At 46.5% G+C, this 144,179-nt stretch overlaps 2 protein-coding genes across 2 annotated transcripts in view; one reads left to right on the forward strand and one right to left on the reverse strand.

Moving 5' to 3' along the window:
* Nucleotides 1-21,396: 21,396 nt before the first annotated feature.
* On the reverse strand, nt 21,397-100,295 carry CPPED1 (calcineurin like phosphoesterase domain containing 1). Its single transcript, XM_081888067.1, has 4 exons — nt 100,129-100,295; nt 86,279-86,497; nt 45,619-46,041; nt 21,397-21,860 (listed from the first exon to the last, which is right to left on the reverse strand). Exons 1-4 carry the CDS (start codon nt 100,193-100,195, stop codon nt 21,631-21,633), a joined length of 939 nt encoding a protein of 312 aa, XP_081744193.1. The 5' UTR covers nt 100,196-100,295; the 3' UTR covers nt 21,397-21,630.
* A 32,742-nt stretch (nt 100,296-133,037) lies between these two features.
* SHISA9 (shisa family member 9) overlaps nt 133,038-144,179 on the forward strand; it is a 261,988-nt gene continuing 250,846 nt past the window's right edge. Inside the window, exon 1 of the mRNA XM_081888047.1 lies at nt 133,038-134,385. Within this exon, the coding sequence (XP_081744173.1) occupies nt 133,760-134,385 (626 nt within the window). The 5' untranslated portion in view covers nt 133,038-133,759. The remainder of the gene's footprint in view (nt 134,386-144,179) is intronic.

The raw sequence follows: 144,179 nt of genomic DNA on the forward strand, positions 1-144,179 counted from the left end.
CTGAGCTGTTGATCAAGGTGAAGGGGGGAAGAATCTGATTCAGTTTGCTTCTAAAGATAGATAAACACAATTCACACTTTACAAAACAGTACATGAACTGAAACACAACCATTCTTTGAAATTTGCAATCCTCTGAATTTTGCAGTGCATATCTCCAGCTGAGCAATGTGTACAAAAATGCATATAAGGTAGGGTGAAGTGTGGATTTAAAAGTATATATATATATTGGTGAAACAAACATTAAAATGCATTACATAAGTGGAAGCTGCTTTGCAAAAACGTGTCAGGCAAAAATGCTTATATATCAAGTGAAACCTGCACTAAAATGCTGGTGAATTTTCATGAGTTTTTTTATTATATTATAAAAAAAACAGGAAACTGATGTGGAAATGTAGAGAACTGAATTTAAGAATGGAAAAATGGCAAACTGAGATAAAGCAAAATGGACAGATCTGCCCATCCCTAGCTGCTTATCCCAAGACATGCCTCATTGCTGAATTCTTATGCTGACTGCATAACAGAGTTTGGAAGAAAAGGAGGTGTAGGGAGGGAGAGAAGGAAGGAAGGAGCGGATATTAGAATGATAAACTGACACCACTGCAGTGATAAAGTGCGCCACATTAGAGATCATAGCCGGTCTTCCTCCGAGGCGGAGTGGATGGATTGTGGCTGCGCTACCACCAAACATTGCATTCAGGCTCATGAACCAGTGACAAATCATGCTGTGTATGCCATCTACTTAGTCACTGCAGCGGCGGTTCTCCTCTCTGGGGTTGTCGTGTCTCTTGCATTGCTTCCAAACCGTTACCCCAAACCTTGTGCTTTTCCTTGTTTCAGATGGACTACCTGCCACTGTTTTTTTTTTAAAAAAATTAATTCATTATTCTTTTTCATTCATTACATACATCTCAAATTCTTAACGTTTACTATATATTCCTTCCCCTCCCCTGGAAGGTTCCCCTCTAACTTCCGCTTCTGGTTTGTTTCTATTTTTACCCACTTTGCTATCTCTTAACAGAAAAAGTTATTAATAATGTAACTTCAAGCCTAAAGACATAAAAATAACAGCAAATACACCATCATTATTTCACTATCTTCTAAACATTTTCTAATGCTAATAATGTGAATGTTTATTTAAATCCTGCCATCAAGTCTATTGACTTTCTTTGTTTCTGCAAATATAATACGAATGGTTCCCAATCTTTTTCAAAGTCTCTGTTGTCTTTTTCTCTTAGTCTATCTGTCATTTTTGCCAGTTCTGCGTAGTTCATCAACTTCGCTTGCCACTGTTCTTTAGTTGGTATTTCTCCAGTCTTCCAGTTTTGTGCAATCAACATTCTTGCTGCTGTAGTGGCATACGTAAATAAAATCCTCATTTCCTTTGGTATGTCTTGACCTAAAATATCTAACAAAAAGGCTTCTGGTTTTCTTTACATCTCTCCCACCCACCCCCCGCCACTGTTGACTTTTGGAAGCTTGTGTACTGATGCTCAGGAAGACCAATGATTGGCTAGGTGACCTTGTTACCTTTTGTAGAAAAGGTAAGAGGATTTCCGGTAGAGGCGTATAAAATTATATGTAATAAGTTTGTAGGGAGAAGCTTTCCTCAATTTCTCATAAGGCTACAATGCAGGGATTCGGGTCCTGTTTGTAGGCCTCCCATAGACACCTGGTTGGCCACTGTGAGAACAGGATGCTGCCCTTGATGGCCTGATCCAGCAGAGCTCTTTCTTACATTTACTGTTGTACACCCTTCCAGTGTGAGAGAGCCAGTGTGGTGTAGTGGTTATTATATATATATATATATATATATATATATATATATATATAGAGAGAGAGAGAGAGAGAGAGAGAGAGAGAGAGAGAGAGAGAGAGAGAGAGGTAGACTCATAATCTGGTGAACTGGGTTCACTTCCCCGCTCCTCCACATGCAGCTGTTGGGTGACCTTGGACTAGTCACACTTCTTTGAAGTCTCTCAGCCCCACTCACCTCACAGAGTGTTTGTTGTGGGGGAGGAAGGGAAAGGAGAATGTTAGCCGCTTTGAGACTCCTTCGGGTACTGATAAAGCGGGATATCAAATCCAAACTCTTCTTCTTCTTCCTTCCAAAGGTTTTAAGGTTTTGCACATCTTTCCCCCTTTTTCTTATATCATTCAGATTCTTGGGCACTTTGCAGGTTTGGGAAGAAAACAACCAGGCTGGTGTTATGTAATGGATTTTTAACAGCTTCCGCTTTGTTGCCCAGTGATTTTGTGAAGATGTCAACAGCTGCTCAGGGACAGGAAAGGCTGCAAAATGAGCAATGCCCCCTCTGTATCCGCAAGTCTAGTCAGGCCCATGGGAATTTGTCAACTAGCTTTCTGGTTTTTATGAAATGTGTAAACTACATGGGTGCTGAACAGTGTCACCCCCCCTCCCCAGGAAAAGGAATTAGGAGGGGGGATTGATTTTCAGGGCAATGTGAGGGATGGGGGATGAGACCTGTTACCCTTGGCTAAGGATGAGGAAGGAATGAGATGCACTTTCATCCTTTTCACTTCCTGAAACAGTATGTGCACTGAAATGTAACCATCCTAATTTCCACTTTCCAAAATAATATGCAAACTGAAGCACAACTACCCTTCCCTGGATTTTACAGTAGCTCATTCCACTCCAGCAATGCGTATATGACTGCATTTACTAAGGTAAAATGTGCACTAAAATGCATATATTGGTGAAAATAACTTTAATACTCCAATACATTGGGGAAAATTGCTTGGGGAAAAAGATGGGTGTTTAATGCCTCCTTCATGGATCACTGCCTTTCTCTGGCGAAGGGGCTTGAATAACTCAGAGAAGCTATGAGCTATGCTGTGCAGGGCCAACCTATCCATTCTTAAGGAAATCAGCCCTGAGTACTCACTGGAAGGACAGATCATGAAGCTGAGGCTCCAATACTTTGGCCACCTCATGAGAAGAGAAGACTCCCTGGAAAAGACCCTGATGTTGGGAAAGATGGAGGGCACAAGGAGGAGGGGAAGACAGAGGAGGAGATGGTTGGACAGTGTTCTCAAAGCTACCAGCATGAGTCTGACCAAACTGCAGGAGGCAGTGGAAGACAGGAGTGCCTGGCGTGCTCTGGTCCATGGCGTCATGAAGAGTTGGACACGACTAAACGACTAAACAACAACAAGGTTTATAATGCTGATGAATTTTCATGAGGACTTTAAAAATAAATAAATTGCAAATTGACATGGAAATGTGGAAAACTGAACTTGAGGCTGGAAAAAATGGGAAATTTGAATCGATGGATTTGCCCATTCCTGCTCTTGACTAGCATGAATTCAGGGTGTATGGTGCTATAGTAACAACAACAACAACAACAACAACAACAACAATAGCAACAACAACAAATCACAACCATGATGATTTCTTTAGATTTAACCTAAATTTTGTTGCTGTAATTCTGTACAACTCTTTCAGTAACCTTCTGAAATACAGTGAGTTCATTTGCAGTTGCTTCTTGGGTATTCACTCTCTTTCTTCCCATTTTTTAGGAAGTTTTCTTGATCCTTTCTAAAATCTGTTGGGTCCCCATGGTCTCTTGGTGGCATTCGACACCATTGACCACATAGAAAAAGAAGAGGAGGAGGAGGAGGAGGAGTTTGGACTTGATATACCGCCTTTCACTCCCCTTAAGGAGTCTCAAAGCGGCTAACAATCTCCTTTCCCTTCCTCCCCCACAACAAACACTCTGTGAGGTGAGTGAGGCTGGGATACTTCAGAGAAGTGCGACTAGCCCAAGGTCACCCAGCAGCTGCATGTGAAGGAGCGGGGAAGTGAACCTGGTTCACCAGATTACGAGTCCACCACTCTGAACCACTACACCACGCTGGCTCTCTACACATCCTACCGCTCTGTGCATGGGGAATTTTGTTGCGGTGGTTCTACTCCTAACTGTACGGTTTTCTCATGGTGCCTCTTTTTTTAAAAAAAAAAAATGCAAATGAGTGTAGAGCCATGTAGAATTGAAACTGAGATTGGAAAAATAAGAACAAAGAGAAACTGAAGCTGACGGATTCCTCCACTGAGCTGCAACAGGCAGCCCTACTTGTATGGAAGGGGGAGAATTTTGTTCAGCTTGAATTTTTAAGCAACCTAACTTGCACTGACCAGACCAATTCATGGATTGCAAGGCCATCGGCCTTCAGGTTTCACACTTCTTCAATGCTCACAATGCTGCTCTTAGCATGCAAAAGTGTATTTCGGGCAATATACTGTATTTTTCGCCCCATAGGATGCACTTTCCCCCCTCCAAAAATGAAGGGGAAATGTGTGTGCATCCTATGGGGCGAGTGCAGGCATTCGCTGAAGCCTGGAGGGCGAGAGGGGTCGGTGCGCACCAACCCCTCTTGCTCTCCAGGCTTCGCGCAGATCTCCGCAAGCCGTGGGAGCCCGCGCCCCACGGAGAGTTGCCTGTTCTGTGGGCTGGGGTCAGGGGAAGCTCGGGCTTCCCCCGCCCCAGCCCCGTGCCTGGGGAAAAATAAAATTTTCCCCTTTATTCCCCCCCCCCAAAAAACTAGGTACGCCTTATGGGACGGTGCGTCCTATAGGGCGAAAAATACGGTATGTACATAATTGCATATTTTAATACAAAACGAGTACCACTTAAATACGGATTTGCACTAATTCGTTTATTTATTGCAAACACTACTAGGGTGAAATGGACCTCTGAATGAACATGTCTGAAATTGACATTGTCCAGAAATAACCAGAAACATCTATCCCTAATCTCAGGCTGAATACGTCCTTCCTCCCACCTACCACCTTTCATGGGATATGGGGTTCTTTCCCAATGAAATTCAATAAGACAAAAAAACAGAGATCACCCGAGGATGGAAAGAAGTCAACTGCACACAGAAGCTGCTCTCTAGAAGGGGTGGAGCCATAGCATTTGATTCTTGGCAAGTGGATTGATGTTGTTTACCGAGAGAAGTTAGGTGGTGGGGAAGGGTTTGCAGAGTGCAAAGACATTGGCAGGAGCTCCAGTTTTTTGGGCCCTCATCTTCCTGGCAAACACCAGCAGCCCACAAGTATCCCACAAGCAGCCAGCAAGCTATTATAGCACCCCCCACTCTGCCTGGTGAGCCCCTTCTGATTGAATAGCATTCCTGTTCAAATAAAACATCTCAAATTCTCTCCCTTTTTCCTAACACACTCTCTCTCTCTCTCTCTCTCTCTCTCTCTCTCTCTCTCTGTGTGTGTGTGTGTGTGTAGGGGGAACAAGCAGGCCAAATATATTGCTTTTAAACAGGCAAGATCTTCGCTTTATTGATCTTAAAAAGCCCTGTTTAATGGAGGATGATGGAAGGAGAGCATGAAGAATAGAGAGAGATTATTCCTAAGCTTTGTCACTTTAACCTTCTTGGCAGCCCAAAGCGAGTCATCTGAATAATGCAAACACTATTGACTTTGGGATAATGCCTTTAAAACACTCAAAGGAGGGGTGAATTCGGCTACCTATCTGTAACAGGAGGGGTAAATTGTAATAGGTGACATGGCAAATGAAAGGATTTTTAATTTTTTTTATTAATATATATATTTTGCAGCTCTGCACTAGGCTTGGCTTGTTTCTTTAGAGGAATGGAGGAACCGTCTCCTCACCCCACCCTAAAGTTATTTTAACTTAATGCAAACAACAGGAACAGCCAGCAGGGCAGGAAAGGACAGAGGGCAGGTGGAGTGGTACTGCTTACTCGATTTCCCAAAGCAGAGATCCCCTCTGGTTACTTGAGAGGGAGTGGAGGGAGGTGGTGGTACATGCAGCATCAGAAGTGTTGGATTGGTTCCGCTGCTGTGCCTACACCACACCAGCCTCCCTGTCACCTTGCCTCTCCCTCTTCTCAGTTACCTCTGAATGGGGAAGCCAAGTAAGATACGCCACCTTGCTCTGCCCTGCCAGCTGCTATGGAGTAACAATGGAATAAAAATACTAATGCAAATGCTGCAATCCGCTGGACTCAATTGTGGTTTTTTGCGTGTGAGCAGGCGTTAAAGATAAAGGGACCCCTGACCATTAGGTCCAGTCGTGGCCTACTCTGGGGCTGCGGCGCTCATCTCACTTTATTGGCCGAGGGAGCCAGAGTACGGCTTCTGGGTCATGTGGCCAGCATGACTAAGCCGCTTCTGGAGAACCAGAGCAGCGCATGGAAACGCCGTTTACCTTCCCGCCGGAGCGGTACCTATTTATCTACTTGCACTTTGACGTGCTTTCGAACTGCTAGGTTGGCAGGAGCAGGGACCGAGCAATAGGAGCTCACCCCGTCGCGGGGATTTGAACCGCCAACCTTCTTATCAGCAAGCCCTAGGCTCTGTGGTTTAACCCACAGCGCCACCCGCGATCAGACGTTAGGATGGCATTAAATACTTCTAAGTTAACTTTAGCCATAGTGCCACAGCCATAATAATAATAATAATAATAATAATAATAATAATAATATTTGTAGCCCACCCATCTGACTGGGTTGCCCCAGCCACTCTGGGAGGCTTCCAGCATATACAGAAACATAACGAAACATCAAATGCTAAAAACTTCCTGATACAGGGCTGCCTTCAGATGTCTTCTAAAGGTTATATAGTTACTCATCTCCTTGACATCTGATGGGAAGGCGTTCCACATAATAAGCATGCTAGAACAGAAAAAGTTTCAAAAACATTGTCTCCAAGAATATATGAATGATAATAGAAGAACAAACATACAAATCTGCAGCTCACACCATGGAAATATGCTCTGCTAAGGCTGCAGTCGTAACCCTACCTAAGAATGTAAGAGGATCAGGCCAAAGGCCCATCTAGTCTGGCTTCCTGTTCTCACAGTGGCCTCCGGGAGCCCACAAACATGACCTGAGTATGACAGCACTCCCCCCCTTGTGATTTGCAGCAACTGGCATTCAGAGGTATGCCGCTTCCGACAGTGGAGTTCAGATTGCTCTTCATAACATTCAGAGTGCATCGGAATATTATTAGGTGCCCTGTAATTATGAGTTTCGTCATCTCTGGTTGAGAGAGCGCCAGAGGCTACGTTTATATCCCACCTTTTAGACTAAGCTCTCAAGGCAGTTTGTTCTTTTATATACATACAATCATAGTTTGCAATCTCAACAGACATATAGGAAAAGAGGGTTTCACCCGGCAGCCCCCCCATGTTTTTCTTGAGTGGGCCAGTCCCCCTCAATGTTCAGAGGGCATTTGGCTTTGCCCCTGGCTCTTGGCAACATCACATGCATGACGTCAGGACCCCCTCAATCAGCTTGAGAAGATGGCGCCTCTGATGTCTAGCATCCTTCTTGCTGCCTTTAGGAAGCCCACAAGAAAACTGCATGTAGCCATCATGGCTTAGGAGCCAAACTTTTCTTCCTGGTGGCTAAGAGAGCCCTGGTGGCTAAGACCATCCTTCTGTTTCCACCAGAAGCTCGCAAGAACATGACAATAGCAATAGCCCTGTCTTGCTGTTTGCACACACACAGCACACTCCATCCTGTCAATAGCCTTCTTAAATTGTGGTGCCCAGAACCGGACACAGAACTCCAGGTCCTGACAAAGGTAGGGTAGAGAGATACTATTCCTTTCATCTGGACACTATACTTCTGTTGAAACAGCCTAGAATGGCCTGAGCTCCCCTGCCCCCGGCTGCTGCCTCACACTGTTGTTTCATGCTAAGCTTGTGGTCTACTAGGATCCCAAGGCGTTCGTCACACATGCAAACTGTGAGTGTAATGCATTTGTGAGTAGGGAATGGCAAATCTGCCATTTCTTCTAATATATACACATGACTGCAAGCAATTTTCCTCAATATAATGCATTCCTGTATGTTATTTTAAGGAAATGCGTGCATTTGAATGCACAGTATACATATTTTTGTATACTGGAGAAGTGAGAATTTAGAAGGATAGCTATGTTTTGGTTCATGCATTGTTCTGAGAAGTCTATATCAGGTAATGCAAATTTTGGTTCATGGGTTAATTCAAGAGGTAAAGATCTGGCAATGCAAACCAAAGTTAATTTTCTCCCCTATTTTTTATTTGTGGGAATTGCGCAGGTATGTCATCCGCCCTAACCCACCGCAGACACCCTGAAGTGGAGGATAAAGGGGTTCCGATGATCAGGCACAATTTTTCTCTTCCATGAAACATTTCATGATGAATTAAGAACACAGACTCTTCAATTTCGCAAGTGCAGGCAGCCAGCTGCTGGATCAGGAGGGAGCGATAATCCGACCCAGGGCTCCTGATCATCACACTTTCTCAAGCTCATCTTTTCCTCTTCTTTGCTGTCCCCTTCCCTGCAGCCTGCAGCGTTCATCTGTTATGTTTTCATGAGAAAAACCTGTCACTGCAGTGTTGACATCTTGGGAAGCGTCTTGGCAAAATAAAAGAGTGAAAAAAAGGATGAATCTTTCCAGCCATCTGAGACATTAGCCGTGACAAATGGGATGCAAGTAGGTGGAAGAACCACGTCTCCCCTCTGCCAGATCCAAAACAAATTAAGCATGTTGTAGGCAATGAGAGAAAATTCAATCAATGTGTAGGAAACATCTAGTCAACGAAAATAAAACAGGAGAAACTGAGTGGTGTTTCTGATTGTAAAAATAAAGGAATTATGTGAGGTATCCAACAGACAGATAAATAAATAATGTTCTATCTATTCAACTTTACAGTTATAGCTCACCTTTCCCACAACGAGCTCAAAGTGGTGTACCTAGTTGTCTTCCTCCCTCATTTTATTCTTTGAGGTAGGCTAGGGGTTCGAATCCCCCACTCAGCCATGAAGCTCACAGGATGACCTTGGGCCAGTTACCATCTCTCAGCCTAACCTACCTCACAGGGTTGTTGTGAGGATCAGATGGGAAGGAGAAAAACCATGTACACAACCATGAGTTCCTGAGAGGAAAAGGTGGCATATCCATGCAATAAATAATAACAAAGAAAGAATAATAATATTTTAATGGGTGCACCCTACTGTACGATTCTCAATCTTTTGTAGGATTCCTCAAGCATAGGGTGGCCATTTATTACAGCGGTATCTCCAGTTACAGACGCTTCAGGTTACAGACTCCGCTAACCCAGAAATAGTACTTCGGGTTAAGAACTTTGCCTCAGGATGAGAACAGAAATCATGTGGCGGCAGCAGGAGGCCCCATTAGCTAAAGTGGTACTTCAGGTTAAGAACGGACCTCCGGAATGAATTAAGTTCTTAACCCGAGGTACCACTGTATTGCTATTATATTGTTCCCCCATATAATCAAAAAAGTGGTTCTGTTTTGAAAACGGGCACAAAACCACCAGGGAACAATGACGCTGCCTTGCTCACAACAGTCTTGGGAGAAATAGATGGCTGTTTCTCTGCCCCCTCACCCTAGCTGGAGAGCATCCTGTTCCCCAAATTTGATAGGTGTTATATTCTCAACTAGGGATGGAGAACCTGTGGCTTTACTGACATTGTTGGACTCCAACTTCCATCAGCTTCAGCCAGCATGGCCAAGCACCAGGAATTATGGGATTTGTAGTCCAGCAACATCTGAAGGACCACTGGTTCCCCATCTAGCTATTTCTCATTGGTTGATTCCAACATCAGTTGATTGTCCCAGTCTACTAGCAAGCCATCAGCCTAACAAAAGATGGCTTCTCCACATCTGTCATTGTGACAAATGCATTGGTAGCTTATATCTAGAAAAAGAACCCTGGAATTGGCTTCCTAGAATTGTCACGCTCTGCAAGGGAGAATTGCAGAAACGCTTTCTTGTTCTTCTCAGAACAGAACTTTTGATCATGGCTTTGCTATCGTTGTAACAAAAGAGGGAGTCCATTAGATCATCCACAAAGGCAATATATCAGACGGGGCTACTTGGGAGAGATGAGATGGAAGGAGGTTTAGATTCATTGCGCTCTCATTGGGGAATTAAATTTTGATGCCTGGCTCATCTTGTGTCAAAGAGAAATTCAGCCGCATGTAATGAAAGGAGATTTCACAATGAGGCAGACACTTAAGAGAGAGAAATTACTGGCTGTTTCGGAAGCCCTCACCCAGGCTGAGAGACCTTTTTCAGACTGAGAGCCCCACTCCTTTCTGAGCAACTGTCCAGGGGCTGCAACCCAGTGGCAGGCAGGGCCAGAAACAAAAGTGGGCAGAGAAGCAGCTGCAAAATCTACCATTGTACAGTAGGGGGCTAGAGACGCGGGTGGCGCTGTGGGTTAAACAACAGAACCTAGGACTTGCTGATCAGAAGGTCAGTGGTTCAAATCCCTGCGACAGGGCGAGCTCCCGTTGTTTGGTCCCAGCTCTAGCAGTTCGAAAGCACGTCAAAGTGCAAGTAGATAAATAGGTACCGCTCTGGCAGGAAGGTAAACTGCATTTCTGTGTGCTGCTCTGGTTCGCCAGAAGCAGCTTAGTCATGCTGGCCACACTCCCTCGGCCAATAAAGCGAGATGAGCGCCTCAACCCCAGAGTCGGTCACGACTGGACCTCATGGTCAGGGGTCCCTTTACCTTTACCTTACAGTAGGGGGCTAGTTTCTCACATACTCCATCCAGGCAAGCCAGAGGCATTATCAGAGTACACAGACACATTCCTACCAGGCAAAAACACCCAAAGGGGTGGGGCAAAGCAGGGCAAGAGAAGGGTGTGGCTTGGAGAGGGAAGGTGTGTCCTGGGAGGGGTGTGGCTTAGAGGGAAAAGGTGTGGCCTGGGAGGGGTGTGGCCTGGAGAGGGAGGGTGTGGCTTGGGAGGGTGTGTGTCCTGGTGAGAGTTCTGTGGGCTTGATAGAAAGACTGCATTTGGCTGCATGATATCCCTATTCTAAATGAATGGCTCTACTATTTCCTTCTTGTTGATGCTGAAGTGAAAAAGCAGCTTAAATTCAGTGACACTCCCCGCCCCCCCCGCAAAACAAGCAAGCTGGCTTTTAAAAACGGTTCAGACTTTTCCATCCAAAAAACCTCCTCCAGCCCTCGCATTCTGTCATGTTCAACGACAAAATGTTTCTGAGCAACATCGCACCCAGCGTGTACTTGTGTTTGTCCCCACCAAGCAGCAAGAGGAGACAGGCAATAGGAAGTGATTATGCCTCTGGTGATGCTAGGAAGCCAGAACACACGCAAGGAGTGCGGTAATCATTGTGAAGCACACCTGTCGGGGGACCTTATTCTTAACGTGGCGTGGAAACGGCATGCAGAAAACAAGAAAAGGAAGGATTCGCTAAGGGGGGAAACCATGACGTAAGATGGTTGGTAGGCAGCTGGCGTTGTTCAGGACTTCAGTGAGGAATCCTGTCTGTGCAGGGTCATTGCAAGGCCAGGAAAATGTGCATTGCACTGAAGAAAGAATAAAGCTCATCAAATCAAATGAGCCACCGGGGTGGTTGGAGCTGATTAAGACTGGTAGAGTGGAAGGCAGGGAGCCCAGCAGTAGGTGGCGCTAGAGCCAATGTCAGACAGAGCCAATGAATGCTAGTACCCCCTCCCCTTCGCATCCTCCCTGCAAGGGCAACTCTGAGGCTAAGGAGGAGGGAGCTGATAGCCAGCGCCACTCCTGAGCTGGTTGTAAGTAAGAAGGCAGGCTGGTGAGGTCATTTGAGTCTTACTGAACCCCCAAATAACTGGGTCATTGTCCCAAAGGGACAAAGGCTCCAATACTGTTGTTGACTTTGTCTTAGGAGGCTGGTCCATTCGGGCAAATGGGGCACTGCCCCACCAACCTCAGTCAGCCCCCACATGCCCGCTTTCTTACATAAAACCAGTCCATGGGGTGGCACTGGCTGTTAGTTTCTCCTTTAGTCTTGGTGTTGCCCTTGGGAAACTGAAGTGGGAGAAAGAGGATGGGGACAAAAACAGAATGAGTTGGCTCTACTTCTCGTTGGCTCTGGCTCCACCTATGGTTGGGCTCCCTGCCTTCACCCCACCAGTCCCAATGGGTGCCAGCTACCACAGCATCTAGAGGGCCACAACTTTTCTGATACATGGATTAGAGAAACTGTAGCTTGGAGTCAACAATATACAGATTGCATTCATACAAAACGCCAAATTTGAACTCACTGGTTTGGGTCCTACCGTCTAGAGCAGCAGAGAACAAGCCTGATAGCCCTCCAGATATTTGAAGATGGCTCTCATATCACCTCTCCATTCTTCTCTTCTCCAGACTAAACATACCCAACTCCATCAACCGTTCCTCATAAGGCTCAGTTTCTGGGCCCTTTATCATCTTGGTCACCCTCGCCTGCACACGTTTCAGCTGGTCAATATCCTTCTTCAATTCTGGTGCCCAGAACTGGAAACAGTATTCCAAGTGTGGTTTGACCAAGGCAGAATAGAGGGGTACTATAACTTCCCTTGATCAGGACACTATACCTCTGTTGGTGTAGCTTAGAATTGCACCAGTTTTTCTCCCTGCTTTGCCTTCCCTAAGAATATCTGTATAGTATGAATCCTAAGGAGTTCCGCTTCCATTCATTGTTCCTTTGACGCACTTTTCTTGAACCAGTTGTGCACCCCGTGGGACAATTCGTCAGGGAGGAGCATCACTGAATTGCCATTGTGCCACACTCTGCTTGAAGGAAGGCTGGGGCAGGAGGGAAACTCAGTTGGGGGATGTGCTTTTAAGCTCCCGCTGAGTGGGAATGCAGCAACCGATATTTCATTGAGAACTTTAAAGTAATGAGTGCAGGATCTATGTAAGAGGCAGAAGAAATGCCACCGCAGTTTCCTGCTGAGGAACAAATGTACCCACAGGATGCAGTTGATACCTATCAGCTCCTATTAGGGAAGATCTAGAGAAAAAGACCTCCCTCCCCTTTCAGATGAATGGCTCAGGCACGGGAGTCTGTGCTAAGCTAAGGATCAACTGAAGAGAAACACTTGGTGTGCAGACAAGGTGGGTGTTGAGTGGAGTCATAGTGTGCTCAGCATATGCTGGTGCCTGCCTCAGTTCCTTGCTTTAGTTCTATTCAAGCAGTGGGGCCTGCAACAATTTGCTGCAGCGTGGAGTGTGCTTGTTCAGAGTTCCACTTGTGCCTCCTCCCTGGATAAAGGTAAAGGGACCCCTGACCATTAGGTCCAGTCGTGACCAACTCTGGGGTTGCGGTGCTCATCTCGCTTTATTGGCCGAGGGAGCTGGCGTACAGCTTCTGGGTCATGTGGCCAGCATGACTAAGCCGCTTCTGGCAAACCAGAGCAGCGCACGGAAATGCCGTTCACCTTCCCGCCGGAGCGGTACCTATTTATCTACTTGCACTTTGATGTGCTTTTCAACTGCTAGGTTGGCAGGAGCTGGGACCGAGCAATGGGAGCTCACCCCGTCACGGGGATTCGAACCGCCGACCTTCTGATTGGCAAGTCCTAGGCTCTGTGGTTTAACCCACAGCGCCACCTGCATCCCTTCCTCCCTGGATACTCCATTGCAACCTGCTCCGTTTTTGCATTCCCCGCCCTCACCACCATCGCAGCCAGCATTTTGCCCCCGGCCACGCCCTGCACTATTTTAATTGCTATTTATTGATGCAAGTTCCCCCAACTGATCCCGAAGGCTCCATAAACAGCACAGTCTGGAGGCTTTGTCAACAACGCGTAATTGAATGCGTGTATTTTTCAAGCTCCTTTCCACCTTGCATGCGGCAGGAGCGCTCGGCAGTCATAATTACCACCCTGGCCCTCTTGAAAAAGAGACACTCCTAATATTGCATTACAGCATTCAAGCAGCAAATGCAAAGCCAGCTTAGTGCCGGTGTTATCCAAAGCAGCTTATTGATTGTGTTCATGCTTCCCCCCCGCCTGAAACAAAGCCTGTCTCCCCTTCAGTGGCTCAGACAAAAGGAAAACATACAGATTGAAAGGTCCCTACAGGAAACAGCCTTTGCTGTTTCTGCGGTGAGTTACATCAGCTTGCGTTTAGGGGCACCCGGCGTCGCCTGCTCTTGGTTTGATAAAGGCAGCTGCTTGAGCGTAGCTTTAAAATTAGGGACCCCAAAGGGACAAGGTCTGTTGCAAAACAGCCAACAAGGGAAGGCGGCTGATCAGAGCGAAAGATGCATGCCGCTGCCGGAAGGGAGCAATTAGCTCTGGGCTACCGCCCTGTGCCAAAATAGGCTGCTGAAATCTTGTCACTGTCGATGGGATTCACGCAGCCAAGCTGAGCAGCCTCGGTGCACCCCCTGCTAGGATTGTATGGATGCTCCTACTTAGTCCTACTCAGAGTAGGCCCACTGAAATCAATGGACTTGACTAACTTAGGTTCATTAATTTCAGCAGATCTACTCAGACATAAATGGATACAACCCTTGATTTGCCCAACAGGGCGTATTCCCCAGACCCCTTTGTAAAGAAATGCAGGAAATGGCCATCGTATACCATTGATCCATTTAGCATTGTTTTCACTGACTGGCAGCAGCTCCCCAGTGTTTCAGGAATGGGTTCCTCTGGGATTGAACCTGGGACCTTCTGTGTGCAAAGCAGATGCTCTACCACCAAGCCACGGAAATTAAGCCATGTAATGGAATTAAATGCATACTCTTCCCCTGGTTGCACCTGCCTCTGTTTCTCTTCCTCTGTTGCCTCCCATGTCAAATATTGGATTGCAAGTGACCTGTCCTCCTGTGTAGGGATGGCTGAATCTGTCAATTTTGGTTCCTTCACTTCCCCGTTTTTCCAATTTTCAGTTCAGTTCAGCACATTGCTACATCCATCGGCTTAAAAGGAAAAAAAGTTCTGACAATTCACCAGCATTTGGGTGTAGATTTCTCCTGATATACACATTTTGTGAAGCACTTTCCACTAATTTAATGCACTCTGTGTTATTTTCACTAATGTGTGCATTTCCGTGCACATTAATTGACTGGAGATCTGAATCGCAAAATTCAGAAAAGTGTGAATTTCACTGTTTCAGTTCGCGAATTTAATATAAAATAGGAAGGTTCACCTTTAAATACAAACTGAATCTTGCTTTTCCCCATCCCTATTCCTGCAACTTGTATAAGTGTCGTGCACAGCTATGTCGATCGATCATGATCATCGGCAAATGAGGCCTGTTTCAAAGGCCACATTCACACCATACATTGCAAGTCCACAGTATTACTTTAAACCATAATGGCTTTCCCCAAAGAATTTGTTAAAGGCACTGAGAGTTGTTATTTCCTTTCCAGAGCTACAATTCCCAGCTCCATGAAGAAGGATTGATCATTAAACTGCTCTGGGTGTTGCAGCTCTAGGAAGGGAATAGGGCAGGGGTAGGCAAACTAAGGCCCGGGGACCGGATCTGGCCCATTCGCCTTCTAAATTCGGCCTGTGGACGGTCTGGGAATCAGCATGTTTTTACATGAGTAGAATGTGTCCTCTTATTTAAAATGCATCTCTGGGTTATTTGTGGGGCCTGCCTGGTGTTTTTGCATGAGTAGACTGTGTGCTTTTATTTAAAATGCATCATTTGTGGTTCATAGGAATTCATTCAATGCCCCCCCAAAAAGATATAGTCCACCCCCTCACAAGGTCTGAGGGACAGTGGACCGGCCCCCTGCTGAAAAAGTTTGCTGACCCCTGGAATAGGGAGTCCCCTAATGACTCTGTGGATTCCTGATTGGCTACAGTTCCAGGATGGAACCATAATTGGGTCACGCCTCTTTTTCAGAAATGTCAAGCCTGGGTTACTGGGTGGAGGGATGGTTGGTGGGAATATCAGCATTCTGTGGGTGGGTGGGGGGCATGGCTGGCAGATATGACCCCTCTTAAGGACTTCCTTATTTGTTTTCCCCAAAGTACTAAAAAGCAAAAGCAAAAAAAGAGAGAAAGCGCCTTTCATACATTAAGAGGTAGTTACAATTATGGGCCCTGTTGGAACGGTGGAAATATCATCTCCACAACATCAAAGGCTCGTTTCCTTAGATGATAATTAGAGCATCTCTGTGGGTGGTCTGTTTCCTAACTTAACTCAGCATGAGCGATTTTGTTCTACATAAACAAACGCGAAGAGGTCCTGTGTGACCACAAGGGCCTCTGCCACTTCTGATTAGTTGAGGCATCAGTATTAATTCCACGTTAGCTAATTATGCCCGGCAAAGTAAATGGAGCCAACCAAACTTCTTTGTTTTGACTTGGGCTGATGGAAACAGAGTTTGGGGGTTGGAAAGGTGTCCGCAGCTGTGACTAGGGTTAAGGAACTGTCACTCCCATTGAGTGCAAGCCCATAGCCTTTTCCCCAACATACAAAGAGGTTTGTTGTTGTTGTTCTCAATGTACCAGGCAAACAGCAGAAATTATGGCTAAGCACAAAGAAGTGGTCTTACACTGGGTCTGATGACTTGCATGTCTAGCTTAATGCTGTGGCTCTGGTGAAGAGTCCCTAAAATTTAGGTGTAATTGGTTTGTGCATGGAGCCACAGAATTGTGGGTTGTGGTTAACTGGGCAGCATGGTATCCTTAGGCCCCAGGCTGAACTCAGTCCTCTAGGCAGGGCATTGGCGCCTCTTGTACACAACATACTATAACAGCGCTTCCTGTTAAATTTAACCCTGCCTAAGCAACAAGCCTTGGTGTGCTACTTTTGTATTTCGGTTGACCTTCAGTCCTGACTTCTTGCTTGCTTTTCAGTCCTGCCTCCAAGCTTTGACCTTCTGAGTTTTGGTTTACTCCTCCTCCTGTCTGCTGCCTCGTCCTTTGGTTGCATCTTTGATCCCTCCTTATGTCTTTGTCCCTTGTTTCCCATGTCCTGGTGCAACTTTCAGTTCCTGTTGCCTGCGAATCAGCTCTTATTCCTCTGTTTTTAAATTTAAAATTCCTCTGTATTTTAAAAAGGAGGAAAGGGAAAACAAATGTGTATATATGCAAAGGGAGAGAGGGAAAAGGTGTGTAGGGGTGGGATAGCAGGCTTGTTGGTTTTTGAATGTCTGGTGTAGATTTTTTCAATTTCGTTGTTCTGTATGGGACAATGACAATAAAGATTATCTTATCGTAACACCTCAGCATCTCGTTTAGAGGCTCCTGAGAGCTCAAAGCTTCCTTTTTTCGAATGAGAATTTGCTCATTTTTCATAAAATCAGTTGGAACTTCACCCTCCCTCAGCCCTCCACCTCCCAAACAACCTAGCAGTTATTAGGACTGTCAATGAGTGACAAATGAGTAAAGTGCTTGCTCACTCTCCCCAATGGGGACTTTTTTCACTGCTCTTAAAGGGCCTTAAAAGGTTACAACTGTGATGAATGCTCTGGGAACATGGAAAATATATATATATATTAAAAATTTTATGCGTAAGCCAAGGTGACCTTTTGTGTATGAGAGGCTGGGCTCTGCCTATCATGTTCACAATGATACCTTTAAAAGGAAGAAACACACTTCTGGTTGGCGTCTATGGTAAAAGGATGCTGGATTAGACGGACCTTTGGCCTGATCCAGCAAAGCCCCAGTTCTGCTCCGATTTATGCCATCAAGTTCAAGAAGCAGTGGGAAAGAGCCTAGTGGACTTGCCCATCAACAAAGGTTATCAGCACTCTTGCCAGTGAACCAGTCCAACAGCCGCGGCTGTTGATTATGGGCATTGGTAGGGCATCAAGGCAGGGAGTCCAACAGTAGGTGGCGCCAGAGCCTATGACAGGCAGAACCAACTAATGCCAATTATGTCCCCCCTGCTGAGTTCTGCAAGCGAAACACAGAGATGGAGGAGGAAAATGACAGCCTGTGCCATGCCCTGTATGGGCTGCAACAAAGAAATAGGGGAGGTAAGGGGGGGGGAGGAGACTGGCTGAGAGCAGATGGAGGTTGTTGGGGGCAGTGTCCAGTTCATCCTGAGGAGCCAGTCTCCACAGGAGTAGTGCCAGCAGTCATCTTAATTCGGACAATAGTGTTTTAAAATAAATGACATTTGAAATAATAGAACCTCCAGACTTGTAGATAAAAGGTAAAGGGACCCCTGGTGCAGTTGTGGCCGACTCTGGGGTTGCGGCGCTCATCTCGCTCTATAGGCCAAGGGAGCCGGCATACAGCTTCCCGGTCATGTGGCCAGCATGACTAAGCTGCTTCTGGCGAACCAGAGCTGTGCACGGAAACACTGTTTACCTTCCCGCCCGAGCGGTACCTATTTATCTACTTGCACTCTGACGTGCTTTCCAACTGCTAGGTTGGCAGGAGCAGGGACCGAGCAACGGGAGCTCACCCCATCATGGGGATTCGAACCGCCGACCCTCTGATTGGCAAGTCCTAGGCTCTGTGGTTTAACCCACAGCGCCACCCACGTCCCAGACATGTAGATAGTATCCCTCTGAAAACAAGTGTCTAACGTAGCTCCATGGTGCAGCAATAAAACAGCTAGCACATTTGCAAAGCTAAGCAGGGCTCAATATGGTATCCAATTGGATGGGGGACCACATGTTGCAATTCCTGCAGAGGGTTGGACTAGATGACCCTTAGGGTACCTTCCGATTCTATGATTCTATTTGAGCGTGGCGGTGGGTGGCAGTAGCATCGTGAACTTTCTAGAAGCTGCTAGGTGTGATTTGGGATCCTAAAAGACCTTTGGTAAGACCTGGTAGTTTTTCATGCACCAGGGGTGTGGCGCCTTTTACTACAAAAGAATTTTTACACATTCCCTCTTCGTAAATCAAGAGCGCTCATTATGCCTTTGCACTTTTATCATACCGACTAGACCACATATATTGCAAATGGAGATTTTTATTACTTTATGAGTGCCTGTATAAAAAAAGATCAGTCAGGAGATTTCTCACCTCATTTTTTTTTAATTGGTTTTCCATTCAGGGGGTCAAACAGGTTTAAGGCCAACAGGCAAATAATCACAACCATTCTAAATCCCCCTGAAAAGGGGAAAGAAACTAAAGAAACAAGAACATTTCTTATCATTCACATTAAGAAAAGATCAAACAGTACCCCACTTGAGTGGCTAAAACTCTCTTGTGTGTTAGAAATATCTGTGGGGAGAGGAAGGGTTTGCTGGGTTATACCACCCCCTCTGCCACATCCCAATCCCCTCTATATCAGTGATCTTCAAACTTTTCAGACCTGGGACACACTTTTAATCCAAATATGTATTTGGGGACCATTTATCCCCCCCATTCTCTCTCCTCCCCATCGCTATTTTTAGCTTGATCATGCGGCTGTTTCAACCCATCCTTCCATCAGGACCCAAACCAATATGGAGTCCTAACCCACCAGTTGAAGACCACCAAGCATGGAGGAAAAACCTTGGGCCCTCCAGGCATCATTGAACTCCAACTCTCATCATCCCTCACTGTTGGCCAAGCTGGCTGGGGCTGATGGGAATAAGAGTCCAACAACCTCTGGAAGGCCCCCAAGTCCTCTGTCTCTGCTCCACAGTGGATAAGGTCTGCAGCGAGAATTGCTTCCCTGTGCATTTCAAAACTCCTTCTGCAGATCTTTGCCATGGAGAACACCCAGTCTTGGTGACAGGATTGTAGGAAGAGATCCCACTCTCCCTTCAATTTAGGAAGCCTTTAACATCTGGGCGGAGCTAGTGATTCCATTTATTCAATTTGTGTTCTGAGGGATTCAATTTAAAACCGAACAATTAGTTTGGAATGATCACTTGAAGTAGCCGTGTATACATTTCAAAAATATGTCTTCTTCTTTTTTTAATGTTGCCATTTCACTTGATAACATATCACCCAGGTTTATAACCACACTTATATAACCACACACCAAATGTAGGCTGTTATAAAGCACAGGAAGGTGATTTGTTATTCATTGAAAAGTGATTTCACACCAATTTGTAGCAACATTTTCCTGTGAATTCCCTACATACACATATTTGGAAAGCCTGGGAGCCCCAAAAGACACATGGTTGGTGCTGACACAACACATTATATTCCTTAATAAGGAATATACCCATCCTTTAAAATGTGGACTGGTCCCACAAAGGAACACGAGAAACCTATTAAACCATAAAAGCGGGAAAAAAACCACACAACCACATACCCCAGTTTTGTATTAAGTCATCTACAAATAACTCTGGACTCAAAAGACCTCAATTAACCCCATTACTTGATTGAGTAAATACTCCCCCAGCCCAGAGTGAGTTCAATTTCATTCTTTTAAGAAATCAAAATGTGTAAGAAGAGGAGAAACCAGCAAAAAATAATTTTAAAAAAATGGTTTAAACCGATTGTTCCGTTGGTTTAAAGGGCAGAGCGCCATGAATTGTATTTCTGAAAATGACTTAGGGCTCTCTAATGGAATTCTAAGTACTCTCACCAAACGACAATTCCTGGAATTTCTTGGCTGAAGCTGCAAACAGTTAAATTAGCTCACCGCTGATTTAGGTTTGTTTGTAGTGAGGTGGAAATGGGAAGCTCTAAATGATTTACTTTCAGAGGATTGATTCATGAGTGGTGAATCAGTGTCAAATCGTGCCTACAGTTGCGCAGTGCACACACGTGCAGGGCCTACTCAAGCGATCAACACAAAAATGCCATAAAGTGAGCATTTAAATGGAAGGCTGTGGAGCGTTGTCTCTTGAGACGTGATTCCCTGGATCCTGGAAATGCCCTCTCTTGTAAGGTCCTGGGGGTCAGAACACAGCACCCAGGTGCAGCTCACCTGGGCAAGCCACCATTTTATATTGCCCACAATCCACTGCTGTGATGGTACACTGGGGAAGTGTGGGAAGCTGCTGCTGCTATAACCACCAGGGCGAGCCCACTGATGTAAAAAAAAGCCACCCAAGGGACCCTACGTCAGGAACCCCTCCAGACCCGGAGACAACCCTGTTCTCCATTCCACTTTAAACAGTCATGGCTCCCCCCAAAGATTCCTGGGAACTGTAGTTTGTTAAGGGTGCTTAGAGGAGACACCCCCTCCCTAGCAGGGAGATATAATTCTCAGAGTGGTTTAACAACCAATCCCTCTTCCCAGGGAACTCTGGGAACCGTAGCTCTGTTAGAGGAACTGGGGGGTGTCTCCTGACAACTCCCAGCACCCTGAACAAACTACAGCTCCCAGGATTCTTTGGGGCAAGCCATGACTGCTAAGTGGCCTGATGCTGCTATAAACGTACAGGAGAGATGGAGCCTCTGTGAGGCATGATAGACCTGTGGCAAATTGCACATGTCAGAGGTGTCTTTCCTTATTAGAAACAGGTATAGAATATTTCCCAGCTTCTTACAGCTGCCCTGTAATTGCATACGTGTACCTAGTATTTGCTTTGAACTGAGGGCAAACCCCTTTCATTCTTCCATTAACGTGGCATTTGGGTTCCCTGCAGCCTCCTGTTGTTTATTGGGCTGTCATGTAGACGGTTGTGCCGTGTGTTTGTTCGTGAGTGCATTTAAGCGCTGCTATAAAAGTGGTTTATTCTAAGAACAGTGCATTCTCAGAATATCTCCTTAATTACAAAATCAATAGCGCTGTCACTACTTTTATAGCACAAGTTAAATTTATACGCACCCTTGACAAGTGAATATAATCCCTCTGACTGCCTGTTTGACTTTGCGATGTTCAGGTGCTTTCTGATTATGATGAGAAATCTTTGCCATGGCCAACTTTTTAAAAAAAACAACAACAAAGGAAATCACACAATGCACAGTTCTGATACCTCGCCCTGGGCTGGAGAGGGCCCCCCCCAAATATTGTGGCAGAGGAAAGAAATGGCTAGTTTTGGTTAAGCAAAGCCGCGATGTCTTTCTCGACCTCTCGATTGCTCAGTTCCTTCAAACTGTAGTATTTGTGAACAATCTTCTCGGGGGTGACAGCCACCACCCTTAGCCCATGGGTGTCTTCTCCTAGCTGGCACCCTATGGCAGACGAAATAACCATTTCGATATTTTTGTAGGAGCCGCCAGCATTTCGGTGGTAGTGCCCGGAAAACACTGCTTTGACACCTGTTTAAAAGGGGGGAGGAAAAAACCAGTAAACAACAACAACGAACCAACAGAATTCGAAACATCAATTATAGAGGAAAGCACAAGAAAAAATATTAAGTAAAATATAAGAAGTTGTATTTATTTATTTACTTATTTATCTCATTAAAATATATATATATACACTGCTTTATTGTAAAGAGAAAAAATCAAAGCAGTTTACTCAAAGATGAAACAATAAAATCATTGATAAGAAGAATTAATAACAACTGAAGACTTTCTCAAAAGGTTAAAACAACAATAGACTAAAAACAGATCTAACCTCACATCAACTTTCTAAACATCTAGGTAGGCGTGTCTAAACAAAAATGTTTTTAGCAGGCGCCAAAAGAAGTGCAGTGAAGGTGTGTGCGTGTTATCAAGAGTCAGGGAGTTCCAAAGTTTTGAGTTTAGATCTTACAAAAAAATCAGTATCAAAGCAACCACTATAAAGCCTCCTTTTCCATGTAAAGTTTCTGAAGGGATGGGCCTCCACAGATAATCTTAATAATCGGGCAGATTCACAAATGAGATGTTATCTTATGATACCTCCCCCCAAAAAATCCCATTTAGGGCAGCTGACTTATGCCTTACTGGGTCGGTGGGCACATTTGCAATGCTGAGAAAGTGATGTGGGTGCCAGTCACAAAATGGCTTCCCTGGGGGCATGGCCTAACGAAAAAGAGCTGCTGTGGGGACATGGCAGAATGGCTGCTACATCTTAAAAAGCAGGAAAAGGGATGGGACCACAAAATAGTACAGGCCTGCCCCATATCAATGGAGGAAAAGGCCGCTGTATTCAGTCCCACAAAGTCTCCTTTGTGGGCATCAAATCCTGGCAGGAAATATGGTCATACTTAAGGAGGCAATATGCAGTGAAACCAGAAACTGGGCAGGAAGAGGAAACAGTCTCTGATGTATTGCAGATTTCTGAGGGGATATTTACTGAAACCTTTCGAGAGCACCATAGGCGTCACTGGCATTTATGCTGGCTTCCGCAGGCGCTGAACTGGCAACCCCTGATTTAGGGCTTTACTTTAAGGCCTTTTAAATTTTTTTTACACGTAAGATTATTCCCTTAATTTCATTTGTTGACCAAAGGAAGGTTGAAAAGAATACGTTAATTCAGAGCGAAGTGTTGCACAAGATAATATGCATTATGCCAATTTAGGCAATATCCTTACGGCTTTGTTTACGAGTGCCAATAAAAACGGCATGTAATTTAAGCATGAATACACTCTTTTTTTTTTTTACAGTTAATTGTTACTAATGCAAACTGATTTCGGTTTAATAGAAATTGCTTGGGATGCATTGCCATTTTGATGGGGAATTAAGGGGAAAAAACAGCAGCATCTCATAAACAGGCTGAGCTCCTGAAACAAAAGCTTTTGGCTGCAAGGCTGTAACAAATTTCCTTGGCCTCGATTTCAATCCTATGCTCTTCCATGAGGCTGGAAGGCAGCGCTACCTTTATCAGATGTTCAGCAAGGTCGTTCTTCTTGTTTTTGTTATTATTGAGGGTCCTATCCAATACAGACCTAAGTTCCAGTCTCTTAGTGGCATACCTGCTCCACTTGCAAAATGTTTTGTGCCAAAGGAATGCCGTTCCACAAGAATTATGCGTGGAGATCTGCCCCCAATATTGTATTTCATCAATAAAAACCAAATAAGGCAATAGCTCTTGAAGCTTGTATTGGAGAGCTGTTGTATGCCACTATTCATCATCCTCAGCCCCAAAAATCACAATACACAGAGTGGCTTTTCTACAAAAGGGAGATATGGGCAGTGAGCTACATCATAACATGGTTCATAATAATTTACATACACCATGGGAATGGTGTTTCTAGGACCAAGGTGAAACTGTGAGGCTCCCTTGTTATTTTTGCTATTGGATGCTGAATGTTGCTTAAGTAATCTTATTATATTCACAGTATTGATGTGAGTTTCTTTTGCAGGTTATTATATCTGCTATTGTTTTGCTAAGTTATTATGGAATGGTTTTTTTTACTGTTTTTTCGGAACGTAGTCCTGTTCTCTGCTTTGAGCATTTTGTGTGTGTGCGGAAAAGCGGTATACAAAATAATAATAATGAATGAACAAATGAATGAATAAAAATACGTAAGAAGCATTTGTGTGACATTGTTGCACAATGGATTGGCCACTGTGCAGTGCAATGGGCTTCCATTAGCATGAGTCTACAGACCTATCAGGCAACTCATGAGCAAGCAATCCCCAGAACTCCTTTACTACCAGCAGCTAGCAAGCCACACAATATATGATGTCTCCCTCTTGAGGCTTCCAGTTGATAAAAACAACACAGGTCTCTGCTTCCTCTAGTTCCCCTCCTTGCTCCCCAAGCTTGACCTTGGCTTGCTTGGACTATGCTGAGCTTTGAACCTGGCTTTCTAGATCAGGCATAGGCAAACTCCGGCCCTCCAGATGTTTGGGACTACAATTCCCATCATCCCTAGCTAACAGGACCAGTGGTCAGGGATGATGGGAATTGTAGTCCCAAACATCTGGAGGGCCGGAGTTTGCCTATGCCTGTTCTAGATGAAATGTTTCAGCAAAAGGCTTTCACCTCTTTGGACCAAAAGCCCCAACCCCAAGGACACACCTTGGAGCACAGCTATGATGGGGACAGATTCTTGCCCTGGAGAGCCACCACCAATCAAAAGTAGGAGAGTTGCTAAAAGACACCTCTATTCCCCTCACAGAGCTATAATTCCCAGAGGGGTTAAACCAGTGAACTCTGTGGAGGGGAGTAGGGGCCTCAGCAGCCTCAACATATTACAATTCCCAGGATTTTTTTGGGTGAAGCCACACGATTTAAAGTGGGACAACAGTACTTTAAATGTATGGTGCAGATGGAGCCTTGGTTTAAGACTGGGATTAATGAAGGGAGGCACTCCTGCCTAATCCAAGTCATTTAGGTAGGGTTGCCATTTAGGTAGGAATTTTCCAGGAACTGGTGTCTGGACAAAAATCGCTGAAATGTCTGGGAAAATCCGGATGCATTGCAACCCTGGTCAGTAGTGTAGATTTTGGTGAAGTTATTAATATTGCAGTTGTTGTATAAGAGATTATGATGATGACTGGAATGTAACTGAAATGAATACTACCATATTTTGGAATGCAGAAATAAAGAAAACCATCAAACCATTAATTCTAGGATGCGGAGGGCCACCTAAATTATATAATTCAGTATTTGAAGGCTTGGTATTATTAATTGTATTATAAATTGGTATTGTTATATAGAGGCTATTATTGGATTCTAATTGAAAACTAATAAAAATTATTATTTTTTAAAAAGCTCCAATTTTGCCTTAATATGGCAACCCTAATTTAGGGCTTATAGGTAGTAACGGGCTCTTTGAACTGAAGCCATTGCAGCTAAAAAGACCACCACTGGACTCATATTCGCCATAAAGCTGATCTCAGTCAACACTTTGCTTGCTGCCAATCTAACGTCCAATTCAATTTTTGCCAAATGCCACATTTCCTTCAGGTTCCCAATAACACTGTCAACTCCCCTAACGAGCTCGCTTTTATTGCGACGGCTTCTTAATTATTAGTGACTCCACTTACTGAAGACTGAGCGAGACAGGCCACTCATAATGATGCCGTTTGACAAAAGAGAGGTGTGTGTGTGTGTGTGTGTGTGTGTGTGTGTGTGTGTGGAGAATCATTTTCATTTCCTGATGGTTTAATTGTGTGTGTGAGAGAAAGACAGAATGACTGCCAGACAACCGAACGTTCACATCCCGACATCAAAGTGACTTCCCCTCCAATTTATTTATTTAAAAGCATTTCCAAACTGCTTAACATTTAAATATCCTGGCAGCGAATGGAACAACAAACATTAACAGGGTAAAATGGTAGCAAAAAAGCAGAGAGAAAAACAGAAATCTAGTAATAACAGGGTTCAGTCTTACGGGTCAGGAAAAGTCTGACTTATTACATGTTGAAATACTGCTCCCCCTCCCCACAAAAAGACCATTAAGTCTTGAGTGGGTGTTGCCAGCCTGTACATCTGTAATTTTCAGAAAGCGTCTGTGGATGCCAATCATAAAATTGCTGCCATGAGCGTGAGGTATAAAACAAAATGGCTGCCATATCTAAAAATGACAGGATCACAAAATGGTGCTGGCATGCCCTCCATCAATGGAAAAAAGGCACCTGAATCAGACACCTCCACTTGCTCACAGGGAGAATCTCTGTGTACCTCTCCTCTGTTCACAATGGGAGGATGGGTGTCCAATCCTGGCATCCAACGAAACGTCTGCATGCTTTAAGGGGGAGGGCATTCAATGTAAGAGAGGCCAAGTCAGTGCAAACAGAAACTCAGCAAGGACAACAAACAATCTAATGTGGATTTTCAAGGGGATATTTACTGAGACCTTTTCTGGGTGACTTAGGAGGTACTGGTAGGCATATTGACACATGTGGGTGCCAGGATGATGACCCCCGTTTGAGTGTAAAATTACAAAAGTGCAGCACTGGTCATTGTTGTCAGTGCCCTCCACTTAAGAGGAAAGGAGCTTGCAGAGCATTCTTCAGAGCACAATAACTTATTCACCGTGAGGTGCGTCTGCCTCCATCATTAACTGATTTTCGGGAGAAATTTTTGAAAACATTCCTGTTTACTCAGGCATTTCATGGCCGTAGAACAGGGCAACCCTGGGAATGGTGAATGAGAGCATATTTCAAACCATTTTCAGAATGTCTTAATGGTGTTCTGCCAAAGGTTTTGTTTGCCAAAGGCAGCGGTTCTCTTGGATTAGAGAGCAATAAGAACACTTATGGGTGAAGGCTGTGGGTTTCGTTGGTTACACAGCAAGCATTAGACATTGACATGCATCACACACACACACACACACACACACACACACACACACACTCTACTTAGACTAGACAAAGCAAACTACTTATCCTTGCACCCAACTAGAATGAAACCCATTCCAGACTGCTTCAATCTTATGTTCCATTTGCTGTTGGAGCAGAGCTGGCCAAGGCCATTTTACCATTTGAGGCAAAAACTGCCTCCGCCTGCTGTTCCACCTGAGGCAACTAGAGGCCAGGGAAACCCTGGTGCACTGAAAGCAGTGGGTTAGAGAAAAGGAGGCTGGAGAGGGAACAGGACGACAGAGGCAAAGCTGGTCCTGAATGGGGTAACTGTGCCCCTGAAGGACCAGGTGCGCAGCCTGGGAGTCATTCTGGACTCACAGCTGTCCATGGAGGCGCAGGTCAATTCTGTGTCCAGGGCAGCTGTTTATCAGCTCCATCTGGTACGCAGGCTGAGACCCTACCTGCCCGCGGACTGTCTCGCCAGAGTGGTGCATGCTCTAGTTATCTCCTGCTTGGACTACTGCAATGCGCTCTATGTGGGGCTACCTTTGAAGGTGATCCAGAAACTACAACTAATCCAGAATGTGGCAGCTAGACTGGTGACTGGGAGCGGCTGCCGAGAACATATAACACAGGTCTTGAAAGACCTACACTGGCTCCCAGTACGTTTCCGAGCACAATTCAAAGTGTTGGTGCTGAACTTTAAAGCCCTAAATGGCCTCAGTCCAGTATACCTGAAGGAGCATCTCCACCTCCATCGTTCTGCCCGGACACTGAGGTCCAGCGCCGGGGGCCTTCTGGCGGTTCCCTCGCTGCGAGAAGCCAAGTTACAGGGAACCAGGCAGAGGGCCTTCTTGGTAGTGGCACCCGCCCTGTGGAACGCCCTCCCACCAGATGTCAAAGAGAACAACAACTACCAGACTTTTAGAAGACATCTGAAGGCAGCACTGTTTAGGGAAGCTTTTAATGTTTAATAGGTTATTGTATTTTAATATTCTGTTGGAAGCTGCCCAGAGTGGCTGGGGAAACCCAGCCAGATGGGCTGGGCATGTTGTTGTTGTTATTACAAGAGCAGGATCCAGTGAGCGGCACACACCTCCTCAGAGCTGCATCTGCTCCCCCTCTCAGCTGACCTCAGCCTGCTGCGTGGGGTGACTGCTTCTTTCAGAGAACCCTTAGACATGACAGCAAATGATCCTTCTGGGAGCTGACTGATGCAGAGCATCCTCTTGAGATCTCCTTGTCTATTTTGAGTTCTGCCTGACAGTGTCTCCATTGCCCATATTTATAGCCTGTATCCTGCCGAGTCAGCTTACTGGCGTATTGCTCATGTCCATGTATGTTACACAGTGCTGGATTTACATATAAGCCGGACAAGCTATAGCTTAGGGCCCCACTCTCTTGAGGGCCCCCCAAAAAATTGAAGGAAAAAAACAACTGGATGTACATTTCCAAAATATAAGATAAAAAACAAATACAGTGGTACCTCGGGTTACATACGCTTCAGGTTACATACGCTTCAGGTTACAGACTACGCTAACCCAGAAATAGTAGGTCGGGTTAAGAACTTTGCTTCAGGATGAGAACAAAAATCTTGCTCCGGCAGTGCAGCAGCAGCAGTCGGCCCCATTAGCTAAAGTGGTGCTTCAGGTTAAGAAGAGTTTCAGGTTAAGAACGGACCTCCGGAACGAATTAAGTACTTAACCCGAGGTACCACAGTAAAATAAAACCTACATACAGTTAGAGCTTAATAATTATTTCACTATTAATATACCTCTTCTCAATTGTACTTCGCTATTAATATACTTCCATTACCACAATGGTGGACTTCAATCTGGTTTTGGATGATGTATTGCTATATCACCCATCCCTAGTCCCCAGAACCCTCCCATAGCAACCAAAGGGACGAATCATGAAACTGCAGTGGCAGGTCTCTTTGACTCTGTATCTCAAGGTCACAGCGTGAGATGTCACTCAGCTGGTGTCTATAAGATAACCACCTGTTAACCAGGAGTCTATAGTGGTACCACGTGTTACAGACGCTTCAGGTTACAGACTCTTCAGGTTACAGACTCCACTAACCCAGAAATAGTACCTTGGGTTAAGAACTTTGCTTCAGGATGAGAACAGAAATCACGCGGTGGCAGCGTGGTGGCAGCGGGAGGCCCCATTAGTTAAAGTGGTACCTTAGGTTAAGAACGCACCTCCAAAATGAATTAAGTTCTTAACCCGAGGTCCCACTGTACTATGCATTCCCATAGTAAGTGCTGAGTTCAACATAGTTAACCCTTTCAGGACTCAAGCCCACACTATTGCAACTATAAGCAAATGCTAAGGCCAGGCTTGTGTCTGATCACCTTGGAGGGCAATAAAAAGGGCTAACTGCTCTGCATCATTCTTAATCTCAATGAGATACAAAGGTTTCCCAGGTAAGTTCCATAGCCAACGGTAACTATTTCCAAAATGTGTTGTGAATGTGTTTGCTTCCCTGGGCTCCTTGGGGATGAAGGGCGGGATGTAAATTCAATGACGACAAATAATAAATTTATATTGATTATTGGTAGTCTCCCCCTTCACTTTTGCTGGCATGTACAGGGAAGTCTCATTTTCTTATATATCCCAAGGGAACTCAAGTGCCACTTGGGTTTTTTTTCCAGACACATGACACATGACCTATTTTTCATTTCCCTACTCTGTGGCATGTTTTTCAGGCTTGCCTGGGCAAAAAAGGAGACACTGCCATTGATTCAAACAGAGGAAGCACAAAGCAGCAGAAAAGAAAGGGGGGAAAAGACAATCAGCTGAAGCCGTGAGCGAAAGATCCGCTTGATTTTCAAACTCCGGTGGAGTCCTTGCTGCTGAAGCGGCTTGCCCTATTTTGCTTCCTGATCAAAATGAAATATTCTTTATTTAGTATAGCTCCTCAAACTTTGCCTACCTGGGATGAAAGTTGCATCTATAATTCAGTGTAATAAACTTCAAAAAGTGACTCAGTGCTGCGCTTCCAAGTTGAGCAGGAAAGTCAAAATCTTTGGCAGGAACGTTCAGAATATTTTAAAATTATATTCCAGCAAATATAAAAGTAGGTCCTAATGAAGAAAACACACTGAAAAGTTGAAAGTAGCTACGATAACTGGTAAAGGATTGCATCCAACTAACTTCCCCCCAGAAATCCATAGGTCTAAGTTAGCAGTGACTGTTAATGAGTTTACTCTGAATACAACTACAACCCAAGATGTTTTTATGGTTGCCTGGTGAAAAGTGAATGCTTCTCTTGTGGAATAATATTCAGCTCAGTAAATTGAGTTTCCTCCACAATTAACTGAGAAAAAAAAGATGCACAACTATTTTTTAAGCTTGGAAACCAGCGCCTTGGGTCTTTAATCTGTGAATTGGCCCTTTAATGCTGCCAGGCAAACTGGATGACAGTGACAGGCAGGCAGCAGTGTGGTATCTTGCCTTTTGTTAGTTGTGTGTCATGGGTCTTGACCATGGGTAGGCAAACTAAGGCCCGGGGGCCGGATCTGGCCCAATCGCCTTTTAAATCTGGCCTGCGGATGGTCTGGGAATCAGTGTGTTTTTACATGAGTAGAATGTGTCCTTTTATTTAAAATGTATCTCTAGGTTATTTGTGGGACATAGGAATTCGTTCACTCCCCGCTCCCAAATATGGTCTGGCCCCCCCACAAGCCTGAGGGACAGTGGACCAGCCCCATGCTGGAAAAGTTTGCTGACCCCTGGTCTTGACCTCCTGGCCCCTGATTGGCTGTGCCAAGGGTGGGCCAAGGATAGCAATCTGGGGTGAAGAAGAAGCAGGAACCAGGAAACACAGCACTCACCAGTGACCAGGTCTAAAGAGCAAGTGTGGATCATAGAGTGAACTAGGAGGCAGAGTCAAGATCAATTGATAACCAAGGACATAGGAACATGCCAGAGCACAGTAAGACCTTGCTGCTTCAGGAAGGCTCAAATGAAAGAGGAGGTTATTCTAGACATCTTCCTTCCCAATGGCCAATATAGGTTCCTGTATTACAGAGGACTCAATGACTCTTGGGATCCCTTCCAACTGTATCATTCCCACTGCACACCTTGCTCAGTGGAAAATTCTCCTGCCGAGGGCACACCTCTGGCGTTCCTTGACATCTTGGTGCCGCCAGCAAACTGACGGCTTTGAAAAGCCGTAGAAAAGTCCACTGGATTCAGGAGAGAGGCTCATGTTGCCGTGCTTTTGTAATTGCAAGACACAGGGACAGAATATATAAAAGCTGCATAACTAGTGCAAGGAGAAGTGGTCTGACAGGCAACATTAGTCTTGTCTCAGCCAGCTATAAAGAACAATTTCCCTACATGACAAGCTTGGGCCCGAGAGACGAAGTGGTGGAGGGAACAGCTTTTACTGGGTGAGAGTCCCTCCTATAACAGAAAGCATTTTCTTTGAATTTGTTTCTTTCTCATCGAATAATCCTCTGCCTCCTGGGTCTTCTTGCAGAGATATATATATATACATATATATTTGCAACCGACTTTCTACACTGCTCATTGCCTCATGGTTCTGTTACTGTATATACAAAAGACACAAATGTTTTATTTGCGATGAAAAATGCCATAAAAGTGACTTTAAACCCCCTCCCCTGGAAGCCACATTCCTCTGCTTGTGTTCTCTGAGGTAGCTGTGCTTCAAAATGCACGGAACATCTGGCAATGTTAACGACTGACTTGCAGAAGGTTCGGGGGTTCCTGAATGAAAGCTGATAATAGCACAGAATTTAGCACCAGGAAGAGCTCATTCCCAAATACACAAATTCAGTGTGTATCGTGCAAGGGTTGGGGGACCTGTGGCTCTCCAAATGGCTTTGTACTCTGACCAATAGGAACCTAAAAGGAGCCCTGCTGGATGAGACCAATGGCCCATCTAGTCCACCATCCTGTTCTCATGGTGGCTGACCAGAAGTCTACAAGCTGGACACGAGTGCAACAACACTCTGCCATTTGTGATTTCCAGCAATTGGTAATCAGTCATAATACCTCTAGCAGTGGAGCAGCCGCCAATAGTCACATGACTCCATGACTCTGTCTAATCCTCTTTTGAAGTGTATTTGCATCTTCCAGTGTGCTGTAGAACCAGTGTTGTGTAGTGGTTAAGAGTGATGGACTCGTAATCTGGTGAACCGGGTTCGCATCTCCGCTCCTCCACATGCAGCTGCTGGGTGACCTTGGGCTAGTCACACTTCTCTGAAGTCTCCCAGCGCCACTCACCTCACAGAGTGTTTGTTGTGGGGGGAGGAAGGGAAAGGAGAATGTTAGCCGCTTTGAGACCCCTTAGGGTAGTGATAAAGCGGGATATCAAATCCAAACTCTTCTTCTACTCGCCTTCTTCCTTGGGGACACACATATTCATGAACACTTTCCCATGCTCTGTGAGATCTACCTGACAGAAAAAGGTTTAAGGAATACCAGGCCAGGATTTTCCAAGCTGAAGGCCACTCCGCACCACCACACTCAAGTTTGCAACTGGGGTCCTACTCTGCCAACACCTGCACCTGTGTAATACCAGTATTTTCTCGATTCCGCTTCCCACATCCATTTATTTATGTTTGCAGCCTGTGCATGCGTGCTCAGAGTCCCCACTGGGTTGTGTTCTTGGCCTAACAACCCCAGCCTTACGCACGTTGATATGGAAACAACTTTGCGGAGAAACCAACATATTCAGATGTCGGCTGCAGGCTGCTGGCATCTGAAAATGTAGGCTGATTATTTTACATTGTCTCTGAAAACTCACAGGGGCCACCGTTAATGCTTGTTGCGCAACAGAGAGGGAAGCAGGTCGCGGCTACATCTAACAGAAGATGCAGCTAGCTTTGCTAACATAATAAACACAGGCTTCTCCTTTCTGGCCTGCCACCTCAGTTATTTACTCAACTTATTTTGTTCATTACCATAAAAAAAGAAAGAAAAAGAAAGTCAACACGATCCAATCAGTGCAATAATGCAAAGATGACAAGCTAGCAATTTACTTTGGTCTAGATTTTTCTCTTTTTTCTCCCCCCTTTTTTTATCCCAGACATAAAAAGAATCTCATAAAAATGTGCCGTGCACTCAGATGCAATTTATTCACTTAGAAATGTTCTCCCCAGGTAGTGCTGCCAAATTATGATTTCAGAAAGCCCTCTCAAGCTGCCTTTCCCCCTCGACTTTTGTTGCAGGGGTGGGGAAGCCTTTTGGCTAAGTGGGCCAGATCTTTATCTCCCCGCCCCACCTGCCAATCACCTGGTGTCACGATGGCATCAAGTGACTGGTAGGCGGTCAGTCCTGCCCACCTGTCAAAATTGACCTGTGAGGATGGGAGGAGGGAAACACACCGGTGAAACAGCACTGAGCTTCTCATTCATCAGCTGCTGAGTGAAGGGTTCAATCCTGATCTCTGCAGGGGCTTGCTTCACACCAGCTTCACACTCAGGGAATGTGTTGGCAAAGCAGCACCCAACAACGGTTGGATCCTGTCCTTCTGCTGATGTCACCCAGTTGAATGACAGGTATGTGGTTGTAGAAAATGGAAGTTGTGGGGCAGTATTTGCCCATGGGCCAGAGGTTTCCCAGCCCTGTTCTAATGTATGCTCAGAGCCAAACAACAGTCCAAAAAGCTGTGCAATTGGGTCTCCCTCCTCTCATTCTCGCTAATAGAAAAGCAGTTCTTGATGGACCCTAAACTGGCTCATGTTTTTGGACCTGTGGGAAGGGGTGTACCTCCATGCTACCTTGCTGTTGAGAACGACACTTACTCAAGGTCTATTTGAAGGTCTACTGGTCCATGCCAGGTTTAAAGGGATAGCTCAGTGGGTAGAGCATGAGACATTTGATCTCAGGGTTGTGGGTTCATGCCCCACGCTGGGTAAAAGATACCTGCATTGCAGTGAGTTGGACAAAATGGCCCTCATGGTCCCTTCCTACTCTAGGATTCGATTAATACCATCTATGAACCATAAAAAGAGAGTGAAGAGACTTTGAACTTGCCCACCAGCAGTGAGTACCTGGGCAGCAGTCTGGGCTGTCACACAGATCAACTGGCCATAGAACCTTCCTCACTGGAGTGTGATGAACTGCAATTCCATCTAGAGCAAGGTTTCCCAAACTTGGGTCTCCAGCTGTTCTTGGACTACAACTCTCATTGTTCCTAGATAGCAGGACCAGCGGCCAGTTTGGGAAAACTCTTATCTAGAGTACAGTCACAATTCTGAAGCTGGGATGTAAATAGCATGTGAATTATGAGTTTTTGTGTGACCATTAGCCCCACTACTAATAATTTCAAGGTAGCACCCACCCCACACAAGTCGTAGTGTCATTAGAGGAGGACCCTTGCCTCCTCTCATGACATTAAATCTATGAGACATTAAATCTGGATATAAAATATGTGAGAAGGCAATAGTGTTATGAAGAGCCCTGCTGGATCAGGCCAAAGGCCTGTCTAGTCCAGCATCCTGTTCTCACAACCAGTCTTATCTATGGTTCACAGAGTTATCTAAACCCCTTTTAAAGCCATACTAGTTGGTGGCCATCACATCTTATTGTCCATAAAGGTAAAGGGACCCCTCACCATTAGGTCCAGTCGTGGCCGACTCTGGGGTTGTGGCACTCATCTCGCTTTATTAGCTGAGGGAGCTGGCGTGCAGCTTTCCAGATCATGTGGCCAGCATGACTAAGCTGCTTCTGGCGAACCAGAGCAGCGCATGGAAATGCCATTTACCTTTCCGCCGGAGCAGTACCTATTTATCTACTTGAACTTTGATGTGCTTTTGAACTGCTAGGTTGGCAGGAGCAGGGACCGAGCAACGGGAGCTCACCCCGTCGTGGGGATTCAAACCGCCGACCTTCTGATTGGCAAGTCCTAGGCTCTGTGGTTTAACCCACAGCGCCACCCATGTCCCTCTTATTGTCCATAGTTTTTGCATTAAGAGGTACTTCCTTCTGTCTCTCCTGAATCTCACTTGGTCTCTCTGGATGGCTGAAAAAGGGGGGGGGGGGACTCATAATAGGGCTGGGCAATCTATGGCTCTGCAGTTAATCTACGGACACCAGTTGTCCACCCCTGCCTTATCAACAGCTCTATCTTGTGACACCTCCATTCAATAGGCAACAGAAGAAGAAAAGGAAGAGAAAAGGAAAGGAATGCATCTCCAAGTATCGATACGGACGTGTGACTGCAGAATCAAACCCGCTAGTGAATTATCGTGGGTTCTACTTAATATGCAAAAGTTGCTTTAGATCTGTTGGCAGTTCTGACAGATACATTGAAGGAGGTTAGAGAGAATCTGGCGGAGTGAATAGCTATGTGGCATCAGAAAGTCAAAGCAAGACTCTCTTGGCTCAAAAAAATGCCTCGTTTATTTATTTATTTATTAAAGCGCACCATGCCGGCAGTTCATTTCAAACACACTTATCAAATGCACGTGCTGGAAACGATAAACCCTTGGATTTAAGCGCCCCTGAAATTAGCAGGGATTGTTCCTGAGTAAATATGATTGGCCCCAGGATAAATAATTTCGGAAAGGCCTCATTGCTTTTAAGAACGTGAAGGCCATTTAAATTGTTTTAGTGTTATCGTCGTGAACTGTTTCCCAAAGCTGGGGTTAGGGAAGGGAGATTCTGCTGGAGGAGATGCAGATCTCTGGGGAGGGGAAACTTCAGGTCCAGAGGTCAAATGCTGTCCCTGCCCCCCCCCCCGGCTGCACTATCTGGCCCTTGGGTGTCTTCCCACACTCCCCCTCCTCTGAGCCCACCTCCTTTACTGGCCCTGCTTTGCACCCAAAATGTTTTTGCCTTGCTGGAATGTGCCCTTGACCTCGTCATACCAGATGATGGGGACCATAGGAAGGGAGAGGCCTCTTGTGTTCAGGCCCTGTTCGTGGGCTTCCCATAGGCATCTGGTTGGTCACTGTGAGAACAAAATGGCAGAGTAGATGGACCATCAACCTGACCAGCAGAGCTCCCTGTAGGCCCTTAACTGTTTTAATTGTTAATAAATAATAATAGTTTGTATTTATTTATATCTCGTCCTCCCCAGCCGAAGCCGGGCTCAGAGTGGCTAACAACACTAAAAGTAACAAAGCACTCTAAAATCAATTCATTTTAAAATCAATTCAATATCAAATTAATGGCAACCATTGGGCTAGATTTCTGTGAGGATTACCAAAGGAGGGGGTGTTGTGCTGTTTTAACGGGCCTGGTTTATTACACATTTTAATCGTGGGGTGTTTATTTTAATGTTTAAATGGAATTCTGTGGTGTATTTTAATCATGTGTGTGTGCGTTTTGTAATTGGTTTTATGCTTGTAAACTGTTTATAAGTCACCTTGGCAATTAAGTGGCATATAAATTTCATTGACTTAGTCGTTCATTATTCATTGTTATTATTCTTACTCACAGTAGTTCATCATAGGGAAAAGTGGTCTCAATGACTGCTGGATATGGAGGCCATGACACAATCCTCTGAAGCCCAACTCCAAAGGGTTTTTTGGGGGGAAAATCAACCATCCAGAGCTGCTGCCCCATCTCAGAGTGTTCCTTTTATGCTAGTCTCTCCTCCCACTCTTGGTAGATATCTCATTTCTGCCTTAATTAATAAAAAAACCCCTCCAACTATAGATCGAATTACGAATCAAACATCAATGACTCTTTTCTTTAGCATAAATTAATAAAGGCGTCATTAAGCAAAAGCAAATTCTCAGAGGAAACCTAAATGGTTGTGACAGGAAAAGGAGCCCAATGGCTCAAAACCAGCATGCAAAATACATTGGCAAGCGCTATCTTGAAAGGCTGATTAAAGAAGTAATTGAAGATGGAGACTTGGAGTTTGAAAAACGAGATCCTCTATCAAGACAGGCAGATATAGCAGTCCTGGATGACCTGGTTCCTCACAGCCTCCATTCCCTTTTGAGGTTATCTTCAGACGGACAGATTGAAATCTCTCGGGTTCTTGTTTCAAGCTCCCCCTCCCCCCCACTCCTGGCTTAGATGCAGCAGAGATCTGTGCTTTGGCAGGGCAGCAATTAAAATGGGAATTGGTTCAAAGCTTGGATCCAAGTTAGAGCAACGCTTTTCAGCATAGTAACCAAGGTTATAATGGCAAAAATGCACAGGAAACTGTATCCGATTATAATTTCTGTTATATGTAGCTATCCCTCCTTCTTAAGGAGCTTGGGACTAGTGCTGTGCACCGGATTTAGGGGAAGCCCAGATCTTGATCTGAATCAGGCCAGTTTTGAATTGGGGGCACCTGCACTTGGGCTGAGATAGACTCAGATCACCATAGACCGGGTTGCCTAGAGTTATCCAGGTTATCAGGGGATGCGAAGGCTGGAAGGCCCAGCATGATGTTCCTCCACAAACACACTCCCTGCAGGGAAGGCACTTATAAGCAGCACCCTGCAGGACTGAATGCCCTGATCACCAGCTGATGGGAGATTTCAAACCTGTGGTCTGCTAGGGAAGGGGAAGAAACCCTACAGGACCGAATCCACCTGCTCTCTTCAGTATGTTTGTGTGTGTCGTGGGGAGGATGTACAGAATACATAAGGTTGCATTCAGTAATGTCATTCATTCATTCAACTATGCTACCCATATGCCTGGTTTGCCCCAGCCACTCTGGGTGGCTCCCAACAAAATAAGACATCAAACACACTAAAATGTCAAAACATTAAAAACTTCCCAATACAGGGCTGCCTTCAGATGTCTACAGAAGGTCGAGTTGTTTACTTCCTTGACATCCGACGGAAGGGAATTCTACAGGATGGGTGCCACTACCGAGAAGGCCCTCTGCCTGATTCCTTGTAGCTTCACTTCCCGCATTGAGGGAACCCCCAGAAGGCCCTTGGCGCTGGACCTCAGTGTCTGGGCTGAACGATGGGGATGGAGACGCTCCTTCAGATATACTGGGCCGAAGCTAAGATATTGAAACTATTGGATGTGTTTTAAATTGTTTTTGTTTTGTTTTGTTAATTCAATGTTTTAGTGTTACTGTTGTGTAGTGTCTTTGTTTTTGTATTGTATTGTTTTGTTAAATTCTTTTGCTTTTTTCTGTAATCTTTAAACTTTTAATAAATATTATTTTTTTAAAAAAAGAGGGGGGGGAACGTTTAGGGCTTTAAAGGTCAGCACCAACACTTTGAATTGTGGACTAGGAGCCAATGTAGATCTTTGCTAGTCCCATAAAGCGAAACGTTTTATATGTAGTTATTGAGATACCTTAAGCCTGTTGTGTTAATAATTTACCCTTTGCATCTGTTTTGTATGATTTTTTTTTAATCTGTATTTTTGAGAAAGATTAATAAAGATAATGAGGGGTAGGGGAGACGACTTAAAATAAAAGCCTGCTTTATTACTGATGTGTTTGTTGCCCTGGGCTCCTTTGGGAGGGAGAGTGGGATATACTTTGAAATAACAATAATAAATGAACTGGCTTGATTGTGCCTACAGAATCTATTGATGCTTACCTTTCTAAATGGAATGGAAATTCAGGAACAAAACAGCTCTGATGGGAGGCGGAATCTCACATAGATAAATATCGCACCAGCTCAGAACGTTCCACTGGCAGGCAGGAAACCCCCCCCCCTTTTTTCAGGGTTTATCCAGGAAAGTCCACAGCAACAGCCTGCTGTGATTCTCTGCTGCTATTTCAGAGCAGTGGGGCAACCGATGGCGCTGCGCAGATCTGGCCCTCCATATTCTACCTTCTGTGGAACGAAATTGATTTCTCTCTCATTGCCAGTGAGAAGTGAAAACACTTTGCCTCCCTCCCTGCAGGGCCCAAACCAGCAATCTGCTAAGCCTGCGCTGAGGCAACGAGAGGCAGATGTAAAAAGGTAGCTGCGTGAGGGGAAAACGAGCACAGTGCAGACTTTTTTGGGTGGCAGGTGGGAGAGTCAGGGCAGTGTTCTGACAGAAGAGGATAACAACAACAACAACAATAATAATTTATTTGTACCCCGCACATCTGGCTGGGTTTCCCCAGCCACTCTGGGCGGCTTCCAGCAAAGATTAAAAATACATTAGAATGTCACACATTAAAAACGTCCCTGAACAGGGCTGCCTTCAGATGTGTTCTAAATGTTAGGTAGTTGTTTATCTCTTTGACATCTGCTGGGAGGACATTCCACAGGGCGGGGCCACTACCGAGAAGGCCCTCTGCTTGGTTCCCTGTAGCTTTGCTTCTCGCAATGAGGGAACCGCCAGAAGGCCCTCGGCCTTCACATGCTCAGAGACCAACATCATGCTTTTGTCTAGATGCATCCATCCATACCCCATCCATTTTGATGTGGCAGACATCAGAAGGAACATTTTCTTCCCAGACTGAGGTCCACATTTCCATCTGCAAAAACTTCTGGGGGCCACATGCCAGTGGCAGGCAGGGTCCCAGGCCAAAGCAGGTGAAACAACAAATGAAATTTTTACCTTTCACCGTAGGTAAAAGTTTACCTTTCACAGTAGGCTAGTTTCTATGATTCTACCCTCCCTCTAAGCAGCCAAGAGGCACGGGAAGCCTGCTAGCAGCACCTGAGCGCAACACCGCTCTCTCTACGTGTGGTTCCCACATATTCAGAGACATGCTGCCTCCAACAATGGAGGGAAACATAGTCTTCCATAGTCTTATCATGCACAACTTTGTCTAATCTGTTTTCAATGCATCCATGTTCAGGGCTATCACTGCCTCATGTGGGAGCGAGTTTGAAAGATGAACTATGCACTGCATGGAAAACTGTTTTCTTCCGCCTTGGAATGTGAATTTTTCACATTCCGCTTCACTGGGTGGCTCCGAGTTCTAGTTACTACGACAGAGGGGAGAAAAATGTTGCCTCTCTATACACTTCCTCTACAGCATGCATAATCTTAGACACCTCTGCCATGCCTCTATTACTAATGCGAAAAGACCTAACTGTTGCAACCTTACCTCATACAGGAAAGGGCCATGGGCCTATTGATGGCAAATAGCAATCACACTGCCCCTGACACCACTTATTTACCACACCAGGGTGAATAGTTATAGTCATGTAGTGGTTCGATTTAAATGGTGGCAATTTAAGCCATCCATTTCAAAACCACCAATATAAACCAAGGGTTTCACTGAAGTTATCCTCATAGAGATTCATGTTTCCCGGATAAAAGGATGCATTTCGCCTGGTTGCTATGATGATTAAAAGCATTGTTTTGCAACTAAACAGAGCCTCAAGGACAACCTGGGGGCATAATCTGAAACCACTGGCCATACAGCCCAGGTGGCTTTTGCAGTGCAGAACTACATCTGCTGCGAGATAAGAGACTGATGTCCGTTTGGCTCTCGCTTTGGCATTCAAGGGTACTAAGTGAGATCGCTTACTTGAAGGCTAAAGCTATAAATTCTGCCCGCTGTAGATGCATTTCAAAGGCAAAAGCTCAATTCAGGCAACAACCTAAACCACGGTTTAATTGCTTCAAACAACAACAACAGCAAATAATAATAATAATAATAATAATAATAATAATAATAATAATAATAATTTATTTATACCACGCCCATCTGGCTGGGTTTCCCCAGCCACTCTGGGCGGCTCCCAACCAAATACAGTGGTATCTCAGGTTACATACACTTCAGGTTAAATACACTTCAGGCTACAGACTCCGCTAACCTAGAAATAGTGCTTCAGGATAAGAACAGAAATCGTGCTCCGGCGGTGCAGCGGCAGCAGGAAGCCCCCTTAGCTAAAGTGGTGCTTCAGGTTAAGAACAGTTTCAGGTTAAGAATGGACCTCCGGAACGAATTAAGTACTTAACCTGAGGTACCACTGTATTAAAAACACAATACAGCATTAAACATAAAAAACTTTGGGCTGTATCCCATGCTGCCATGGGACAACATACTTCCTTCCTCTCTTGCCCCCTTAATCTGCTCCGGGGATTCGGGTGATACTTTGGCACTTCTGCCTGATTTGGGGGTCCACAGGGAGAGGAAAGGAAGGGTAAGTCCTGTTGAACAAGCAGAACGCTGCTTGACCAGAGCTGGATCCGACCCCTAGTCTCTGGATCTCTCCATCATCCACCCCATGCTGGCATGTGGCCCTTAACAGACTGCCCATGAGCTAAAGTGGCCCTTGACACAAAAAAGAGGTTCTCAGCCCCTGATCTTAGGGTTTCCATGTTGGCAGGTCCACATCCAATGCACATTTAAGGTACACAACACCCCCCCCCCAAGAATCCTGGGAACCATAGTTCCCCCACCTAGAGCTACAGTTCCCAGCACTCTTAACAAACTAGAGTTCTCAGGATTCTTTGAGGGAAGTCGTGAGCTTTATGTGTTAGATATGATTTAAACACACGGCCTAGTTCTGCTCTGAAAAGCACCTGAATCAAAACAACAAAGGGGACCGGCTTCTTCAACAGATTTCATCCACCCTGCTCGTAAAACTACAATGAAGTTGACATTTTCATTTGGTATCGCAAGCTTATCGTCATGGCTTAACTTGGTGAAATTAAAAAAGTGCCAGATTTTCAATTCATAAATATTTATGATAAGGACACCATTTTATCTTTAATTAGCCCAACTGTTAAGGACACTTCTGAAGTGAGAAATTGAATTCAGCGCTTAACACCAGATGCAGCTTCTGGGGCTCGAGTTTTAGCTCGATGGCTTACAATGAGCGGAATACCGAAATCAAATCAAAACAAACAACGCACATGTTGCTCACATGGAACTGCTAAAACAGAGTAACACCAAACAAATCTTAAGGGAGGGGGGAATGGAAAAGAAAGTTTCCAAATGCAAATGAAAGAATAAAAAGGCTGATGTAATACACAATGGTTTCTGGATCAGAAAGGAAGAGGTATCATCTTCTGAGTTATGTAGTACAGTGGTACCTTGGTTTATGAACTTAATCCGTTCCGGAAGTCCATTCTTAAACCAAAGTGTTCTTAAACCAAGGCGTGCTTTCCCATAGCAGCGGAGGACTCAATTTACAAATGGAACACACTCAAGAGGAAGCGGAACATGTTCTGCTTCCAAGGCAAAGTTCACAAACCAAAACACCTACTTCTGGGTTTGCAGCATTCTTAATTCAAGTTGTTCATAAACTAAGCTGTTCTTGAACCAAGGTACCACTGTATTTCAGGAAAGGTATGACAATGCAATGGAAGGAAGCAACACTGGATTATTGATTTGTTCAGCTACAAATTGGCTCTCCTATTGGCTTGGAAGTGAAAGCTGGACCATAAAGAAGGCTGATCGCCGAAGAATTGATGCTTTTGAATTATGGTGCTGGAGGAGACTCTTGAGAGTCCCATGGACTGCAAGAAGATCAAACCTATCCATTCTGAAGGAAATCAGCCTGGAGTGCTCACTGGAAGGACAGATCCTGAAGCTGAGGCTCCAATACTTTGGCCACCTCATGAGAAGGGAAGACTCCCTGGAAAAGACCCTGATGTTGGGAAAGATGGAAGGCACAAGGAGAAGTTGGTTGGACAGTGTTCTCGAAGCTACCAGCATGAGTTTGACCAAACTGCGGGAGGCAGTGGAAGACAGGAGTGCCTGGCGTGCTCTGGTCCATGGGGTCACGAAGAGTCGGAAACCACTAAACGACTAAACAACAACAATCAGAGTTCAAGGACGTACTCCAGCCAGGGAAAATCACTCAAGGACTGAGAATCCTGCCCACAATATTGGAAGGGGCATGGGAGGCCATCATGTCGAACACCCTCGCTCTGTGTAGGCTTCTGAGGTGGGGCACCAAAGAACCTAGCCATTCCCTAACACAAACCTCTCATTTCCACAGTGATGTTAATGTGGGCAGTGCTTTTATAGAAGAAGGACAAGACAGCGTGAGACCCTGCTCTGAGGAGATGACGAGAGACTAATCATCTTTTAGGAACTGGAATCCTGTTTCTCTCCAAAAGGCAAAATACAGGGACAAGAAACAGAAAATAGTGACTGTTCCTGATGAACAGAGAAGAGTTGGAACATATAAAGCAAGCAGGTGTTTGTCATCCTAGAAATGTAATAATGAGAGGTTGAACATTTTTCATCATGGACAGGAGTAAGGATCTTGAGCCAAGCAAAACAAAATTATGCTGCCTTCAGCTGGGAATAACTGTTTAGTGTGTGTGTGTGTGTGTGTGTGTGTGTGTGTGTGTATGTAGAGGAAGCATCTGAACAGATCAGCTTACCTGGAAATGACTGTTTGTCTTCTAAAGGCATTCTATACAGCAAGAACTTGCAGAAACAAGACTTTATTTATTTATTGCATTTATATATCACCTCCCCCCCCCGAAAGGAGCTCAAGATGGCATACACAATCCCCCCCCCTTTAATCCCCAAAACAACTCTGTGGAGGTAGGTTAGGGTGAGAGGTGGCCCAAGATCACCCAATGGACTTCCTGGTGTTATTTGAATTCCCAGATCTTAGTTTGACACTTCAGGTACAGTGGTACCTCAGGTTAAGTACTTAGTTCGTTCCAGAGGTCCGTACTTAACCTGAAACTGTTCTTAACCTGAAGCACCACTTTAGATAATGGGGCCTCCTGCTGCTGCCGCACCGCCGAAGCACGATTTCTGTTCTCATCCTGAAGCAAAGTTCTTAACCTGAAGCACTATTTCTGGGTTAGCGGAGTCTGTAACCTGAAGCGTATGTAACCTGAGGTACCACTGTACTACAGAACCCTGGCTCTCTTGATCTCTCCAAGGACTCAAGGACTTTTGAATTCAGCACTTGCTACAAGCAACGAGCTTTTCCAAAATTAAGATAGGCTCTTATTTTGTGTTTGTGAAGAACAAAGTAAGTTTTGCTCCGAAGATCTAGGCCTAACAACATCTTTGTTTGAAATATGTTGAATGGGATTACTTAGCTGAAATATTTTCAATTACTTATTGGTTTAAAAAAGGCATAATTTTGCTTTGTCACTATATGGGCTTTAATGGAGTTGCAGAAATTCAGTGTTGACAAAAAAATAGCTGCTTGTCCAAATACAAGATGCCTTGCCAACCCTTACTAAAATTATTGTTGTAGCAGAGGGTTGTGTTCCACGCCACCCCTCCCCCACCAATAATTCCAAATGCCCTTGTACTGCAGGGGAGAAGACAGAAAAAAGCAAATAGGAGGGGAAAGAAGAATGTTTCATTTTTAAAAATAAAATAACCAGTCTAATTTTCTTCAGTTTGGATATGAAAAATTGGAATTAATATTAAGTGATTAGAAGGTTAACCTTCTTAGACTGCAAAAGCCAAACGTGATGATGATGATGATTAATACAAAACATGCAAGAACAGGCTGATTTCATTATTTATCATCTGACTATCATAATGAAGGATGTGTTCAAATTGATTATTTGTGGGCAAAGTATGAGATGAGAGGGTGGTGGAGGAGAGAGAGAGAGAGAGAGAGAGAGAGAGAGAGAGAGAGAAAGAAAGAAAGAAAGAAAGAAAGAAAGAAAGAAAGAAAGAAAGAAAGAAAGAGTGTATTATACTTGACTGACAACATCCTGCAAAAAAGGTTCTTCAAGTTGTTTTTTTTAAGGAAACAGAACAGCTCTGTTACTAAGGAAACTGAGCTATGCAGAGCTCACAGTTTCTGAATCAGGGATTATTTCATAGCAAACTTAGTTACGCTATTGTACGATGAGCTGCCTAGCAGCCCTCTCTCTGTTCGGCTTAATTAATAAGAATACTTAACTGAATGGGAAAGAGATATCCTATTCAGCTAGCTATTTGTTCTGTACCAAGCAGTCCTGTTTACAAATGTTATTACATGCATGCAGATGGGGTCGTATGTAGACCAAGTGAAGCCCTTTTCAGGTGTTCAGAATAATGCATGTCTGCATTCTGTGTGGAGGGGGGTTAAGTGGGCGCACACCTAAGCCCCGCCCCAGTGATCCCAGCAGGCAGTGTCATTGGCTCTGGCTCCACCCACTAATGGGCTCCCTGCCTTCTGCCACACCAGTCACCACTGCCCAAGGAGGTTATGATCAAACTAAGAATAGGTGCATGGGAGATGGCAGAGGAAGGGGAATGGAAATGGAGATAGGGGTTCACCGTATTTTTCGCTCTATAAGACGCACCTAACCATAAGACGCACATAGTTTTTAGGGGAGGAAAACAAGAAATAAGAAGCCTCCTGAGCGAAGAGGGAGCGCTCCTCCCTCTTTGCTCAGGAGGCTTTGCGGGGCTATCCCTGAAGCCAGGAGAGCAAGCGGGATCAGTGCGCAATGATCCCACTTGGTCTCCAGGCTTCAGTGAAAGCAAGCCTCCTGGCTTTCCCCCGACCTCCCACAAGATCCAGGGATAGCTGCGTGAAGCCTCCGCAGGGCAGTGGGATGAAGGCTCCCCTGCAGAGGCTTCGTGCGGCTGAGCTAGAAGCTAGAACAGCACAGCGCTCCCTCTCACTGTTCTGGCTTCTGGGATAGCCCACGAAGCCTGCATTTGCTCCATATGACACACACACATTTCCCCTTACTTTTTAGGAGGGGGAAGTGCATCTTATAGAGCGAAAAATACGGTAAATAATAGGAGCTGCAGCAGCAGCAGCAACAGCAAACATGTTAGCAACTTTTCTAACAAAGTAGGGCAGAGTGCTGGGGCAGAGTACTGATGTTTATCTGAGCTTCTGTCATTGGTATCACTGCAGCTTACAAGAAGGGTTCTGCTGCAACCAGATTGGTTCTGCTGGTGTGTTTGCACCACACCAACCTCACACCTCCTGGTAAACTGCAGCGATGCTGTTGATGGGAGGTAAGCGCTGCCACCCCATCAGCTGCAGCTGCATATTGGCCCACCCCCATCTTCCCCCTGCAGACTGAAGTGGTCCTCTAAGCCCAGAACTGGTCTGACCTACTGCCTCGCCGCAGACCAGGCCTCTCTCTGATCTATGAAGGAACCCCATACCTGCTTTGCGGAACTTCTCCAAGAGCTCGTGCCGAATGGACTTCTCCAGGTTGAAGTAGTCGTGGTCTTCATCGGGTTCTCTCAGAAACAGAGGGATGTGCTGGAAGACGACAGCGTGGCGGCACTTTCTCGCTTCGGCCATTGCAAGCTGCTGCTGGAGCCACTCATCCTGGGCCTGCTTTAATTCCAAGCACTTGGAAGCATCAAAGTACAGCTGAGAGTTCAGCACGAGGAAGAAGACCCCTCCGACCCAGAAGCTGAAGTAATCGTCACCCCACTTTTGGCAATAATCTTCAATTGTTTCAGGAGTTGGCGTGTTCCCAAGGTCGTGGTTGCCACTGACGAAGACCAGGGGGATGTCACTGCTGACACTCTTCAGGGTGCTTTTCAAGTCTTGTATTTGTGCCTCCCGCCAGGGTGTCCCTACAAACCAGAAAGATGAGATGTTATTTCTGCCGGATTTCTACCAGTTCTGGCTCCCTCCTAACCTTTCGACATCTGCCACTCTCATTATGCAAAGAACTTGATTATCAAAAGCCCAACCCCCCAAAAAATACCAATTAAAAAATACAATAATCTGGAAAGGTACACTGCAACAAACCGTGAAAAGCTGAGCAAACCATCGGAGCATTTGATCTGCCATTTTCAAAAAAAGAGAGATTATTTTATTTGACATGCCCAGGCTTGGCAGGAGTAACTCAGGAAAGGTTCCATAAATATGTAATGGCATTTGCACGAAAACCTGTCGGTCTTCAGTTCATGGGCTGGGACCCACATGCGGGTCATAAGACAGTATCAAAAATCACAATTCAAAGCTAGCTTGCTTCTCGAAAGCATTTGAAGACTAACCTGGTTCGGACATAACAACAAACCACAGTTAGTTGAAAATGAAAACGAAAGCCTCCGAGTTCCTCCTTGCAGGTGTGTTGGAGGAAAAGCACACAACACTAAACCACAGGCTTTATAGAATGAGAAAACTCAGTATTCCCTCTCTCTCTTAGAAGAGAGTCTAAGCTGGAGAGGTGTATTGTTTTGCAGTATATCAGGATGTGCAGAGCCTGTGACCCTCTCTATATGTTGGACTCCAAGGCCCATCAACCCCAGCCAGGGATGATGGAAGGTGGAGTTCAGCCACATCTGAAGGGGATGTAGCACATATTTCTGCAGTCACAGACTGAAGGATAATGCAGGGCCATCTCCTTTGGTAAGGAAGTGGTGGGAGACCACAGGGAAGGAATAGCTGGCATGGACAAGGATACCTTACGGTGCCTGTTGGCTCGCAATGCTGGCTGCAAATCTTCTCAGATCTTCTGAGAACAATCTGCTAGTGATGCTGCTCTAACTAAGCCTAAGTATGCGTAAACCACATGTTAGTCATACTCAGAGCAGACCCAATGAAATTAAATAACACGACTTAGTAGTTATTTAACTGAGTGGAACTCGGTTCAATGCAACCCTTGTTTTTTGCTTTAAGCGCCAGGCAGATTTTTCTTATTTCCTGGGCTTTTAACCCTTAATTTGAAGGCTGGCACTGTGACCTCTTTTAGTGGGGAAGACCTGTAGTCCTGCCCCCTTTTTTTTGTTATCTGTGTTTTTAGCCTTCCATTTGTTTAGCTTTAAGCCCTTCACTTGTATTGCTGCACTTTAAGGCTTTTATTGTTAATTTCAATGTGCTCTAATGTAAGTTGCTTTGAGTTACTTTGTAAGGAAAGCAACTAACAAATTAAAAAAGTAACAATGATGATGATGATGATGATGATGATGATGATATCTATTATTGCATATAGCTTTGTTGGTTAGAGCATGGTGCTGAAGGAGCGTCTCCACCCCCATCGTTCTGCCCGGACACTGAGGTCCAGCGCCGAGGGCCTTCTGGCAGTTCCCTCGCTGCGAGAAGCCAAGTTACAGGGAACCAGGCAGAGGGCCTTCTTGGTGGTGGCACCTGCCCTGTGGAAGCCGTCCCACCAGATGTCAAAGAGAACAACAACTACCAGACTTTTAGAAGACATCTGAAGACATCTGTTTAGGGAAGCTTTTAATGTTTGATGGACTACTGTATTTTAATATTGTGTTGGAAGCCGTCCAGAGTAGCTTGGGAAACCCAGCCAGATGGACGGTGGGGTATTAATAAATTATTATTATTATTATTATTATTATTATTATTATTATTATTATTATTATTCTGAACGTTCCTGCATTACAGGGGTTTGGACTAGATGATCCTCAGGGTGCCTTCCAACTCTACAATTCTATAAACTACATCTGCATCCCACCTTTTTTCTCCAAAGAGCGCAAGGTGGTGTACACACTCCTCTCCCTCTCCATTTTAACCTCACAGGTAGGTTAAGTTGAGAGACAGTGACTGCCCCTAAGTCACTCAGGGGGCTTTGTGGCTCAATGGGGATTTGAACCCTGGTCTCCCACGTCCTAATCCAGCACTGTAACCACTGTGCCAAGTAATAATGCAACTAATAATTTTTAACCCTGCCTTCATTTCCATTTCCCTTCCTCTGCTGTCTACAGAGCATCTCTTCTTAGATGGCAAACCCACTAGGGAGTGCCGGCCGGTGCCCATTGGGACTGGTAGGGGAGAAGGCAGGGAGTCGATTAACAGCCAGAGCCAATGACAGGCAGAACCAGTCACTTCTAAGTCCCTCCTCCTCCTTGCTGAGTTCTACTCGGAGACTAAGGTACTCATAGGCAGTGTCAGTCCCCAGACTTCTTGGAAGGTGGGGAGAAGAGGAGCTGGCTGAGGGCAGATTGAGCAGTTCTCCATTTGCCTTAACGAACCAGCCTTTGGGGCAGAAAACTCTCCTCCCCTTCTTTATAAAGTGGCCAGGAACACAGAGGGCCTTTTTAAACAAAATCCCCGTCTCCTGCTGAAGATCCTGCTTCCACACTAGGAGAGGAGCCAGGCTGCCTTCACCCCAGCTTGCTGTGGTCAGCAGAGGCGACATTGGCAGACTATTCTCTCAAAGTGCTAATCCATTTGCTAATAAATCCAGTGTTTAACTGACCTTGGCCGTGCCTGCTGCAGAGGACACAAGTACAGAAAGAGGAGCCATTTATAATGCATCAGTTGACAGATCCCTCCTGCAGCTCTGCTAGTCTCGGTGGGGGCAGGTAGGTATTAGCTAGAGTTTTGGCCAAGTGGAACTGGTCCTGAATGGACAAGTATCCTCTCATCTCTGGGGGGAAGAAACCACTGCAAACTTGTTTCCCACAGATCATTCTAAGAGAGAAGCAAAGCTGTCAAGGAGCCAGCACGGTGCACCGTAGGGGTGGGGAGCCCTTAGCCCTCTGCAGAAACTCTTGGAATGCAGCTTAGATCAACCCTGACCACTAGGCATGCTGGCTGTGGCTGACAGGAGCTGGAGTTCCACAACATCTGGAGGGCCTTAGGTTCCTACTCCCTGATGTAGCTGCTGGAGAGGGACAGACTGAAGTTCAATTCTCTGCATCAGCTGCAATGCTCACTGGGTGACCTCAGGCCAGTCATCAGCCTGCCCTATCTTGCAGTTAAATGCCACATGTGCAAACCATGCATGCCACTCAATGTTCTCTAGATGTGAGGCGGACTATCAATTAAAACAATATATATTTCAGTTATACCCTCCCTTTTCTGCAAGGAGCTCAAGGCAAGGCACATGGCTCCCTGCGTTTTATCCTCACAACAACCCTATAAGGCGGATCACACAGGGAGATAAATGCTTGCCCAAGTTCACCCAGCTGTGCTTCATATGGCTGAGTGGGAATTCCAAACCAGGTCTCCCTGGTCAAATACTACATGAGGGGTGCTGAGACTTACGGGAGCTACGCTGTTTATTTGTTTGTTTGAACTGGGACCCTGAGATCCAGTGACTGGTGGAAGTTATTGGCTCAGGTGGGTGGCTTCCCATTAAGAATAAGTATCTATCTGAGCACATGCTAAGTGCAGAAATTTGCCCTCTACTGAAATGATGGCGTGCATCTTTTGGATGCTGGAAACGATATTTGGTTGCGCGACACATTTTTGGGGATTAGGGATTGGTTGCAGGTCCGAGGGTATTGGCGGCGAGCTCTTGCTCAAGTGGAGGTTAGGCATTGGTAAGGGTATTGTTATGTAGATGAGGGGGGGAGGAAGCGCGATCGCCTTCCCCCACACCAAGGGTAGTCCGGTAAAGGATTCGGGGGGGGGGGTTGCCCTGTCCGAAGCCTATGGAGGTGTGGGCCTAAGACACGCCCCCGAGCGGTGACCCCGGGGGAGCTCCTAGTTGATGTGCATCAGCAGGACTCCCCCTTCTGACGGTTAACCCTTTCCGGTCTTCATGCAATGGGGCTGAAGCCAGATAGTCAATAGGATCAATGCCTAAGCCAATACTGCTCATTTCTGTAACCAATAAAGTTGTGGCCAATTTTCGCCCATTAACCTAAAATCATGGTGTCAGGTGTCTTTATTATCCAGTGGGGGGAAAGGGGAACTCGCCACGCAATGAAGGCTATCAATGACTACTAGCCACAATTGTTATGCTCTGCCTCCATTTCTGGAGGCAGCAGGCCTAAGAATACCAGTCATTGGGAATCGCTAGAGGAGATAATGTTGTTGTGCTTGGATCCTGCTTGCATTGGTACCTGGCTGTGAGAACAGGATGCTGGACAAGATGAGTTTTTGGATGATCTCTTCTTATGTTCTTACTGTAAGCCTATCAGTAGCATCCAATCCACCTCCTTCACCCCTGGACCAGATCACACTGCCATGGCAGTGTGGATGTTACCTACACTACAAATTTGTGAGCCTCCACGGCCTTTTCCCTTGTCAGTTGGGGAAGCTTCAGCCCTCCAGCTATTGCTGAATGATGACGTCCGTCATCCTTGCCCCTTGGCCATCCTTGCTGGGGCTGATGGGAAGTGGTAGTTCAGAAACATCTGGAGGGCCACAGGTTCCCCACCTCTGGCCTAGAAGGAGATAGCCAGTGGTGCTTTGTTTTTCGTCTGACTTTGACCTACTTTTCCCGGAGGTGAGTATACCTGTGCCTCAGCTGCCTCCCTTCAGACTGCAGGTGGTGTGTCAGTGGGCCGCCTGATGGAGTGCTTCCCTGCCTTCAGCATTTCCTGAGCAGAGAAAACTAGGTGAAGTGGCTGCCCGACTCCCATACAGGCAAATGATTAGGCTGTGCCAAGCTGCAGTATAATATGAAGTTGTTGCTTTCAACAAGCTGATTTATCACTGTGAGATGTGAAACAAGAGGGGATATCCTAGAACAAAAAAATGGTATCAAGGGAGGTTTCTTATGCTTGAAGTGGGATAAAAATGTCCTTCTAGAAAAGGGAAAAGACGAGAAGCAGTGGAGAAAATTCACACGTCAGTTTTAGAATACAGTCATACCTCGGGTTACACACGCTTCAGGTTGCGTGTTTTCGGGTTTCGCACTGCGCCGAACCCAGAAGTACCAGAACAGGTTACTTCTGTGTTTTGGCGCTCGCACATGCACAGAAGCGCTAAATCGCACTTTGCGCATGAGCAAAAGCACCAAATTGCGACCTGTGTGTTGCGAACGTGACTCCCACACGGATTGTGTTCGCAACCTGAGCGTCCACTGTATACAAAATGTTGCAGTGTGGAGGGCTATTGTTCAGGGCCCAGAAGAGGACACACTGAACAAGAGCACTTCATGCTGCAACATTTTGTTGAAGGACTCACTTGACTTTTCGTTTCGTTTTTCCAAAAGCCTCCTGGTCACTGGGTTAAAGCTGACTAAAAGTCCAGAGGTAGCAAGGTTCATAGGCTATGAAGGACTTGCTCACAAATTTATTGACAGCTGCATGAATTATTATAGCTGGGAAGTGGAAGGGGCAAGCAGAATATAAAATGGAAGAACGGTATAAAGAGGTGTGGGATATAGCTAGTAACAATAAATTAACGTGTGCCATTAAGGTAAAACAGGGAATATGCAGGAGAAATGATTCTGAGGAGATATGGAGGGTGTCTGTAGAATTTGTACTGTTAAAATGAAAAGGGGTCAAACCATTGCAAGAGGTGTTGAAATTATGGGAGGTTTGATAGTTACAATGGAATGGTCTCGGTGGTGGGGGTGCAGATTTTTATTCTTATTTATTTATGAGTATTACTTTGTCAAAAAATAAAATAAAGATTTTTTTATTTTTAAAAAAAAAGCAAAAAAAAAAGCCTCCTGGTGTATATGTGTGTTTCTGTGGGGCAATCTTTTCTTGATCAAAATGCCAGATACAGATCAAAATAAATACAGGCACCCCCCGTTTACACTTGTTCTACTTGTGCACATCCACGTATATGTGAGGCACCGGAAAATAATTAGATAATTCAGTTCAAACCTGGAAATGGTGGGAGAGAGCTGGAGAGTCCTTGTGGCTCGTGAGGAAACCCTCCCCAGAGCCCAAACCAAAGAGACTGGAGTGGGATTTGTTTGTGCTGCTCAGCGTCTCCACCTAACAGCTGTCATGCGGGGTAGCTGCTGTTGCTTTCCTGAGCATCCTCCAGCCTCCTGCCAGGCCCAGAGCTTCAATTCTAGTTGTGGACATTTTTGGATACACTATTTTTAGTATGCATTAAAGGCAAAGCAACAGAGAGGGCGTTTAAAGGGTGTTTAGAGGGTGCTCGCCACTTTACGCGATTGCACTTAAGCGCATGGGGGCCCAGAATGTAACCCCGAAAAGTGGGGAGTCACCTGTGAATACATGAAATGTGTTGGTGCTCCCACAGTGAACTGTTCCTGGGCACCACTCACATAGGCAAAGTCCATAGCTGAGTACAATAAGCTATGAGTGCAATAAGCAAAACAAGGTGAGCCAATGCAGATAATACTGATGAACTAACGGTCTCAGTCAGTATAACGCAGCTTCCTTGTTGTTGTTATTTAGTCGTTTAGTCATGTCCGACTCTTCGTGACCCCACGGACCAGGGCACGCCAGGCACTCCTGTCTTCCACTGCCTCCCGCAGTTTAGTCAAACTCATGCTGGTAGTTTCGAGAACACTGTCCAACCATCTCGTCCTCTGTCGTCCCCTTCTTCTTGTGCCCTCCATCTTTCCCAACATCAGGGTCTTCTCCAGGGAGTCTTCTCTTCTCACGAGGTGGCCAAAGTATTGGAGCCTCAGCTTCACGATATGTCCTTCCAGTGAGCCCTCAGGGCTGATTTCCTTCAGAATGGAGAGGTTTGATCTTCTTGCACTCCATGGGACTCTCAAGAGTCTCCTCCAGCACCATAATTCAAAAGCATCAATTCTTCGGTGATCAGCCTTCTTTATGGTCCAGCTCTCACTTCCATACATCACTACTGGGAAAACCATAGCTTTAACTATACGGACCTTTGTTGGCAAGGTGATGTCTCTGCATTTTAAGATGCTGCTTCCTAGCACCTTTTAAAAAACCAAACTCATATTTCCCCCCCTTCTAAAAGAACGCAGCTTCCTAGCACCTTTAAAAAAAAACACATACTCATATTCCCGCCCCCCTTCTATATATACTGTGTACAGTAACAATAGCAGATTAGATCAAATTAGGCAAATGTACAAGAACCCTTATTTTAAAAGCATTTTGCAGCATGGAAACACAGCTGACCCACAAATTAATTGTATCAGCTTGCCTCGCTCAAATCTTTTCACAGTGAGGTAAACACCGTGGAAATACAACTACAAAAGGTAAGCAGCAACAAATTCTTATGCTAAAATTCTTAAGTGACTGTGAACTTCACCAACAGTCCATTTATTTTTTGGCATGCTGACCTTTGAGCAGTTTAACTATTCCCAGAATTTCAATCTACTATATCACAGGAGCAATTGTGAATTTAGTCCATCTCCTTAGACAGCAATGACATAGGATTCCACTTAACTACCTTCCCCGCCCCCCCGCAAAGATTATTCTTCTACCCACCGCTGTGAAAATAATCACCATGCTTCATTTAAGCACAGCTCAGCTCTTCCAACTGATATTGGGACCTCAGCCCATTTGTGGCTGACTTTATCAATTGCAGTCCATCACAGCTAGCACTTTAGCCTGGTTGCTTTCATGGGGAAATCAAGAGGAGATTGCTACGATAATTACACAAAAGTTACAATAACATGATTTCAAAATGTACCACTAAAGAGCCAACTGGGCTTGGTATTTATTAATTTTTCTAAAAAAGAAAATCAAGGTGCACAAAGTGTTATGCATGGTTCTGAGCCCATTCCACATTTATGGAAGCTCTGAAACCCCCACAGCCCAAAAACAGCTCAGAAGATGACCCTGACCAGAACATATTGCTTTCTTCTGATCATTATTAGCTCTATTTCAATTATGATTACAGTCGCACCTTGGTTGTCGAAAGGAATCGGTTCCGGAAGTCCGTTCGACTTCCGAAAACGTTTGACAACCAAGGCACGGCTTCTGATTGGCTGCAGGAGCTTCTTGCACTCAACAGGAAACCACGGAAACCACGTCGGACATTCGGGTTCCAAAGAATGTTCACAAACGAAACACTCACTTCCGGGTCTGCGGCGTTGGGGAGCCAAAATGTTCAAGTCACAAGGCTTTTGATATCCAAGGTATGACTGTACTTATTATTCTTTAATGTATCTATATCCCACCTTTCTCCCAGGCAGCTCACAACATTTAAAAACATTACAAAATGCAAAAAATAAAAAGAATAAGACAATGGACCTTTAAAATCCCAAGTACCACCCTAGCAGGGACCGAGTCAACACAGTAGCACCTCTGCTTATGTTACCCTTGGGTAACATAAACTTCGGGTTGCAAAAGCAGCAAACCCGGAAGTGTTTTGCTGCGCGCGCATGCACAGAAGCACTCTACTGCGCTGTGCACAAGTGGTCTGCTACTGTGCACGCATGCGCAGAAGCGGTCCCTCTGGTTGCGGAAACCCCGGGATCCAACTGGAGCTCCAGAATGGATCCATCCCCAATCGGAGGTACCACTGTAACACTTAACTGCCTGGCCAATTTCCCCAAGTCTCAGAAAGGCTTTGCGTCTTGCTGAAACAACAGGTCTTCCTTCAGCAGTGAGCTGTCCGAGGTCCTGATCACTCTGCCTAGTTTAACCTATTCCTGCTCTGCTACTTGCTGGCTCTGGAGGTTGCCGATGGAGATTTCACTTTGTCCAACCTTAGCTTCGTGTTACCTACTGAAACATGACCTTGACAGACATGGCTCTGCCACACTGGCCAACACCTCACTAAGATACACTACAACTTGCATCCTTCCCTTGCATGAGACCAGAATGCCCAAATATATGGGTTGCGATTTTGTCCTGCCTGCAAAAAAATCCGCTATTTTATGAACATTCATCTTGAATTGTTTGTTTATGCGACTTCCCGTCAATCTTTCATTATCCAACACGTTTTACTGCATTTTCCTGTCGTCTTCCTAACTGCAAAGAATCTGGGTGGGTTTTTTTTTAAGATAGAAGACGTGGATTTGTCGTGTCCAGGGTGCTTTAATCCACTTTAACAGAGGAAACCTAAACTTCCTGCATGTGCCTGAATCCCTCCTGCAAAATTGCAACAGTCTAGAGGTGAGCAAAGCCCATAATCTGTCACAGTGGGGTAGCTTTTGCTCTTTCGGATTGTGTATGTGGCGGTGGGAGAACGATGCCTGACTGCTGTGCTGGTGCTTCCTACCTGCTGGTGTTAATGAAAGTGGCAGAACTAGTTACCCGTCACTGGAGATGGCCAGGAGACGAAAAGGCACGGGAGGAGCAGCTAGTGATGGAGCAGAGAATTGCAAAAGAGCAGCCGCCATTGTCCCATTAGGTTTCAGTTCATGCCTAGGTTTGTGTTGGGTCAGGCTCAGAGGACGTGCTCGCCTGGCTGCCTACTTGCAGTTGGGAAAGATGGAGTGTGCTGCTTCGCCCAAGCCAGCAATTATTCTCCCTTGCAGCAGCAACCTGAGCAAGTGAGTGCAGGCGATCCTGGCTCCCAGAGTATGTGTCCATGTAGACACCTAAAAGAGAGTTTCATCTCTTGTATTCCGAAACGATCACCGCGCTCCGCAGGTGAGGGCCTCCCGCAGAAATGATCTCTTCAGGGGGTCCATTCCACACAACGTCAAAAGCTGGTCTTTAGTGTGGCGGCACCTAGACTGTGGAACTCCCTCCCCATTACATATCAGACAGACACCGTCTCTCTTGTGTTTTCAGCATTTGTTGAAGACTTGCCTTTTTCAACCAGCCTTCGAAGTGGAGTTCTTTAATCCCGGTCCGTTATCTGGAGTAGATTTGAAATTGTTTTCATGTGTGCCTGTTGGGAAATCTCTTTGGGAGGCTTTGCAAAAAGTGTAAGTGAAATGAATAATATAAAAGCCTAGAAATGTCATTTCTACCACCAACAGGGATTGTTGGATAGTTCTGCAGTTCCTCTGCCCCCCCAGATTTATAACTGGAAATTGGCCAAATAGTTTACTGCTCACTTATAACCAGTGCTTCTTTTTCTAGAAAAAAAGGTGTCGGTATTCACCATGAAATTGTTACAGTAAGCGCCACACTTTTTAACAAAAAGAGAGAGAGAGGCCCGTACTGCGTATTGTTGAGTACCTCCTAGAAAAAAAGCCACGGCTTATAACATAGCCATATATCAATCAATAACTGCATCTGTAGTTAAGACTATAATTGCAGGGGGGCACATAGTAGTAACAAAATGCCACTGAGATGAGAGCAAAGTGCGTATGTTACACACTGTAAAGCACAAAGTAACAACCCAACAATCTACTTTCACTGCTAACATGGAGCTTCGATGTTGGACAGAGTCAGAGGTGGAGAGTTTGTGGTTTATCGCATAAATGAGGCTGAAAAACACAGGATGTTCTGATAGAAGGCTGCGTGAGATGAGCCTGCTATGTGGGAAGATTTCTAAAGGTTCTTGGCAGTGGCCATTCTGTACTCTTACGAATCAAAATACTAGCCATAAGTGGAAAATAAAACAAAATAGCAATTTCTGTTAGGTAATGAAAGCAACGTGATTATAAGGGTTGCCACTCTATAGGAGTCTCATTTGGTGCAATTAATTGGGGGGATGATTTGGACAGGTATAAATAAAATGGGGGAGTGTCAACTGAAGAGAGCTGGGGTTCTCTTCTATTCTAGTCCTACTCAGAGTAAACCCATTAAATAATGGACATGGACAACTTAGGTTCATTAATTTAAATGGGTCTACTCTGAGTAGAGGTCTGTTGGAGACAACCTATGGATCTGGGGAGGATTCTGATGGCAAATGAAATGGATCGAGAGAAAAGAGACTGAATTTGGGAAGATCTTGAATTAATCAGGCAACAAATAAATAGCAGGAATGTAAATACCTAAAAGCCAAATTAATGGACTGATCTACCACAGTTTCATGGCAGATCACATTGGGTTCCACAAACAAACAAACAAAAAGCAGGGAGATAAATGTGAGAAAAATACCGTATTTTTCGTCCTATAGGGCGCACTGGCCCATAGGACGCACCTCGTTTTTTAGGGAGGGGAAATGAATAAAAAAAAATTATTCCCCCCCCCCAGCCGCGGCTGCAGCCCCAAGCCTTGCACATGCCTGCCCGAAGCACGGGGCACCCTCCGGAGGGCTCTGCGTGCTTCAGGCTGCAGGCTGCCGCCCCAAGCCTCGCGCGCCCGGGTAGGACCTCCCGCCGGCGCGTAAGGCTTGCAGACACTCGCCCGAAGCACGGGGAGCCCTCCGGAGGGTGCCCCGTGCTTCGGGCGGCAGGCTGTTGCCCCAAGCCTCGCGCGCTCGGCGGGACCTCCTGCCGGGCTTGCAAGGCTTGCGGATAGCTTCCTGAAGCCTGGAGAGCGAGAGGGGTCAGTGCGCACCGATGCCTCTCGCTCTCCAGGCTTCAGCGAAAGCCTGCATTCGCCCCATAGGACGCACACACATTTCCCCTTCATTTTTGGAGGGGGAAAAGTGCGTCCTATGGGGCGAAAAATACGGTAAATGAAATAAGTCTCTGTTGCCTTTTTGTGGTATAGCCTGCAAGACATCTAACCAATATGCAAAATACTAAATATTTTACTTCCGTCTGCCAGCTGCTTATTGCAGGTGGAATCTGTTTGCATATGGAAGCTTGCAAACCGCTTGAGAGACAAGTCCCTTTGACGAAGCCCAGATGGAGCAGACAACTCTGACTTAGGCCAGTGCAATTCCTCATGAGTAAACTTGCATAGCACTGGCTCCCAGCCATGCGGACCTCAACAGAAATGGAGGAAGCTTCCTTTACAGCAAGTCAGGACATTAAAATAAAATAATAATAATAATAATAATAATAATAATAATAATAATAATAATAATTTATTTAGACCCCACCCATCTGGCTGGGCTTCCCCAGCCACTCTGGGTGGTTTCCAACAAAATATTAAAATACAGTCATGCATCAAACATTAAAAGCTTCCCTAAACAGGGCTGTCTTCAGATGTCTTCTAGAAGTCCGGTACTTGTTGTTCTCTTTGACATCTGGTGGGAGTGTGTTCCACAGGGCAGGTGCCACCACCGAGAAGGCCCTCTGCCTGGTTCCCTGTAACTTGTGGCCGAGAAGGCCATTCAACTACCTCCCTCATAAATCAAAAGCGGACTTCTCGGCCCCTTTGCATACACTTCAGGTGGCATCCTTAAGCATCTGAGAACATAAAAAGAGACTGTTGGATCAGGCCAGTTGGGCATCCAGTCCCACAGTGGCCACCCAGATAGCTGTGGGAAACCCGCATGCAGGACTCGAAAACAAGAGTCCTCTCCCCTCCTGCAATTTCCAGCAACTGGTATTCAGAAGCATTGATGCCTGTGGAGGCAAAGCACAACCAGCGTAGCTAGTAGCCTCTGAGAGTCTTACTATTATGGGGCCTCTCTCACTCAATCTTCAGCAAGCGGGGTCACTAATAATGCCCAGATTTATAAACGTTAAACAGTTCAGAAATGTCTCTAAACTTTTATAAACAGAAGCCACCCAGAATCAGTTGCTTAGCCTAGAATAATCACATGATACTTTGTCCCCAGTAACTTGTGTGTAAAGATTTGATCAGCTTAAAAACACCTGAACGAAAATACTGTATTTTTTTGCTCTTTAAGACTCACTTTTCCCCTCCTAAAAAGTAAGGGGAAATGTGTGTGTGCGTTTTATGGAGCAAATGCAGGCTGTGCATCTATCCCAGAAGCCAGAACAGCAAGAGGGATCGCTGCTTTCGCTGCACAGCAATCCCTCTTGCTGTTCTGGCTTCTGAGATTCAGAATATATTTTTTCTTGTTTTCCTCCTCCAAAAACTAGGTGCGTCTTATGGTCTGGTGTGTCGTATAGAGCGGAAAATATCTGCCGTAACTTCTTTTTTTGCTGGGGAATGGGGTGGGGAAGGGAGAGAAGCCATGCTGTGCTCTTCCAATACAGCGCTCCATCACAAACCATCACACAGGAAGATCCGGGGATCTCAATTTAGCTGGCAATTGTGCTGAAGATGCAGGAGGCAGAATCAAGTGCAGCTGGATCCTCTGTGGATGTGATGTGCGCAGAGCAATAAAACCTTTTAAAGCTAAAGCAAGCATGTTGATGTGAGTAAGCTAAGCAAATCGACGCTGGAGACAGAAGGACTGCACCCAGCTAAGTTGTGTTCAAAGCAGACCCACTGAGATGAACAAGTCTCAGCTAGTCATGTCCAGTACCTTCAGTGGGTCTACTCTGAGTAGGGCTAGAACTGTCTACAACCCCAGGAAGGGGAGGGGAGCAGTCACAGTGCATCAAATGACAGGCAATTATTACAGGGAAAGCCTTCCTTTTAAAAAAGTTTTTGTGTGTGTGTGTGAGTGTGCTATGGGGATTGAAAGAGAAACAGTTCAACTCTTGGGATTATTCAAGAAGAAAATTCCTCTCTATTAAGTCTGACCTTTGGTCATCCAGCTCCCCTTTGAGTTGCAAAAAATTCCGCAGCCTGCATTTTTCAGAAAACACTGTTTTGCTTTAATAATACAAGATTAACAAATGGTAATAGCCCCAACGGGGATAATTTGGTGGGAGACGGGTGCTGACAATTTACAAGGTGAAGTGGAAACGACCCCCAGGAGTGCAGCGTTTAATCTATCAAGCAAGTGGGTCATTTAAATGTATAAAACAACACTATAAATGCTCTATGCATTATTCAGTTTATGAATTTATAAACAGAAGAGTGGTGATGCAGTTGTGTTACATATATCCTACCTATCAGGCAACGCCCCCCCCCCCCGTTGTTTATATAGTACTATCACTACCTGTGGTGCATTCTGCATTATAAGAGATTTTTGCCCCAGTGAGCTTACAATCTAAAATTCAGCAAGAGAGACAACAAAGGATTGGTGGTGGTGGGGAGATGGGAAATATGGATATACTGGGGCTGAAAAGGTAAAGGGACCCCTGACCATTAGGTCCAGTTGTGGCTGATTCTGGGGTTGTGGCGCTCATCTCGCTTTATTGGCCGAGGGAGCTGGCGTACAGCTTCCGGGTCATGTGGCCAGCATGACTAAGCCGCTTCTGGTGAACCGGATGTAAAAGTATGTTTAATTATTGTTGAAAATGATATGTTAAAAAACTAATAAAAATTATATACAATTGTAGCACTGAAAAAAAAAATTAGAAGAAAAAAGACTATTTGGTTGTAACATTCAAGTTAGCTGAAAAGCGCCCGTTGCTCCTCCGAACGGAGAGCTGCATCCCACCCGTGGAAGCTCTAATAATGTGTCATGCTCGATAACAATCGCTCATGTTTTCCGTTACGAGACTGTCCAGGGCCGGGCAGCTTTGTTTAAATCTGACAGCTCCGGCATAATTCCCTCCGTCTGCCTTCTGTTCCTTTAACTAGTTTTTATGTCTTAAAAAATATCAATTTGTGTCATTTCCACCGAGCCGTATCATACTCATTATAGTTAGCAAATTAAGGACTTGAAAGTTATCTTGGCAGGTTTTGTAAGTGGAAGACGCGGACAGAGCAACGCTCGGTGGCAACCGATTTCAACAAATGTGTGTTTTCCGCAGAGAGTCAACTTTGCTAAAGGAATGTGGCAATCATAATTAAAAAGGTATTTTCTTTGCTCTTAGCACGTGGACAATGGGAGCCGTGCAAAATCTAACCGCGCAGGAATCTGCCACGCCTTGATAAAGGCGTAAATTGTAATGTGCCTATTGATAACAAGACTTCTTGGGTGACTTACATACGCTCAGCAAGCAGATCTGTCAACACTGCAGACAAATCTTTATATCTTTAACAATTCATATCCTGCTCTTCATCAGATACGTCCTGAAACAGCTTACAATAATAAAATACACAATGTACTGGGTCACTTTTTTTTTTAAAGCAGGGCAGCTGCCATTTTAATTCCCATACAATGTTCCTAACTTTGCACCAGTCTGTAGCATTATGAGAAATTAAAATGGCACCTATCCAGAGGAGAACCACTACTAGCCAGTGTTAGAAATTAGCCAGGCGCCAGGTGCATTTTGCAACTGGCTTGGGTCCAATTGCGACCATTTTGGATGCCAGGTTGGTGACTGGGGAAAGCAAAATGTCACTTAGAGAAGGATATGACATAGTTTGATTTGATGTTTTAATGCGTTGTAAACTGCTTTGAGATTTGTCCTTTATACAGTGGTGAAACTCGATCTCGCTAAGCAAACTTGAGTTCCTGATAGTGGAACTGTGATAGTAACCAGGATTACAAGTCAAAGAGCAGGGGACAGAGATGGGATGATAAAAGAGACTGAGATGAGAAGAGGGACAAAATCATTATTCTCTTTGTGTTCTTGATTGCCTGCTTTAATATTATGACTGGTATTAAGCAAAGGGCAATGAATGAATGAATTATATTAGCATGGATTATTGGCTTTTGATCCATCCATCCTTTTGACCTTTCAATCCTGAAATAAAGAGAATGGATCCCACACTTAATTCTGTCAGGTCATTTCACATCTGTGGATAATTGGTAGCCACTTATTTCTCATTTTATGGTGGAAAGCTATCTCTCAGGCAGGAGGTCTCAAACCTTGGGACCTTCTGTATCACAATATGTGCTCTAACCCTGAGCGATGGCCTCCCAAAGGAGCTGAAATATAGGATACAGGGCTGGGGTTCGGAGGGCATTTCCTGGGTGGAAAAACACAATGCCCTAAACCAGCGGTTTCTAAACTCCATCCCCCCTCCCAGACCACTTGGAAATTACTGAGGGTCTTGTCAGATCACTGGTTGAATTTTCTGTCTGTTGTAGAAATTCTAATGTGTTGTGCTAGATGCTGTACAATTTCAACTGAATTTTTACTGCTTATTCTGTTCCTTGTATTTTGTTTTATTCTACTACTATTTGCATTCCATAGAATTCAAATTGTAGAACCATAAGATACAATATAAGGAATAAAAGAAGCAATAACATATTATTAAAATCAATATGAATACTTAATGCAGATATGGGGTATGCAGTTTTAATATTAGTGTGCAGCAATTGTTGTTGTTCCGCCTATCTGACTGGGTTGCCCCAACCACTCTGGATGGCTTCCAAGAATTATAAAACCACAATAAAACATCTCAGTCTAGAAGCCAGAAGTATTTGAACTAAAACACGCATTGAAAGTAAAAGAAATTCAATCAAGGCACACTTAGGCTGCAACCAAACAGTGGTACCTCGGCTTAAGTATTTAAGTACGGAGGTCCGTACTTAACCTGAAACTGTGCTTAACCTGAAGCACCACTTTAGCTAATGGGGCCTTGTGCTGCTGCCGTGCCGCTGGAGCACGATTTCTGTTCTCATTCTGAAGCAAAGTTCTTAACCTGAAGCACTATTTCTGGGTTAGCGGAGTCTGTAACCTGAAGCTTATGTAACCTGAAGCATATGTAACCTGAGGTACCACTGTATACCCAACATGGGAGTAAGTGCCATTGAATTCAATGGGACTGACACCCGAGTTGACACATATGTGTGTGTGCTTAAAGGCGGCTTAAAAGTTACATTCCAATCAACTCAGTTTATTTGTAAATCATTTTTTACTGAAATATTTATTTTTGTGTGTGTGTGTGTGTGTGTACACACTTCAAATACATTTCCCTTAACATTTTGTTTTAAGCTTTGAAAGGGAAGGTGGGAATGAAGGTGCTGAAAAATGCTAATTTTAGCCAACCTAGAGAACTGCAAATGTATATTTATTACACTGACATGCATGCTTCCCAAGGATGGCCACCCAAAGGAGAGTGGGTGAGTGGGGGGAATTAATTACAAGCTTTAAACCTTACAATTTTGACAGGTATTGTATCCATTTTATTATGTCACTAATATTTTATGAAACAATGCATTTTCAGAAACGGCAGTTCCCCGCCCCTCCAATCACTAGTGGAGATGGAAGTCAAGCAAGTGCCAGAACTATACTACATACACCTGCAGAAGATGAATTACATCCTTTTCTTCTTTTTCTATCAGAGCAATTCTAGACAACACAACACACGTCCACCCAGAAGAAAGCCCCGCAGAGTTGAAGGGGACTTGTGTGCATGCACCCCAACATAAACATTCATGCGCCAGGGGAGGAATGATCAGGAAACATGAACTGATACGACACTCACTGCCTATAAATTACAATCTAAATCCAGGATGGGGAACCTCAGGCCCAGGCCTCTCAACCTGGCCCCCTCTGCAAGCCATATCCCTCACCAGCCCTGCTTTGTACCCTCCTTGGACGCTTATCGAACTGATAATACTTCCTGCTTGCCTGGACAGGTGACAAAGATGGGTGTGTAAGTGTGTGTAGAAAGTAGTCTACTGTACAGGGGTAAAATGTGCATATGTTGCTCTGCTCCCTTTGCCTCTGGCCACCTCCATGACTGACATGTGCCCTCAGAAAATAGCCCAGGATGAAAAAGTCGCCCTACTCCTGATATACTGTAAATTATATGCAACTTCCAAGGATAAAGGCTTATTGTTTCTCATCAGATGCTTATATAATTAAACTTCTAGCCATGCTAGATGTGGGAAGCAAGAGCATGTCTCTAGTTCCTACTACAGTGGTACATTGGTTCTCGAACTTAACCTGGTCTGGGAGTCCGTTCAACTCCCAAAACCATTCGAAAACCAAGGTGCGGCTTCCTATTGGCTGCAGGAGCTTCCTGCACTCAGCAGAAGCCACGTCGGATGTTCGGATTCCGAAAAACATTCGCAATCCGGAACACTCACTTCCGGGTTTGTGGCGTTTGGGAGTCAATTTGTTCGACAACTAAGCTGTTCGAGAACCAAGGTACCACTGTACTAGGGAGTATTAGACTGGGCTGTACTTTGCCCCCACCCCTTCAATTTGTTTTAAGTGTGTTTTTAAATGACCTGACTCCCCATCTTCATGAGATTGAGTCTCATGCTCAAGATTCCCCCAGTTCCCTTACTGTGGTACGTTAACAGTGCTCTCCTGCTCCCATTGTCTAGAACAGGCTTAAATGACCTATTGTCTCCATTTGCGGGGGGCTGCTCCAAGAACAGTTCTTGTGCACACGTGGAAAAAACGTGCCGGGGGGGGGAATGAACAGGAGAAAGGGTTATGTAGAGAAGTAGTACAGTGGACGCTCGGGTTGCGAATGTGATCTGTGCGGGATGCATGTTCGCAATCCGCAGCGTTCGCAACCCGTGTCTGCGCATGTTGCGATTCGGCGCTTCTGCGCATGTGCGACCGTAGAAACCCGGAAGTAACCCATTCTGGTATTTCCGGGTTTCAGCGGTCCGCAACCCGAAAAAACGCAACCTGAAGTGTTTGTAACCCGAGGTATGACTGTCCATGAGACATGTTTATCCTGCCCTTGCTCCAAGCTACTTGAGGCTCCATACAAAACTCCTCACAACAACCCTCTGAGGGAGGTCAGGCCAAAAAAGCTGACACTAACTCCAGAACCCACCAAACATCTTGGCTGACAAGAGATGTGAATTCTGGTCCTGATACAAACACTATTTCCATAACATAAATTGCTATCCAAAACATATTTTTTTAAAATAACCCAATGCAACGTTATCTACTACTACCGTACACCATACCGGCTCTGACTGAGTTCCAATAATTAAAACAATGGGTGTTCCCAAAGCAGGTGGCAATGTGGTGCTAACATCTCCTCAGGCGTTCACAAGCCTTGCATTCCTCGTACCCTCCAACACTTCAACGGCAACACAATCAATAATGCGCTGTGATTATGCCAACAGGGCGCCTTTAACATTTGCTGATGATGAGCTCCAGAGGCCTGTGTCTAAAAGGAACTGTTAAGCGATGCAGGCCTTGGCCTCACCCATACATTCTCATATCAGGTACATATCAAGTTCAGTGTGGTTCTGTCTGCTGGACATTTTTTTAAAAAAATTGCGGGCAAAACCACTTTGCCTGGTCATTAATGGCTACAGCATAGTTCACCGGGCAATAAATGAAGCTTGAAGGAGGTTGTGGCGTGCACTTGTAGCACCTACTTAAAAATCTGTCAACACTTGGAGCAACTTGTGGAAGGTAATTTAGTTATCTGCCCCATGCAGCATGCCTTGTAGTGGGCTCTCTGGGGGAAAGCTTGGGCATTTTAAATATTCCTAATCTGCCTTTCTGCCCACTAAGTGGTACACAGCAAGCCACAGAAAGTGCTGCCATGTCAGTCAGTGCCAGGGCAACAACCTCTGTGTTAAGGCCCCCCTACTGCTTACCGCAAGGTCCTCTGTTGTCAGTATGGTGTAGTGGTTAAGAGCAGTGGACTCGTAATCTGGTGAACCGGGTTCGCGTCCCCGCTCCTCCACATGCAGCTGCTGGGTGACCTTGGGCCACTCACACTTCTCTGAAGTCTCTCAGCCCCACTCACCTCACAGAGTGTTTGTTGTGGGGGAGGAAGGGAAAGGAGAATATTAGCCGCTTTGAGACTCCTTCGGGTAGTGATAAAGCGGGATATTAAATCCAAACTCTTCTTCTTCAAGTACTTATGTACCACCATTTCATAATCTGTCAACAGACTTCACCCGGAATACTGTGTCCACATCTGGGCACCATAGTTTAAGAAGTATATTGACAAGCTGGAAGGCATGCAGATACCAGCAATCTACACAACAAAAGGGTCTGGAAACCAAGTCTTATGAGGAATGGTTGAGGGAGTTGGGTATGTTAGCCTGGAGAAGACTAAGTGGTGATATGATAGCCCATCTTCAAATATCTGAAGGGCTGTCACATGGAAGGTGGTATAAGCTTGTTTTCTAATGCTCCAGGAGGAGGCCAGTACAATATTTTAATCATGTTTTGCAAACCTGTTCATGCAGACATTTTTTTTTAAAAAAAATGGTTTCGATCTAATGGTTTATAAAACTAGCGATCCGAAAGCTAGTCAGACTTTCACAGCACCAGTAAACTGCAAGAGAGATAACTCTCCCATAGATACGGAGAAGAGTGAAGCTCTGTTCTCCTTTTTTTTGGAAAGGCCTCTCCTCCTCCCAGAGGGTAGGGGTTGTGAGCGGGAGCAGCTTCCCGCTGGGGCAGAGAGGCGTGCTCGGCTCCTTGCCCCTGATTGCTTCTGCTGCCGTGGCCAAGCCTTTCAGCTGACCAATAGGGCTGGCTGGTGGGCAGGGCTAGCCATATTTAAACAGCTGTGCCAGTGCTCTGCTCCCAGTCTGTTCCTGCTTTCTCCTGCCCTTCCTCCCTCTTAGGTCAGCTTCTTTTGCGTATTGACCTTGCTATGGACTTTGGTTGGTTGCCTTGGTTGCCCAAGGGGCCTGGTAGAACTTTTTTATCCGTTTGACAAATTGGCACCAGCCTCTTGGTTTTTTCGCCTACCTCGTAGCAATTTGTCACAACTTTCTGGTATTGGCGGTTAGGCATCATTGGAGGTGTGCTGTGTTGGAGGATTGGGTATGCACCATCATCTACCTCTCCTCTTTTGGGTATTCCGTTAAAGGAATCCGGCGGCCATGGATCCTGTTCGATGCCCTGCTAGTGGCTAGGGCCACGGCACGACCCCCGGAGACATCATGGGGAAGCTTCCAGTTGTATTTGCATCAACAAGCTCCTCCCATTGGTTGTTAACCCTGATATGACTCCCGGCTGTGCGGGATGGAATCTGATATTGCTGTTTCATCCAGTGTCTAAGCCAATACACACAAGTAGAGTGTGTGCTTTTATTTAAAATGCATCTCTGGGTTATTTGTGGAGCCTGCCTGGTGTTTTTACATGAGTAGAATGTGTGCATTTATTTGAAATGCATTTTTGGGTTATTTGTGGGGCATAGGAATTCGTTCATTTTTTTCCTTCAAAACATAGTTCGGCCCTGAGGGACAGTGGACCGGCCCCCTGCTGAAAAAGTTTGCTGGCCTTGAGGAAGGGGATGCGACACTGTGACTGACAAAAGAGCTGCCTAATCTGTGCTGTGCTAACCTGGCTTCTGAAAACTGGAGGAAAATGTCCCCCCCCCCCCGAGTTCCCTGCGGGGCAGAGAGGAGGAGAAAAAAGATGGCACCTGTATCCAAAATGCAGCAAATGCATTTTCAGCAGACTGACCCGTTGAAATTATGTACATGGCAATCGTGTCTTCTGCTGATGTAACACAGTCCATTTGATACAGAACAGCAGCATGGCCTCCTAACAACAAAACTATAATTTTCTGGGGTGGGGGTGACACATGCACCTCAGTATTTCTGGCAAAGTCTCTAGACTGCAAATATCTATCTGATGAAATGCATGATTAAACTCCACAGTTCTTGGTAGCGCTATACATGGTCACACAATAAAAAAGAAAGCTTCTCACACTACTACTAATAATGATCCCAAGTACAAACCAATTTTAATCACCCTCTACATAACTGAAGACATTGCCACTGATTACTTACTTCCTTTTAATGGCTCATAATGCGCTCCCAAGTGTTCTGCTTGATTGCGTCCTAGTTTAGCTGATAAGGATGCTATTTATTGCCCCCGGGCTCTTGGAATCCTAGGAAGTCGCCATGTGCCTAGGCCTCAACACCAGATCAGCTCAACAGCAGCTGTGCTTTGGCCATTCTTTTCCAAAGAGGAGGCACCACTCCTCAGAGGCAGGCCACATGCTTTGAATACAAAAAGTCTCTGGCTCAACCCCTGGCAATCTCTGGGGCCAGAGGCCTTGAAGGGTGAACCAGGCACTGAGTCCTCAAAGAGTAGACCAGACATTCTACAGGGCAAAGACAAAGGTGCCAAAAGGTCCAGGATCAGGCCAAAGAGCAACATCATAGCATGGGTTCAACTGAGGTCCAGAGCTGAGGAGCTTCTGGCGGTTCCCTCACTGCGAGAAGCCAAGTTACAGGGAACCAGGCAGAGGGCCTTCTTGGTAGTGGCACCTGCCCTGTGGAACGCCGTCCCACCAGATGTCAAAGAGAACAATAACTACCAGACTTTTAGAAGACACCTGAAGGTAGCCCTGTTTAGGGGAGCTTTTAATGTTTGATAGATTACTGCACAGTGGTACCTCAGGTTATGTACTTAATTCATTCCGGAAGTCTGTACTTAACCTGAAACTGTTCTTAACCTGAAGCACCACTTTAGCTAATGGGGCCTCCTGTTGCTGCAGCGCCGCCGGAGCCCGATTTCTGTTCTCATCCTGAAGCAAAGTTCTTAACCTGAAGCACTATTTCTGGATTAGCGGAGTCTGTAACCTGAAGCGTATGTAACCTGAAGTGTATGTAACCTGAGGTATCACTGTATTTTAATATTTTGTTGGAAGCCCAGCCAGATGGGCTGGGTATAAATAATAAATTATTATTATTATTAGTCTACAGACCCAGAATTGTCAGGCTGTTTGTGAGTAAGCAACCCCTGAAATTCCTTTACTACCAGCAGCCAGAGTTGGGGTGTGGTCTCGGACAAACCCCTTCAACCTTTTCATACCCAGTACCCCTTTTTTGCCCTAGCACACACTGGGCCCTCCGTTTCTTAATCTTTGGTCATATATTTGCATACCGGAAGTGCTCCTGTTGCAACCCACTTTGGAGCAAGGAATGACACATTGGTGGGTCCCGACCCAACCGTTGAAGACCAGTAGCCTAGGAGGTTGCCGTATTTAAGGTCTCCCTCTTGAGCATTCCTGTTTCTGGAAGCAACACGGGTCTCTGATTCCTGGGTTTTTTTGTGTCCTTGTTTGCCTTCATTGGAGGTTTTTAAGCAGAGGTTGGATGGCCATCTGTCTTGGGTGCTGTAGCTGAAATTCCTGCATTGCAAGGGGTTGGACTAGATGATTCTTGGGGGTCCCTTCCAACTCCATAATTCTATGCTATTCAGAAGAAATATTGCCTCTTGACTGTAAAGGCAGAGCACAGCCATCATGGCTAGTGGCCATTGACAACCTTTTCATCTATGAATTTGCCTAGCCCTTTTTTAAAGCCATCCAAGTTGGTGGTCATTACTGCCTCCCGTGTGAAAGAGTTCCATAGTTTAACTAAGCACTGTGTGAAGAGGTACCGTATTTTTCACTCTATAAGACGCACCAGACCACCAGACGCACCTAGTTTTTGGAGGAGGAGAACCAGAAAAAAAATATTCTGAATCTCAGAAGCCAGAACAGCAAGAGGGATCACTGCGCAGTGAAAGTAGCAATCCCTCTTGCTGTTCTGGCTTCTGGGAAAGCTGCACAGCCTGCATTCGCTCCATAAGACGCACACACATTTCCCCTTACTTTTTAGGAGGGAAAAAGTGAGTCTTATAGAGCAAAAAATGCGGTGTTTTCTTTTATATGTCCTCCTGAATTTTCCAACACTGAGCTCTGTTGGATTTCCATGAGCTCTAGTATTATGAACTTAACAACTCGGCACACTAAACAACCACAGCAATTTAAAAAACAATAACACTAAATGAGTCCATCTCTCTTTAAAAACAAACAAACTCCAACAACCTGGGCACGAGTCTTGTAGCTGCATGAATTTATCACCACATAAATTTGTTTCGTATATTCGTTGGCTCCAAGGAGACAGCAAGCAAAACGCCTGCAGATCAGAGGCCATCAATTTTGTAGCCAGAAACCACGACTGGATGCATCTTGTAAAACTGATTGTGCGGGGGCAGGTTGTGTTTTAGGATTACCAAAAGTCAGTGTCTCTCCTCCTTCCCCCCACAACCTCAAATATTATATTAAGAAACAGGAGAAAAGATTTATTCAAATCCTTAGAAGAACAACAGACTTAATTCCCGCTTTCCTGTGACAATTTCCTTAATCAGGTCATTTTCTTCATTGCAATCAGCAGCAGAATTATTTTTGCATCCCATCATTGCTTCGTTCTAATTCTGGAAGCCCTTGAACAAAGAACACTTTAAAATAATACTAAATATTTTTATTTTATTTTTTTAAAAAGCTAGAGATTCTAAACCAAGACACACACACACACACACACAGTTGTGTAAATACTAAACTCTGATCTAACCCACTAGGAAGCGGGAGAGTAGAGTTAGCTTAACTCCCCATATACATGGCACTACTGTTTGTAGCAAGGAGGCAAACAGGGCTGCCTCTGAAGACAGCTCAGCAACTTCAGCTGGTGCAGAATTTATTGGCCAGGTTGCTCACCAGGGCAAGCCACTTTGAGTATATACAGTGGTACCTCGGGTTACATACGTTTCAGGTTATATACGCTTCAGGTTACAGACTCTGCTATCCCAGAAATAGTACCTCAGGTTAAGAACTTTGCTTCAGGATGAGAACAGAAATCATGCGGCGGTGGCAGCGGCGCAGCAGCAGCAGGAGGCCCCCATTAGCTATAGTGGTACCTCAGGTTAAGAACGGACCTCCAGAACAAATTAAATTCTTAACCCAAGGTACTGCTGTAATGCCAATCTCAGCCTGGCTGCACTTGCCTGCCAATTAGTTTCTGGGCCCTATTCAAAGTGCTGATTTGACCTATATAAAGCCTTAAATGGCTCAGGACTGCAATACTTCAAGGATCACCTTTCCCAATATGAACTGACTCGGACCCTGCAATCATCATTAGAGGCACTTCTTTGTGTGCTTCCTCCACGAGAGGTCTGGGTGGTGGCAAAATGAGATCGGGCCTTTTCTGCAGTGGCTCTCCACTTGTGGAATGCTCTCCCCAGGAAAGCTCGCCTGGCCCCTTCGTTACACATCTTTAGGTGTCAGGCAAAACTATTCCTATTCTCCCAGGCCTTTGGCTAATTAAACAATCTACAGCCTCTTAAACTGTGGGCATGTGAGGTTAGTGTTTCCGTTTGTTATTATAGTATGCATTTTTTGTGTTTTCATATTGAAAACCTCCCTGTCATCTTTGGATGAAGGGTGGTATAGGAAATGAATGAATGAATGAATGAATGAGATAAGATCAAGCAAATATTTTCCCACTAAGCCCTGGGCAGAAAAGCAATGACAAACCTAGACAGCATCTTAAAAAGCAGAGACATCACCTTGCCAACAAAGGTCCGTATAGTTAAAGCTATGGTTTTCCCAGTCGTGATGTATGGAAGTGAGAGCTGGACCATAAAGACGGCTGATCGCCGAAGAATTGATGCTTTTGAATTATGGTGCTGGAGAGTCCCATGGACTGCAAGAAGATCAAACCTATCAATTCTTAAGGAAATCAGCCCTGAGTGCTCACTGGAAGGATATATCGTGAAGCTGAGGCTCCAATACTTTGGCCACCTCATGAGAAGAGAAGACTCCCTGGAAAAGACCCTGATGTTGGGAAAGATGGAGGGCACAAGGAGAAGGGGACGACAGAGGACGAGATGGTTGGACAGTGTTCTCAAAGCTACCAGCATGAGTTTGACCAAACTGTGGGAGGCAGTGGAAGACAGGAGTGCCTGGCGTGCTCTGGTCCATGGGGTCATGAAGAGTTGGACACGACTAAACAACAGCAGCAACAACAATAACAACAACAAGCCCTGGGCAGGGCTTCTACAGAAGTGGGAAGGACTAGCTCTGTTAATGTCTCAGGTCTGATTTCCAAGGTTGGGTTGGCAACACCCCTCACCTTAAACCCTGGCGAGTTGGTGCATGTCAGTGTAGACCAGGGTCCCCCAAACTACAGCTGTTTTTGGACTACAGTTCCCATCATCCCTGTCCACTGGTCCTGCTAGCTAGGGATGATGGGAGTTGTAGTCCAAAAACAGCTGAAGACCCACGTTTGGGAAACCGTGGCATAGACAATGCTGAACTAGATGGAGCATCTGTCAAATTCAGTGTTAAGGCAGCTGCCTATGTTCCTATGCAGGGAACCAGTCACTGTCCCTGATAAGTCCTTGCTGAGATCCTGGGGATTCACACCACTTGGGTTGAGTCTTGCGTCATCCTCCACAACTGATGGCATTTGCAGTCAACTGAGACACTCTGTACTTAACCACTTGTTTTCACATCCTTGGACACAACTTAGCTAGCCATTAGCGCTAGTTTTCCTTTTTTCCCCCTTTTCCTTTTTTAAAAAAGACACTTCTTAATAATGCATGGCCGTGTGCAAAGCCATTTATCCCCAAAGTAATCCGGATGGCACAGAAGACTGTTTGAAGAAGTAGGCGCGAAAAGACCTCCAGAGGAAGAAGCGGCTGCTCTTTCGCTTCCTAGCTAGGGCTCGAAAACAGCGCAGGGGCTGCTGTCAATGTTTACACAAGCCCAGAGCAAACACGGCAAGCGGCACAGAAGCGCTCTTGGCTGTGTTCAATATGTTCCGTTTAAATGTTTTATAAGTTGTGCGACTAAAATGTATATTTGGTAACATTTGGCAAACCGAGGGGAGACGGAGGAGAGGAGAGAGCAGCCCTTTTGAAATATTATGGGAAGTATTACACTGTATTCTCATTCTCTGTAAGCATTGCGTCGTCATAGCTCAGCGGTAGAATGTCTGCCTTGCAAGCAGAAGTTCCTGGGTTCAATCCCCAGCTTCTCCGGGTAGGGCTGGGAGATAGTATTGTGTCGACAGTACAGTGGTACCTTGGGTTAAGAACTTAATTCATTCTGGAGGTCTGTTCTTAACCTGAAACTGTTCTTAATCTGAAGCACCACTTTAGCTAATGGGGTCTCCTGCTGCCGCTGCACCGCCGGAGCACAATTTCTGTTCTCATCCTGAAGCAAAGTTCTTAACCCAAGGTAATATTTCTGGGTTAGCGGAGTCTGTAACCTGTAGCGTATGTAACCTGAAGCATATGTAACCCGAGGTACCACTGTGCTGCGATGGATGGCCCCATCGTCTGAATCTAAGCCAGCATCCTAAGTGCCTCTTCGTACGGAAGAGAAGGCTTTCAACAGCCACTAGCCTTACGGCTATGTTCTACCTCCACTATCAGAGACATAAGCCTCTGATTACCACCTGCAGGGAACTGCAGGTAGGCAGAGTGCTGTTGTGCTCATGTCCACCTTGCAGGGTTCCCACTGACCAGCCGCTGTGAGAAGAGGATGCTGAACTAGATAGGTTCTGATCCAGGAAGCTTGCCTTACATTCTTCCTCCTTCAAAATGCTCTTAACCTATGTACTTAGCATTTGACTCATCTTATTTGCTGCTTGGTCATAAATAAAACCTCCAAGCAGTTTACAAAAACAAAATTTAAAGTTATCCAAATAATCTTCATTAGTTTTCCGGTTGCATACTCCACATACACATAATGTTTTGCATTTTACATTTATACTTGCTCCTAAGCGCTGACTTCCCTCCTTCCTTCTTCTGGTTTTTTATATCACATATAATTTTATCGCATTATTTTCATCCATCTTGTATATTGTTATTCATTTTCCATATTTTTCCATAGTATATCCACAAACAAATAAATCCTCCTGTTTGTACAATTCTTGTTGTCTGTCTGTATTCATTTACAACTACAGTTTACCTCAGGTTACATATGCTTCAGGTTAAAGATGCTTCAGGTTACAGACTCTGCTAACCCTGAAATAGTAACCTTGGGTTAAGAACTTTGCTTCAGGATGAGAACAGAAATTGTGCGACGGCGGCAGCGGGAGGCCCCATTAGCTAAAGTAGTGCTTCAGGTTAAGAACAGTTTCAGGTTAAGAACGGACCTACAGAACGAATTAAGTTCTTAACCCAAGGTACCACTGTACTGTTAGTTATATTAATCTCCTTATACATTTTGCTTCTTATTATTTTCATTAAAAGTGGTGGATAATGAAAATTTAAAGTTATAAAGACACAGTTATAAACAAGAATAAAAGGGAGTAATTATTCAAATCTACAATATGCTAAAACTGTAGATGCTGCCATGCTAAAAGGTCGATTTCTTACAAACAACCAATGAATATTATGCGACGCCTGTAACAGTGCCATTCTCACAGATCAAAGCGGTCAAGAGGGCATATCCTAAGGCAATCCCTCAAGTTATTAAATTCATATTCCAGTTTTCCGCCAAGGAGCTTAAGGTGGCACACATCATCCCCATGCTCCCATTTTCACCATAACAGCCCTGTAAGGCAGGTTAGGCTGGGAAACGGTAACATTAAGAGCATTAATTGAGCCCTACTGTACCGTAACAGAGGTCCATCTCGGATCCACCATTGCATTCCCCACAACAACTCACCAGTTGCTTCTGGGAAGCCCACAACGAGGACATAAAGACAAGTGACCCTCTTTCCTAGGTTTGTTCTCCTAAGGTATCCTAAGGCAGTGTTTCCCAACCTTTTTTGGGCAAAGGCACACTTGTTTCATGAAAAAAATCTCGAGGCACACCACCATTAGAAAATGTTAAAAAAATTAACTCTGTGCCTATATTGACTATATATAAAGTAACTCTCTTTAATAGGAATCAAATAAACACAAAGAAAGTATTTTATAATTACTTTATTATGAAATAGTAAGTAAACAGAAATATGAAAAATTATAAAATACTTTATTCAGTGCGCAACCTGGGCCTGTTTGGCTGAACACAAAGCTGATATTCTGGCTGGAATCGAAGAAAGACACACACGTAGCTCTTCGTCAACAGCTCTCAGTCTCTCTCTGTATTTAGTTTTTATAGCAAATGAAGGAAGAGTAAGCAGGCTGGGGTGGGTTAAGTAAGGGCTGAAAGTGCCTAGATGAAGTGGGGGTGCCCGGGGAGGGGAGTGTGGGGCGGCCGCTGTGGAAGCGACGGCGTGCTCCTCCTCCTCCTCCTCCTCCTCCTCTTGCCGGGCTAGAGCCAGCCGGCTAGCACTCGCCCCTCCTTGCTCGAGCCGACCCCGCCGCCGGGGGCCTTCCCGTCCTCTCAGCGGCGCTGCCTCGCGTCCCTCGTCCGGGGGTTGGGAGGGGGCTGGGGGGGAGGAAGGGGGCGAGGGGGAGCAGCCGCCGCCGCTCCTGAGGAGATTCTGAGGCGGTGGCGGGCGACGCGTGGCGGAAGAGGAGGGGTCCCGCCAGCCCTGCGTTTCTCTCTCTCCCTCACGGAAACCTTCCCCTCAGCTTCTGCTGCTTTTTCTCTTCTTTCCCTCTTCCTTTTTTTTTTTTTAAAAAAATGAAAAATCTTTCCTTTCTCTCTTTTCCAGCCCCCGCTCCCCTCTTCACGGAATTTCACTGCACTCGGGCGCCGCGGCGCGCAGGCGCACTGCTCGCTCCTCTTTCCGCGCAGGCGCCTTCTCTCGCTCTTTCGCCTCCTTTTCTTTCTCTCTTGATGGTCCGCCTACAAAGGAGCGAGGGAGGCGCCTGCCATGTTTGGATTTGCATCCAGCAGGAGATGCCGCCGCCGCCCCGCCTCTCGCCGCCCGACTCGCCCGCCTCCCTCCCACGGCACACCAGGCAACGTCTCGCGGCACACTAGTGTGCCGCGGAACACCGGTTGGGAAACACTGTCCTAAGGTACATTGTCTCTAAACCTGGAAGCTCTATTCAATCACCATGGCTAGAAAGAACATAATAATTGCCGCTGCTGGATCAGCCTAAAATCCTCCTCATCCTCCGCCATTTTATCCAGAAAGTTTTTTCCTCTGACAATGAAGAACTTGGTTCAACAGGAGCAATGTCAAATGCCCCCACTTGCATCAGACCATTTTAAACAAGCATGGCCTTCCCCACAATGAATCCTGGGAACTGTAGTTTCTTAAGGATTCTGAGAGATGTGAGGAGACTCCTGTTCCCTCCACAGACCTGTAATTCCCAGTGGTTTAACAATCAAACCCTCCTTCCAAAGGAACTCTGGGAATTGTAGTTTCCAATTTCCTTCTTGCGGCTGTGACAGAGAAGAGGGAGGACTCACAAGCCTAAGGCTTAACCACCTGACACTAAACTATAGTTCAGGTGCTAGAGAGAAGCATGTTAGGAGCTCCTCTGGGAAAAAGAGACCTCAGTTTGAATGCAGAGAAAGAAAAAGAGATGACTGATAAGCCTTAGTGTAAATACGCCCCATGCATGTCACTTAAGAATAGGAGAATCTATCCATTTCAGTTTCTCATTTTTTTCACTCTTACATTCACTTCTCCACATCAATTGTAATTTTTTAAAAAGCCAGTGTGGAAATTCATCAGCATTTTAGTGCTAAATTCTCCTAACTGCATTTTATGTTCAGTTTTCCCTCATATGTACATTTTTGCAAAGCAGTTTTCTCCAATATAATGCATGTTTCTAGGTTATTTGCACTAATATATATATATGATTTTCTGTGCACGTTACTTGGCTGCAGAACCGCACTGAAAAATTCAGAGACATGCAAATTTCAAAGAAGGCTGCGTTTCAGTTTGCGTCGTGTCTCAAAGTGCAAATTATTTGAGCTCGCCTTTAAATGTGAACTGAATCGAACACCTCCCACACCCCTAATGCCAGTTCCGTACAGTGACGACTGCTTATTTTCTGGATGAAATAAGAAACTGACACTTTGGAAACTCATAACGATGCATCTCTGTGTAGATCTCGTCACGGAACATGAGCAATTTGTAAGGTGCTGAGGTGACGTTTCAATAAGACAGAGAAGGTGAAGGCAATTTGCCCACATATAGAAAAAGAACCATTTGCTACAAGGAATCATTATATTAATATGTTGTTGTTGTTTTTTATGTCCCGTTGTAAGCAACAGGTGAGCCATATGGAAGATTATTATGGAAAGGAGCAGGGAGAGAGACGAAGTGAAAATCGAGGGTTGCCGTTCTCAGAGACAGCCGAACGCCTGTGAGACAAAGCCTCTGGGCTGAACTGCTACTCGTGTCATGGAAAGTTCATGAGCATATCAGACGCCAAGGGGGAGTGGGTGAGCAGCTCTTGTGGGAAAGAGGAAGATCAGTTTGGAGACAGAGAAATAAATTACTTAGTGGTGATGTCAAGAAATAAAGAGGTAAGAGAGAGAAGAGGTGTTGGGTAAGCCAGAAAGCTGAGAAGCCCAATGGGAAGGTAAGTTGGAAGGAAGGAAGGAAGGAAGGAAGGAAGGAAGGAAGGAAGGAAGGAAGGAAGGAAGGAGGTCAAGGAAAAGGAAGACCAGTGGCAAGGTAACTGGAGAAAAAGACTATTTCCACATCATGTTTTTATCCTGCTCCCCCATCTCCAGGGAGCTCTCTCCACACCATCCAGGGTAGGACCTTAAGCCAAGAGACAGATATTTCCACAAGGTGATACAAAAGGGCTGGTTCAGACATGGCCATCTTGGTCCAGGAACCCATAGTTTATCAGACCTAGAATGAGCCATGTACAGGCATGCTTTCTCCAAACCATCTCAGTTCTGCCTCCCTTCAGTGAAGGAGGCCTGGTTACAAGGGAGGGAAGGGGCACCTGCAGCCTTCCAGAGGTGGTTGGACTTCAGTTCTCATCAGCCTCCACTATCATGGCCAATGGTCAGCCCTGAAGGGGCATCTAGCCCACAGGTTCTCCACTCTTGCTTTGAGGCCTCCCTTCAAAGCATAGCCTGCCAGTTGCAGGCATGCTGGGAAACTGGGCTTTGAATTTTTATAAGTTAAAGAGCAGTATTGTAGAAATATAAGTTCTATATAAGAAATATGTAACTGTGCGGTATAAAGTAATGGATAGATAAAGTACAGTGAGATTAACTGGAAGTCAGTTTTAAATTTCTTCTCTATAAATTTTATAATTGTGTTCAGTATCAGGAGTATATATGATGATACTTATATTAATCTTCTTGTATCTTATAGTGTGGTGGTTTGTTTGATTTTTCTTTTATTTGTTTGTTTGATTGTATGTTTGTTTACTTGTATGTATGTCTGTTTTCTCATAAATGTATTTATTTTAAATTAATAAAGATATATATATATTTTAAAAAGTTAAAGAGCAGTATAGAGACACACCTCAGAAATAAATATATTGGTTGCAGATCTCTGGTTTGTCATCATTATTTCCCAGTACTAAAAAAGAAGTGTAGATTTAAAAAAAATAAAAAATCTGAGAGGTGCCAAACCAGAGGTAATAGCACTCAGCATATTTTGAAGAGTTGGGGGGGGCGAGGAAGGGGGGAGGCATTAAACAGAAAAAAGAAGTACTTGTGAAACAGAACTGTCAGGGAACTGACATCGGAGCCAGAGGTGGAGGCAAGGCTCCCAAGCGATGCTGGAGAAGGGCCCAGCAGGGAGAGAGGGAGCTCATCGGCTGGGGTAGGAAATCAGCGTAACACCAGGGATAAAAGGGGGCAGATGGGGGAATCAGCGAGGGGGCTCCAGGACTCCTCGCCGGAGACCAGCGGGGAGAGCACGGGTCCTCCGCTACCCACACCCACCCTGAGCAGAAGACTTCCGCGCGGTGAAAGTAGGCGTAGACTTGGCGTCAAAGAACTTCTTTGCTGGAAGAGGTTCAAGAAACGCCCACTGACGGATTCTGCTAGCGACTGAACAGCCACAAAGTGAAGGGCTGTCCAGCCAGAAAAAGGTTTAACCAGGCAACCTAGCCAGGAGTGGCGGCAACTTACGAACGAGCAACCCCATATAACCCCATACAAGAACCAACATTGCTCCAGTACAAATTCAAGGCTTCTTCTCACCTAATGCCTTTGTTGCTAGTCTTTGATTGTTATACTTTCTAAATCTATTACGATAAGCATGAGAGGGAGAGAGAAGCTTAGCATTTCATTTTTCAATGGAAGCCAGGCTTTTGATTTCGCTAACAAGATTACTTCACCTAGATGTGGTGTTGGAAGACGGGTAGAGCCCACAGGCCACCTGCTACCCATCACGGTGCAAGAAGACATTCAGAAGGAAGAGCTTCCTTTCTTAGGGAACAACTACAGATCATTTTGCATGCAGGAGGTCCCAGGTTCCATCGCCAGCATCTCCAGGGAGGGCTGGGAGAAACCCCTGCCTGCAATCCTGGAGAGCTGCTGATAGCCAGTGTAGACAATATGGAGCAAGCTATGGACCAATGGGTCTGATTCAGTATAAGGCAGCATCCTGCATTTCATTAGACTACAGCAGGGGTGGGAAGTCTGTGGCCCTCCAGATCTTGTGTTTATTTAAACTATATGTAAATTACACTTCCATACAAAATGTCACGAGCCAAAACACATTTGTCACGGCCACCCAGGACGGGTCCCAGCTCACAAGAGACCTCACTCCGTTGCAGTTTATTTACAGGAAAAGTTTATTGAAGATTTCTGCTTCTCGTACAGTTCAGCATCGTGGCCGTACGTCTGTCACGTTAGACCGCTGAAGTCCCCTCTGACTCCTCCCCTCTTCCACACCAACTTAATAGCCTGGCTCTAGACCACCTCTTCCTCTCCTTTCTTTTCCGCAGGGTCTTCCTGCCCCCCTGGGTTCCCTCTCTCCGTGACTCGCCTGAGGCTGAATCCTCTGCCGCCTCTTCCCCCCTCCTTCTGGCTTTAGGGCCGGGCTCCTCCCCTGAGCTCTCTCCACTTCCGCGCGCCTCTACGTTTGAACTTGGCGCGCGTACGTTGCTGCTGACCTTTCTTTCGACCGCTACACCACCCCTTGTTCTGCTCTCCACCCTTTCCGGCTGAACACCTTGCTCCAACCCCCTTTCTCTGTTCTCTCCTAATCCTGCTCCCTCCGAGAGGCTGACGACTCCACCCCCTTTACTCCGTTCCGGCTGAGACGCCTCTTGCTGCGTCTGTCTTCCACTGGGCTCCTCTCCGCTTCTCCCTTCTCCTCCCTTTTGCTTGATTAAGGTAACCCCCTTTTGAGAATCCTCTGACTCGCTGCTCAGACTCGTGGATTCCCTCAGAATTCCGTCATCTTCTTCCTCATCCTTCTGCCCCTCCTCCCACTCGCTCTCCGTCTCCTCTGTCATCTCCTCCTCTTTCCCAGAAACCCTGACATCCATCCCCCCCTCGAAGCCCCCCCTTCCCCCCTCCCGCTCGCCGGGTGCAGGTTGAGGAAAACGTGGTTCTTCCGGGGTCGTTTCAGGATACAAGTTGTCCACTTCAACGTTCTCCTCTGTCATCTCCGTATATGTGTGTTCGAACTCGGGTTCCCCACCCACAGACCTCACAGTCTCTTCCTCCATCACTGCTTCTCCTGGCGCTGCCTGCCAAGGACCTACCATCCATCTCTGACTCCATGCCTCCCTTGGCTGATCCACCCACCAACAAGGGCCTGTCTCCTCCCCCCCCAGTCTCGGATCCCTGGTCGGGCTTGTTTCGGGCGTATGGCCCTCGGGTGAGGAGAAACCCTCGAACGTGCTGTCTGACAAAGTGGGCGTGAAAAGCCAATCATCAAAATACTCCTCGGGCATGGGCTTGTGCGGAAAAAGTGCATGGAACTCCTCCTTCAACAGGGGTTCGTCCAACGCGTAACCCGGCACCCAGCTATTGGCAGAGGCCGGAGTGCCTTCCCTGGCTAGAAAATATTCAACTCCCTCCTCCCCCCATCTCGAGTCCAGTATCTCTGTGACCTCGTTAAGAGGTTCTGGTCTTGGCGATTCCCCCCCCTCAGGCGCCCTCCTACGTGGCTCTGGGAGTGCTCCTGACTCTTGAAACCTGTGTGGGGTTTTGTAGGGAGTGAGCACCGACCTATGAAAGACCGGGTGCACCCTGGAACCCTCCGGAAGGGCTAGACGAAAAGCCACCGGATTGATCTTAGCCTCAACTTGATATGGCCCTAGCTGCCTGTGTCCTAACTTCTTCTTGGCCAATGACCTGGCCGGCATCGCGTGGGCTGCTAACCACACCCAGTCCCCAATCTGGATGTCCTCTCCCGCCCTCCTGTGCTTATCGGCCTGCACCTTATACGCCTGTTTTGCCAGCTCCAAATGTCTCCGCAGCTCCTCGTGCACCTCTTGCAACTCCGCTGCAAACTGGTCGGCATCTTGAGGCCCCCCCCCTCCTGGTGCCGCAAATCTCGGGAAGGTTCTGGGATGACGGCCATTGTTCGCGAAGAAAGGCGTCACCCCGGTGGATGCGTGTTTCGTGTTGTTGTAGGCGAATTCAGCCATCGGCAGATAGTCCACCCACGCCGCAGGTCGCTGGTTGGCGTAGCACCGCAGGTACTGCTGCATGATCGCGTTGACCCTCTCCGCTTGACCGTTGGTTTGTGGATGTCTCGCCGATGTCAGGTTGATTTTGACGTGCAAGATGCCCAGAAGCTTTCGCCAGAAAGTGGAAACAAACTGGCGCCCCCTGTCGGACAAGACGGACTGCGGAAGTCCATGCACTTTGAAGACGTGATCGATGAAGAGCTTTGCGGTCTGTTCTGCCGTCGCCACCTTGGCACAAGGGATGAAATGCGCCATCTTGGTGAACAAGTCCACCACCACTAACACCGCCGTCTTACCTCTGGAGCTGGGCAGGTCCGTAACAAAGTCCAACGCTACCCTCTCCCACGGTTGCTGCGGTGTCTCCAGCGGTTCTAGCAATCCCGCCTGCTTCTGGTGCACTGGTTTGGACCTCTGGCAGATATCACACCTGGCGACGTAGTCCGCCACCTCTCCTCTCATCTGGGGCCACCAAAAGTCTCTAGCCACCAACTCCATCGTCTTCTCTTTGCCGAAATGGCCTGCACTAGGGGCGTCATGCAATTGTTGCAGAACCTTGGCTCGAAGATCGTCGGTGGGCACGTAAAGGGCACCCTTACGAGTCAAAAGTCCATCTTGCAATTGGAACTCATCGTTGTCTCGCGACCCTCCGCGTAGCTCCTCCATCTTGGACTGTGCAAACTGATCCCTTTGCAACGCGCGTCGCACCGCGTCCAGGTCGACTGCGATGGTAGCGCACGTCCACGCCTGCGGTGCGAAAATGTGCTTTGCTGCGATTGGAGCTGCTTCCTCCAAGTATTGCGGCTTTCGGGACAGCGCGTCTGCAATAACATTGGAGTCTCCTGGGATGTATTCTATTTTGAAGTCGAAATCCGCAAAGAACTCCGCCCAGCGCATGTGTCGCTGGGTCTGTAACTTAGCCGTCCGCCAATACTCTAAGTTCTTGTGATCCGTGCGGACTTGCACCGTGTGCTTGGCTCCTATTAAGAAGTGTCGCCACGCTTTGAAAGCTGCATGAATGGCCAACAACTCCCTGTCCCAGATGGTATAATTGCGCTCCGTCTTGCTGAGCTTCCGGGAGTAGAACGCACCCGGTCTCCAGTTGCCTTGTGAATCCTCTTGCAAAAGAACGGCCCCAACCGCTCTGTCTGACGCATCGGTCTCCACCCGCATGGGTCTGCCGGGATTCACGTGGAGCAGCTGCTCTTCGGAGGCGAAAAGACCTTTAAGCGTCCGGAAGGACCGCTCCGCTTGTTCGGTCCAGACGAACTTCTTCTTCTTGGAACTGAGGGTGTCAGTGATAGCCGCCGTCGCGTTCGCAAAACCTTTAATAAACTTGCGGTAAAAATTGGCAAAGCCGATGAACCTCTGGACCTCTTTCCGATTTCGAGGGCTTTTCCAGTCCAACAGCGCTTGAACCTTAGCCCTGTCCATGGCCAGTCCCTCGTCGGACAACTTGTAGCCAAGGAAATCAACCTCTCTGACATCAAACTGGCATTTCTCCAACTTGGCGTACAGCCTGTGGTCCTTCAGCCTCTGCAGGACCTCCCTCACGTCCTTATCGTGATCCTCCGGCGATTCCGAGAAAATCAGGATATCGTCGAGAAAGCAGACACACTTCTTGTAGAGGAGACCTGCTAGCACGTGGTGCATAAATGCTTGAAAAACGTGGCTGCCATTTTGGAGACCGAAAGGCATGACTCTGTATTCGTATGTGCCCAGAGGGGTGAACATGGCGGTCTTCCACTCATCTCCTTTCCGGATGCGGATGAGATTGTAAGCTCCACGTAGGTCCAGCTTGGTGAAAATCTTGCCCCTCCTGACGGTCGCTAAAAGGTCGTCAATCTTGAGCATGGGGAAAGCTTTGGGCTTAGTCAAGCTGTTTATGAACCTGTAATCCACTATAAGCCTTTTTTGGGGCGTGTCTTTCTTCTTCACAAAGAACACAGGGCTGCCACCCGCTGCTTTAGATTCCTGGATGAAACCTCGCTTGAGGTTATGGTCTATGAACTCCCGAAGCTCTTGCATCTCGTCTTCCGACATGGAGTACAGCTTGGCAGCAGGCAGTTGCGCCCCTGGCACTAAATCAATCGCGCAGTCGTAAGGTCTGTGAGGCGGCAACTTGTCAGCTTCCTTCTCACAGAAAACCTCCAAGAAGTCCTGGTACTTGTGAGGCACTGTTTGCACCATACCCAGATGCAACTGCTGCTCGGCTTCTCCTCCCTGATCGGTCTGAAAGCAATGCTGAGCACAATACGATGAACAAAAGGTGATCTGCCGCTGGTACCACGCAACCGCGGGACTGTGCCTCTCCAGCCAACTCATGCCTAACACGATGGGTGTGTCCGATAAGTGGGTGACATTGAAACTAATAAGTTCTCGATGGTTGCCAATCTGCATCATCATGGGAGGGGTTTGCTGCACCACTTGCCCCCCCAGCAACTTCCTGCCGTCTACCGTGACCACGTTTAGAGGCGTCGTTGCAGGCAGGAGCGCCATGTTGTGCTGCTTAACGAACTGCAGTCCCACGAAGTCGGCGTTGCTTCCCGAATCGATCGTTATTGGAACCTCGAGGAGTCTCCCATCAGGCAACTGGAGTGTTGCTGTGAGCAGAACTGCCGGTCTGGGAGGCAAAGGGTCCACGCTCTGCAGTGATGCTGGGGGCTTGTCTACAGATCCGCCTGGCTGAGCCCCAGTAGCTCTGCTTCCAGCCAGGCACTGTCGTTTCCCTGAAGCTGCTCCCCTGGTTGCACCTCTGCTGTCACAGTTGCCAGTGCTGCAGTGTGCTTCTGGAGCCTCTGGGGGCACTCTTTCGCCATATGGTGCGCACTGTCACAGATGTAACACTTCCTGGTTCCTCTAGGAGGCTTCGCTTTGGCTGCACCAGGGACAGGGCTCTGGGATGGCTTCTGAGCCCTAGCACCACCAATCTCCATTGGCTCCTCGCTGTCCTTCCCCATTGGCGAGGGGTGCGCACGGCTGAAATCCCTGTGCACAAAAGGGAGAGTCCTCGCTTGCGCACGCGCTTGGGGCCCGTCCTCCTCGTGCCACGGACGTCCCTCATGTCGAATTCCAATAGCTAAAGCCCGTTGCACCACGTCTTCTAGGGTCTGGGGTCTGTCCCCCCTAGCGATCTCATCCTTGATGGGGGGGCTCAATCCCTCCCAAAAAAGATCTCTGACCGGCTTACTGTCCTTTGGCCAATCTAAGGCGGTGAGCAATGCAAAAAATTTAGAGTGGTATTGGCGCACAGTCGCTTTCCCCTGCCTCAGCCCGTGCATTTGACGGCGCGCAATGTCCACATCCACAGAGGATTGAAAACAAGAATCCATCGCTTTGATGAACGCAGTTGAATTGCGACGGGCCGGTCCATCTTCGCGCCACAGATTGCGTAGCCAAGCCCTGGCCTCCCCATGCAGGTGCGAAACAATGAACCCCACTTTCTCCTCCTCATCTTTAAAATCGTGACGGAGTAAATGCAGTGCATATACGACGTCCGCTCTGAAATTGGGATAGTCTTGCAAGTTGCCATTAAAATGCGGAACCAGGGCACCCCCCCTCCGTCCAAGCGCAATGCCCTCCGCTCTGGAACCTGGGGCCCCCGCCCTGTCCGCGTGTTCCCACCTTGCCTGCAAATCCTGGCACGTCTTCTCCAAGTCGTCATTCTTCTTCTGCGAAGCAATGACTGCCGATGTGAGAGCGGTAACCTGATCCCGCAGTGCAACCAGCTGCTCCTCAGCGCTCATGGCTGCTCCCGTTCGTGAGCTTCGCAAAAAAAATTTTTTGCTTTTAGAGAGGGGACTTACTGTCACGGCCACCCAGGACGGGTCCCAGCTCACAAGAGACCTCACTCCGTTGCAGTTTATTTACAGGAAAAGTTTATTGAAGATTTCTGCTTCTCGTACAGTTCAGCATCGTGGCCGTACGTCTGTCACGTTAGACCGCTGAAGTCCCCTCTGACTCCTCCCCTCTTCCACACCAACTTAATAGCCTGGCTCTAGACCACCTCTTCCTCTCCTTTCTTTTCCGCAGGGTCTTCCTGCCCCCCTGGGTTCCCTCTCTCCGTGACTCGCCTGAGGCTGAATCCTCTGCCGCCTCTTCCCCCCTCCTTCTGGCTTTAGGGCCGGGCTCCTCCCCTGAGCTCTCTCCACTTCCGCGCGCCTCTACGTTTGAACTTGGCGCGCGTACGTTGCTGCTGACCTTTCTTTCGACCGCTACACCACCCCTTGTTCTGCTCTCCACCCTTTCCGGCTGAACACCTTGCTCCAACCCCCTTTCTCTGTTCTCTCCTAATCCTGCTCCCTCCGAGAGGCTGACGACTCCACCCCCTTTACTCCGTTCCGGCTGAGACGCCTCTTGCTGCGTCTGTCTTCCACTGGGCTCCTCTCCGCTTCTCCCTTCTCCTCCCTTTTGCTTGATTAAGGTAACCCCCTTTTGAGAATCCTCTGACTCGCTGCTCAGACTCGTGGATTCCCTCAGAATTCCGTCATCTTCTTCCTCATCCTTCTGCCCCTCCTCCCACTCGCTCTCCGTCTCCTCTGTCATCTCCTCCTCTTTCCCAGAAACCCTGACAACATTGTTACAACAAAAGCATCAATAATAATAATAATAATAATAATAATAATAATAATAATAATAATATATTTATTTATATCCCGCCCTCCCCAGCAGAAGCCGGGCTCAGGGCGGCTAACAAGAATAAAATAATACAACATTCTAAAATCATTTCATTATAAAATTAATTCGAATCAAATTGATGGCAACCATTGGGCCATCAAGCACATCAGGGGGAGCTGGTTGGCAGAGAATCCCAGCTTTGAAAGGCCTGTTTGAATAAACACAGTTTTTAGAAGCAGGGGTGACTCCTGGAGAAGAGGAGGTTAAGGGGTGATATGATAGCCATGTTCAAATATATAAAAGGATGTCACATAGAGGAGGGAGAAAGGTTGTTTTCTGCTGCTCCAGAGAAGTGGACACGGAGCAATGGATCCAAACTACAAGAAAGAAGATTCCACCTAAACATTAGGAAGAACTTCCTGACAGTAAGAGCTGTTCGACAGTGGAATTTGCAGCCAAGGAGTGTGGTGGAGTCTCCTCCTTTGGAGGTCTTTAAGCAGAGGCTTGACAACCATATGTCAGGAGTGCTCTGATGGTGTTTCCTGCTTGGCAGGGGGTTGGACTCGATGGCCCGTGTGGTCTCTTCCAACTCTATGATTCTATGATTCCTCCCCAACCTCTGCTTGCAGTGAGTTCTTGCTGGACTCTTGCAGTTCCTGACAGCCCCCTGCCAAAAAAGGGCAACTATTTGGAATTATGGGAGTTGTAGCAGTCCAGCAGATTCTGGAGGAATGTGCCAGCAGGAACAGTTTCCATCTCTTTTAAACCTAACCTACCTGGCATGCCATGTATGAGATCTCCGCAGAGTACGAAGAATTTCGGTTTGGGGTTCAGCTGGTTAATCGCTTGCACTGCTTGCTGTGTTAGTTTGAGCTCCTCTTCCCATTCGTCGCCTCCATGGTCGCAGTCGCCAATTGAATACGCTTTCATCAATCCAAACTGAGGATCCGCTCCTTGAATGAAGTAGAAAGGGGCTCTCCATTCCTGTTCCGCATCTAAATACATAAAAAACAGAAACACATAAAGATAAAAACAAATGCTACTGCAGTCAGTTAATTCCAAACCTTTTCTGCACTGATAACAGCAAGAGTTATAGATTTTAAAGACACTTTTAGGCACTGTCACATTACCCAGGTCCCCTCACTAGAGATGGAGTTTGCCACAGCTTAGTGTGACATCGCAAGACAAGAAAAGACACTATATCACCCCACTTTTGATTTGAATGACTTGACTACACTGGCAAATCTGTTCTCCAAAGTCACTTAGTATTGATATTGTTCAACTACATCATCAAACAGACAAAAACACAGTATTACTAGAGGTAGGTGGGGTCTGGACACAGTGCCTTCCTCACCCGAAAACACACTTTTTAGAGATGTTTTCCTAAGGAAAACAAGACACACACACCCTGAAAAACCCCATAGGATTGGGGTCACTGCTCCACTAACAGAGGTTCTAATACTTCATCAATGCCAAGCCCCCCAGGTCAACAGACAATTGGAACGAACCTCAATAAAGAGCCACTTTGCAATGCAAATCTTCTGACAGCGGGATTAATCACCTTGTCAGCTAATGGCGCTGCCCCGATTGTGCACAAAGAAGTGCACGATTTCTGTTCTCATCCCGAAGCAAAGTTCTTAACCCGAGGTACTATTTCTGGGTTAATGGAATCTGTAACCTGAAGTGTATGTAACCTGAAGCGTCTGTAACCCGAGGTACCACTGTAGTATGACACAGTTGACACGTTCTCTTCTCCCTCCTGCTCCCAGTTTCCTGATTGTTTTCTCTGTGTGCTGCTATTTGGGTTGTTTTCTCTGTATGCTGCTATTTAGAGCAAACTGCACCTTTGAGGCAAACAGTTTCTCAGGGAGTGACTTAGAGCAAGAAGACAGTGTGTGTGTTTGTGTTTGTTTGTTTGTTTGTTTGTGTGTGTGTGAGTGTGTGTGAGAGAGAGCGCCCTTCTCCTTCCGGACATGTCAAAGTCCAAATCCTGTTTCTGTCTGTCCTGCACCTCGCCAACCCTCCTGACCCCTGCTGCTGACCAGTGATAATTATCATTAACATGTAGTCTGACCTCAGGAGAAGGGTCAGTAACTCATGGAAAATACTGACAAATATATTACCAAACCAGGTCCTCTCTCTTTTTTTACTGTGGCAGTCTGAGCACAGAAAAGAGACCACTGAAATTAACTTAACTGTCAAGGTGATTTATCGTTCCGATTCCGTAAACTGTGTTGACTGCTTTTGTTCCATATGCTGAACACGATTGCTTCACACTGTGATAATCCGCTGGTGATGAGCTGCGTTGTTCAGAGAAATGTAGGTGTAGGAACAGAGAGGACTGCATATCCAAGTTACATCAGTTGAACAGTATCAACATTTTGCTATTTCCTGAGTTAGTGGCAAACTAGACACAACAGTGGCAGCCGCACTTGAAATATACACATATACCACCACGAACTTTTTGGCAGAAAGGTGATTTACAGAGGCAGCAATGAAGGAAAAACTAAACCAGAGATTTAGGCGGCAATCCTACGTCCATTTACTGGGGAATAACCTCCAATGAATTCTGTGAGACTTACATTTGGATAGACAAGTGCAAGATCATTTAATTATGTGTCTGCCCCATACAATGCTTTGACCAAACTGCGGGAGGCAGTGGAGGACAGAGGTGCCTGGCGTTCTCTGGTCCATGGGGTCATGAAGAGTCGGACACGACTAAACGACTAAACAACAACAACCCATATAATGCAGGGCAGGGATAGGGGTGTGCCTTGATTTTAATTTCAAAAGGGTACACCGATGAGCAAAGCTGAAGCTAAATCTCTTCCCGTGGTCAGCCACCCAAACTCCCTATTTCCTCAGTGTCAGGGAACTGCCATCTAAAGCGCCGGGGGCGCAAAGGCTCACTGAGGTTGAGAGAGGAGTAGCAGCGGAAGAGGGAACCAGTAGAGGGCGAGCAAGAACTCCAAGGGAAAGTGAGTCGGAGGGATGGCTCAGAGACGCTTCCAGCGAAAACAGTGGGGAGGTCTCAGGACCTCCTATAGGGACACCCACACCTCGCCGGAAACTGTCACGCCGAGAGGCCAGACGACGTGTTTCCGTTAAAGAGCTTTTATGTTGGAAACGATTCCGAAAGCAGCCACTTTCGGATTCTACTAGTGATTGACGCAGCCATGCTGGAGGGGCTCCGTCACAGGCAGAGGTTTGAAAACCTGATCAAACTCTGAGGGACTTGCATTTTACGCACAAGCAGCTCATCGTCCCATCACAGCAATCCGAAAGTCACCGAAAGCCAGCTTGTGCAGGGAGAAGCATCATGAGCAACCCAGCCGGAACCGGAGGAGCAGGAGCAGCTGGAGGGGGTCCAAGCCTGGAAGAAAGGTACAGGGCGTTGGAGATCCAGTTGGCGCTGCAAACGGCGAGGCTTGAGGAGAGGAGGGCTCAGGATGCAGAAAAGGGAAAGGAGAAAACCACCCCGCTCGCCAGAAAGGTGCCAGGATTGGTGCAGAAATTCGGGGGGGATCCCAGGAACTATCATGCCTTTAGAACAGAGATGCAATACGCTCTAAACTTGCAGTTTGATGACTTCCCCGACGAGGAATCGCGAGTGGCTTTTGTGATTGGCCATCTCGAATCCGGGGCGAAGGATTGGGTTAGACCCCTGATGGCAGCGAATAATGAGATCCTAAAGGACACGAGGAAGTTTTTTCGTGCCATGGACCTGATGTTTTCCAGCGATATTGAGCAGGGGGTGGTGCGAAGGCAGTTAATGGCTTGCCAGCAAGGAAGCAGATCTGTCCGTGAGTACTGGACTGAGTTTACTATGCTGATTCATAAATTGGGGTGGGACCTATCGGCGGAGCCCATCCAAATGCTTTTCGAAGAGGGGCTTTCTTCAACCGTCAAAGATGAGCTTTCCCGGGGGCCCAGGGCGGAGTCTATGGATCAGTTAACCAAATCTGCGCTGTGCATAGGAGCGCGCCAGGAGGCGAGGGCTTTGGAAAAGCGGGAAGGGAAAGGAGACCGTTGGAGGGAGTTCCGCATTCCAGACATTCCAGAGCCACCTTTCCCGCCGGCAGAGCCGATGGAAGTTGGAACAGCGCGGGCGCGCGCAGTTTCAAATCCCAGTGAAGGGCGGAAGAAGGAGGGAAGGAGCGCCAAGAGATGTTATCTCTGCCAACAGCCAGGGCACTTTGCCAGAGTCTGCCCACAAAGAAAGGAATGGCAAGGGATGGCAGGAGCTGTTGGGGGAAAGGAAGAGGAAGGCAAGGAGCAAGTAAAAGCCAACGCCTGGCTGCCACCGTCGGGGCACAGCAGCCAGGCCAAAGAGCAGTGAAAGTGCCCATGCCGGAACCTCCCAGACCCGCTTTAGTGATAGAGGTGTTACTAGAACTGCCAAACGGACACCCACTAAAGATCAAGGCGCTTTTGGATTCAGGCAGCTCCTGTAATTTCATGAGTAAGGAGTTTGCAGCTGAGCACCAGATACAGACCATCCCTTTAAGTAACCCCTTGCAGGTGACTACGATTGACGGCAGAGAGCTGTTGGGGGGAGAAGTTAGCCAACAGACTGTCCCGATGATAATGAGGGTGGCAAGGCACACCGAACAGATAGCGTTTAATGTGGCCATCCTGGGAGGAGCGCCCATCATTTTGGGGATGAGCTGGCTGGCGCTACACGATCCGCTAGTGGGCTGGCATCAGAGGGTGGTCTCCTTTGGGTCAGCGCATTGCCTAGAACACTGCAAGGAGGGGAAGGTTTCGGGAGGAGACAGAGTCACCCTAGCCGGGATGGAAGTAATGGACAAAGGGAAGGTGCCCCCGCAATACGCAGATCTGAGCAACGTATTCAGCGAAAGGGAAGCAGACAAACTGCCACCGCATAGACCCTTTGACTGTCAAATCAACCTACTCCCTGGGGCCCAACTCCCAGTAGGCAAGCTGTACGCCATGTCAGACAGGGAGATGCAGGAGCTGAGGGAGTTCATTGACAAAAACCTGAAGCGAGGTTTCATCAGAGAGTCCCGAGCGGTGGGGGGCAGCCCAGTGTTTTTTGTGGACAAAAAGAACACAGACAAACCGAGACTGGTGTGTGACTTTAGGGCCCTCAATGCAGTGTCGGAGCCCCTGGCTTTCCCTATGCCCCGAATTGATGACATTTTGACCAGAGTAAGGAAGGGAAAGATTTTTACAAAGCTGGACCTGCGGGGGGCGTACAATCTGATACGCATAAGGAAGGGAGATGAATGGAAGACCACCATGTTTACCCCTTTGGGAGCCTTTGAATACCTCGTTATGCCCTTCGGTCTACAAGGGGGCTCCGCGTGTTTTCAAGCTTTTATAAACCACGTTCTGGGACCTTTGCTCTACAAGAATTGTGTGGCCTTTTTAGACGACGTGTTGGTGTATTCGGAAGATGAGGAACAGCATGTGAGGGACGTTCGAGAAGTGTTGGGCAGGCTGCAAGCCAACCAGCTGTGGGTGAAACTGGAGAAGTGCCAGTTTCATACCAAGGAGGTGGAATTCCTGGGGTACCGCTTGTCAGACAAGGGATTGGCCATGGATCCAGGCAAGGTCCAAGCGGTACTGGAATGGAAGACACCGAAGACCAAGAAGGACGTGCAAAGGTTCTTGGGGTTTGGGAACTTTTATCGGAAGTTCATCAAGAACTTTGCCCACTTGACGGCGCCCATCACCGACTGCCTCAGCAGCAAGAAGAAATTTGTTTGGACGGTAGAGGCGGATCGAGCCTTTGAAGAACTGAAAAGGGCTTTCGCCTCGGAAGAACAACTTCTGCATGTGGATTTACGAAAACCCATGAGAGTGGAAACCGATGCATCCGACCGGGCGGTAGGGGCGGTCCTTCTTCAACCGGGGAGGAGTGCATCGGAGTGGAGACCGTGTGCCTTCTTCTCGCGGAAGCTGAATAAATCCGAGAGGAATTACACGGTGTATGACAGGGAACTACTTGCCATTCACGAAGCATTCCGGAGGTGGAGACATTTATTAATTGGGGCACAACACAAGGTGCAAGTGTGCACCGACCACAAGAATTTAGAGTATTGGAGAACAGCTCGAGTGCTCAACCAACGACAAGTGAGATGGGCACAGGAATTCTCCAAATTCAACTTTGAAATTTGTTATGTGCCAGGCCCAGAAAACGTCAGGGCGGACGCGCTCTCACGCAAACCAGAGTATTGGGAAGGGGAGGGGGTGATCGAAGAGAGACATGTCATCCCTGAGGACCGCTGGGTGTGTGGGGCGGCGCTGGTGGGGCAACGAGAACTGGTAGAGGAAACGGAAAATGATGAATATGCCCAGGATAAGCTCAGAGGTCTCAGGGGGGAGGGCGAGAGCCCCGGAGGTTTTGAGGAAAGAAATGGGGCATTGTATTACAAAGGGGCACTGTATATACCCGAAGGTGAATTGAGGGGGAGAGTACTCAAGCAGTTGCATGATAGCCCCACGGCGGGACATTTTGGACAATACAAGACCATGTGGTTGGTTACCAGGGAATTTTGGTGGCCTAAGGTGAGGGAAGATGTAAGGGAGTATGTAAGAGGGTGTGACCAATGTCAGCGAGCCAAAGGGGAAAGAAGGGCGCCGGCAGGGTTATTAGAACCATTACCCACACCAGAACGGCCTTGGGAAGCGATATCAATAGATTTTATGACGGATCTGCCAAAGTCCAAGGGGAAAACAGCCATCATGGTAGTAGTAGACCTGTTAACTAAGATGTGCCACTTTGTAGCATGCTCACATGCAGTCACAGCGGAAGAAACAGCGAAGTTGTTTGTAGAACACATCTTTAGGTTGCACGGGGCTCCCTTGAGGGTGATCTCAGATCGCGGCAAACAATTTACTTCCAGGTTCTGGAGGAAGCTCATGAGCTTGCTGCACGTGGAAGTCAATTTTTCAACTGCCCGGCACCCTGAAACCAACGGGCAGGCGGAAAGAGCAAATGGCATTCTTCAACAATATCTGAGGTGTTATGTCAATGACAGAGAGAACGATTGGGTCGAAAAGTTGGCGTTGGCAGAATTTGCCTACAATAATGCGGAGAATGTGTCCACAGGGATGAGTCCCTTTTTGGCTAATTACGGGTGTCACCCCAGGGCATTTCCAGGGGAAGGAGGGGAGAGATGGAGCGTCCCAGCGGCTGAACATTTTGTAGAAGAGATGGAAGCGATCCATCATCAGCTCCAGCTCAACTTAGAAAGGGCTAAGGCACAATATAAGAAGCAGGCAGACAAGAACAGAAGGGAAGGTGAAACCATAAGGGTGGGGGATCAAGTGTGGTTGTCAACCCAAGGGTTGCCGTTCAAAGGGGGTTGTAAGAAATTGAGGCCCAGAAGATTGGGACCCTTTGAGGTCATTCAGCAGGTCAACCCGGTAGCTTTCAAACTCCGATTACCCAACCACATGAAATTGCACCCAGTGTTCCACAGGTCGTTACTGTCACCATACAGGGGGGGACGTGAAGGGGAGTACGTCAGGGGACCAGCCTTGGAAGAGAGGGAACGCCGCAACCATGTAGCGGAAATCCTCGATTCCAGGTGGAAGGGAAATCAGGTGGAGTATTTGGTGGCGTGGGAAGGGGAACCGGAGTCAGAAAACACCTGGGTGAATGCAGAGGAAGTCAATGACGAGGTTTTAACAGAAACGTTCCACCAAAGGTTCCCGAGGAAACCTCAGCCGATAGCAAGGTTTAGGAGGGAGTATTTCGGCACCACCGATGAGGAAGAGGAAATGGAAGGGTTCGCGGAGTCGGAGTTGGAAGAGGGAGTGGACTCCGATGACGAAGATTACCGAGAGAGTAGGAACAGCAACAAGTGGAGGGAAGTGTTCGCGACGTCGGAAGACGAAGGAGGTTCTTTCAGGGGTTTTACCTCCTCACCGCCAGTAGGGGAGGAGACGGGAGGGGGTGAAGGGGGCCCTGGAGGGGAGGTGGATGTCAGGGAACTGCCATCTAAAGCGCCGGGGGCGCAAAGGCTCACTGAGGTTGAGAGAGGAGTAGCAGCGGAAGAGGGAACCAGTAGAGGGCGAGCAAGAACTCCAAGGGAAAGTGAGTCGGAGGGATGGCTCAGAGACGCTTCCAGCGAAAACAGTGGGGAGGTCTCAGGACCTCCTATAGGGACACCCACACCTCGCCGGAAACTGTCACGCCGAGAGGCCAGACGACGTGTTTCCGTTAAAGAGCTTTTATGTTGGAAACGATTCCGAAAGCAGCCACTTTCGGATTCTACTAGTGATTGACGCAGCCATGCTGGAGGGGCTCCGTCACAGGCAGAGGTTTGAAAACCTGATCAAACTCTGAGGGACTTGCATTTTACGCACAAGCAGCTCATCGTCCCATCACACTCAGGGTACAGCATCAGAAGTGAGTTGTGCTAAGCGCAAACTTCTAGAAGCCACAGATCCCAGAGAGGGAACAGTATAATGTTTTATCATTATCTTATTTGTTTCAAGAAGTATCAGCCAAATTTGCTTCCTCATTCCCCCGCCCCAAATCCTTTTTTTGTGGGTACTTCCAGATATCATGTTTATTGAGCATTCATCCTGATTTGTTTTCTGGGAGTTCAGATGACATTGTCTATTTAATGAGCAGGGCAGTTACTGTATATTATTATTTATTATATTTAATTTTTTGCCTAACCACAAAAAATTGTCTCAAAGCTGGTTGTCATTTTTTTGAGGCAATACCATTTAAAAAGCAACAACCATTAACCAAAAATGCTTACGCTAAAATAACTTTAAAAAGACACAACTTAACCCACCCAACTAAAAGATCAACAACAATTAAGACCAAAATCTCTGGGTAAATAATATCATCGCCACCTGGTATCTAAGGGTTGCTAGTGAGGACACTAAAATCAATTTGAATCCCACACAGACACCAACTGGAATAAAGATTTGCATTGAGAGGGCTTGTTGAAAGAGGACTTTATTTAGCAAGTGCTGGAGACAATAGAAAATGTGCCTTTCTGATGTATTAATAAGTAATACTTTGGTAAATAATGTATAATGGGAGGGGGGTTCTACTGGGCAGGTGTCACCGCGCTAAAAGCCCAATGCCAACATCAGGTAGAATGGACCTCCTCATAGGAAGGTATGTGTAGTACAATCCTAATACAGTGGTTAAGTACTTAATTCGTTCCCGAGGTCCGTACTTAACCTGAAACTGTTCTTAACCTGAAACACCACTTTAGCTGGTGGGGCCTCCTGCTGCTGCCGCGCCGCCGGAGCATGATTTCTGTTCTCATCCTGAAGCAAAGTTCTTAACCTGAAGCACTATTTCTGGGTTAGCGGAGTCTGTAACCTGAAGCATCTGTAACCTGAAACGTATGTAACCTGAAGTGTATGTAACCCGAGGTACCACTGTACATTTGTGATGTTTTTATTGTGTGAAAAGTTTTTAATGCTAAGTTTTCCTTTTTTGCATTAATATCTTTATTGTGTTCATTATGCATAAAATTTCATAACTGTATCAATGTACAACACACACATCTTCTCCCCACCCTCCAGTGATCCAGAGAAACAGGCAACAGAAAAGCACAACAGATATTCAAGATTAACCTTAAATTTTCTGTACGTTCAAGTTGACATTCCTCTGTTGGGGCAACCCGATAGCCTGCCCAAACACTTTATGAAACGGTTTTAAGAACGAGCCAGCAAATTTCATTCAGGTTCCCGCAGACCTCACTTTAAAAAAACCCAATGAATGCATGCTTCGCCAGAGCATTAGCATCCAAGTTTCGTTCAGTGACATTTGCATTGTGTCTGGACATCCCTTGTGATAACATTTCACTGTAGACTTTTCTGTAACTAGGTGACTCCATCTGTCATCAGGTCTTCTGCAGAATGGAAGGTGCTCTGTTCCAAACAGACAAAACCATCTGCAGGCAGCTCTTTGCCAGAATGGGAATGCAGCAGTAACTCATACACCATTTTGGATAAGATTTGGCTTTTGTTTTCCAGAGATTAAATACATTTCCCATGGAAACAGAACAAAGACATTCACGAAGGGTTAATCAAGGCCATAGTTAGCTGAACCCCTGAAAAAATAACAATACAAGAAACGACAGGCAAAAGTAGTCGCAATCCCAAAATAGCTACTTCTGCCTTAAAAAGTTTGGGCTGCATGTAACTTTCTCCTTCCCTGAACCCCACTGGCAATTTCTTGGTGCTTTTTCACATACAAAAGGAAAACAAGCAAGGTGGGGGAACCATGCAAATTATACATGGTATAGACAAGGGGAACAGAGACACTCCCCCCCCTCATAATATTAGACTCCAGATTTATCCAATGAAGCTGAACAGCAGGAGAATAAACAGAATAAAGCTGAACTATGGAATTTGCTTTCACAATATGTGATATAAAAATTAGACAAGTTCCTTGAACATAAAGCTATCAACCCCAATGCCTATATTCTTCTCCACTGTTGGAGCAGTAGACTTCTAAATACAGTGGTACCTCAGGTTACATATGCTTCAGTTTACATATGCTTCAGGTTAGAGACTCTGCTAACCCACAAATAGTGCTTCAGGTTAAGAACTTTGCTTCAGGATGAGAACAGAAATTGTGCTCCGGCGGCACAGCAGCAGCAGGAGGCCCCATTAGCTAAAGTGGTGCTTCAGGTTAAGAACAGTTTCAGGTTAAGTACGGACACCCGGAACGAATTAAGTACTTAACCCGAGGTACCACTGTAAAGGTAAAGGTACCCCTGCCCGTACGGGCCAGTCGTGACCGACTCTAGGGTTGCGCGCTCATCTCGCTCAAGAGGCTGGGAGCCGGCGCCGTCTGAAGACACTTCCGGGTCACGTGGCCAGCGTGACGAAGCTGCAACTGGCGAGCCATCACTAGTGCCGCACACGGAAACGCCGTTTACCTTCCCGCTATAAAGTGATACCTATTTATCTACTTGCACTTAAGGGTGCTTTCGAACTGCTAGGTGGGCAGGAGCTGGGACCGAACGACGGGAGCTCACCCGCTGCGAGGATTCGAACAGCCGACCTTACGATCAGCAAGTCTTAGGCACTGAGGTTTTACCCACAGCGCCACCCGCGTCCCCTGTTGAGGTACCACTGTACCAGCTTCTAAAAACCAAAGGCAAGGATAGGGTTGTTGAACTCAGGTCCTGCACGCAGGCTTCCCATAGGCATCTAGTTGGCCACAGCAAGAGCAGGATATTAGCCTAGATGGGCCACTGTCGATTCCGCAGGTTCTTCTTATGTTCTAAATTCATCAGTGGCTAGAAAATAATGATCTTCAGCTGCAGTTGCCTCCAAGGATGAGGTGCCAGGCTTTCAGGTCTCTATGACAGGAAACTGGAGTTCCCAGGATTATTTGGGGGTGTCATGCGATTTGCACTGATTATAATGTATGGCGTGGCTCTGCACTGGTTGATCTGAAAGGGGAAGGAATGGTTCTGGTGCCCCAACATTTTTGTTTTGTTTCCAAAATCAGCCAATTGTTTGTGCACCCTTGCAAAAGAGGCACAGTGAGACTCTTTTTGGCCTTAGAACTCCCTTCCTTCAGAGATCAGGGCAAAAGTCTCTTTCAGAAGCGACATAAGCCATTTTTTAAAGAGAAAGAGTAAACATTGAATTGCAGTGGGTGAAAAGAGTTTCCAAGCAATTTTTGAGTCCATTTCATATAGAACTGTTCTTACTGTCATCATTTCAAGTGCCATTTTTCACCTTAAGCCTTCAGGAGCGGTTTAAAAACCCAACAAAAATAAGTAAATGGTCTGCAGAGATGGTTAAAATACGCACCTTTTAAAGTCTTTCTTTTACAAAACTATTGAGGGAACCTTCCCTTATGGCCAGCCCTGCCACCTGACAACTTTTATGAAGCAACTACACTATCCACTCTTTGTTATTCTAAGCTTTCTCTAGTCCAGCAAAATTTAGTATACACTAGGAACACTTCAAAAATCCATTCCCTTTGCAGGCAAGTCCAGCTAGAAGTGATTTCCCAAGGAAAGTCCAATATTAGCTACAACACATAATACACTTGTCACCTGTGTACCTTCTGAGGAAGAGAGAGGTGTGGTTTGGTATGGTGGTTAGAGAAGCCTTTTTAAACCTTGAATCCCCAGATGTTCTCAAACTACAACCCCCATAATCCCCGACGACTGGCAAGAAATGATGGGAGTTGTAGTCCAGCAAGATCTAGAGACCCAAGGTAGAGAAAGGCTGGGTTAGAGTACTGTACTGTATTAGATGAAGACCTGGGAGACCAGGGATCAAATCCAAGCTCACTGGGTGACCTTGGGCCAATCACTGCCTCTCAGCGTTCCCTATCTTAAAATTGATGTGGGAAAACCCCACCTAAGGTCCATTGCACAATTGAGTCCTTTACTCACTAGCAATGACATGTGACACCCAGAAATTCTCTAAAAGCAAAGTTTTATTTCTTGCTCAAGCAGGAAAGTGAAGTGATCAGAGGCTAAACCCTGATCTCTGTTTACTCAGTTTTTATAGTGATATAGGTCAGTCATGCAAGACACCAACCTACCTCCAGCTTGACTACAAAGACAGATGTATTCACACCTCAGCTAACTAAGCATTTTCGTTTACTCTGTTTAAAGGTCATAGCCTAGCACAGTGTTCCCCAACCTTGGGCCTCCAGCTGTTTTTGGACTACAACTCCCATCATCCCTCGCTAGCAAGACCAGTGGTCAAGGATGATGGGAATTGTAGTCCAAAAACAGCTGGAGGCCCAAGGTTGGGGAACACTGGCCTAGCATGCTTCCAAAACTTCCCTTTACACACCCTCTTGTAGTTTGTTCTTCCTCTCTTAAGCTTGCATTTCAGCATCATTTCAATGGGAATACAGGATTACAGACACTCCAAGTGTCCCTATTTTCCTGGGACAATCCCAGATTTATAGAAGTTGTCCTGGTTTCTGATTTGATCCTGGAATGTCCCACTTTTCCTTAGGACGTCCCTACTTTCATCGAAGACATCTTGGAGTTATGTGACCCCCGAGCCAAGGAGATAAGTAACTACACAACCTTTGGAAGACATCTGAAGGCAGCGATGTATAGGGAAGTACAGTGGCACCTCAGGTTACATACGCTTCAGGTTAGACTCCACTAACCCAGAAATAGTACCTCGGATTAAGAACTTTGCTTCAGGATGAGAAGAGAAATCGTGCTCTGGCGGCGCAGCAGCAGCAGGAGGCCCCATTGGCTAAAGTGGTGCTTCAGGTTAAGAATTTCATGTTAAGAAGGGACCTCCAGAACGAATTAAGTATGTAACCAGAGGTACCACTGTATTTTAATGCTTAATGTTTATGTTTTTATATATGTTGGAAGGCGCACAATATTATTATTATTGAATAGGACATCCCTATTTTCATCAGAGCAATGCTGAAGGGTATGGGATTATGGTGTCAGCCTGCAACAAGATGGCAATAGTCTGGTCTTGCATTGGTTACAACACAGGGTTGTCGTGGAGATTAAATGAGGATGGGTAGAACCATGTACATCACTTGGAGCTCATTGGAGAAAAGGTGGGATACAAATGCAATAAATAAAGTGGACAGTCTTATTAAACCCATGGGAAAGGAAATAACATGTTTCCTTACACCCGCCCAGATAGCTCTCAACTAGCAGCAGCTCCCCAGAAGGTCCCATCCATCACTTGCTGCCTGAAATCTTCTTAACTGGTGATGAGACTGGGATCTTCTGCATGCCAAGCATAAGCTCTCTCACTGAGCTGTTGTCCTCCTCCCTACCTGACTCACATATTTTGACTATGAAAGCTCCTGCCCTGACAAGACAGCCATACAATTCCAAAGCCTTCACTTCAAAATCCATGTGACCTGAGAAACATCCTCAGCACCTTGATTTATCTCCTACCTTTCCTCCAAGCTCAAAAAACCGAACACTGGGCGAGTTTGCCTTAGTACCACGTTTTATTCTTGCAACACCCCAGCGAACTACATTTAAAGTAAGACTTGTGACTGTAGGTAACACAGAGGAAACTAGCTCAAGATCACCCAGCGAGGCCTGAGGGGGGTCGGGATTCCCGTTAGATTCACACTCTAGCCCAGGCATAGGCAAACTCAGCCCTCCAGATGTTTTGGGACTACAACTCCCATCATCCCTGTTAGCTAGGGGTGATGGGAGTTGCAGTCCCAAAACATCTGGAGGGCTGAGTTTGCCTATGCCTGCTCCAACCCACTTGTAGCCTTCCACATGTTTTAGGACACCCCCGGCATTTCCCCAAAGCTAGAGACAATTAAACCAGCAATTCAACATTTGGAGGGCACTAGGCTCCCCACCCTGGTGGGTCTAGCCACTACACAACGCTGCCTCATTTCTTTAGCCTCTCCCCTCTCCCTTAAATGCCCCCGCCCCGCCTAAGGAGAGCCCTCGTAGTAAAGCTAGACGAAAATAATAAGCATCGCGTCGTGCCCGTCCTTTGCTAGCCCCCGTTTTCTTCCACCGCTTCGGCGCGCCGCCTATTCCAGTCCCCCATAGCCCAGCCGTACGTCGCTGATAAGTGTCCGAGCGCAACCGACTCGCCCGGCGGAAGAGTTCCGCTCTCACTTTCCGTACCGAAAAAACCCAGACTTGGGAGACAGGGAGAGCCTAAAATTAAGTAAATATACCTTCGCGGAAAGCGCTCAGAGTACGGTTCCGGGCTTTTAGGAGTTCATCCCGCTCTTTGCCTGCCATGGCGTGCCTGCTCAACCACCCTAGAGCAAAAACAGACCACCAAACAAGACTGGCCAGTACTCCTCCCACTGCTGGGAACGGGAAGGAGGAGCAAACTCAAGCAGCAGGAGAGGGGAGAGGCGTGGTCTATGGAGAAGGGGCGTGGTATTAGGGCGTGGGCGTGGCCCGAAGTGAGTGATGGAGCCGTGGTCGCCGCCCCCCGCAGGGCGGAGAGCGTTCCGACGTGCAAAGGTTGCGAGAAAAGCTTAATCATATGTCACAAAAGCAGCTCCCCAGGCTTGCACCATGCCTAGGATCTGGAAGTGCCAGATCCCAGCTGTGAATGTTCTGTGTCTGCGGTCGCTCAATCGGCATGGAAAGGGCACTCTGCCCATGCTCAGAGAGCAATGGCTTGCACCACCGTTGACCTTCGATCACAGCAGAAAACAGGTTTCGCAGTTTGCATCAGGGAAAGAGATTCCCGCTATCTGCAGAAGACAGTACTATAAAAGATCTTTTCAAAGTTGTGGCTGCCTTGAGGAAGCGAGGTGAAAGGGGAGGGCGTTATTCGCGGAGGTCCCGATCCTGTGTGTGTGTGCATTTACTCAGAAGTAAATCCCACCGCGCTCAGTGGGGGCTTGCTTCCAGGGAAAGTGGGTGCAGCATTGTTAAAGGTGCAAGGTACAAAAAGGATTGGCAAGGTGGTGGCTTACATAATACTGTTATAAGAGAAAACTGCTCCTATATCCTTTGAGGCAGGGGTCAGCAAACTTTTTCAGCGTGGGGCCGGTCCACTGTCCCTCAGACCTTGTGGGGGCCGGACTATATTTTGGGGGAAAAAAGTTCCTATGCCCCACAAATAACCCAGAGATGCATTTTAAATAAAAGGACACATTCTACTCCTGTAAAAACACACTGATTCCCAGACTGTCCTTGGGCCGGATTTAGAAGCTGATTGGTCCGGATTGGGCCTTAGTTTGCCTACCCATGCTTTGGGGTATTTAAGAAGCGCCCGTATACAGTTCTTATGTAGGTTCTCTATTGGTAGGAGAAAATAACAGGCCAAGTAGAGACTATTGAGAAGCAAGGTAAAGGTAAAGGTACCCCTGCCCGTACGGGCCAGTCTTGACAGACTCTGGGGTTGTGCGCCCATCTCACTTAAGAGGCCAGGGGCCAGCGCTGTCCGGAGACACTTCCGGGTCACGTGGCCAGCGTGACAAAGCTGCATCTGGCGAGCCAGAGCCGCACACGGAAACGCCGTTTACCTTCCCGCTGGTAAGCGGTCCCTATTTATCTACTTGCACCCGGAGGTGCTTTCGAACTGCTAGGTTGGCAGGCGCTGGGACCGAGCAGCGGGAGCGCCAGGGACGCGGACTTATAAAAAATATTGGGGGGGCCCGGGAAAGCTCATGAATAATAAATAAGCTCATGAATATGCAAATAAAGTGGCGCCGCCTCCTCGTGAGCGAATAGGGGAGAGCGTGCTGCGCCTATTAATCAGCTCCAAAGGAAATTGGGTGGAGCTTTTGCTCGGGAGGGAGGGCAGGAGGCATGCAGCCCGCCCCTCCCTGTGCATTTTGGGCTGGGGGAGGGGCGGCGATGGCGCTCTGCTGGAGGGGCGCCGGAGATTATTGGGGGGGCGGAGCCCCCCCAAACGAATTTTTGAGGGGGCTCGGGCCCCCTCAAGCCCCATGGAGTCGGCGCCTATGGGGAGCGCACCCCGCCGCAGGGATTCGAACCGCCGACCTTTCGATCGGCAAGTCCTAGGCGCTGAGGCTTTAACCCACAGCGCCACCTGCGTCCCTATTGAGAAGCAAATCAGCTAGTAAACATGATCTTTATTAAACTGTCATGGTCTGTCTCACCACATGCAGGTGGGAGGAGGAACCCCGAACAATGGTGTGCAGTCCCTTATATAGGCTTTTGAAATCGCCTTACCCTGTAGCTCAAGACCACCCCCCAAAACATCATACATACATCACAGAAAGAGGTGGTCCCCAGTAGAAATACATCATAGGGAGCCTGTCTGCAGCAGAAAACTTGTCGGTCAGGATACCTGATAATGGTTAACCTGGGCAGCCTGGGCATTCTTTTGTGATGGTAAATATTTAGTTCCTGAATCCAAGTCACAGGCTCACCCTTAAGACAGGATCTGTGAGCATAGAGACAAGCAGTGGTGTGCAAACCTTTTTTCAAAGAGGGCCAGATTTGATGAAGTGAAGGGCTGTGAGGGCCGACCAAAGTTGTTGAGCTTTTTTTAGGGTTTTCTATGCGTAGGTATATGTTTGCCTTGTACATTTATGAACGTTTATTATATATATGACCTTGGAATTCCTATAACAATACAAACAAACAAACAAACAAACAACTACATATTGTCTGCCTTTGGGTTTTAGATTTTAAAATTAACATGTGGGAACAGCTAAAGTGTTGGGCTGTTGATATTAGGTTGCTGTAAATGTGGGGATTTGAGGAAAAAATCTTCCTGTTGGATTTTGCTGTTTTATGTGTTCTGTTACTTCCTCCGAACTTCCGAATGTGCTATTTAAAAACAAAAACAAATCTCAATGAAATAACCAGTATCCCAATTCTTTTCTAAAATCTAATTCAGGAAGACTCTTTAATGTTGCTGTTTTGCTGTATTACCTGTTCCACCTCTCTGCTGTAAGGTCTTTTTTGCACAAAATCTCACCATGTTTTGCTTTGCCAAGCACACCAGAACTTTTTATAAACAGACATTATGCCTGGAAAAAGCTTCAGAGTAGAGCTGGCATCTTAAACAGTAAGAGAGCATCTTAAAACCCACAATGTGTGTGTGTTTGTTTAGAGAAGCATTTCACTCTTTCTGAATAGTTAAAAGAGAAAAGAACTTGGACAAAGGAAACTGGCGGATGTGAAACTGACAAGAGCCCTTTAAAATAGCGTGTGTTAAGAGCTTGGTCAAAAGAACGACAAAGGAAATACAGGATTTGTGGCGCTTTAAAGCAGAGGTGGGGCGCTTGCGGCCAAAATTGCTCCATCCCAGCTTTACACCATACATTTAAAAAACATTTAACACGCATTTCAAGCATGTGTCTCCCCTCAAAGAATCATGGAAACAAGGCCCATGCAAGTGGAGGAGCGGAGAGGCTCACCTGGCGCACATCTTTAGGTGTGAGGCAAAACCATCCCTGTTCTCCCAGGCCTTTGGCTAATTAAACAACCTCTGTGTGGCCTTATAAACTGTTTGTGGGTGGCTAGGGGTATTGTTTCTGTTTGTTACTATGATGTATTTTTGTGTTTTTTTATTGTAAACCGCCCTGCTGTGATCCTCGGATGAAGTACGGTTTAGGAAATAATAATAATAATAATAATAATAATAATAATAATACAGTGGTACCTCGGGTTACAGACAATTCAGGTTACAGATGCTTCAGGTTACAGACTCCGCTAACCCTGAAATAGTACCTCAGGTTAAGAACTTTGCTTCAGGATGAGAACAGAAATCGCGTGGCAGCAGCAGGAGGCCCCATTAGCTAAAGTGGTGCTTCAGGTTAAGAACAGACCTCCAGAACGAATTAAGTTCTTAATTAAGTTCTGTAATGCTGACTGCATGCACAATGTACATTTAAATCACATGCCCCCCCCAAATCCTGTGAACTGTAGTTTACTCGTCACAGATCTACAATTCCCAGCACCTTTAAGAAATAATTTCCAGGATTCTTTTGTGAGATGATTTTATTCCTTATACAAGTATTGAGGCACATGGTCACTCAGTGACTATATCAATCCTTTATTCTCAATAATGATGGAATTGACAGGTGGAGAATACACATTCATGCACACGCATATAATTTGTAAAGGAAACCTTTATTGTCCTTTTGGAGCTGCACTATATCTTTGCACCCTTGTCCCTCCAGGCGGTGATGCTTTATGGTTTATTCTTTTACAAATTTATGTTTGCACTTTTCTTTTTGTAACAAATCTATTATTATTATTATTATTATTATTATTATTATTATTATTATTAAACTCCTTCATTGATCCTCCAGACTTGCAAAGCCCTTGCAGAGTGCTATGCAAAAATGGTATCAATGTGACATCAGGTGACTTCATGTGATGGGCATGTGGAAACCCCTGTCCACCTGTCAAACTCTACCCACTGGTTCAAGGGGCAGAGAACAGGATTCAGCCCACCAACCAGATTCAGATCCCCACCCTTAAGTTAAAACAATGCTCTAGCACTTTATTTATCTCTCTTCCTGAGACCTTGGAACACTCTGGGACTGAACAGATAGGTTTGGGATTGTGCTGCCAGCGTCTTCGCCATGGGACATTTAAAAAAACGATCATCATATACAGATATTAAAAGGCTTATTCTGACAAATCGTACATAATAGCCCTTATCTCACCAATGAAAAGAAACAACCGTAAAAGAGAACATGCTATAAAATCCCAATGATCATTCTGGCAATCAATTAAATAGGTTTGTAGCTAAGACGGGTGTAATTGTGTCACCGCAGAAGATAAGAGCCACTTAGTTTCCAACAATGTTTGCCAAGCAAAAGCTCCGTGTTTCACTGATTGGACTAGTGGTCTAGCTCATCGGTCTGTCTCTGGGGAGGTGAGGAACAGCAGGCCTTCTCTGTACATACACACACAGTTCTCCTTTCACACGGAGGCTGAAAGTGCAGCCACTGGAGGCCGGGGCAGGGCAGGGGGAGCTGGGAGCACTGACACTGGAAGGCCATGGCTTGCAAGCGCAATCTCAGTTCCCACTCAAGTCCTAGGCATCACAGTCTTTCCCCTAATAATCCTCCCCTAGGGACAACGCTAGGGATGCGGGTGGCTCTGTGGTTTAAACCACTGAGCCTTGGGCTTGCCGATCAGAAGGTCGGCAGTTCAAATCCCCGTGACAGGGTGAGCTCCCGTTGTTTGGTCCCAGCTCCTGCCCACCTAGCAGTTCGAAAGCACGAAGTGTAAGTAGATAAATAGGTACCGCTCCGGTGGGAAGGTAAATGGCGTTTCCGTGTGCTACTTGTTGGGATACTGCCAGGGGGACAAAAGCCATCATGCCCCCAGGTCGATGCCGGACGATCCATCGATCTCTCGTAGAAACGCAGTATCAGTCAATTAGCAACACGAGCCTCAAGAAATAGCTTGCCACATTCCAGAGCTCGTGCACGCTCTATCAGCAGAGTTCGTACAGCGAAAGATGCACTCAGGAGAGCATTATTTACAACTTTATTCAGCGTTGGTCAGAACAAAGAAAAACATGACTGCCTGCTTCGATGTTCAGGCGCAGAGAGAGAACAAAGGCAATAGACAAAACATAAACTTCCTGTGAACAGGAAATACGCAGACTCTGTGACTCACAAAGCCTGCTCCCTTTTAAGGCGGAACGGAAATATCCTAACTCTGGTTCGCCAGAAGTGGCTTAGTCATGCTGGCCACATGACCCGGAAGCTGTACGCCGGCTCCCAGAGTCGGCCACGACTGGACCTAATGGTCAGGGGTCGCTTTACCTTTAGGGACAACACTACACAGAGCTGGCCCACCCAGGAGGCAGACTGAGACAGCTGCCTTGGGCAGCAGAATACTAAGGGTTGATGCCCCTATGGGCATTCTGCTTGCCCCTGCCTCCACTGGAAAAGCAAGGAGAAGCGGGGGCTTCCGGTGAGTTGTTGTGAGATCTTGTCTCCATGCTGTCTCTGGAGAAGCAAGGAGAGGCAGCTGTGGGTTTCAGCGAGATCTTATGGACCTCTTGTGAGAAGCCCCTGGAACCTAGAAACCCCAACTTCTTGATCCAGGGAAGTGAAGCTTCAGCAGGGAAAGGTACCTTTCCATTTCACCCCAAGCAGCAAAACAGGATGGGCTGGCCCTGATGCTACATCATGATGGGACAGTGTTGTCCTGTCCCCACAGGACCATTTTGAAAGAGTATACAGTGGTACCTCGGGTTAAGAACTTAATTTCTTCCGGAGGTCCGTTCTTAACCTGAAACTGTTCTTAACCTGAGGTACCACTTTAGCTAATGGGGCCTCCTGCTGCCGCCACGTCGCCGCTGTGCGATTTCTGTTCTCATCCTGAAGCAAAGTTCTTAACCCCAGGTACTATTTCTGGGTTAGCGGAGTCTGTAACCTGAAGCGTCTGTAACCCGAGGTACCACTGTACTGAATTTCCTTGCTCCTGGACTGCTGCCTTTTGATTAAAGGAAAGAGACAGGAAGGAACCCTTTTCCACCTCTGTCCTAATGTCAAGCTCCCTGCTCTCTGGAAAACGAATAGACTTTGGCCTCCCTGTAAAATGGTGCCACTTTTCAGTTGCCTGGCAAGCCCAGCCCTGACCTGATATTGGGCATGGAATCCTCATAGGATGAACAAGAGCTGGCCAGAGTACAGTGGTACCTCGTGTTAAGAACTCAATTCGTTCCGGAGGTCTGTTCTTAACCTGAAACTGTTCTTAACCTGAGGTACCACTTTAGCTAATGGGGCCTCCTGCTGCTGCCGTGCTCCTACCATGCAATTTCTGTTCTCATCCTGAAGCAAAGTTCTTAGCCCGAGGTACTATTTCTGGGTTAGCGGAGTCTGTAACCTGAAGCGTCTGTAACCTGAGGTACCACTGTATTACTGGAGTGGGCTTTGGTAATATGGCACCCTGACAGGGTCCTAGAGCCCTCCCATCTTCTTCCCAAAGCTGGGTAAGTGCTAACTAGGCTTGGGGAAGGAGGGAGGAGAACTGCAGGACCCTGTCAGAGCCCCAACGCCTCCTTCCCTTAGCAAGCACTTTACTAGGTCTTGACTCGGTGCCCTGTGGGGGGATGCACTAAACCCGCCTCTGGGTATTGGACAGGAATAAGGAGACTTCTCTGTGTGAGCCTGTTTGCAGCAGCAGGATACACATGCATGCAGGGAAACTGAGCAGGATTGACCCATCCACTCACCAGCTAGTGAGTGGAGGATTCAGTCCTGCTGGCTGCTGGGGTTTGCTTTGCCTGTGTGTTCCCTGCAGGCAACGTGCTGGTGGAACAGAAACCATCAGGATTAGCTCCCCTGTTCTTGGAAGAACACTAATCCCTACCTCTGAATTGATTTTGGGGCCAGAGCATGTTGAGGGACAACCTGGGGCCCAGGATCAGGTCATGGGGAGGGGGCTGTGCATGGTGATAGTTGTTGCAGAGATTCCAGCAAGTCTTTACAACCTGTGCTTAATGTCTGTGTGTAAGTGCCCAGAGCTCAAAGACAGAAAGAACATGCTTGGGCAGCTGACAGTTACCTCTTAGAATACTGCTGGGCCCTGAGTGTCTGTCCCAGATGTTCACTAACCAAGGAGATGCTTTCTACTGTGTTGGCAGGGTTTTGCCCTTAATTAAACTGTATTGGCAGCAGGAGCAAAACTTTCCTCCAATACCAGGAGAGCGTAGTGCCTGCAGATGCTCTTAAGTGTGAATGAGTCATTATTACAATGAGGTGGACGATCACAATAAGTCGAATGCTCACTCTTTTGCATGCAGGCGTGCGCAGAAACAAGGGAGAGATAATTGCTCTTTGATTTGGGGAAGAATCCCATTCCCCAAAAGCTCCGATGACATAAACCTGTCATTATGGATGTTGCCAGGCACATTTAAAAGGGCAGGGATCTGAACACTCGAAAGTTGGTTAGTTTGTCACAACTGATCTTTTTGTTGCTAGGGTGTGGACTTAAGTGGCATTGATTGTTTCCACAGCTAATCCACACTAATTGATTTTCATCTGAGTCATACCGTGTGGGCAGGCTCCATTTGTTCAAGAAACCTATAATGCATTCTTTGGTTCGCTGTGACTATGCGAGAAAGGGGGAAGGTGATGTAATGGAGCTAGCCCATTAATGTATCTTCTCTATTTTTCACAGACTTGTTCCCGTGTGCTATAGCTCTGTGCCATGGTGACCTCTTGATTAGGCTACTGTAATCTGATGCACGTGGGGCTGCCCTTGAAGATGGCCCAGAAGATTCAATTAGCACAGAGTAATTTATTTTGACTGTGTCAGACCAACACGGCTGCCTACCTGAATCTAGATGCTTGGATTTTGTTGGGTATAGTATACTGGTATCCCATCTCACCCAACTTGAAGGGCCTCCAATGACTGCCTGTTCACTCTTCCGCCCAATTCAAAGTGCTGACATTGATTCAATCCCTAAATGAGCTTGGGACAGAGATAGATGAGGCAATTCCTTGTCCTGTCGCATCCTTCCCATGGCTTTGGATTGAGGATGGGGAACTTGTGGGCCAGATTCTGGGTTCCCCTAACCTGAGTGGACCACTTTGACAGGTGGATGGGTCCTACCATACTTCCACTTACCTGGCATCACTGTGATGGCAGGTGGCCCAATTTTTCAGTTGGAACATGGCAGGTCACACTACAAAATAAAACCAGCTGATAGGTGAGGATTCCCAAGTCTGCTTTCTGCAGGGATCAGCTGCTTAACACATTGCATAGCTGATTCAGTAGGCTTGGAGTTTCTGCCTGTCAGCTGAGTTCCCCATGCATGGCTTGGGCATGGGTCTTCTCTGCTACATGCGGAATTTGCTCTCATCACCAATGGTGCACAAATAGCCACATCTCCACCTGCCACATACATGGCACAACCTATGGCATCAGATGTGGGACAGGTGGAAGTGGTTTGGGGGAAACAGCCTCCAAGTTGGGACCTATGCTGGCTCTAATTCTGCCTGTGTGGTAGAGCAGTGTTTCCCAACCTTGGGTCTCCAGCTGTTTGAGGACTACAATTCCCATCATTCCTAACCACTGGTGTTGCTAGCTAGGGATGATGGGAGTTGTAGTCCAAAAACAGCTGGCGACCCAAGGTTGGGAAACACTGTGGTAGAGGAACCTCTTAGATCATCAGCCAAGGTCACACTTCCGGTTACCTCCTGGAGAGACAGACTTTTAGGTAATGGTGCCCTCCCTAAGGAAGCTTATTGGATGGGCAAATCTACCTGTTTTGGTTTCTCTTTCCCTCTCAAATCTTAAATTCCGATCTTCACATTTCCATATTATTTTTACCAACACATGCATTTGTAGGTGCACTTCTACCCTAGCACATGCATTTTTGTACACATTACTCGGCCGGAAAACTCCATCGCAAAGTTAGAAGAAGGGTGTATTTCAAAAGACAGCTATATTTGGTGTAGACAATGCTAGCCTAGCTGACCCAATGGTCTGACTCATGATTAGGTTCCTATGAATCTTTAGGAAGGCATTCAAGCTTCTTCCCATGTTGCTCAAACCCCTTTCTTCTTTCTCTCCTTTTCTTAGTTTGAGTACACAAGAGGAATTTATGGTTTGAATCACGGGAAATATTGCTCAGCTTGCTGCGGTAATGTTCCTATCATTGCCGGGGGGATAATCGATTTAAACAAAAACAAAAACAGAGCCCTCCTAGCACTGTAAGCCAGGAAATTAGTCTGAGTGCCACTTCTCCAGATGGGCTCATAGCATTCGGGGACGTTTTCATTGTCGTCAAATGGTGGCAGGCATATGGAGCATAGCAGTGCGCAGACAGAGGCAGTGTGCTCTGTTCAACAAAAGGCTGCAGAGAATGGCACGTTCTCCTAGCGTGATCCCGGGTTCCCTTCTTACATACCTGGATTGGAGGGCTACAGCTTCTGCTTGCAGACATTTGTGCAGTAGATATATAGCTTGGGCAGTCAGTAGCTCCCAGCCTTACATTCCTTCCTCCATCAGAGTCTGTATTAGGGCGGAAGGGCAGACACGGTGTTGCACCAGCGACACACAGGGCTCTGTGAGTTGTGCGCTTTAAACAAAGCAAAACAAAACACATAACAATATGTCAAGGTTAGCCAAATTCTGAGACAAGAGCAGCTTGGATTCTACGACTTGATTCAATGATGCAAATAAGGTAAAGGTAAAGGTACCCCTGCCCCTACGGGCCAGTCTTGACAGACTCTGGGGTTGTGCGCCCATCTCACTTAAGAGGCCAGGGGCCAGCGCTGTCCGGAGACACTTCCGGGTCACATGGCCAGTGTGACATCGCTGCTCTGGCGAGCCAGAGCTGCACACGGAAACGCCCTTTACCTTCCCGCTGGTAAGCGGTCCCTATTTATCTACTTGCACCCGGAGGTGCTTTCGAACTGCTAGGTTGGCAGGCGCTGGGACCGAGCAGCGGGAGCGCACCCTGCAGCAGGAATTCGAACCGCTGACCTTTCGATCAGCAAGTCCTAGGCACTGAGGCTTTAACCCACAGCGCCACCTGTGTCCCTAATGATGCAAATAACCCCCTGTAATAGCCAGCTTGGGTAGTGAGTGCCAACAGGAATGGAACAAAATTGGAGCTACTGAGAAACCGTAGGGAGGTATGAGCATGCTCAGAGAAAACCAGAGGCTTGCAGACTTCCCTTATCTATCTGCAAATGCATCATACATTCAAAGCACATGATTTCCCCAGAGAACTCTGGGATCTGTGTTTTTTTAAGGGCATTGGGAATTGTAGCTCTGATATCACCCCTCCGTGGGCCTGTAACGCTGCCAAAACGTAGTATTGTGTGCAAGTTTTGGATAAAGGTTTTTAACATTGTCTCAGGAGTTGCAGGCCACTTGATAAATCTTGACCCTTCTTTGGCTTTGATCTTGTTAGAAGTGACATGAATCCAGTATTGCCCTGCAAAGACCTTACGCCAACTGCAGCAAAACGGATAATTGTGCAGCGATGGAAGGCAACTACTTTGAAGACTTGGGCTTGCAAGGTCATGTCTCCCAAGTGTCCCTGTTTTCCAGGGACAGTCCCAGAATTACAAATGCCATCCCGGTTTCTGATTTGATCCTGGAACATTCCTATTTCCTCCGCCACCGAGATCGAGGAGGAAGAGGGGCTGGTGCTTGTCCTGCGCAGCGGCTGTGACAGTGGCAGGTGCAAGGGTGCATTCTGTCAGTGGCAGAGAGAGCTGATCGTGCCCTGCGCCCAGGGGTGGGGCCAGTCAGGGCAGGATGCTCCACAGGGCCTCCAAGGAGTCTGCCTGCCTCTTCCCACTCAGCCGCCCTACAGCCTAGGGGGAGGTGGGGGACAAACCTTTTGGGGTAGTATGGAGCCTGCAGGCACCCAAGCCACCGCGTCACTCCTAGGAGAGACGTGTGGCTCAGGCGTGCTGCAGGCCCCGTGGTGAGTGCCGCCCGGCATTTTGTCACTCCCCTCAGTGGTGACATCTGGGGTAGTCCGCCCTACCACACCCCCTTCCTCTGCCTTTGCATCCCATTGCCTCTCTGTGGCTTCCCCATAGCTGCCACTGCCGGCCATCTTCCTTGGACAGCTCATAGCAGCTGCTGGAGACCAGGCAAGGAGGAGACCAGCTCTGTGTGACATGCCGGCTCCGAGGGGTAGGCAGAGGGCAGGGTCACCCTGGGCGGAAAGAAAGGGGGAGTGGAGTGCAAGGAGTCTTGATTAAAAATAAAATAAAAATGCTCCGAGCATCCGCGTCTAATCTTGCCCCTTTCTAAAATTTATTTGTGTGGGTTTTTCTTTTTGTAAATCTACCAAAGAATAGAATAAAATAAAATAGGGATTAAGGAGTTTTCTCGGGATGTGTGTGCTCTTGGTGTGGTGATGGCAGATCTGCTCTGCAGTGTGGGGGGGGCAGACAAAAAATGGAGGGTCATGCAAGGTATGCAATGTATGGAATATAGTACTTTGGGAATGCCTAACTCAACATAGGAGAGGTGTAATTTGGAGGGTGTAAAGGGTGTAATTTGGAAGGGCAGGTTTGACGGTACCTGGTTTCCTTCCACCCCTGTGTATGTCAATAAGGGGCAATTTCTATTTACTCTTCCCGCTTTTCAGACCACCATGTAGAAGGGTGATGTTGTTCCCAAGTAATCCCCTGTACTGAAATCTTAAATACAGTAAATATGTGCAGTGTCAAAATGCACTATTTATTTGTTTTGTAAAATTTACACGCTGCTTGGTGGTAGAAAACATCGAGGCGATTTACAAAAAAGAGTAAAACAGTAAGACTAATAATAAAAGCATTTGGAAAATTAAAACCATCAATAAACAAAAACCACACCAGCCTTCTAGATATCTGGGTAGGTTTGTATAAACAAAAATGTTTTAGCAGGCACCAAGAAGAGTACAGCGAAGGCTCCTGCCTGGTGTCAAGTGGCAGGGAGTTCCAATTGCTGAGGCGTGAAATGATTGATTTCTTACAAATGCAGAACAGATATTATGTGACACCTGTAGCAGTGCCAGATTGAAGTGGTCGAGATGGCATATACGGTGTAAAGCAATATTGCAGGTAGACAGTTCCAAAGTTATTAAGGGCTTTGTGGATGCGGTTGGCACTGTGGGTTAAACCACAGAGCCTAGGACTTGCCGATCAGAAGGTCGGCGGTTCGAATCCCAGTGACAGGGTGAGCTCCCGTTGCTCGGTCCCTCCTCCTGCCAACCTAGCAGTTCGAAAGCACGTCAAAGTGCAAGTAGATAAATAGGTACCGCTACGGCGGGAAGGTAAACGGCATTTCCGTGCGCTGCTCTGGTTCGCCAGAAGTGGCTTAGTCATGCTGGCCACAATACCAGGAAGCTGCATGCCGGCTCCCTCGGCCGCCAATAAAGCGAAATGAGCGCCGCAACCCCAGAGTCGATCATGACTGGACCTAATGGTCAGGGGTCCCTTTACCTTTATACTCCTAGTAACGCCTTGACCTGTTCAGATCTCTGAGCACAGGTGTTATATGCTGACAAGGTCTGACTCCTGTCAGCAATTGTGCTGCAGCATTCTGCACTAACTGCAGCTTCCAGATCTGACACAGGGGAAGCCCCACATAGACTGCATTACAGTAGTCCAGTCTTTGAGTAAATGTACCTGGATTCCTGCCCCGCTCCCCCAGCTATTGCATGCTGTGACTGGACATTTGACTTGTTTGAATGGAGCACTGAGGTTTTCCAGCTTGTTAAACAAAAGCTAATAAAACTTTTATTGGTGGGGGAACCCAGTGTCCTTGAAACAAGCAAGCCCTTTTCTTCAATGGAAGTGCAGTCTAGCTTTCGACGTTCTCTTCTTGCATAACTCACCCCACACTGGACAACCCACTGCCTCCTTTCTGTGCCAACATTCCATCTCAAAATGCATTTCTAAATTAAACAAGCTTTTTGCAATCCAATTTCCAATTTAATTTGGTTTCCCTTTCAGTTACATGAGAGTCCAATTTCTCGTCCCCCTCCCCCCCACCCGGCCCCTCCGGCAAGCGCAGTTGTTCCTTCTCCATCCTCAGTTCCCAGCAGAGGATGTCAGGTGAGGCTCACCTTGGAAAGCGCTGAGGTGCAACCACGCATGGTGCATTGCCGTCGGTGCCACCGAGGCGTCTGGCAGCACATTCTCGACTCCCTGGCAGTTGAGCTACAAATCATCAAATAAAGCTTTTGCATTTTGTCAGGCTCCGGTGTGCAAGTGCTGGGTCTGGGTCCTGGGGACGTGTCTACAGAGGCTGCTAGTAACAATTGCACAGATCCCTCGAGAAGGGACAGCCTGTGGGTCTTGTACATTTGTGCGTGCATGCGGGAGTGTAGGGGTGATCTCACCCACCATAGGCATGCGGCCCCGGGAGGGTGGGCCAAGGCTGAAAGCGGCCCTTGGCCCCTCAAAAAGCTTAGCCACCCCTGCTTTAGTGGCTTTTTCAGCTGAGAAAATAGCCAACAAGGCAGTCGCGTAACGTGGGGAGGGCCACAGGGGCAGTTGCCCCAGGCGCAAAATTGTTAAGGGCTCAGAATTTTGACACCCGGGGCTGCCTCGATACAGCTGTGCATATCTATTGCTCTGTTGAAAATGACTTCTCTATGCAAACCAGGAAGTGACCTGTTATGTACTAAGCTTGGATCCTAGAACAATAGGCAAGTAGAATCCTAGAATGCAACAACTGATTGGAAAAGACCTGCAGGAAAAGACCAATCAGGCTCCAGGAGGAAGTTAATCAGCCCGTTAGGCTGGTAGGATCCTAGAATGCAACTACTGATTGGCCCACATGTAAAGACCAATCAGGCTCCAGGAGGGAAGCAGAATCAGCCAATCAGACGGGACTCATTGTGTAAATAAAGTATATAAAAGCCTGAGGTTTGGGGGGCAATTAAACCACTGTTTTACAAGCTGCAATAAAGAGCATGAAATCATTATAGGACTCGGAGTATATTTCATGACCCTCCCAGACAATGGAACAACTCTTATTTTCTTATCTCTGCAGCTGCAATCTCCTGGGTGATGTTGATGCTGTTAGGTAGTTGAATGTGCATGTGTCTGTAGCTCTCCTTCCCACCCCACCTATGCAGTCCTGGGCCCTGGCAACCCATGCTGTGCCACTTCAACAGGGTGCCTTCCTGAGGTTCTTGGACTTCAACTCCCTGCAGCCCCAGGCAGCATGGCCAGTGGTCACAGGTGATGGGAGCTGTAGGCCAACAGCATCTGCAGAGCACCAGGTTGGCTATCCCTGCTGTACGTTTGGACAAGGGCCAGGAAAAATCAGCTTCAAATCCTCATATAAACAGGTGCCCTCATTGGGGGGGGGGGACAAGTATGGTGGGGATTTGTGTTAGAAAACTAGCAACAGGGACCAGATCTGGACTAGGGACACAGATTTGTGTAGCTGCTTTTCCTTCAGAATGAAAGGGCAGCCCTAAGCACATTTTTTAAAAAACAAGGTGCAATTAATGTAACACAGAGTGGTTAAAGTAGACCTGTTGAAAGCAATAGACCCAGGATGATCATGCCCATTCATTTCATATGGATCTCCTGTGAGTAAAACTTAGTTGAATACTACTCATATATTTCGGCCCTCTCTCTCAGCCTAACCTACCTCACAGGGTTGTTATGATTTTAAGCTGGGGTTTGTAGGAAGAATAATTATGCCACCATTATAGGTGGTGAATATAACATATTAAAATCCTTTTCTTTCTGAATTTTAGGATTTTTGTTTCCTTTCTTGCTGTAAATTTCCCCATCATTATCTCTTCCTTTTTATTCTATTATTATTATTATTATTATTATTATTATTATTATTATTCCTCTATACCTTTCCTCCATAAGTTTGGAATCACCGGCAGAACTGCAAGAGAGGCACAGTAAGTTAATTCCTTCATTTGAATAATTAAACGTTTTAAAATATTCCTTCCATACTTTACACGTCGAGCGGCGGATATATTATTCATACCTGGCCCTCACTGCGTACCAAAATAGAGAATGAGGCGCATAAATTTTAGCGGTTGGGGAGGGAAAAGTTTCACCACACACACACACACTTCACTGCTCCTCATCTTCTGTTGGGTCGGCTTTCCCCAACCAGGCGCTCTCCTGACGTTTTGGACCACAATTCCCATCAGCCGCAGCCAGCACTGCTCCGAGTTGAAGAAGTGTCTTCACTGTTAACAAGCAACGGCCCCCAGGATTCTTTGAGAGAAACCATGACTATTTAAAGAGGTACGATAGTGCTTTCAGTGTGAAGTGCAGATGAGGCCATAGATAGACTATTTGCGCATGTAGTCCACAATTGCCTGCTTTGACCAGCAGTGGCTCTTCTAAGACAAATGTCTTTCCCATTACCTGCTTCTACACCCTTATTAGAAACAGAAGACGGCTCCTTTTTCTAGCCAGCCTAGCAAGGTTCCTGAGGTAAATGGGAGCATTCCACCCCTGCAAGGATGCAAAGAGCATCATGGGAGGCTGGGGGAGGCCCAGCAGATTGTAGATTAATAATAATAATAATAATAATAATAATAATAATAATAATAATAATACTTTATTCATCTGAAGGAGCGTCTCCACCCCCATCGTTCTACCCAGACACTGAGGTCCAGCACCAAGGGCCTTCTGGCGGTTCCCTCATTGCGAGAAGCCAAATTACAGGGAACCAGGCAGAGGGGCTTCTTGGTAGTGGCGCCTTCCCTGTGGAACGCCCTCCCACCAGATGTCAAAGGGAACAACAACTAACGGACTTTTAGAAGACATCTGAAGGCAGCCCTGTTTAGGGAAGCTTTTAGTGTTTGACATATTACTGTATTTTAATATTTGGTTGGAAGCCGCCCAGAGTGGCTGGGGAAGCCCAGCCAGATGGGTGGGGTATAAATAATAAATTATTATTATTAGTAGTAGTTCAATGCCCATCGGGCTGGGTTTCCCCAGCCACTCTGGGTGGCTTCCAACAAAGATTAAAAATACATTAAAATGTCACACATTAAAACTTCCCTGAACAGGGCTGCCTTCAGATGTCTTCTAAATGTCAGGTAGTTGTTTATCTCTTTGACATCTGCTGGGAGGGCATTCCACAGGGCGGGTGCCACTACCGAGAAGGCCCTCTGCCTGGTTCCCTGTAACCTGGCTTCTCGCAGTGAGGGAACCGCCAGAAGGCCCTTGGCGCTGGACCTCAGTGTCCAGGCAGAACGATGGGGGTGGAGACACTCCTTCAGGTATGCTGGGCTGAGGCCTTTTAGGGCTTTAAAGGTCAGCACCAACATTTTGAATTGTGCTCGGAAACGTACTGGGAGCCAATGTAGGACTTTCAATATTAACCCTGCCGGATAGGTTTCCAAATCTGACGCCAGCAAGATTTCCCTCCTGTTGGGAATAGCCTCAGTTTAAAAGGAACCTGAAGGTGCTACACCTGTGTGTCTCCCAGAGGCCTTTGCCACAGAAGGGGCTGCATGCAAACTCTTAAACCGACACAAATAAATAAGGTTAAAAAGACACCAGTGGATAAGCTTCTGCTGCCTGGGGGACTCAGCCAATTTGCAGTCATGGGCAATTTTGCCTCCTGCGCAGACACAAGTTCCTCTCCTCCCCAGGTTATTAAAATTAGATGATGTTTAACAGGTCAGAGAGAATATGCTGATTGAAGGTGATGTAGCAACAAAGTACCTCCAGGACCTGCTCTCAGCATCTTTTTGGACAGTTCCTCCTAACCTGCAGATGCTGCAAGCAGATCTGGAGGGAAACTCTCAGCACAGAGGAAGGTGTCTTATACTGAGTCATACCACGGGTCTGTCTAGCTCAGTATTGCCTACACTGGCTGGCAGGGTTTCAGGAAGGGTTTCTCCTAGTCCTACCTGAAGGTGCCAGGGCTTGATCTGCAGGCTAGGTAAATGCTCTGGTTCTGGGCTAAGGTTTTCCTTTGAAATTGCCCATTAACAATTAACACCTGGGCAGCAGCAGACTGACCACTGCAGGCACGCCAGTCCTCTTCACTATAGTCTCTCTATTTGAGCTAGAGTGATTCTTTCTCAATGTTAATCTATACACATAATGTTGTGTGTGCAACTTTTATGAAGATTGGTGTGCTATTCTGGCTTTCTTTCTTTCTTTCTTTTTTTTTGCTGGTGCATAAGTGCATTTTCGGATGCGGGTGGCACTGTGGGTTAAACCACAGAGCCTAGGACTTGCCGATCAGAAGGTCGGTGGTTCGAATCCCCGCAATGGGGTGAGCTCCCGTTGCTCGGTTCCTGCTCCCGCCAACCTAGCAGTTCGAAAGCACATCAAAGTGCAAGTAGATAAATAGGTACCGCTCTGGTGGGAAGGTAAACGGAGTTTCTGTGAGCTGCTCTGGTTTCGCCAGAAGTGGCTTAGTCATGCTGGCCACATGACCCGGAAGCTGTACGCCAGCCCCCTCGGCCAATAAAGCGAGATGAGTGCCGCAACTCCAAAGTCGGTCACGACTGGACCTAATGGTCAGGGGTCCCTTTTGGGCAATTGTTTTTCATTTTCACATGAATTCCCCCCCACCCCCACTTTCCCCCAAATCTAACCTTTGTGTTGTTAACTCCCATTGAATTCAATGGCCTGGCCTTTGTGATGCTCACATTCATTCCAACACTGCTGTTGCAGCAGGAAAACCTCTGGGAGGATTTCCTCAAGTTCTGCCCCAAAAAGAGTTCTGCAAAGCTGCTTTTGCTTTTCATCAGCGGTAGGGAACCTCAGGCCCAGGGACTAAATGTCCCCCACCCCCAAGCCTCTCTGTGTGGCCCCTGGGAATCTTCCCAGGGATCATCCTCTCCTAACATCTCTTACTGGCCCTGTTCCTGCCTGGCTGGTATATGTCCTTGGACTCTGACAATGCCTCTTGCTTCCCTGAATGGAGGATAAAGTGTGTTTATGAACGAGCTTCATTTATGTGACAAACCTGGCATTCATTGCTCTCCCAACTTTTGCTTCTGGCCCCACCCACTGGCATCTGGCCCCTGAGAGGTTGCCCAGAAGGGAACACGGCTCTCAGTTAGAAGCAGCTTGCAAACCCCTGCTTCCCAGACTTTGGTGTCCTCTGCATATCTCCCCTGCCTCTCCATGAATATGACTTGTAGCTAGTGATTTTCCTTTCCAAGGCCAGTTATCACCTGGGAGACCAGCTGAAAGAAATCTCTTTGAGAGTTAATTCAAATAATGTTGACAGCATTGACTGAATGCTAAGTAGCATAAAGGTGGGGCTATGTCTCTGTAGAAGGGCACCTGTGTTTTTGCAGAATATCTGTGTGTGGTGGTGGGAGGGAAATCAAAAGTAATATACAGTAGTTCAGGATTGTGTGTGTTTTAGGGTCCTCTCTCACGCATAGTGTGTTTTCCAAGCTTTCCATTGAATGGTCAGCTTTCATTTTCCTTGCAAATCTATAAGGAGAGCACAAAGGTTTCTACCCAATGGCCTAGTAGAGGGGACAGCAATGTAGTGTCCAACAGTTGCCAGTCTACCTACCAGGATCTCCTATCAATTGGAGGGATGCCAGTGGCATGACAACACCTTACTATAATCCTGTTTCCTTTCCTGCTCTTTTCATTGTGCCATTTTGTGTTGTCTCCCTCCCTCGATGTTTCTTTCCGGGATGAAAAACTATGGACCTCCATCTATTGTGTTACATCAACTCCCATCATCCAAGACTATTAGCTATCCTGGTTGGAGCCAATGAGGTTTGAAGTTGGCCCGCCTCTGATTTATTGGGTTAATTTGTTGTTGGCATCTGTCTGTCTCGAGAGACAATGGAGTGCACCTCTGGGGGTAAAACCAAACTGATGGAGAATCACAGCACCCGCTGTGGCTGCAGAGACTGGTAGTGCACAACTGCTGCTTCCCACATTGTTTTTGCTGTGTTAGCAACACCGAAGGGACCTGTCTGTGGTGCAAATCTGGGCAGTGTATATGAAGGTCCTGGGATGCCCAGATGACAAGACTCTTGGTCTCGCTGATATGATCCAAAGGAAAGCAGAGCAATATATTTGCCACCCAGAATGGCTGGGCCAACCCAGTCAGATGGGCAGGGTGTTGCTATTGTTGCGGGATTTGACATCTTTCTGCAAGGCCTGCAAGACGGAGCTGTTCCGCCAGGCCTTTGGGCAGGATGCAGTTTGACTTACTTTGCTTTGTATAAAACAAGCCCAAAGGAGGTCCCCAACCCGCTCACAGGTCCTTGTATGATCGGTGGAAACAGTTAGTCCTGGCAAGTATTAACCACTCTCAATTCCAACCTGATAATTGACACCTGCCCAGATTTTAACTTCTCTGAATTAATTTTAAGATGTATTTTAATTAATTGATGTCTGTTTTATGCATATTGTGTTGCAGTGGCGTAGCGTGGGTTGTCAGCACCCGGGCAAGGCAAGTAATTTGCGCCCCCTAACCCGTGGATTCGCGCCCCCTAACCCTAATCCCCAGATGTTGCGCCCGGTGCGGCCGCCCCCCCCCGCCCCCCACGCTACGCCACTGTTGTGTTGTTTTTATGATGTTAGCCGCTCTGAGCCTGGTTTTGACCAGGGAGGGCGGGATACAAATTAAAAAAATATTTTTATTGTTGTTGTTGTTTACCTGCTTGACCGAAGGAGTTTCCAGTAGAAGGTATGCAAGGTACCACCCAACTATCTTAGGGACTCCACTCTGGATTTGAGTAGGGTTTACTCCTTGGCCTTTTCTTCTCCTCATTTGGGTTAATTACTGGATATTTAAAAATGGGGTATTTCCCTTAAAAACAAACAAGCCCAACAACAATGGGAAGGTAATGTCTTTTTGAAGGCTGCTGTCCTATACCCACTCACTTCGGAGTAAAGAACATTGCACTCAGTGAGATTTACTTCTGAGTAAATGTAGCAGGTGCTGTTTATCTGCTACATAAAGGTAAAGGAACCCCTGGCCATTAGGTCCAGTCGTGGACGACTCTGGGGTTGCGTGCTCATCTCGCTTTATTAGCCAAGGGAGCTGGTGTACAGCTTCCGGGTCATGTGGCCAGCATGACTAAGCCGCTTCTGGCAAACCAGAGCAGCGCACGGGAACGCCGTCTACCTTCCTGCCAGAGCAGTACCTATTTATCTACTTGCACTTTGACGTGCTTTCGAACTGCTAGGTTGGCAGGAGCAGGGACCGAAGAACAGGAGCTTACCCCGTCGCGGGGATTCGAACCGCTGACCTCCTGATCAGCAAGTCCTAGGCTCTGTGGTTTAGACCACAGCACCACCCGCATCCCTTATCTGCTACATAGATCAGGGCTAAGGGGGTCTCTGCTCCAGGGCCAAATGTGGCCCCAGAAATGTTGCCCAGATCAGAATTCTCAGACTGAAAACGGTTCCCTCCACCCTGACGTAGACCCATATAGTCAAAAGCTGGAAGTAAAAAAAGAAATACATAAATAAATAATACACACTGCGCACCTTGGTCGCTTTGAGGCTGCGGCTATTTTGGGATAGGATTCTATCATCTACCAGCAGATTCAGGTTGTGTAATTATAGTCGTTGGGGAAATCTTGCACAACAAATTCACTTCCGTAAAAGTTCAGGTGTTTTGTGTTTTTGTTTTTTGTTTTGTAATAAGGAGAGTCGTAAGAAAATGCGCTGGAAAGTGAGGCATAACACTTGGTTTGATGCAACATCATCTAAGCTCGCTGCAAACTGATCAGAAGGAATGCTCGTTAAACAGTCAACCCAGTGGACGGCATCTGCGGAAAAGTCAAATTCCAGGCTAGGGATCATGAGGAAAGGAACTGAAACTAAAACGGCCGATATAATTCCTTTATACAAATCTATGGTTCAACTCCGTTTGGAATATTGCGTACAGTTCTGGTTGCCTCACCACAAAAATCTACAGATCTATGATGACCAAGGGCATATTCCAGCCAGGCAAAAGCACTGTAAGAGAGTGCAAAACAGCTTTGGTGAGGAGTTTAGTTAGGGAGGGTATGTGGCCTACAAAGAGTCCCAGTGGCTAGATAGTGAGTCCTTTTTTTAAAAAAAAAAGATATTTATTAAAGTTTCAATTTATACATATAAACACACACAGACATACAAACATACACAAACAAAAAACAAGTATAGTTTCAATAATTTTTTTTCTTAAACCTTGTTTCCCCGACCTCCTCGCACCTCCCCCTTCTGTATTATAATTTCATTATTCTCCGCTCAACAAGTTCTTAACTTATTTCTCAGCCTTAACTTAATAGTTTAATTAGATCATGCTATTGTTCGCCTTTTCTTCTTTCTTTCGTTCACCGATTTGTTTTTAAAACCTTATATCTACTTATATATACTGTAAATACATACATATATCCAGACAATTTCCCTCTAGGTGGCCTTGCTTTTTCCTCACTTATTTCAGATGGTCTTATTGGGAGACTCCTCTTCAGAACATTATGCTTCAGAAGGTAGTACAGTCATACCTCATGTTACGTCCGCTTCATGTTACATTCTTTCATGTTACGTCCCGCAGCGACCCAGAAGTACTGGAAAAGGTTACTTCCGGGTTTCGCCGCTCGTGCATGTGCAGAAGCGCAAAAATGACATCGCACACATGCGCAGAAGCGGCGAATCGCAACCCGTGCGTGTGCAGGCACTCCGCTGCAGGTTGCGCTCTTTTCATGTTGCGAATGGGCCTCTGGAACGGCTCCCGTTTGCAACCAGAGGTACCACTGTAGTCAGCCTTGCTGTGCTTAGGTGCCCTCTTGCGGGTTCTGCTGATTAGCGCCCTGGATCTCTGGCCCCAAGTCCTACCCCGATGGAGCCACTTGGCTGCAGTGAAAAGGGAAAAGCAGGGATAGTGATTTACTAGGCGAAGGCACCAGAATGTAGGAATTATCCTTGGTAAACAGGAACAGTTGTAATGTATGGAAAAACCCAACAGTCTACTTAAAAAACAAAACCTGGCAGCCTCTGCCGGTTCTGGTTTAATTCCAATATCTCCCCCAATGTGTCCTTAAGTTGTCTCGCCACATCATTTCTGGCTATGAGCCTGCTTTAGTTGTTCAGTGCCATGGGAGGCTTAGAGGACACATCGCTCAGGAAACCAGACAAGGACTTTCTTCTGTTTCTTAAATAACAACAGGACAGACACAATAAGCGTCTGACTCTACCCAGATTCCATTAGGTCCAGCGCCAACTAGTGGCTGAACTATATAATGGCATTGTCCACACACACAGATTTAGGAATCTTAGCCTGGAAAACATGTTGTTGTTGTTGCACATGCCTGTAATTCAGGCAGAGAAACTGCAGAAAGGTTTAGCAGCCAAACTGGCAATTTTCCATGACAATATTTGTATTCAGTTGATATGTAAAGGATGGAACACATAAAGGGAAGAGTCACACTGCTGTTTGCTTTAATGCGAGAGAAGGATTCTATATCTGCAAACCACCCTCATTGCCAGGTGTGGATAGAATTGCATCTTGAATAGTTTAAATAAATAAAAGATTCATAAAATGCTTAACTGCCTCAATATTAGAAGGTTTGTTTATTACCTCCCCTTCACCAGCAGGTCCCAGGGTAGGTTGCGACCATTTAAAGCTCAAAATGAAGAACAGTTAAAACAGATCACAATCGCAGGAGTAGGGTGGGCTCTGGAAACACAGCTCAGGCGTCAAAGGCCAGGATAAAGAGGTGTGTAAAGTGCTGCTTTGCAGAGCCTTCCCAGTGGTGGCACCGCCACAGTTCTGGAATTCTGTCCTCCATTCAAACTGCAACACATACACACTACACTGATCCATCTATAGCTGCTGCTCACTATGCATGAAATGGTGGCAGGTGCAGCAGATGAAGCAGCGATGGAGGCCTGTGGCTACAGCACAAGGGACAGCTCCTGGTGAGAACCTTCTCCAAGGAATGCTATGAGCCTCTGCCTCCATTCCACTGCTCCTCAACTCCACTACCTTGCTGGAAGGATTGTGATTTTTAAAGGGACCACCCTCTGCCCTGTAGACAACCCCCTTTGTCCTCTTCTCTGGGGCATCTTGCCTCGCACATTCCCTTTGCCATTGTTGTGGGAAGTATTCAATTCTCTGGGCTCAGGAGAAGGTGCTTGCAAGGGCTTTGTGGGATCTTGACCACTAGTCTCTGGCCTTGTTGGCTGCTGATCATCAACCTCAGGATCAAGGACTGTTGTCTGATCTGGGCCCCTTGCCAGTCTTGCACTGAACCAGCTTGACCCCTTCCTCTGACTCCCAGGTCAAGGCCAATACTAGTAAAACTGGCCTGGGGAGTCTTTCTCAGCCAGAGGTCCACATTCCCTTCTGACAGCTTTCCAGGGGCCGCATTTCCCTTTGTACAATAGGCTAGTTTCTCCACATTCTTACACACCCATCTCTCTCCAGGCAAGAGGCATAAGCAGAGTTCAAGGACACATTTCTGCCAGGCAAAGACACTGGGGTGTGTGCCCTGAATTGAGGTTGTGTAACTTGGAGAGGGGGGGTCATATGGCAAGGGGAGAGTCCTGTGGGTCAGACAGAGAGGGCTAGAGTGCTGCATTTTGGCCTCTAGGCCTGAGTTTCCGCACCCCTGCCTTAAACCAGAACAACCAATGTGATGCAGGCATGCTTAGCTTTACCTGCGATGTGCTATACATGCATGTGATCTATGTAAAAACATTATCTGGGGTCAGGCTTGTTATGGTACCAATGGCTGTGTCACTAGTATGTACATTTATTATTCAAGATTGAGATGTTCTCTGCTCTTTGGGGAAATAACACTTGCCCAAGAGGGAATTATGGGTTTTGGATTTCACCCTGGCATGGTCATTAATCTCCAGGGGATTGCCCTGAAGTCAGGAGCGCTATCATGAACTGAAGCAAATTGAAATATAGATATTTGAAATGGTGATTGCTCTTGGCATGCAGGGCTTCCCTGGAGAACGAATGTCTTGTGTGTAGCCCATTACATTCCACACAGCATTCAGATTGGCTCATAATTATTATTTCTTAATTGATTCCCCTCCACACACTCCTCTTGCTATAACCGTCTCTGCTGCCCATACTGAGAAGCACTAGTAATTCATTCCAGTGCTTTAAGTCAGCTGTGGGGACCTGATATCGCCAAGCTGTTATTTATGTGTCTCGTCCTTTATCCAAATTTACAGGGAAATTAGACCTTTGTTAGGTGCATAGCTGTCAAGCGTCCCTTATTTGGCGGGACAGTCCCTTATTCCAGCACCATGTCCCGCTGCTGTCCCTTATTGATGATGTCTCTTAAATAAGCTACTGAAGGTAATGGGGCCCTTTCTATGTCCAGCTTGCTTTGTCAACAACAAATTGTTGCTGTTTTTTTGTGCTGAATATATGCTATATGGTAATTTATGGACCTAATAGGTATCTAAAGCCATTTGCATGCAATAAAATATGTATTTTATAAAAGTAATTGTTGATCCCTTATTTTAGCTGCTGATCCCTTATTTTCGAGGCTGCTGGTCCCTTATTTTCAAATCTGTAAGTTGACAGCTATGGTTAGGTGGAAGGCCAAAATTGCTGGATCAGGTCAGTGGCCTGCCTAGTCCAGCATCCTGTTCTCACTGTGGCCATCGAGATGTCTGTGGGAAAACCCACAGGCAGCATGTGAAAACAAAAGAATCCTCCCCCCCTCCCATGGTTTTCAAAAACTGGTCAACCTACATCTCAGGGATAGGGAATACGTTTCAGTCTGAGGACCACATTCCTTTCTGGGCAACCTGCCACATCACCATATGCCAGTGGTAGGTGAGGCTGGGTACAAAAGCAGGCATGGCAATACATCTGAATCTTGTACCGTAGGCTAGTTGTTTCTCTCACTTCCCTCTTCCATCCAGGCAAGTGAGAAAGACACATACCATACGACTGCTGCCAGAATCCTAGTAGCCCAAAAATGGAAATCCCAGGAAATACCAACATTAGTGGAGTGGCAGACAAAAATGGTTGAATATGTGGAATTAGCAAAACTGGCCCACAGAATCCGTAACCAAGGAGGAACAAAGTTCAGAAATGAATGGAGTAGATTGTGGAGTATATACATAATAACTGCAGAAGTTTAAAGACTGTAGTAGGGCTAAAATAAATCTTATGATGTGATTAGGATGTTATTAAGAATCAGTGATAAATGAAAGATTAATATGGAAACCTGTTGAAGGAGGGAAGGAAGTCCGTGCTTGATAGAGCGTGAGAAAATAAGTGTATATAAGATGGTAGAACATTAGTGCATTTATTTTGTTTGGTTGGTGTTAAAGAAAATTCAATAAAAAGCATTTTTAAAAAAGAGAGAGAAAGAGAGAAAGACACATACCAGCCAGGGGAAAGCACAAAACAGGTCAGAGATGTGGCCCAACAAGAGTCCCAAGAGCCAGATAGAGAGTCCTGCATTCAGCCCCCAAGACTGAGGCTTCCCAACCCGGCTGTGTCGGCTTTTTGTTCATTTCTGTGGGATAGCTAGCCTCACATAACCAACATGCATGAAGGGGTTAATGCCACAGAGTAAGCTGTCCAGTATACTGGGCTTAGCTAGGTCACTCTCCCTCACCTCAGGAGGAAGGTAATCAGGCCTATTGTTCCCCTTCAGTCTACCTGATAAGCTCAGGTATAAAGAGATCTGAGCTGGTTGCTCCAAGCTTAGATTGCATGACTCTAACAAGGCTTTCTTGGGTTCCTATACCAATATTTAGGAACTTTCACCACGGTAACTATGCCAGGTTTTACTCCCTGTGTTTTCTGACTAATGTATGTAGAAGCACATGAACCTGACCTTTTGTTTGTAAGTAACCCAATTTTAACTTACCGGATGTGTGGTCTTTTTCTATGCTAGGGGAAGAAGAGTACTTTGGATGCAATGTAGAAGAGCATGTTTTAAAGGTCTAACAGCCTTTATTGCCACGCTTTACTTTGCTGCATATTTTGTGATTTTAAAACTCTGCTGGGGTCCTCTCGCTAAAGAGTAATCACTCCAGACCTGGAACTTGGCATCCAGGGAATTCTCCCTTTATCTACCTATTTTTCATTGCCACCAACAAATATCTGAGAGACCACCTCCTTCCTTGCAGAGCTTCATGGGTGTCAAGATTGACAGATGGGGCCCTCTTGGTTGTTCCTCTGCAAACTTGGGCCCATTAAAGGGCCTTCTCCATGGCAGTCCTTAGATTGTGGGTTTCCTTTCACACAGAGGTATGTCTGGCATCTTCCTTATACAGCTGTTTTCATACGCTGAATATGCATGTCTTTACACTTGACACTTTGGCACTTGAGGGATATATTTCAGAGTCCACGCTAGCCGTGATTGTAATTTGTTTTTAACTAATGTTGTATTTTACACCGTTGTGACCTCACCTGAGACCTCCTGGTGAAGGAGCTGGTAATAAATCATCAACAACGAACGTAAAACCAATTAGTTCATGCAAGTAGCTTTGGTTTCACCTCCCTCTCTGCCCCCCACAATCTTCTTTCCTGGAGGAATATTAATTCTAAGTCAGAAAGTTCTGCAAAATTATTGCTGGTTGTGAAGGTATGGTGTATCATGATGTTGAACATAAGACCCTTTTAAAAATAAACAACAACAACGACCCTAGTAGGTTGGATGCAATGCTAGTTCTACTCATAAGAGATCCATTGAAAGTAATAGGCACGGCAAACTTATATTCATTGATTGAAATGAGTAGGACTTAGTTGTTTACAAACCGGTGTGACTTGTTTATGTGGGGGAGAGATAGGAACACCATGTGCATTGCCATTCCAAGGAGAGGAAGCATCTCAGGCTTTGAAGTGCATCCTTGGCCAATTTTCAAGCTGTGTGATGAAGCTGACATTGCCTGTTGCATCTTCCCTTGTAGCAGAATGTTCTTTGCTAAGCAAAACACCCATTTCCTCGCTCACACCGTTAACTAAGGACTTTGAAGAAATGAAAAGCTGCAAAATGGTAGAAATGTAAAGATGATTTATTTACGCTCAGAATCTCGTCTGGAGGCATTAATGGAAGAAAACACACAAATGCACAAATATACTACAATACTTACCATAGAAAGAATGTAAATGAGTAAATAAATAATAAATCCTGGTTGGGAGGGGGTACAAGAACACCTGCAATAGGAAGACAAGGCCTTGTTGGTGGTGGTGTCCCCATTGGGCACTGCCCAGTTGGTAGTGACTCTGTTGGGTTTCTCAGTTGTGGTTCCCCTCTTGTGGAATGCCCTCGCTGGTGAGATGGATCCATTTCTCTCATTACTGACTTTTAGGAGGAATTTCAAAACATTCCTGTTTACCAAGGCATTTGGTGGCTGAAAGATACTGCTCTTGGCAACCCAGGAAGCTTGGCAACCCAGAAAACTGAGAGAATGCAATTTTATTATTATCATCATTATTATTTTCAATCTTTTCTACTTCTTCCTGCCTCAGAACTCATTCTCTTTCCCACCATGCTTATGAGGCAGACAGATGTCTGTCTGGTCTCCAGTCCAGCAGAGACTCCATTTTGAACTCAACTATGTACTCTGTAATCTAGAAAGAGAATTTCCCTGCCTTGTTTTTGTTACTGTTACTGCTGGAACCCAGTGCAGGACTTTATGTAAGCAAATGCTGTTTTTATGCTTGCTTTACAGCCTGTTGTGTGATTCTTTTATTAAGAGAGGGAGAGGGGAAAACCCAGTCTGCTACCACAGCATGGATAAATACCAAGAAGGCTGTACAGTCTAGTCTCAAAGTTTTCCATTTAATGCTGCAAAGCATAGTGTTTTAAACTCTTCTAACGAGGCGAATGAATTCTAAGCATTAAACTGATTACTTTAAACATTCTGCTCACACATGTGAGTAAAAGGGAGGATAAATGGTAACGTAATATATTCTATCCTACTTACAAAATCCATCCAACACTTTTCAAGGAATGGAAAGAGAACAGGGAGTATGTAAGGCAAGGGTTGGAAATTTCCCAAAGTTATAACCAGCAACCTCCATCTTAGGAATGCAGCACTGTGATACTCTGCGAGAACTTTTCTGGGCTTCAGATCTAAGTGCTCTGCAAGGCTGGAGCTTCCACCTTCATGCTGTTACTTCATTCTTTTCAGTATATTTAGTGCTAACATTCTCCCAAAGAGCTTTACACGGTTAAATAATAAATAATGGCAGAGAAGCAAAGGTATTGGCAAGGGAGCAAAGACAGGTGTTCCAAGGAGAGCTGGAAAGAGGTAACAGTTTTAAGAATTAAATATTAAAGCCACGGAGGGCTGGGGCTGAGACAGAATGGATTGTTTTTCTTTTCCTTTAGAGTCCCTGGGCTTTGCTTCTCACCCACTGGCCAATAATGTCAGGCTGGCTGTCAAAATGTTTAGTGGAATCATCACTGTACTCTCCAGTCCTATTTTTAAGAGGAGACCAAGAATGGCAATTAGCTAACTACAGCCCTCTCCAATTTCAGACATCTGCTTTGCCCTCTGAATCACCTTATTGCTTATTTACTGCACCTTCATGATTTCGGGGAGGAAGTTGGCTGGAGTGATCCAGACACATCAGCAGTTCAAAATCTGAGATGCAAGAGAAAAGGGTGGCGAGAGCAACCAGCTTGTGCCAAGGTTTAGCTTGGTACCAACTGCCTTGGGCTAAATACACAGTCTGAGCTTCTGATCTATGGTTGGCTGTGAGAGGCAGACATTAGAGAAGATGCTGGAGAACAGGTCTTCTCCCAGTGCAATGTTGTATGTTGTAGTGTTGGACCATGGTAGAATGTTGCATTACTTTGATGACATGAATGGGGAACCACAGGCCCTCAGAACTACCATGTTGCAACCCTCACTGGTTGTGCTTCATAACCAGAATGTTTTTGCCTGACTGAGATGTACCCTGGTAATGCCTCTCGCTTGTTTGGATGGATGATAAAGAAACTAACCTTACATAAAATGTACATTCATTACTCTGCCCACTTCTGCTGGTGTTCCCACCCACCATTGACATGTGGCCCTTGGAAGGCTGCCTGGAAAGCAATGTGGCCCTCGGGCAGATAACAGTCCTCAACTTCCAATTTTCAACATCTATACACAGCTTTTTTCCATTATGGAACTCATGGTGAAATACACGAGGGTCTCTTATCCAGTCACTGACATCTCCTTAGTTTTAGTCCAGTTTTCTGCATAATGTGTTGGGAATCATTCGGCAAAGAAACAGTAAGGATGTTTGTACCTTTAAGAACAGTTCTCTGGGCAGATTGGTTACAGCTGGTCATGACTATAAAAGGAGGAAAAGTTGCAGTTTGACTTTGCCTGCAAGGAAAAACACCCACAAGCTTTGTTGTTTTATAATAAAACCGTTATTTGATTTGGTTTTACACCGGTCTCGTGGTGTCATAGCTTCTGTCATCTGCAACCAGTGGGGAAAAAACCCCTCTAACATAATGTGCTTCAGGTCACATCCTAGGACCTCAAGAAGCCAGGAAACTGTGCAATACCAAGTCAAACCATTGGTCTATCTGGTTTAGTGCTGTCTACAGTGTGTCATGAACTGGCAGGACAACAGGGAGGAGGAAGAGGATCCCGGTGAGGGATGCACTGGGACTGGGACAAACCAGAGCAAAAAGGGAATGGGGAAGGAAGTACTCACAGGGTGACAGAGGATCACAAGGCGATTGGGGGTGGGTCAGTGCTCAGGAATCAATGCAACAGGACCCATCACCAGAGCCAGAGGAGCCCCTGTCCCCATGAACATAGGCTTTGAGGCATAGGGAGCAGCAGGAGTGGTGCTCTAGGCAAGGGCCCACAGCCCAGCTCCCTAGCTGCCCAGGTGGGGTTTGCTAGCTCTGGGAGGAGGTGTGTGATTCCTCAGCTGGAGTAGGCTTGGAACTGGTGAGGGTCACATGGCTCATCAAGCCCAGATGCTGCAATCAGCATGCCAAGTACAAAATGAAAGCAGAGCTGAGATGCCGTGTCTGCTCAACTGCCCATGTTTGTGGACCTTGGTTTGGATGCTCCTGGATTTCTATAGAACTCCGCTTCGGGTTTGACTCTGGACTGTACCCTCACTGCTGGACTTCAGACTTGACTACTTGGATTGACCCTGAATTGCATTTCCAGGCTGATGGACTTTGATCCTTTGCTTGTGTGGCTTGGCTCCTGGACTTGGGCTTTGGACTTGACTTGCTGCCAGGTAGGCCAGGGGTTCAGGACACAGTGACTGGCAGCAGCACTCCAGGGTTTCAGACAGGAAGCCTCTCTTAGCCTGACCTAGAGAGGCCAGGGATTGAACCTTGAACAGAAGGCAGATGCTTTGCCACTGAGCAACAGACCTTCATAGCAACAGCACAGTGACACCATGTCTTGCAGCAAATATAAGTGTAAAGAGGGAGTATGGCAGGGACAGAAGAGAGCAAAACAGTCCACTCCATGTCTGCCACCTCACCCACCTGATCAATACAGCATTGCCACCACAGAGCACAAATACTAACTTGAGCTTTGTGTATGTGAATTTATAGATCACCATAAACGTATGTGGCACTTTACAAAGTATGACAGATCCCTGTTCCAAGGAGCTTACAATCTAATATGTGATATGGGGAGGCTATGGAGGAAAAAGAGAGGTGGAGAAAAGGCATTCAGTTATGTGCATCTTCCCCAAAAAGTCCTCATGCTGTGCTGCAAATATAAGTGGAAGTCAATACTGTCTTCTGACTAGTGTGGTGGCATCATGGAACCTGGACTCCAGCTCATCTATGTAGAGGATCATCTTAGATCATTATATCAGGCCATCATATTTCACTGCACTTCTGTACTGTGAATATGACAGGGCTTATTCTGCAGGGAAGCATGATAAACAAGGCGGAACATTAGACACACTGGAAAAAGTGACACATGAATAATGCTCATACCATAACAAATGTGTGGCAGTCTTGGATCCCTCCCACATGTGTGCAGAGTTTTGCAAAACATCTGCAGAAAAGGGCATCCAAAATGATCAAGGGACTGGAACAACTCTCCTACGATGAAAGGTAATCAAATTTTACCTTTGGGAAAAAAGTGTGTGTGTGGAGGGGGTAATGATAAAGGTCTGTATTAAATTATGCATGGTGTAGAGAAAGTGGATAGGGAGATGTTTTTCCTCCTTTCACAATACTAGAAACCAGATTCATGTAATGAAACTCAGTGCTGGGAGATTCAGGATATAGGATCAGAAAAAACTATTCACACAGTGCATAGTTATACTATGGAATTGGCCGCCCCAATATGTGGTGATGGCAGCCAGACAAGTTCATGGAGAACAGGACCATAAGTCTTATACCAAGTTAGACCTTTGGTCCGTCTATTGTCTCAGCAGTGACTCTCCAAGATTTCAAATGGAGGTCTTGGCTAGCACTACCCGTGGACACCAGGAATTGCAGCTGGGACCTTCTACATGCGCAGCAGATGCTCTGCTACTTGCCCTATGGCCCTTCCCGAAACGGTTATCCATGGTTACTTGTCATGATAGCTATATGTATTTGCCACCTCCAGGAACAGAGGCAACATGCCACTTGAAAATCAGTTGCTGGGAGAACAGGAGGAGAGTACTATTACACACCAACCCAATCTCTGATTCCGGGGGCTGCAGAGAGGGGTTGCATTCTCAGTTTCCAGAGAATGAAGGTCAGCAGAGACTGTGGTGTCTTTAGGATGTATGGTTTTCTTTCCACAAGTATACAATCTAAGCATAGGATGGAACTGCCGACAGCATTAACATTCCCTTAGATCTTGCTTTCTCTTTAGGTTTCTTGAACCCTCCACCCAAAGTGCAGCTTAGGCTTAGCAAAGAGCAAAACAGGTTTCTCTCCCCCCCCCCTTCCAGCCTGCTTCCACATCTCTCTCTCTCTCTCTCTCTCTCTCTCTCTCTCTCTCTCTCTCACACACACACACACACACACACACACACACAACCATACACCCCTCTGATTCTTGTTCTCCTACATAGCAGCTAGGTGAAATGGAAGGGGTAGGCCTACCCATTTGTTCTATGGCACAGAGCATGTTCTTTGGTTATGCTAACTGTGGTGCCTAACTAGCTAGCCAAAGTCATTACTTTAATTAAGGTATGCTTTGGCATGCTTGCTCTTATGCATTCTACGCTCACAGATACAGGATCTCAAGAATGGGAAGGGACTCTGGCCATCATCCAGACTGAACTCTCCCAAAACTCCTAACAGTACTGCTGCACTCATGTCTTGACTGTGCATTTCTAAGAGACATTTGGTTGACCGTTGTGGAAAACACTCTGGACTAAATAGTGGACTAGATAGACCTTGCCTTCTGGGGGCCACAGGCAGGGCCAGGGCCAGAGGCAAAGAGGACAGAACAATAAATATATATTTCACCTTTGTGCAGTAAACTAGTTTCTGCACACACACACACACACACACTCTTACACCCCCCTTTCTGTTCAGATAAGCAAGAGGCATTATCAGAGCTCCAGTTCCTGGGTTTTGAGTAAAAAAATACCCCAAAGTAGACCCCCATCCCTCAAGTCTGGAGTTTGCCCACTCCTGGAATAGACTGGTTCTGAAAGATGCTGGAGGAAGTGGGGAGTTGGCTGGGTCACCCCTTCCCCCCAAAAGGAAACTGCCCCCAAATCTGTTATGGATGTGCTCGGTCTGTATCTCCAAGTTGCTTGCCCCACCCGCTCAGAGCCTTTGGTTCCGACCTAATTCTCTGCCCGACTGCTTTCCCACCGGTGAGGTGGGGCACACGCAAACTGTTCCTGGCTCCCATGCCAGGAAGAAGCTGCAGTCTCCTCCCCTCCCCTCCTTGCAGGAGAGGCCGGGGAGGGCGCGCGTCTTCTAGCAAGAGAGTTTCCCTGCTGGAGAACTTGGCGAGGTCTCCTCTGCCCGTTGGTGTGCGAGCTGGATGGCAGCTGGAGAGCGAAGCCAGTTGAGTCGCGTCCTCCCCTCCCTCTAGAGACACCATCGCTTCTCCATCTCCCCGCCCCTCGCAACCACCTACCGCTGCAAAACCGCTCTGCAGCCGCCGCTGCCGCCGCCACCACCCCGCGCTCCGATTTCCCCAGAGGCTTCTTGCCCCTTCCGCCCCCCTTGCCCACCACCCTCCTCCGTGCTTGTGGACCCTCACTCATCCACGCTCGCTTTTCCTGCCTGTCTCCACGCTCCACAAGTGCCGCGCGCAGTTCACTCCCCGCGCTCTGAGGCTTCGGAAGGTGGGGGGGGGAGAGAGAGAAAGAACAAGAGAGAGAGATTGAGAGAGAGAGAGAGAGAAGAGGTGGGACTGGCACCCCCGCCCCCCAGCTCCGCATGCTCGGCAGAGGCGGCCCTGCAAAGCTGCGCGGCCGCTAGGAGCTTCCCAGCGCGCTGAAAGCCACGGAGCTGTCCACGGTGCTGAAACCCCGCGCGGGCTGCCAGGCGAGCGGGCTCCCCGCGGTTGCCCGAGAGCCCCCTTTATGTGCAGTTCTTGGCGCATCGCAGCAGCGTCGAGCGGCTTGAGTTGCGGCGGCGGCGGCGGAGACAGCCTCAGCTCGCCCGGGCTGGCGCTGAGAAGGATGAAGGGCTTCCTCCGGCTGTTCTTGAGCTACTTGGTGGCGGACCTCCTCACCCTTTTGTGCCGGGCGCAGGAAAAAGCCGGGCAGCACTTGGGCAGCATCGTGATGCTCTCCGGGGGGAACCAGAGCCGAGAAGGGGAGCAGCACGTCGACGCCTCGGAGCCGCCCCCGACCCCGGAGGAATGCAGGGGCTACTACGACGTGATGGGCCAGTGGGACCCGTCGTTCAATTGCAGCGTCCGGGAATACCCTTTCTGTTGCGGCACTTGTGGCTTTCGCTTCTGCTGCAAGTACCGGAAGGGCCGCTTGGATCAGGATATCTGCACCAACTACATCAAGCCCCCCTGGCTGAACGGGCGCAAGACGCCCAACCGCCCTGTCGACCCTTCCCACGACCCCACCCGAGACAAAACCAACCTCATCGTCTACATTATCTGCGGGGTGGTGGCTGTCATGGTATTGGTGGGCATCTTCACCAAACTGGGGCTGGAAAAAGCGCATCGACCTCAGAGGGAACACATGTCCAGGTAAGGCGAGGCTTAACCACCTTTTTTCGGATGTTGTGTGGTGTGGGATGACGACCCGCGAACTCAACCCGAGCACAGAGGCGGCCACCTGCCCGAGTCTCTGTGCGCGTGTTGAGCCTAAGAAAGAACTCCCGCGGGCCTTAAAAGCCATGACTACAAAACCACCGTCGCTGGAGTCCCCCGCCTCCCCACTTTCTTCAGGGCGCGCTCTCTCCCCCTCGATGGGGCATGTAAGAACCAGTAGCCACCTCCTGGTGTGTTAGCCAGGTGCTTGCACAGGGATTAACGCACATGTCTTGGCGCAGCGGCGGCCGAGTAGCTCCAGATAGTGAAAAGATTGGGTGAGGGGCGCGCGCGCACAGAAGCTCACTCATGATGGAGAAGCACAGCAACAGCAAAAAAAATAACAAATGTGGCGTTTAACTCTGCTTGCGAGGTCTGCCGGTAACTCTCTCTCTCTCTCCCCCCCCCCCCACCGCTTTCCAACTGTTGCGCTTACGGGGCAAACTTCTCCGCAGTGGCTTGTAAACACTGTCTCTTTCTCTCACACACCCACCCCTTCATTTGAGCATCTCCTTGGTTTCCAGGTACAAAGCGGGCACAATCTCAGCTCGCGCGTGCTTGAGCCTCCGCACCTGAGAAACAGAACCTGCTCCCTAACATTGAAAGGAAAGGGAGATTGCAGAAAAGGACCCCAGACTGAGGGTCCTGATGAGACAGAGGTTCATATAATATCTCACTTTACAATGAGGCCAATGAGGAGGTGGACTGGCATCTCTGTGTTGTGTTGTACGTTTTGCATCTATCAAGTAACTGGCTGTTTCAGATCAAATATAACAACACACACACACACAATGGCAAATTAAGCTGATGGGTGCTGCTCTAACCACAAGCTGGCGATCAGGCAAGTGGGCACAATCCCACTTTTGGCTGCCTCTCCCTGCCATTCTAAACACACACAGGCGCACACACACTCCCCCCAAATTGTGTCAACAGTAGAGAATCAAAGACCCAACCCGTTTGTCAAATCATTCGGTCTGTCTGATTCATTATGCTAATCCCCAACACATGAAAGCAAAACAGATGGGGAAAGACATTTGCAGATAAAATAAAAACAATTACAAAAAGGAGAGGAGAAGCAGCAGCAGCAGCAAATAGCTCCATTAAATTGATCCCAGCATAGCCAGGGGAACTTTCAAGATGAAGGCTGGAGTTGCCAGGAAGCCTTCAGATGGACAGGGCTGTTTCGCTCTGGAAAGGTATAACTCAAAGGTAGTCTGGTTCCTCATCTCTTCCCGGTCTCCTCCTTTCCCCTCCCATGGACTCTGCACCTGGAGCATCTCCTTGTCCAAGATCCTGCTATTGCTTTGTGATTAACAGCCTCCCCCTGCAACGAGACACCCAAAATAGGATTCAGAATGCATCACCCGTTCTTTCACTAGCAATTATTTGCTATTTATAAACTGGCTGATGGGTGATCATTTTTACTACCAAAGAGGAGAGCAGCAGAGCGCAGGAATTCGCAGGCAACCCAACATGCTGTGAATCCAGGGTTACAAGTGGAGGGGTATCCAAAAACGCCCTCCTGGGCTTGAGAAGGCTCAGCCACTAAATGAAGGCCAAGAGCAGGTGGGGAGTGAGATTCCATTCTGTCCTCTGCCCCTCGAATCTTGGCAGAGGTTTGGGCACCCTACTGCCTCCCTGCCTCTGCTTCTATAGTGTCTACGTGGACAGGTATGCTGAAAAGGTGACACGGCGACAATGAGCAGGACAAGCTCTGAGCTAGGAAGGGGAAGTGATTGTTTGCCTCTGGTTAATTTGTGGCAAGTGCCTGTGCTCATCGTTCAGATGTTCAGTTCCATGCAAAGATTGTCTGCAAAGAAACAGGAGCCTCCCAGCAACTCCACCTGTTTCCCCTTGTGGATCATTTATGCTTGGAACTCTCTCTCAGGTTCTTTAGATGGAGCTACCCAGGGAAAGCCCATAGCTCAGTGACTTTGCATGCAGAAGGACACAGGTTCAATCCCCAGCATCTCCAGGTAAGGCTGGGGAAAATCCCCTTCCTGAAACCCCAAAAACCTGCTGTCAGTCAGTGCAGATGGCACTGAGCTAGATGGACCAACTCAGTCTGACTCACCTTCCTATGTTCCTCTTCAACTCCCTCCTTAAAACCCATCATTTATACAAATCCCATGCTTAATTTCTGCCCGCCTTCCCCCAACATCTTTCCCCAACCTCAGGGAAGTCTAAATATCCCAGAAAGGGGAAGGTTAGGCATTATAAATAGCGGTCTTCAAATATCTGAGAGAGATGGGGCTAATTTATCCCCTGTTAATCTAGAGTATAGGACTCAAACCAACAGATTCACATCCCAGCAAAGCGAATGGCAACTAAACATTAGGAAATATGTCCTGGTGCTAAAATCTGTTCAGCATTGGAATAGAGTATTTCAGGAGGTGAGGGTTTCTCCTTCATGAAAGGTGCTCTTTTTTTGCAGAATTTGGATGGCTGAACTCATGGATAAACTCTGAGGTCTCTTCTAACTCTAGAATTCCATGCATTTGCCCCATTTTTCCCTTTATTGCTTCTGCCACACTTCTCTTTCCCTTCTAACCTATCTTCTTTCTACTAGCAAAGCTTTCTTGGGGACAGCTGCCTTTTTGTGTATGAGCTTATTCTATAAAGTTGTCATATATATATATATATGACAAATATCGCATACCCTAAACTGCTAGTTTATTCATGCAACAGAGCAGCTGGGATTGAGGACACTTCAGCAGTGAGATGGTTGCCGGAGTGATTCTCAAGGACGAAGATACATAGGAAAACGTGTCCAATGAATGTACCATTTTTGGATGAGCCAATAGCTCATAGGAGAGCACATGGAATGCATGCAGAAGGTTCTGTGTTTGAACCTTAGTATATCCAGCTGAAAGGGACTCCAGGTTGTTTCTTTAAACAGGATCACAGGTCCTTTTAAGCCTGAGACCTGGAAAGCTGCTACTGGTCAGCATACACAGTTATAGCCTGTATGTACAAATTGTCTGACCTAGTATAAGGCAGCTTTTAATGTTCATTAATGTTTGCTCAGGAGCAATTCTCTGGGCTGAAACTTCTGCAAAGCAGCTGGGGTCCTCTATTGACAAGTTTTCCCGGCACATCTCTACACACTTGCAACTGCTGGAATTATTCCAGGAGTCATCACTGGGCTGCAAAGGGGTCCACCGTAGCTCCCAATACTCCTCATTCCTTAGTGAAGATGCTTATAATTACCTTTCTCATTGATCCTCATCCAAACTTAAACGTCTTACCTGTTTCAAATGCTGTTGAAGGAGGGAAGCTGTACAGTGTTCACTAAGAGAAATCACAATCCCTCAACTCCCTGTTGCTCATCTAACAGTGGTATGAAAGTTTCTGGTGAGATCTTGCTACTTAAGCTAATGGATGAGATTCATAAGGGGACGTGTTTCAAACCCCTTCCGGCCAGCATCTGTCAAGATTAAATGGCTAGTCCTCAACAAGGTCCTCTATTGTTGCAGATTAGTTCATGATATTTGAACTCCACAGTGCTCTTTTGTTACCTGGTCTCCAAACTTAGGACCAGAAGCAGCTGATGAAAAGAGAATGATAGGATGGAAGGGAAGGGGCAGAATCAGATGCCTGCTTGGTATATATTCATGAAAAATAACCAGGTGGGAAGACTTTAAAGATTTCTGGTGGGGACTGAATTCAGGGGGACAATTATCCAACAAGCTTAGGAAGGCATAGGACACTTGCCACCAGGTATTCATTGTAATTCAGTAAAACAGGAATGTTACACATTTTCAGTACAGGAGAGGGACAAATACTGGTATCATCAAGGCAGCACTTTGGGGCAGATGTCCCAGGGCAATGCTCAGCAGAATGAGCAGTGCTGGTGTACCACAAGGAGAAAGTAATTAAGCAGCACACATTATCTTCTAAAGAGGAGTTCCCATTTGACCATTAAGTCAAGATTGTAAAAGTACCTAACTCCACTGTTGGGGACAAAAATATTCTATCCATGGCTATATTAACATTCCCTTTGCTGTTCTATCTGGCTCTTCCATCTACTTCGCCCCATTCATTTTGTGTGGCCCAAAGACTTTGGGGGAGAGAAGTGAAATACTCTGGCTTGTCCCACAGAACTAGGTCACATTTAAAGCACTCTGCTACCACTTTAAACAGTCATGGTTCCACCAAAAGAATCTTGGGAACTGTAGTTTGTTAAGGGTTCCAAGAGACACCTATTTCCTTCACAAAGCTACAATTCTCAGAGGCTCCACAGAGTGTGTGACAGAGGCAGGGGCCAGGAGATTGACCCAGCAGAAGGGACCAGCGATTTATGGGGTTTGGCGTCCATCACAAGGCAGGAGCAAGGGCAGGGGGAAGGGGAGGAGGAAGAGTCAGAGCATTCTGAGATGGAGGAAGGCACGTGGAATGTGGTGGAAGACGCAGAGGCTGTTCCAGTGACAGGCGGGTCAGGAGATTGCTCACCTTTCCCTGCCCTACTGTCTCCTAGAACCAGAAGGGGCTTGAAGTAGGACAACTTCCATGCCAAAAAAGTCTTGGGTTGCAGGTGTGCAACCTGTCAGGGCAGGGTATATAAACTGGCAGAGAGGAGTGCAACCTTTTGGTGCAACTGCTCCTCAGGGTGCAGATCTGAGGGACAGCTGTCTTGTTGCCAGAAGAGTGTGTGTGTGTGTGTGTGTGTGTGCACGCGCACGCATGCACGCATGCACGCATGCACACACACATCTGGAGCACTGTGGGAGTTGCTGTAAGTGCTTGTTTTGTCAATGAAGACTGAACTATCAGACATATGCCTTCCTTAGCTGGGTGGGCCAGCAGAAGCATATAACTAGCCCCTGGGAGAATAAATTGCTGGACTAAATGAGGCTTTGACCTGATCAAACAGGCTCTGCTTATATTTCTTCCCAGTAAGCAGCAGGAATAAAATCAATCAACGTCCAAGATTGGCCTGTGGTTGATTTGAAATCAATGTTTACCCTTGCTCAGAAAAGTAGCATTAAAAAAAGAAACTTTAATAACAGGAATTTAATAATGGAACTTTAGCTGTGAACTGCGATAAGCGATCCTTTTAGCTCAGTCATGTGCATGCTTACTCAGAAGTTGACTTCAGTGGCACTTTCTTCCTTGCAGCAGCTGAAAGATTGTCTTAGTGGCGATCTGCGATAAGAGAATGAGGAAGTCCATTTGGACATGACAGAAGCAATGAAGTGTTTCAGGAGCTTGGAAGGGAAGTCGAAGCTCTTGCAGAATAAACACAACAGATGGGGAACGGGATGGCTGGTGCATGGATCAATCTGTACACCAGAATTGCAAATGTGTTTAAGAATCATTCACTCTCTCTACCATAACTCCACCCCAATCAATAGTCAGACAATAATAGTCCCCTTTATTGGGACCAGTCAAACTGTCCCAAAATAGGGACCAAACTTTTGAATTCTCCAAAACTATTCATCAGGTGGGATGTTAAGCAAAACTCAGGCATAGGCACTGCACTTTCATGCAGCAAGCCAAGGCAATGGCCTCATTCATAAGAATGGAATACGAACATGCTGGATCAGGCCAATGGCCCAACTCTTCCAGAATCCTATTTCCACAGTGGCCAACCAAATGGGAAACCCACAAGCAGGGACATGAGCATAACAGCACCAGCTGGTATTCAGGGGCATACTGCCTCCAACAGTGAAGGCAGAACATGGCCATGATGGCTGCAAACCAGCAAGCCTTGTCCTCCATGAATTTGTCTAATCCTCTTTGAATGCCACCCAGGTTGGTTGCCACCATTGTCTCCTGCGTCAATGTGTGTGATTAGCATCCCCTGGGCTCCTGCTCACTTAACTCATTGGTCATTGCTGCTGCTGCTGCCCTTCTACTTAGGCACGGCTACTGAATGGGCTGACGGGACCCTCTTCCTCAGTGCAGGCAGAGAGGCCACCAGGGCTGCTGCCAGCAAAATGGTTCAAAAGTAAGCACAGTGGTGGTGGGATGAGGAGGGGACGAGTGAAAGTGACAGCGGTGAGAGAATCTGCATTGGTATTCTGCTGGCTTTGGAAGAAGCACACATTTACACAAGCATTCCCTTGACCTGAGTCTCCTGTTTTAATGGCTGGGCTTTTTTTAATTACATTGTTTTATTGCATGTTTTAATTGTGGATGTTTATATTTTAATAGGTTTTTTTAATGGTGTTTTAAAATTACCCTTGTTTGTTTTAATGTTAGTGGAAATGGTTTTTATGTTTTGAAGACCACATAGAAACCCATTTGGCCATTAAGTGATCTATCTATCTATGAATCAATCAATCAATCAATCAATCAATGATAACAGGAGTGGGGTGTAGCAACAGCAGAGTTTGCTTCCTAAGGAGGAGCAATGTCTTGCCCCATCCCTGATGGTGGGGAGAGGAAAGAGAGGGGGGAAAGTTGGTTTGGGGTAACAAAAAACTTGCATAGCATCTACCACCTAAATCTAAAAAAAGTCCGCTACAGTGATACCTTGGTACTCGAATGGCTTGGCTCCTGAACAAATCGGCTCCTGAAGGCTACAAACCTGGAAGTGAGTGTTCCAGTTTGTGAATGTTTTTCAGAAGCCAAACGTCCTCTGCAGCTTCCGATTGAGTGCAGGAAGCTCCTGCAGCCAATGGGAAGCCATGCCTTGGTTTTTGAACCAGTTCTGGAGTCGAACGGATTCCCGGAACAGATTAAATTTGAGAACCAAGGTACCACTGTACCTCTTTTTGCACTCTATCTTCATAGCTGACCATTATCCTTGATATCTAGTTTTTTATTTGCGTATAATTTTGGGTAAAAGCCATTGCTGTGCTAAGGAGATCATTCTGGCAGTGTGAGGATTTCTGCTTGCTTGGTGAAATGAACTCCCCTCTCCTTCCCCTCTCCCCATGCACTGTTCTGGGGGCATATCTGAGCCCCCACAGAGCTGATACGGGTGAGGCATGGGGCGCCAGGTGGAGTTGGGAGAGGTAGGAAAGCCCCATTGCACAAGCAAGAGTCCTTGTATTGGCTTTGGCTAGTGAAAAACGTGAGTTGACTTCAGCCCCTAGTTTGCATGTAGATATGTAGGGAGGAGTATTCATTCACAGGAAACCCTACTGGCAACTTATGTAAATCAGGGAGGGGGAGCTTGTGGTGCTTTTGATGCTGCCTAGTTGCCAGGGATGATGAGAGTTGTATTCCAACAAAAATGGAAAGTTCCCCATTGCTGCTATAGATTCTCTAACCTGATTGCAAGCCAGTGTAGCACAGTGACTATGAACATTAGCAGCAAACAATAAAGCTCCTAGTTTGAAAGCCCATGAATTAATTCTCCAGGAACAAGTCGAGATATTGTTGCAGGAAATGCCTCCACAGACGGCATCTAAAATGTGGATGTTCTACACATGTGACACTTGGCTGGGAGTCTTTGGCTACTCATATGCATGTGTTTGGGTTTCAGGAAGCAGGCACACATTTTGATGATGCCCATGCTAATTTGGGTTTCTTGCAGAAATTGTATTGTGTGGGGTAACTGCAAGTGGTCTTCTGCTAGGCTGCGATGGCCTCCTTGTCTCAGCTCCCCAATTTGCAAGTTTGTTCTGTTTCCAGTCTTCAAGCTGGGAGTGCTGTTGCTAATGTAGCCAAAACATATTGCATATATTGGATTCCTATTGTATGTTAGCTCAGTGAACAAGACATTCTTCCAAGTTTTCTTCAGCCATTCTCCCGCTGTTGGAGGTTTTTTTGTTTCTCCAAAACTAATGCAGTTATTGTTACTCAGGTTTCTAAAGCTGAAGAGGTTTGCACCATTAAACTGGATTAAATCTCTCTGTTGACCCAGTGCAATAAATCAACTCAAAAAACAACAACACCTGCCCATCTTCTGCTTAGAAACGTGATGGGGAGACGACGTTTGTAGGGTTGCAAGAAGTTTTGTGAGGAGTATTATTAGAAGTATTGTAAAAATGGATAATGGGGAGGAAGATTTGTTAAGAGATGTAAAGGCAATAGAAAGTTAAGAAATGCATAAGAAGTGGTGAAAACGGTGGATCATCAGAGGTGCTGATGGAAGTCCAAAAAGATTGTATAAGCGATAAGCTTTGTGGTACATTTTATAATTTATATGTTAAAATTAATTAATTAATATTATTAAAAAATTGAAAGAAGAAACATGATGGGGAAATGCACCAAAATGCATCCCAAACAGAACAGGTGCGGAGTAGTGGCTCAGATTGCCATTTTGGCCATGGAGCTCATCACAACCTAACCTCACACAGGGTTGTTGTGGGGATTAAATGAGGAAGGGGGAGAACCACGTACACTGCCTTCAGTTCATTGGAGGAAAAGGGTAGGATGTAAATGCAATAAATAATAAAGCGTGGGGCAAATGGTTAATGGGAAGGTGTATAACCATCACGCAAACAAACCAAGAGAAATTCAGGAGGAAATGTTGCTTGCCATATGACAGCCTTGGAAGCAAAGAATCAAGAGGGATGCTCAATAGTCAAACACAGTCTAACCTCCGCTTAAGTGAACCAGGATGAATGCTCAATAAGCAGGTCATTAGATTTGCCACATTTCTGCTTCCTGCCTCCCTGTCCCAGCACGCAGCTGTCTCCAGCATTTTTGTAAAATATATGCAGGTACCTTAAGCTTTGGCCATTTTCCCTGTATCAAAAATCCTCTCTGAACTGACTGGATCTGTGTGCTGTGTGTGTGTGTGTGTGTGTGTGTGCTTTTTGTGGATTATTCAGGATCAGTCTATAACTTGAGGCTGTATTGGGATAATATTCCCCTCTTAGGAGCCTATTAATGTACACAGCTCTTTGGGATCTTTGCTAGCTGCGAGTTTTTCCTCTGCTATGTAGGCCAGCTCTGCAGTGGCGGGTCTTGAAGATTTGCTTCCTATTGAAGTGTCATTTCAAAATGCCCAAACTCATTCTGGCTACCTGCTCTTACAAATCTTCCTCCTTCTTCTTTTTTAACTGGATCAAGAAAGCACAACCTTCTCCTCTCTATTTTTTTTAAATAAAAAGAACCTGGTGATCAGAAATCCATCTGACATTTAAATGACATAATACTGCCCCACAGTCAAGAATCACTGAGTATCATGTGTAATTAGCTTGCCATGCACATTAAAAGAGACTTCCAACAGTCTGAGAGTAAAAGAAAAATCTGGATTAATTTTCTCCTCCCCTTTTTGCTGCACGTTTCTGTCAGTAGCATCCAGACTTGGTTAGTGGTTATATAATCTATGCTACCTAGAAGGGCCCAGCCAGACCAGGGACCCTGGCATGGTTTAAATCAGTGGTTCCTAAAGCCTTTTGGGGGGGGGGTCATTGCCCCTTGGTTCTATAAATCCATCCCCAGTGCCCCCTACCCTATATAAAGCATAACCAGAACAGCAGTCTGCATGACCCACTAAGGGAGATAAAGGTAAAGGGACCCCTGACCATTATGTCCAGTCGTGGCCGACTCTGGGGTTGCGGCGCTCATCTCACTTTAGTGGCCGAGGGAGCCGGCGTACAGCTTGTGGGTCATGTGGCCAGCAGGACTAAGCTGCTTCTGGCAAACCAGAGCAGCGCATGGAAACACCATTTACCTTCCCACTGGAGTGGTACCTATTTATCTACTTGCACTTTGACGTGCTTTTGAACTGCTAGGTTGGCAGGACCAGGGAACGAGCAACCGGAGCTTACCCCGTCGCGGGGATTCGAACCGCTGACCTTCTGATTGGCAAGCCCTAGGCTCTGTGG

This window comes from Podarcis melisellensis (assembly GCF_964234715.1).
Source record: "Podarcis melisellensis genome assembly, chromosome: 14".
In the NCBI taxonomy this organism is placed as follows: domain Eukaryota; kingdom Metazoa; phylum Chordata; class Lepidosauria; order Squamata; family Lacertidae; genus Podarcis; species Podarcis melisellensis.

Coding starts and splice junctions, on each gene's coding strand:
- CPPED1 (XM_081888067.1), bottom strand. CDS start 100,195: ATGGCAGGCAAAGAGCGGGATGAACTCCTAAAAGCCCGGAACCGTACT. Junction 46,042..86,278: donor TCTCATACATGGCATGCCAG/GTAGGTTAGGTT, acceptor TCTGGTTTGTAG/GGACACCCTGGCGGGAGGCA. Junction 21,861..45,618: donor GGAGAAGTTCCGCAAAGCAG/GTATGGGGTTCC, acceptor CCTTTTAAACAG/GTGTCAAAGCAGTGTTTTCC.